Source organism: Ostrinia furnacalis, unplaced genomic scaffold (genome assembly GCF_004193835.3).
Source record: "Ostrinia furnacalis isolate ACB-3 unplaced genomic scaffold, ASM419383v2 OfSCF4694, whole genome shotgun sequence".
In the NCBI taxonomy this organism is placed as follows: Eukaryota; Metazoa; Arthropoda; class Insecta; order Lepidoptera; family Crambidae; genus Ostrinia; species Ostrinia furnacalis.
The window spans coordinates 570,090-714,268 of record NW_021134933.1 but is presented as its reverse complement, the minus strand read 5'-3'; the positions used below and the strand labels follow the sequence as shown (position 1 = coordinate 714,268).

At 36.3% G+C, this 144,179-nt stretch overlaps 3 protein-coding genes across 4 annotated transcripts; 2 read left to right on the top strand and 1 right to left on the bottom strand.

Annotated features, from left to right (window-relative positions):
* Positions 1-24,815: 24,815 nt before the first annotated feature.
* On the top strand, positions 24,816-94,974 carry LOC114359919 (uncharacterized). The gene is made up of 13 exons (XM_028314470.1): positions 24,816-25,159; positions 54,871-55,254; positions 63,902-64,038; positions 65,776-65,976; positions 69,343-69,579; positions 70,731-70,837; positions 72,272-72,491; positions 77,466-77,615; positions 78,136-78,282; positions 90,214-90,375; positions 92,557-92,771; positions 92,855-93,775; positions 93,867-94,974. The coding sequence occupies exons 2-13, from the start codon at positions 54,945-54,947 to the stop codon at positions 94,411-94,413; spliced, it is 3,354 nt and encodes a 1,117-aa protein (XP_028170271.1). The 5' UTR covers positions 24,816-25,159; positions 54,871-54,944; the 3' UTR covers positions 94,414-94,974.
* A 13,749-nt stretch (positions 94,975-108,723) lies between these two features.
* LOC114359914 (uncharacterized) lies at positions 108,724-109,848 on the bottom strand. Its single transcript, XM_028314464.1, has one exon. The coding sequence runs from the start codon at positions 109,846-109,848 to the stop codon at positions 108,724-108,726; it is 1,125 nt and encodes a 374-aa protein (XP_028170265.1).
* Positions 109,849-112,484: 2,636 nt separating this feature from the next.
* LOC114359930 (extensin) lies at positions 112,485-117,205 on the top strand. Of its 2 annotated transcripts, XM_028314480.1 has the most exons (4): positions 112,485-112,509; positions 112,840-114,992; positions 115,393-115,432; positions 116,791-117,205. In XM_028314480.1, the coding sequence occupies exons 2-3, from the start codon at positions 112,843-112,845 to the stop codon at positions 115,409-115,411; spliced, it is 2,169 nt and encodes a 722-aa protein (XP_028170281.1). In that variant the 5' UTR covers positions 112,485-112,509; positions 112,840-112,842; the 3' UTR covers positions 115,412-115,432; positions 116,791-117,205. The 2 variants fall into 2 exon arrangements, with proteins under 2 accessions (XP_028170281.1, XP_028170280.1); XM_028314479.1 differs by lacking the exon at positions 115,393-115,432 and having other exon boundaries at positions 116,791-117,118.
* The last annotated feature ends 26,974 nt before the right edge of the window (positions 117,206-144,179 follow it).

Below are 144,179 nucleotides of genomic sequence, written 5' to 3'. Positions count from 1 at the left end.
TACAGGGCAGATATGTACCATCCTAGATTGCATCCCACTTAACATCAGGTGCAATTGTGGTCAAATACTTGCCTTGTTATGCAAAAAAAACAAAGATTCATAAATTTTCCCACTGATTTCCACGTATCACGGTAGAAAACCGTCACACGTAACACAGTTATCGCCGGGGTCCAATATGCCGAGCAAAAAAACCGGCATTATTACATCCCTATTGTGCACTTTATACCTAAAAAGCCAGAGTATCATTATGCATAAATGCTATGAGCCCAGGTGGACGGTGACCGGTTATTATGCTTATGGAATCCGAGTCGTATTGTGGGGGTAGAGAGTGTAGTTTTGGTTAGAGGCGTGTGCCACGTCGACTCTTATTAAGTTTGGCTCGTAAGCTTCTTATCAAGCAGTGTATGGGCAAGATAAAGCGTGCCGCCGATGGCCCCTGTCTGGCGGAATGCACTCTGTACAGTCACGTACGAATGCCGGTAGAGGCAAGCTGCGTCGTTTTGAATTGGACGTTATCTTGCATCTACGAAATGTGCATACATGGAGCAAGGAGTCGCTTTTTCATGTAATTTTATTTGGCGCAGATAGAGCAAGTGCACAGCTACCTTAATAGAGTTTCTGTTTTTAGTCATCGCTGATTTGAATATGCATGTTTTAGCTAGTAGCTGTAATCACGATTCATCAATTACATAGGGATTTATGATTACGACTCAATTAAATCTCTTTTTTTTCAATCTTATTTTATCCCTGGGTTTTTAATAAATCTTTCACCTAACCTTGAAAACGAATTTTTTAGACTGATTTTATTTTGTTACATTGTTTTTATAAGATAGGTACGTAGTTCACTGTACCTGTCCAGTTCTCGAGTAAGACTAAGTACTGCTGAAGCTTCAGCGCATGAAAATTGACAGCCACCTACGACTGCAGTCCAATGGCACAGTTCATACGAATGGAGTCATTACGCATCGATGCCATAGTAACCTAGAAGATCAAAAGATATTTTATGTAAGCCTTTCTGAAATCTTCATAGTATTGTAGTTAAAATATGTATGTATGTATTTGAGACGTCGTCTTCGTTTAAAAATTATAGTGCTTAAATCTTAGCAGTTAAACGGAACTAACAACCAACGGAAGTAACAGCACAGGTGTCAGTTTGAAAAAGGAATTGTTACACAAATTAAAGCTTAATTATTGCGCCATTAGGCCTCAGCCTCGAACTTAGCGGGCAGCGGGGCGGGAGCGGCGGCGGCGCTGGAGCGGGGCGGGCAACGCAGACCCGTTCTCGAAACAAGCGGGCAGCTCGCGCGGCGCTTTAGCGGCGAAGTGTTGTGTTCGGGGTTGTGTTGTCGAGATATTTGTTTTTATTCGCAAACGAAATGTCAGAACAACGGTGACAATTTTATTTCGATTCAAATTTATTCCTAACGCTCGATTTGTTGTGGCCAAAAGAAGGAGGGCGCTGCCCGCTCGTTGCCCGCTCCCTCGCCGCTGCCCGCTCGTTGCCCGCTGCCGCCCCGCTGCCGCGCCGCTGTTTTCGAGAACCGGTCTATTTGATTTTACGCATAGGATCCTGCCGCTCCCGCGCCGCCGCCGCCGCCGCCCCGCTGCCCGCTAAGTTCGAGGCTGAGGCCTTAGGTTCAATCGCTTCATTTCAAATTGTAGGAAGCATTGAGAATATTTTCTAAAAAACACACAACAGTCTTTTGTGAACTCGGCCTTATTGTTATAGATTTAGCTACCTTTTTACAACGGTCGTCATTGCCACACGCAATATAGGTAGGTCCACTCGGCTCGCACGATTCACACCTGAATATTTTGTACCCCGCTTTTATCGGCCACCTCGATACGCGAATTAATAGAGGTAATTTCGAGTTCGTTTTAAACGTGCGCCCAACATTCAATTAGTCGCTTTATCATGTAAAATCTGGTAACTGGTTTTTCGTGATACATCGAAAGGGTTATTCGTAAATAACTTTTTATGACCCGATAAAATACTCTTTTTCTGCTCGTGTGATCTTTCCGCTCGTTGACGAAATATGTAACGTAGCATATTATCTTCGCCCTCGGTTTTGCATGGGTTTTGGTTTGTCATGGCAAGCCTTTTATCATCATCATCATTTCAGCCATAGGACGTCCACTGCTGAGCATTGGGGGAGACCCCAATCGCCACCCCAAAGCCCCAGGCTTCCACATCGTACGGTTGGTAGCGGCCTGCATCCAGCGCCTTCTCGCTACCTTTATCAGGTCGTCGGTCCACCTTGTGGGTGGACGTCTCACGCTGCATTTTCCGGTACGTATTATTTGCCGCTGTCATTTATCTTTTTCAGTTCGTCGGCCCATCAGCAGATACGAATCCTGTTCTATACGTTGAACCAGACGCCGATAATCCGTTTACATTTCCCACAGATATAAATAAAATAGAAATCGTTAAAGGAAGTAGGATCTTAACACACAAAATTATCCAATACCCACGCACACTAAAGCTTAGGTTTTCGTTTTCGAGTATTTTCTCGGTGAAAGCCTAGGGCTGAGTTGCACCATCTTACTTTAACTTTAACAAACGTCAAAAATCTGTCAAACTCCATACAAAAAGCTCCGGTTATTGTGATTGTTACGGTTAAAATAAGGTGGTGCAACTCAGCCTAAGTCGCCCTAAAATCGTCACGCTTTCTCAAAACGCCCGTAACGATCTAATTCCAAAACTATAGGTACGTCTCCGAATATCTATTAGAATAATTGGTTTAAACTTGCAGGCCTGAAGAATGTTATCGGGTGCTTCATGAATATTCAAGTTGGGTAATCATGTTGGCTCAATACGATTAATTTCTGTCGGCTTCCGAAGTTTAACGGCTCAATGAAACTAGCTGGTGCCATCAAACTCAGTTGGGGTGACGTAAGTTTAACACACTGTTTTGCTTATCACGTAGATGGAGGAGATTGTAGGTAACTTTGTTTTAGATGGATCTATATTGATTTTATATGTGAAAGAAGACCACTGAACCAATTTTGATGATTTTTAGGTAATTGATTCGTTCGTTCATTCGTTTCAGCCGAAAGACGTCCACTGCTGGACAAAGGCGTGGCCGCCACTCGAGAACTTTCCTGCCCCAGCGGCCATCAGCTCTACGAGCTATGTGCCCCGCCCACTGCCACTTGATTTTAGCGATTCTGCGGGCTATGTCTGTCACTTTGGTTCTCCTACGGATCTTCTCATTTCTGATTCGATCACGCAGGGAAACTCCGAGCATAGCACGCTCCATCGCCCTTTGGGTGGATGAGGTAATGGATTAGACTTATGAAACTTCAAAATCCATTAAAGTAAAATAAAGATTTTTTACTGTAATAATCCAAACGAATTTTATCAGAGCTAAATACAAAGTGGATAAAATTGTTATTTTATTTGCGAAATCGCTTTTACTGAAAATGTTAAATGGTGTAAAGTACTCAACTTTATTGAATCATTAAAATAAATCCAATCTGAATTAGGTTTAAAAAATTTTTTTTTGAATTTTTAACAATAAGTTAGACATTAATAGCGGCCCATAAGTTATTGTCAGTCCGAATAAAAGACACAATATGGCGTAACAACATATTATTCTGAACGCACGGCTCCCCAAATTATACACGTCAATCTTCCACTGTCTCACCCCGGGACTTGGCGAAATTATTTTGTTCGTACAATTCCTTTTATTAATAAGCATCAAACGACACAAAGGAAATAGAAAAAGATGCCACATGCTAAACAACGAAGACAGCAGCTGTCAACTTGGAAACTCATTTCTTATTTTTTCAGGAAATGTGTAACACGGAAATTTGAAATGTCACTCTTTCAGTGAACTTGAGACGTTCTATTTCGTTCAATTTTAAAACCCATAAATAAGTACGTCGTTTCGGTATATTGTAACAGTTATTAAAAATAATATTTAATTGTCAATAACAAAAAAAAAACTAATTACGGTCGTGAAACCCTTTATGTGAAGCTAAAAACCATTAAGTATATGAGAGCAATTCGAACAAAGCCATAAGATAAAGAAAAACAAAAAAGAACAATAAAAAATTACAAGATCCAATGTAAATTGAACTTTTTGTGTAAGTATAACAATTCCGGTCTAAACCATAAACTTGGTGGAACTTTTAAAGAGAAACATTCGAAATCAGTACAAAGGGGAGTTCATAATAATGCCGCAACTCCATTCGAGTACTGTAATCATCCCTATTCGCGATTTCTGCAAACTTTTTTCATCTTTGTTCACATCTGTTTGCCTGCCTTTCGATTTTGTGGGATAAAGTCTATAATGTAGATATTTTGTGGCAGCCATGCGCAAACCTATTACTTTTTGATCGACGAGAATCCATATTCTGATTCGATGTTAATCTCGATGATACAAACAAGGAATAGTAATAATTCTTTCGGATTTTCTCATTCAGACGCGCATTGCGTTTTGGTACGGTTCAGTGTATTTGTACTTCTTATTACAAATGGTTGTTTTGTTACAATGCCCTCTTTCGAATCTATTTTTGATATCTACCTACAAATACTAGGTACTGTTTTAAACCTTCAGTTAATTTCAATTAGTGATTTGGTTTTCCACACGTATTTTAATTAATCGATCCGAAATGCAAACCGCATTCGGAAAGGATTATTTACGTATATGGACAAGTAACTAACACAAAATAATGTAATAAGTCACGTACTTCGGCACTGAAGTAACATTGAATACACAAACAAAACTTCTTGAATACGCGAAAGTCTTCCAAACCTCGTTACTTGATTGTGCCTAAGTTTGACAGGTCGATTGTTAATGTGTTCTTGTGAGGAAAACAACTGACGCGCGTTGACATGTGTCACTTTATGAATGCGTGTATTTATTGCTTCAAATGTTTACCTATCTACATACTTCTATTATTAGGTAATTATTATTATTAACTAATAATAATTCCAAGACATACAATAACTTTTAAAAAATATAGAAATTAGCTCTGAAAACTGAATTTGTTTTGTATTTTCAATAAAATTTTAATAGTTGTGAAGTCAATAAATAGTCAATTATGTTAGCGAGCTAGTGACGTCATAGCATCCTTTTCTCTTACAACATCAATAAGAGAATCTCTTTCTGATAGTTCACAAAAGTAGGTATATTGGTAAAGTTCTGGACGACCTTATAAAGGTCTGAAAGCCTTTGTGGAAATCATTCCGGGAGGCCTACACGTATGTTCAGCAGTGGACGTCCTATGGCTGAAACGATGATCATGCTGGTTTAAATTACGTTATTGAAGGTAATGGTGATTAAAGATTGTGTACATTATTATGCATTTATCCATGATTACTTAACTTTAACGTCACTAAGTAAAAACAGCCACTGTTATTTTATCATCGTAAATATTTGTTAAACGTTAATATATTTTTTAAAATTGCAATTTTAATAGCTCCCTGTTGCCGAAGGGATTAATAATGGTCTGTTTAATGAATAAATCGTTTATGTGCATAAAATATGGTGCGCCATATGTAATTAATTTATGATCGTGTTCAACAAACTGTGAAATATCATCCAATACACTTTTATCAGCTTTCGTTGCCCGAAAAATTAGAGCGACATTCAGAATACATTCAAAATACAAATTGTGTTTATTGCAATATTATTAATCCTCCTTTTTAAACATAACTATCGTATAATTGGAGAGATACTATATCGACTGTTTTTGGGTTTCAACCTTTTAGCTTAATCCACAGAGTAATATGAGTGAAAATTGTTTGCATTTACATTAAATTAATCCGTTTCAGTGAATGGGTTTTAGACCATATTGCATTCAGTTCATTATATGAACACAACAAACAAAAAAGTACTTACAGTCCTATTACTATTTTCATCAAGCTGTAATTTTTGACAACTTGAGAATCTTAAAAGTTAACTAGCTGTGCCCGCGACTTTGTAGGCGCATGAAAATACAGGGTGGAATTTTGTAATGCCACCTGGAGGAAAAGTACTCTTAATATTGTAGATAGAAAAAAAATCTCAAAGAAAACATTCCTTTATTTTTGAAAAGAAATAGAACTGCATTTAAAGATTTCCAAAAATTTGCTTGCCACACCCGGGAATTGAACCAACTAAAATCTGTTAAAAATCACATCCTGTATTTTTATTGCATCCATCGTTAGGGTTAAGTATAAGGATGAAATCTCTTTAACAAACTTGATAAATCAAACCAACGAAAGGAAAACCATTAAATCTTAAAATATTTGAATTATGTAGGTACAGAAAATTGTATAGTATAGGATTCTCGTCGATCAAAAAGTAATAGGTTTGCGCATGGCTGCCACAAAATATCTACATTATAGACTTTATCCCATTTTTGAAAATTCACTACCATACTATACAATTTATATTTAGAAATACTATAGATAAGCGTAAATATACAAATACAAATTCCAGTTTAAAGTGCAATATCTCCGGGTAAACGTATTCCCGCGTTAACCATCGGTGATTGGTGGAACAGGCCTACGAGTGTCCCGGTTTGTGAGCTGCGAGGGAATGCGGGAGGCCTCGCAGTTTACTGCTACGACGTGATTGATACAGCTCGAGAATGGATGTAAGAGCTTTTAAGGTGGAACTGCTTTTTTGAACGGTTATTAGGGCTTATGTTTGCAGTCGGTTTGAAAGAATTTGGTGTGTCATTGAATGACAATACGCATCTCTAGAAACGCTCCTGTGTAAACTCAATACTCAATTGTTTATTATTGACCATATTTTTTTTACAGTCAGTCAATTCTGTGGACGCTATCCAGTTAGCATGTTCAAAATCTACATTGTTTTCGGACCTTAAGACAAGAAAATGAGGTTATAATATGGTGGGAACTATATTCCCACTGTCTTTTAGGGTGGGTTAATTAACTTGATGACCGGTAAAGAAGTATGATTCAGTATTTCCAGGTGCCTAAAGTTTGTAATTGTACCTTGATAAATCTATTTAGAGCACAACCACACGTCAGCTGACATAATTATTATCTACATAAGTATACCAAATTATAGTTGTTATACATTTTAGCTCACATCACACCCAAGCCGTGTGAATGCGACTGACATGATAGCAATTAGCTACTACTGATTCGCTCTTTTCATATCTGAAAGAACGATATTAGTTCTGAAATACGAGAGGTTTAATAATACTGCGTGAAGTCTATCGTTATGGATCTTCTATTACGTAGCTCGACAGTTTTAATCTATGTTCTGGGTCAATCCATAGTGATATAACTGTTAGATCCCTCGCACACAATATTTTATTCATTTAGAGTTAACGTGACAAAAGCCGAACGGTGTAGGTGTCAGACTCATGATCATGAACGCAGATTCGATTCCCGCCGCCGCTAGACTATTGTGGTGAACTCACTTACCCACTCATAACACAATCATATTTAGCTTACCACGAGGGGTTAACGGGATTATTAAGAACAATATTATTTTTTAAATGTTAACTTTAGTTTCAGTCGGGTCATAAATTTAAAGTCGAGAGAGTATCAGGAAAAGATAGCCAGGAGTAAATTGGGTAATTGCAGTAACATAATTATATCAATGTCGTAGTTCAGATAGTTTTTATTTCGGCAAATCTAAGGCTGAGTTGCACCACGTAACTTTAACAGTAATTATAACGATAACTGGTGCGTTTTGTATGGAGTTTAACAGATTTTTGATGTTTGTCAAAGTTAAAGTAAGATGGTGCAACCCAGCCAAAATCACACAGTTGCTCACCAGGGAGTATCAATAAGTATAATTATTTAACAGATAAGTAAGGTTTAGTCTGGGGGCACGGCAGTGCCCCCGCCAAGTCGAGCGCGAAGCAAACACTGCCGTACCATCCTTTACTGGAACCATTTCGCCGCATTTTCAGGCCCCTATTTGAGAACCTCTGGATAATACTAGAACGCAGAAATTTTCGTCATCTAGTAAGCTATGATCACATAGTTAAAATCCAAAATTTCAAGTCTGTAGGTCATTTAGTTCCGAAGTTAAGCGAAAGCAAAGTTTCGCATTTATGACACTCACTCACTGATGATCATCAAAATAGAACTAGTACTTCCCATTAACTCAGAGAGCTGAAATTTGGTACAGAGTTAGGGTTTAATGGCCACATAAAGGGAAAACTATAAAAACTAGGAAAATCGAAGATCTGGAGTAACACCACATTCATAATCAATACTACTAGCGCCACACCGGCACCGTGGTGTTCGCCTGTACCACTCACCGCTAGATGGCGCTAGCACTTTGAGCGTCGATTTTCTGCACCGCGGTGTCCAGATTTTTTTTCCTTTCTAGACCCCCCCGNGATACTTTCAAGAACTAAAATCTTCAACTTTATAGATCTTTTGATGCACTCATTAGCGACAACGTTAAAAGCACACAAAAAAAATGTTTCTCAGTTATATTACTCCAAAACTATTTAATTTCGGATTTTTTTTAATATCACGTGAGATTTGGGGGTGGGGGAGGGGGTCAGGCAAAATCTCACCAAATCTCACCAAGGGGGGCGGGGGGGTTGAAAAATAGCCAAAATTGTCTCACGTAATTTATGGACGCCCCCTAAACAAGCAGCTTCATCGAGACTTGGCTAGTTTTTTACAGAATGTTTTTGGTGGGATTAATTTTACACAATCAAAACTCCTATTTTATCTTTCGGTTAAAAGTCCCACCAAAAATCTATCTTAACTAAAAGTGAGGTGTGCGCAGGCCCTTAAAACCGATTCGAGTGTGGTTCGCTTACGTATGCTCGATCTGAATGGGCTTTTAGATGAAGTGAATCGTCCTTTAACTGTATACGGGCACTTCAGCCTGGATATAGTCCCTAATTGAACAATTACTACGGAGACACTATGGTATAGCGGGTGACATTGCCCGTAATATGGGACTTATTTAGACTTTTACTTTAAAAACAATTTTACGTTAGATAGTAAAAGAATTATTAGCAATCTAAGTAATATAATAAATATCTAAAACTCACATTGGTTTCCAACACTTTTGTTTATTATTCAGAGTATTTTTAAATGTTAAATGAGCCCAGAATTGTTTTATGTACAAAAAAAATGTTGAAAACATTATCAAAACCTACTGAGCATAGTTTATCGATTTGATAGAGGTTGAATAGGTAATTAAATAATTATGCACCTTATGTTCAAGGTACAATTGGATTTCTTGCTCAGTCCTAAATCTCCACCCTAACCCCCTTACTAATAAAAAGTTACACAGTTGTTGAACACTGTTTTAAAATGACATTTCCATACTAAACGTCACTTTAAAACACTGTTCAACGAGCGTGTAAGTTTTATTAGTAAGGGGGTTATTCTTTAAGGCATGTTTAAAAGTCCCAACAAAAAAAATTGTNAAAAATGCCGCGAAGAAAACCAAAGCAGACAAATTGCAAAAGTATTACCCATTCTGTTTGAGTTTGATTCCATTAAAAGAACAGTAACTAGGGCTTGGAAATCCATAATAAAATTTTTTAATTAACACAAGTCTCCGCTGAATTAATTGGGGTTGGAATTAAAAATTCTATGATCGTTGGCTGCAATATTGTCCTTCAAAGTGGTAAGGTAAAACGATAAAACAATTATATACTCTATTGCTAATGTTTTTAAACCATATTATGTAACTAGAGACCCGCCCTTGCTTCGTAAGATTAGAATACAATGGAATTCGCTGCCTGCTGCTGTCTTTCCTGAACACTATAATTCAGGCCTTTTCAAGGTGAGAGTGAATAGGCACTTACAGGGAAGATATGCACCATCTTAGACTGCATCTCACTTAACATCAGGTGCGGTTGCAGTCAAATACCTGCCTTGTCTTGCATAAAAAAAAAACAATATAAAAATATCTTAAATCACTCTATAATGATAAAAACCGCATTAAAATCCATTGCGTAGTTAAGCCTAGGCGTAGATCACCGACTTTTAGTTGGCTGATTGTTGGGTTCGACTGTTATTAATAAGAGATGTATGAAAGTACGCATATTACCTACACCGACTTGGTATCAGCCGATTCAGCCGATTGTATGAGGATACAAATTAGAATTGGGCCCAACTATTGGCCAAAAGTCGGTGGTCTGCGCTTAGGCTAAAAGATCTAAGCGCACAGACAACGGAAGCGACTTTGTTTTATACTATGTAAATATACATACAATCACATCTTAATTGAAAATCAAAGTAGGTAATCTCTGGCATCTGATGTTTATAGTGACAAATGAACGAGAAAATGTTATTTTATCATATAAAATGATTTTGGCTAACTACAATATTTGTTATCCAATACTGCGAAACCACGAAAGCTTATTAACGTCTCGATTTATTTATGCTGTAAAGTAATTACGACCTCAAATTTCTAGTTATGGCATGTGAACGGAAAAGTGTAGAAGGATCCAAAAATAAATAGCGCTACGTTAAAGCGTTACAAAAAATCACTTGATATACCTACATAAGATAAGTGATTTTTTCTGAAGATAGAAGATATTTAGCGCTTGCTATTAAATACGGATTTCTTCTATGATTTTTCCCTCTAAGCTGTCTGGGGCCAATTTTCGTGTTATAAAATGTGCATAAAATCAAAGCGAGTTTGATAATTTTCTTTGGTTCAGGATTTTCCTGCATTTATTGACACATTAAATACTTAGATAACAAGTAATTATGGTGCCATGATATGAGGTAAAGGCGTCTCTATCCGATTGAGCCATGTCAAAAACCGATGGCGGCTCATTTTAGTCGGAAACTAATGCTGTGGCTTCAATAAATCTCACCTTCTACATCTTGCAGTAGTTAGCACTCTCTGATTTGTAATAATCCCGAACCAGGAATCGATTCCTCGTAGTTATCCAAATTACAAGGTAATATATTAATTGAAACGCTGATTCTATTGAGGCAGTATCCCAAATTATTATCAAAACATTCCTAATCTAAGCATATTATTATTGAGATTCCACAGGTATAATAAAGGTTCATTGCGATCTTCAGTCCGACGCACACGAAAAGAAGAAAGAGGCACGTGTAAAATTTGACGCACGTGTGTCTTTTTACCCGTCTGCGTCAGGAATTACGAAGGAGGGTTATGTTTTTGCGACAGATCGTAAGAAGCGATGGGCAAAACCTTGTTAATTACATTGATTTATTAATTAACGCACATGCATTTACTATACATACAAACTGCTATTGAATTAGTCACTAGTAGCAACACTATGTGATAATAACCCTCCTTCTGGCGCAGTCAGGTAAAAATAGATGCGTGATGCCGTTGTACAAAACAGTGAAATAATCTTGACATTGATACACAAATGACATCCAGTGTCATCCAAAATCGGTTTCGTTTGACAGCTCGTGTTTGTTGCTCTATTCCGAAGGAATATTAACTTTATGGCTAGGACCCAGGCAGTGTGCGTCTGCCTTTAAGCCGACCTAATTCGTTCTGTATCATCCACGTGAAAGGATGCAATAGGTGTAATAATGGAGAGGGCATTTTCCTCCCAGTTTCCTTTCAGAATAATTGCTCGATGCCCTTTCGTTGCGTTCTATTCGCGGAACGTTATTGTGTGCCGTTCTTAAATCCATTTTGTATGTCTGTACAAGGCAAACAATTTTCTAAATAATATCAGCTTATACTGAAATGTGTGTTACAGAAATAACTAAGACTTTCGAAATTAATAAAATACGTTGAGGTGTGCTTAGATTGTAATCAAGGTCAACTTTGTAGGATTACCTTTAAAGTGACTTATGCCTGTTTTCACCATTAATCCCTAATTTTTAAGTGACCCCTATGGTAACAAATAACAGGAACTTTCTTTACATAGGGGTCACTTAAAAATTAGGGATTGATGGTTAAAACGGGCATTATTTTACTACAACTAGGTACTAACTAAGAATGTTTCAGTATTTACTTTAGGATTATCGCAAACTTTCAGACGGCTAAAGATGTGCTAAAGTTTGTGCCCCGTCCAGGTTGGTTTGGCTGAAAACATATTTTTCAAAAAAAATCTTTGAAAATTCCGACACGTAGGTAAGTATAGGCCACTAACTTTATTAATGCTTTTCATGTTGTAATATTTTATAGCTAAAGTACTCGTACCGACTATTATCCAATTTATTATGTGCCCAGAGCTATGTATAAAGCTCTCCTTAAACTGTTATTAGTTAATTCTATTAATCAGTGACTAGCGTATACATTACAATTGGTCGGCTCCTGAGACCCTAATCACAGTATTAATAGGGTCAATCGGGCCCTGCGGTAACCGATAATACCGTTTATACGTTATGTTTGAAAACTACCTTAACTTCTACCCAAATTACTCTATTATTGTGAGCATTTAAAACAATTATAACCAATTATAAATTCGATAATAATTATTTAAAATAGTTTCAGTCTAGCTAGAGCAGACAATAACAGACGTTTAGTTTATTTTTATTTTGTTATTGGCGATGAATTCGTGATTTTTTCTCCACTACTGTGGGCATAGGTACTATTTAGGTACTAGTACTACACCACACGCTCACGCCTCACGTATAAAAGCTGCTACAAACGTTTGTCACTGACTTCTAACTTAAAACTTAATTATATTTATTCTTAAAGAATGTCAACCAGAACGTAAAGTACGAAACGTTGTTCCTCCAGACTGTAACACGAAATATAAACCATTCCGAAATGGTATCCAACAACCTTGTGGTAGCGAAATATGGACATTTTAAAGCCATCCCGTTGACAAAAGAACATTGCGCTTTGTCGCAGAATTCTTGGCGAGCAACATTTTCAAAAAGAAAATCCTTTCAAAAACTTACCCCCATATGTTTGAGCTCGTTTAGCAAAGAAGAAAATGCGATTAAATTAAATTTCCGTCAGTAGGTAGTCTCAAAGGGCGGGACGATCGTTGCAATATTATCTTAGGAGCGTAAAGGACGGAGCACACTTATCATCCTGGAAAGGGATCGTAACCGTATCTATTCGAGGCGGTCAGTATTCTTTGTATGAAACTCCGTACTGCAACGCACATTTATCCGCACCGCGCGGCGAAAGGCAATACGGTGTTGATCGTTTTCCGGGTTGATAAGTGTGCTGTGTTGATACCTTAACTTATTAAAAATATCACTTACCTTTAAAAAAAATGTATTATAATTGTGTATAGATATAATAAAAGTGGCTACTTTTATGAATTAACTTCGCAATGAAACAAAGTTTAAAGTAGTGATTGTTTGTGGTCTTTTTATCTCTGAAGTGAGGCTGGTCTCAGCGGTCACTACAGGGATTTAGATACGGTATGTTTGCATAATTTAGTACGAAGCCGGGATAGGTCTGTTCTCTGTAGTAGACTAATTAAATATTAATTTGAGTCACGTAATTATAAACTACTTTAACGTACGACTAGTTTCGGCTATTGTATTAATTACAATCATATTTATTAATTAAATTCATACTTCAGATGAAAGATAGTTTTTTAACAACATTCAATTTATTTATCAAAGAAATAAACAACTCAATTAGGCTCTACATTTTCATCCGACTTAAAAGTCACCTCTTTCGTTAATCTCACCAGTCAAAGCGAGGTTAACGATCCGGTAGTGTGTATGCCCCTTAAAATTGGCTTAGCAAAGGTCGATCGCGGTCCTGACGTTTAACGAGTTTTTGTTCTTAACTATTACGTTATTTAAGCAAAGACTGTTAGCTAAGGAAACAAGCTAAGTCTTAAGTATTTCAATTTAACCCCCGAGGGCAAATTGATAACGGTACCTTGTAAAGTAAATTAATTGTCGATTGATTCCGAATTGTTTGTAACTTAGGCTGTTGAGGAAATCGGTTTTATTAAGTCATGTAATATGGTGAGATTACGTGATTGAATCATGGTTACGTAAGTTATTAATCAAGTAACGCCTAAATTCCTGTATTCCGACCGTTTTTGTACGATTAAAAACATCAATTCTCACTCAATATTACGTGTAGGTAAAATCTATGGTGTAGTTAGTGCCTATTCTGTAAATAACTGGACAGGTTTCAGTTTTATAATATAAGGATGGGTTGCACCACCTAACTTTGACCGTAACTTAAATGATAATAACCGGTGTTTTTTGTACGGAGTTTAACAGATTTTTGACGTTTGTGAAAGTTAAAGTAAGATGGTAGAACTCAGCGTAAGTGAAGTTTCTTTTTGATTGTAATGGCAGGAAAGAACTAATTATTTATTATTAATGAAACTAGGTATATCCTTACAAAAATGCTATAATTATGAGTGACAATCTGATGTATGTAGTACATACTAGGCGTCAACTCACGCTCAAAGTCACAATTATTTGAGATTTTTGACACCACCAGACACCATCAACTGACTTGCTCTCGCTTATAGATTTTATATGGCAAATGGAAAGCTTTGCCGTTATTAGTACACAAACTCAATTGACTAACACATAAATTATTTCAAAGGTCAACAATTTTTTTTATTATGATTGAAGGACTTAAGTACGAGATGAGTTTTTTAAGGAAGTTGTTGTATCTCCAATAGTACCTAAGTACCAGAAATAATAAGTATAAGTATAAGTCATAATGGAAAACGAAGTGTTTCTGTGTAATTTGTTTTGAGACACATATTTTTATCTTGAAAACAGTTAAGACTTCTCAGTTAATATTACTTTCATCTCCAATTATCACAACTAAAAAAAATCCATACAGCGAATTCAGTCTACGCCGGAAGTTCACCTTTCACATTTTATATCTCTTTTCTCTAAGACAAAAACAAGTTTATTTACTTCTAATGTGTACACTCAACTCGACGAGCAGTTATTTAATTAATATCGTTTCCCGTTTATTTATTGCTACGTAACAATTGCCTTTATCCTGTTATTCCCTTCTTAATAAATAAGTGAAATGTCGATAAGCTTCGAATGTGACTGTCGGTCAGTCACATGTCTATTAAGGGCCACACACACCATCTTGGCTATACGTCTTTTAGGGCTGTTTTCCTTTGGTGATGCAGCTTCGTTGAGAACAGTATGTTCACAACCTTCAAAATTTTTTCTTGCTTTGGATCATGCTCTTTATGAAAAAAAAAATACAACAAAATTACTTACTGACTAGGTAGGTAAGATTGGTCAATATTAACACCTGCTCAGTAAGTAGGTACCTATTCACTCTTGCCTTGAAGAGGCACAGGTTCATAGTAGCAAAAACACGTAAGATTTAAAAGAGTTTTATCTCTACAGGGTTATGTAAGACTTAATTAATTACTTATAAGAATATGCTGTAGATTTTCCTTGAATAAATAAATAAAGACATCAGCAACCTCATTTAAGGCTTGGTATTTCTGCTAAAGTAGGTATTTCGCGCTGTCAAAAACTGCGCGCGCAATACTTCGCCGAAGACAGCGCGCCAAAGAGCTCTCGCGGCTACACAGTATAGAAATACGCAGTTGGTTAGGTTAGGTTGACTTCCTTCCGTTCAAGCGTCACACTCACAGCACTTTCTAATACAAATCATATCCAAGTGATACAAATTAAAACAACTCTTAAAATTTTTGGGAATATATTTTAGAATCGAATAAAATATATAGAATATAACTGCCAAAGTAAACACGGTTCAAAGAGGCGTGGCGTCACCCGACCTTCCGGAAGTTCCGTGCCGGCTAAAAGAATTTCGAGATTACGTCACCCGACCTATCGGTAGATCCTCGGGAGCTTGAGCGATTGGAAAAACATTTTATGATCAGTTACTCGTAGTAGCGATTATTTAGAGCTTGGATAATAAATTATAGTTGTTGCAATTCACAAAGCTTTGCATGTGGTTAATTACATTAATCAGTACACGCATCAATTTTGTTCAGTCTTTTTGTTTATTAATCAATNCAAAAATGAAAAATGAAAACCTCATTTTCGCCACATTCTCTGCTACCCGGCCTTAACTAGAAGCTAACATCATAAGCAAAAACATTAATTTGTTCGACGACTTTTGAAAATTCGTTAGTTTCTTAAATATGACATGTGTTGATTTATGTTATAACTCGTAGAGCAAAATGTTGTTTTATGATCTTAGCTAGATAGCTAACATACATAAGATTGTAGAGCTAAGGTACTGTTTAATCTTACGTATTCTTAGGTATGCGCTTTTTTGCAACTATGATGCTGTTTCAAGGCAAGAGTAAATACTACTTTCATACGTATATTTGATAATTTTTAATTATAAAAAATTTAAGCTTTCTCCAGTAACACTGATATTATTATACTGTGACTCATCAAAGTCATCATTGTCAAAAATATTGACAAATCGCGAACTGTCACGGCCAAAAAACTGACACGCGTCCGTCCTCCGTAAGCGCCACCGCGCGACTGATTGAGATTGTCCAAGCCATCATGGACGAATTTTTCCACATTTTTTAACATAGTAACTAAATAAGACGCAATATAAAAATTTCATCCGTTAAAAGCCCTCAAGTTATTTCTGAACTTTAGTTTAGTAAAAGATTTAGAATCTCAAATCGCTTATTTTAAAAATAAAACCATAAATAGAAAACGAATAGAGGTAACTTTGGGAATTTATTCTATCGAGTCAACTTCATCAAATCGTGTTTCCATCCGTTAATAGCCCTAGAAAATATGCTCAACTATGCCCAATAAAAATCTTAGCCTTTAATTTTACTGTTTAGTACCTCAAAAATGAAAAATGAAAACCTCATTTTCGCCACATTCTCTGCTACCCGGCCTTAACTAGAAGCTAACATCATAAGCAAAAACATTAATTTGTTCGACGACTTTTGAAAATTCGTTAGTTTCTTAAATATGACATGTGTTGATTTATGTTATAACTCGTAGAGCAAAATGTTGTTTTATGATCTTAGCTAGATAGCTAACATACATAAGATTGTAGAGCTAAGGTACTGTTTAATCTTACGTATTCTTAGGTATGCGCTTTTTTGCAACTATGATGCTGTTTCAAGGCAAGAGTAAATACTACTTTCATACGTATTAAGCAGGTGTGATTATTGACACATACAAAAGAAGCACCGTAGTAAGTATTTGTTGCATAAATCTGTCAATACCTACAGTGCATGCTCTTAATTAAATTTTGACTCACAACCACTCATATTGAAAACATATGGTCACAACACTGGTTTCTAAATCTATTGAAAGACACTTTTTTCGTTTACTGTCACCTTAAATGTGGTAGCTGTTCTATCGGGGTGCACTTATAGCGCTTATGGTAAAGCCATAGACTCGGGAATGTTTAGACGGGAATAGTTTCAGTCCAAACTTTCCATTCAGGGCCCTTCAGCCAGTCGCATGCCTGTTACGAGCACCGTCTTGCGTACGTTTATTTGTAGCAAAGAGATTTCTGGGCGGTTTCCTTTAGTGGTCACAGACTTGGGAATGGCTAGACTAATCAGTGCTTTTCAAAACGATAGATTTAAACGAAAATAGATAGCTTAATAATAATTGATGATGAAAATTACTTATGTTTTACAAATAAATTATTTGATTTGATGAATATTTTTAATCGACCGTACCGTAACATCGTACCTAGAAAGTGTATGGATAATTATCATTTAATTTTATTGACCTCTGTTAGATTAGTTGACAATTTCAGCATGTTCTTTATTTTCTTTATTACTGATATGACAACATATCTAACTCTTTTGAGACCCTAGTGAGGTATAGTAATAACCTTAAAGATTGTACAAATACAGTGTGAGTCACGTTAAAGTGTACATATGAAAATAGATGAAATTAGACCTATTTTTATCGACAAAAAAGTGGTCCAAAAATTTTTGAGATTTTTTTTTAATTTTTTATAGAATTTTTTTTCTTCCAATTACTTACTGTAAAGAAAACGTAATAACTTTTAAACTAAGCGGTATATCGTGATAAAATAAAAACAGTAATAATGATAAATAACAGGTGATACTAAAAAAATACATACAATACACAAAAAAGGCCAAAAAATAATAAAAAATGATACTTTTTGAAAAAAATATGCTTTAAAATTCATGATTTTTTTGTTATTTGATAAATTTCTCAAAAAAATGCCCCTATAACAGGTGGTTTTTATTGTTTTGTATTATTCTATATCGTATTACCTTTGTAAAACTAAAAATTGCATGTCTCTATCCCTATCACAACATTTGCTATGATCGTTTGAACTAAGCCTCTCCGGGCGCGCCATTCAACGCTTCGTTAACAACGAAACTAAAAATGGCTCTAGATTTGTAATTTTGATAAAGACAAGTTAGATTTCAAGTAAAAACAAAAGATTTCGAAGTAAAATAAGCACTTTAGTTAAAATTAAAATTGTCCCTACCTGTAGAGGAGAATAATGTTGTGGTAGGCCTTTGTTCAAACTATCATAGCAAATGTTGTGATAGGGATAGAGACATGCAATTTTTGGTTTTACAAAGGTAATACGATAGAGAATAATACACAACAATAAAAACCACCTGTTATAGGGGCATTTTTTGGAGAAATTGATCAAATAACAAAAAAAACACGAATTTTTAAGCAGATTTTTTTTTAAAAGTATCATTGTTTATTACTTGTTGGCATTTTTTGTGAATTGTATGTATTTTTTTAGTATTGCCTGTTATTTAGCATTATTACTGTTTTTATTTTATCACGATATACCGCTTAGTTTAAAAGTTATTACGTTTTCTTTACAATAAGTAATTGGAAGAAAAAAAATTCTATAAAAAATTTAAAAAAAATCTCAAAAAATTTTTGACCTCTTTTTTGTCGATAAAAATAGGTCTAGTTTAATCTATTTTCATATGTACACTTTAACGTGACTCACACTGTATAATATTATCTGGCTAAATCTAAATATTTTTCAACAAAAATCACCTTCGTTAGCGATTTAAAGAGGGAAACGAGAATTTTTAAACATATTTTATAATTCACAATACTCAAGGGTAGGTAATTGCCAAAAAAGCTATTTCAAAAATTTGTAAAATCAATACCAAACGCAGTTGGTGGTACAGTTTTGTGGTTAGAACTACGTTCTAATTACTAAACCCAATGATCATTACCATGAGATTAATTAAATTGAAACGTTTGCGGCTTCTAACACTTTCAGCAAAATAATGTTAATTTATTATCGCTCGAATTGATTTCGGTGGCAATGTGGTATTTACACTGTACGATTAAAATTTGATTTAAATAGAATACTACAAAGATTTAAATTTTGCTTGCGACCTCAGGTTTACATAAGTGTGCATTCATGATACCATAGAATCAGTGGCGGCGTAAGGCGTAGGCGACGTGGGCCACCGACTACGGCCTCGCGGAACAAGGGGCCTCGCGCATCAAAAATTTTGCTCACATGTCAAATTTAACTTTTAAATACTATTAAATACTAGCTTTTGCCCGCGGTTTCACCCGCGTGAAATTTAGTAGGTATGTCACAGATCGTCATAAATTATAGCCTATATGTTAATCTGGGTTATAAACCGTAATACTGTAAAGTTTCAACAAAATCCGTTCAGTAGTTTTTGCGTGAAAAATTAACAAACATCCAGACATCATGACATCCAAACTTTCGCATTTATAACATTAGTAAGATAAATTATTGATAGCTAAACAATGTAGTAAAATTTTTTTTTCCAAACAAATTCAGCCATAATCAGACACAAAATTAAGCAACAACACGGTTTTAAGTGACAAACATTATTCTTTGGCGCAAAATTCCTTTAAAAATAATCACTGAATCAAGAAATCAGAAACTGTCAATGAATAGACCATTGACCCGTTTTTTTTATTATTTCTTAAAATCCGTCTTCAGGTCGCCACAGAACCAGGTCATACCTCTAATCTGTGAACAAGGCCTCGCGAAATCTGTCTTGCCCACATCAAATTTAGGTCTTGCCCCGCCACTGCATAGAATCACCTTGATAGAAATTACAAAATCGGATCTTGTGAATTTGGAGATTTTGTTTAAGTTTAAGTTACAGAAAGTCGTATCGTGTAAAAAGGTTTTGTTTAACCTTTTCATTGTTGTGCTAATGGTAAATCCATTGTTATTGTTATTAATCTCAAATATCGCATATGGGTTTTGCTATGATTAACGAAACTAAAATAGATACAGTTTCATAGGAAAATTCCTGCATTTCATCAGCCAGCGAAGGTATGTTTATTTTGTAATATGAACATTTTTTCAACATTATAAATAAACTCATTTAAAGGGAAAATAATTTCGAAGAAATGTTTTTTTAACGTTATAAATGCCGATATCTATGCGTTTATTGTTGTTGCAGAAAACTTGTGACCAATTGCAAAAGACATCAATTATGTCCCAAATTTCGATTTAGAAACGTCTATTTAGCCTTACATCTACATCTAAGAGCGTATCAGCATTCCACATTAGCTAAAATCGAAAAGATTTTATTAAATGTAACCTGACAAAGGAGGTCTATTAGCCTCTTAAGTCTGTCATCAAAGGTCCGGACGGGCCAGTAAATGTGAGCCGAAAAGAATGATCGCCCGCTAATGGCCATCTAAAATGGTGGATAGACCGTGTCGTCATTTAGGTCGTCATGCAGTTTTATTGCAATCGTCCTACAGAATGGCTGAAAGAATCGGCAACTTTGATTATTTCGGAGGCCCATCTCATCGAGTGGAGTTTCGCATTCGCAATACTTTTAGGAGAATGGAATTAAAAATAATCAACTGAGAGAAAAGTAATTCTGTTGTACGATAGCGGCGATTTCTTTTTGGTAATAATGCAGTAGGATAATAAATACCTACTTACTTATTACAGAAAAAATCGTCGTTATTAATCACTGATTCTTCATCATCATCATTTCAGCCACTGGACGTCCATCACTGAACATAGGCCTTCAAAGATCATCTGTCCATTGATAAACAATTTTAATGCTAAAACTTAAAATACGACTGTTACAACAATACACGGTAATTGATACACGCATAATCTTAGGTCAAAGTCAAATTCGAAAGTCAATAGGTTATATATCTTTATTGTATGGGCTATTAAAATAACAGACAAACTTACCTAAATAAATAACTTGCTAGACAGATAAAGTACTGATGTTTAGTAGCGTAGGTGGTTTAGGCCCAGTAAACATTTGCGTCACCAATCAACGATAATATAAACTTGTAAATATATCTTCTAAGAGTATACGCACACCGTTGATTTTTAGTTGGCCGATAGTTGTGCCCGATTTTAAATTGTATGAAGAATCGGCCAAATCGAATCGGCGTAGTGTGCGCACTCCCATACATGCCCATACTGATCAACTGCCCGACTAAACTATCGGCCGATAAAAAATCTACGGTGTGCGCCTACTCTAAAACTTTATAATCTGCAATAAGTTCGGATCTTCACAGTGAAAGGCCGGTTACTTGTAACAAATCTAATTTATTAAATGATGCTTTGACAGGCGCCTTATTTTTGGACGGCTTGAACAAAATAAGTCAATTAAATGGCCCACTGGGTTTAGATAAGTTACATGGCCAACTTACAAAGGAGCAGATACAGGCTTAATGAAAAAACTTTCGTGCATTTCAATTAGAGCCCTTTCAAAGAGTGTAATTTTACGACGTTAACGAGCTAAATTTTATCGAAAATTAATTGCGACATCTTCATTGAAAAGTTCTCTCGAGTTCGATACCTAAATTTTCTTGGAAACTCCAACAATGGTATGTGTCTACCGTTCAAGGCGGGGTGACTGAGCAGCGCTTCAGTAAATCTTGAATAGGGTCATGCTGCCTGTTCGCGTCCACCGCTTTATTAACAAGGAAAGGACTGATCACTTTTAAAAAGAGTAAAAAATTACTGTACCGAAGGACTTCTATGAATGCCTGGATGTAAAGAAGGTGATACTCCTAAGTATTCTCCTCAGTTTCTAAACAGTAGGTAACAGATTACATTAATTATGGTTCCTAAATGATTTTAAATAACATTAATTGCTATTTTAATTTTTAAGTTATTTTTACATATTTGAATTATGTTTACATTCTTTGATAATATTGAATGTTAGATAAAAAGCAATTAAAACTTCTAGTCTAAACGAACGAGTTTCAGATAACATAGTTCTACATAATTTATAGCTCTTCATAAATATCGTGGTTCATTTTTATCATAATTGCTATCTTTGGGCTAATTAAGTTCAATATTTGCAGAATTCCCAAAATATTATTAATATGATTAAAGAGGCCAGTTTTTGTATTGAGATAAGTTGAGATGAGTTTGTAAAATCCAACACGCAAGCACGAGTACATAGTGAATAAAAATATAATAAAATAAATTACATAAAATTGATTTAATGTCAAAGTTGTTTTCTTTATTTACATGAGTAGGTACCTACATGTATTTACTTACACCTAATTTCCGGATACTAAATACCCAGAGGTTCTTAGCTTATAACCTTCTTTTCATATCCAAAACATCAGACTTAATGTGGGATTCCACCTTAAGGTCAATATTCTATCCGCATCAAGCCTCTTGCAACAGCCTTTATGATGCACACAGCTAAGGAGTGGAATTCCCTTCCGACTTCAGTTTTCCCACATTCAAACTACCCCAAGTCCTTCAAGCTATGAGTGAATAGACGTGTTATGGGTTAACTCACCCTATCATAGATCTGACACAATAAATGCCTTTATTGATTGATTGATCTTAAATCTTCTCTATCGGTTTTGATAGTGATCAAAAGCCAATATCTAAAAGAACATTTTAACAGTACCTAATTTATTCGTAATTTTCTTTGTGCTTTGACAAATCTATACTGCATAGATTATTCATTCTTTCAATAGGCAATAGGTCCATATAATGCAATAGCTCTACCAATTGAACGGAAATTTAACGATTTCTAGCGAAAACGGCTGGTATCTAAATATATAAAAGGAGAAACTGACTGACTGACTGACAGATCAACGCACAGCCTAAACGGCTAAACGTAGGCACTTGAAATTTGGAAGGGACGTAGCTTAGGTACCGTAGAGGTGCACTAAGAAAGGAATTCCCGAAATTCCCACGGGAACGGGAATTAACGGGAAAAACGAGATTCACGCGTACGAAGTCGCGGGCGGCCGCTAGTTATGAATAAAGAATAATGCCTAACGCCTCATGCAGTGTTATTTCAAGCATGTTTGTTCTGGATTTAGTTTATGACATAGCTTTGGTAGTGCATTGTGCTTTTGATTCTATAATATAGAGAATTAGAATTTATTTTAAAACTATTCGATATAAATGGATTCGACGCTAAAAAAACTAACATGTTCCTACACTAATTCAGTACATTTTGACACATTCAACTGGAGCACCACGCCACAATTTACCTGTATTGAAAATTTGACATGTGATGAATATTATAAATAAGTTTCTTAATCTCATTCTTTAGTAAGTTTTGAACAAAGGACAGTGCCAATCCATGTATGGAAGTTGGACCAAGTGCTGCCCAGAATGAAACTATAGTGCATTTTGTTCCACAGGCCAATACTAATTTTTAAACCGGAGTGCACTGAAATCTATCCCTGGAGTTAAGAGAAAAAAAGAGTTTTGTTTGGAATTATTTACATACAAAATATCATCGATGTATACCTACTACGCATAAGATTTCGCGATTTTGGCATTAAATAACACTCGTTATGTTGAACTTAACCATACTACATCCGTACACCTTACTTAAGTACGACTTCTACATTATTTATAAGTGATCAAGGGCTGTTGCAGTAGTTTGGTTAGTTGACCGAAATTAATTAATTCCAAAATAGAGCAAGAAGTTTTAGCTTACAATAACTTCAATAATCGATTGTAATACACCAATAAATTGATTTTTCGCAAGGATAGAGAACTAAAACTTCTTGATTCATTTTGGAAATAATGATTTCTGTCAAGTAACCAAACTATTGCAACAGCGCTAGATCGCTTATAAAGAATGTCTAAGTCGCACTAAAGTAAGGTGTACGGATTCAGTATGGTTAAGTTCAACATAGCGAGTGTTATTTAATGCCAAAATCACGAAATCTTATCCGTAGTACGTATACATCGATGATATTTTGTATGAAAATATTTCAAAACAAAACTCTTTTTTGCTCTTAACTCCAGGGATAGATTGCAGTGAGCTTCGGTTCACACATTAGTATTGGTCTGAGGAACAAAATGCACTATGGGTTGATTCTGGGCAGCACTTGGTCCAGACCCTGGCACTATCCTTTTTACAGCAGATGTAAACAAAATCTTCCTGTCGCAAGAAGCGATTTAATATTTTACTGAAATCTTCAACCTTTCACTGAAATCTGCACGCTGTTACCTGTTCTTGAATGCAGCCCGGTCATTAAGCAAATGAAAACGCAAATGTTCTCGAAAAACGATGCAAATTCAATGGCGGTAGCGGAATTTATCATGCGGACGCCTCTAACGAAGTTCTGTATTTATCATATCTAAAAATCCCGCACACATTCCTGTTTTGGTACGAATCCCTTAAATTCAAATTATCGTTAGGGATTACAGTAGGGATACAAGTTTAAATCGGTTCTATGAGTATGGGCATGAAAGAACTTGTGCGTTGGTTGAGCAACTGTGTGAGTTAATCACCATCGGTGTGTACATCATTTACAAGCTCCGAAAATATCGGCGTCTCGCTCCCCCGCGGTGTTTCAGTGTAAGTTTTGCGAGGGTGTGTGTGAGCCGTTGTGTGAGGATACAGCGCGAGCTCGACGGGGGTGTGTGCGTGAGGCATCCGGGCCTGTAGCCCCCGCCAGTAGCGAGCAGCCCGCAGCCCGGCTACGACGCGTCTACGCCGTAGTCNCCGTAGCCGCCTCTCGTAGTCATCGGACAATAGAGCCGGCGGCGGATCGTGACGTTTTGTTATTTTTTGTTAGATGTGAATAAAAGCAACTCTTTGTGACATCCACTCGTGAAAGTGGAGACAGTATGGTGAGGACACCCCCTTTGTGCGAAACAGACTGTTGTTGAGGCGGGTTCATGCAATTTTTGAACACTAATTTGTCGGATCGCCCACAAATTGGGCCGGTTTAGACGTGTTGCGGTAAATTGAACAGGATGTAAATTATAGCGCACGAAGTGTAATGCGGATTACAGGATTATTGTAATCGATTCTGTAATCTGAGTGACTTGTGTTATTGTTTTACTGGACAGTTAGCCTGTGTCATGGAGCACGTAATTTACCAAACTCGGTAAACCTCGAAAAGGTAAAGAAACATTTAATTATATATACTTCCTATTATTTCATAATTAACTCCCTTGTAACGAACAAGCAATCGATTGTCACTTTGTTTTTAAAATATTTTCTAAAACATTCATTTTCTTTTGTAAGAACTAATGTTTCTCAAATTATTACAATAATTTTGTTATTTTGTCAATTATGTAAATATGAACGATACGAACTTTTAACAAGATTTCAGTAGAACAAAGGACAATAGATTGCGACGACTGCTGAAAATAGGCTGAAACATTCATTCAAATGAAAGAGAATGTAAATACACTTTCCAATTGTATATTATTGTTATATTTATAATAATTTCTTTGTCGGTGAGGCTTAAAGAACCTTATACAACAATAAAGTACCTATTTTCATGAAAGAATTTTCTATTTTCATGAAAAAGAAGTGACATAAGATAACTTAAATACATAAGAACTTATTAAATAAGGTCTGCCCACGACTTATACTTTATTTTTTACTCCAATTTACGCTTATAAAGAAACTTATGTATTTTTATTTAACACTAGCGGCCGCCCGCGACTTCGTACGCGTGGATCCCGTTTTACCCCCTTCATCTATCTTACGCGGTTTAGATTTTTTCATACAAATGTTTTTTTCCGCTAACTCCCGTTCCCGTGGGAATTTTGCAATATCCTGTTGTAACTAACCTTCAAGTTTACTAAGGTACCTGCATGCCAAATTTCAAGCGTCTAACTTAAGCGGTTTAGATTTTTCATACAAATGTTTTTTCCCGCTAACTCCCGTTCCCGTGGGAATTTTGCAATATCCTGTTGTAACTAAGCTTTAAGTTTACTAAGGTACCTGCATGCCGAATTTCAAGCGTCTAACTTAAGCGGTTCAGATTTTTCATACAAAACGATTTTCCCGCTAATTCCCATTCCCGTGGGAATTCCTAAGTATCCTATAACCTGCCTAGGAGTATGAAGAATAATTGTACCAAGTTTCGTTAAAATCCGTCGAGTAGTTTTTGTTTCTATAAGGAACATACAGACAGACAGACAGACAGACAGACAGACAGACAGACAAAAATTTTACTGATTGCATTTTTGGCATCAGTATCGATCACTAATCACCCCCTGATAGTTATTTGGAAAATATATTTAATGTACAGAATTGACCTCTCTACAGATTTATTATAAGTATAGATTTACCAAGTAGAATGTATGGCGGATTCTTTCCGCAAATGAAAAATGGTTTGTATATTTATAAACGCTGGTAGTTTATAAAGTTATGACCTCAATGTTATAAAGACTATTATAAATATACTGTCATATCTTATTACATTATAGGATTGAGCTTCCTGCGCTAATTCTTCGTATACTAACTACCTACTTAGTCGATAGCTGGTGATAGGAGTATCTTTATCCCAGAAAAGATAAAATATTATGTGTGTTATGTTTATAATGAATTATAAAGAAGCAAGCAACGTTGTAACAGTCATATTCTGACTTTTCCGGCAATATCATCTCCATTGTAATAATAATGAATACCGCTACAAAACTCATTCTTTTTACATTTTTAACAGCGCATAAGATCTTAGGTTGCACAATGCACATGCACAGTCACGTTTATAGAAGCCATCAGTCTTTCTGACATTTTAATCTTTTTAATGTAGGTTTTGTCTTCATATCAAACGCATGGTCGGTATGGAATCAGCTGGGACCTTGAAGATCACTTATCTAAGTGACGAGCTTCTTAGGCTGAGTTATACCACCTAACTTTAACGATAATAACCGGTGCTTTTTTATGGAGTTTGACAGATTTTTGACGTTTGCTAAAGTTAAAGTGAGATGGTGCAACCCATCCTTAGACTATACGACACTCTTCTTAGTATTCGATCTCTGTAACAAACGAGTTCACAACTTTATGCTAGACTAGCGGCCGCCCGCGACTTCGTACGCGTGGACCTCGTTTAATTACTAATAATATTGATAGATGGCGGAAACGTGAAAACGGCTTCCCTCGCATGAAAGAGTGAAAGAGTAACAAACATCCAGACATCCACACAAACTTTTGCATTATTTTATAATATTAGTAGGATGAGTCCAATAGGTGTCTAACGTCAATGAGGGATATCGTATTTGTACTCACTAGTTGGCGCCACTGGCAAGTGTAAACCTTACTCTATAGCGCCACTCTAGTGAGTGCAATTAGGACAGTCCTCCTACCACGTTAGCGCTCATCAGTTGGCACCACTGTCTTAGCTACTAGCGAGTGACAGCACCTTACTCTACAGTAGCGCCACTCTAGTGAGTGCAGTTATGACATTCCTCTTACCACGTTAGCGCTCATCAGTTGGCACCACTGTCTTAGCTACTAGCGAGAGACAGGACCTTACTCTACAGTAGCGCCACTCTAGTGAGTGCAGTTATAACATTCCTCTTACCACGTTAGCGCTCATCAGTTGGCACCACTGTCTTAGCTACTAGCGAGAGACAGGACCTTACTCTACAGTAGCGCCACTCTAGTGAGTGCAGTTATGACATTCCTCTTACCACGTTAGCGCTCATCAGTTGGCACCACTGTCTTAGCTACTAGCGAGTGACAGGACCGTACTCTACAGTGGCGCCAACTGGTGAGGGCAATACGATAGCCCTCATTGGACCGAGTTTAACGAATTTTTAAGCATTTTTTTTTAAAGATTGGTAAGGTCTGGCAGAAACAATTATAAAATAAACACTCAAAATAGAATTGGACCCAGGACTATAAGTTGAAAGTTCATTCAGAAATAGGACCACAGAGGCGTTGAGACGATTGAGGAAAATGATTAAAGTCTAATTAGAAGCTGAGCGCGGCTTTTAGAAATTGTTATGATTCCTGGAATTTATAAATCATAATTTATAAATTCCAAAAACTGAAATAATTATGAAACAGGAGTTACACCCACAACTACCCAACAACAACAGCTTTTGAAATATTTTTTAAGTAAATATAATGAGGCAATCCCAGTCGATGAGGCACCTGATGTCATGCCCTGAGTGCCCAAGCAACTGCACTCAGGAGGATTTGATGAGTGCTACTGACAACGCCACTCTTGTGGCGGAGTTTTGGGCTGACACTGTGTAGGTTTGTTGTCGACACGAAAAGAAGAAGAAGTAAATATAATAAAGATGATTGCTACATTATAATAATAATACACATTCATCCAAAAATAAATACTTGATAGCGATATTAATATTTTACTTCATAATCATCATCATCATCATCATCTCAGCCATAGGACGTCCACAGCTGAACATAGGTCCCCCAATGCTTTCCATGTTACTTCATAATAATAGAAGCATATTATGTTAATACTGTGGCTCCATTGCCTGTAGTGGTACCCATATACTGCAGGTGTTATATCAGGACTCAAGATCAAGAACATGGGAGCAAAGTGTTCGCCACGAGCTCGTCCTTATCGGTTATACGTTCTACAGCAATTCCTGCCATTTGAACTGGCTGTTCGGCTAAATTGATTACTTTTGATTTTAATGCAAAAAGGTAAAATGCTTCAAAACAGAGTGTTTACTTGCATCTTTCTTCTGTGAATACATTTTTCTGCATTTAAAGTACCTAACTTATTATTAACCAAAGGATTGACTATTTGGCTTTACGTTTCTTGATTCCTTTAACACCTACAATACTGTACCAAAACTCCAAAACCAAGTCGAAGTGCAAGATCGTACTTCACGAGTAGTTAATATTGGTTTGCGCTTTTGCAAATCTGGACTTCTCATCAATGGAACTCGAAACGACAAGTTCGATTGGAAACTACTAGTAGTTCCAAATCACAATGAGCACCGAAACCGAACCGAACCGGCCCTGTGTGCTTACCATGAGTTTACGTTAGGTGTGCTCGCTAGCGACTGCGTAAAAAAATGACATTTAATTGTATGACATATTGTGCAGCGCCCCTAGTGGCTACTTTCAAGAAACAAAATCTTCATAGAGATTTTTGACGTACTCGCTAGCGAGCACACCTAACGTAAACTCATGGTAGGTACACTGAAGTCCGGCGTGCAACAATCTACTGTTGTCGGTTTTGTTTGCAGCGATACCGCGATTGACTGGCCCCATTGTCTGAGGCTCTGAGTTACCCTATTGTTGGCGGAAAATGTCATAGTGATCGTGTGTTCCCGTCCCATGTTACAAGAGTTGCACGTAGCGGGAGTTGTTTTTGTGCGTCGATAGTGATGTGGGTTGAACGTTTATCAAATTCTAACGTATTAAATATACTCATACGTGACTAATATTTATATGTTAAAGTAACTGTCTGTCTGTTAACTTTTTGCGTAAAGTATTTTGCTCGTGCATTGATTAGTTGCATTAATACAAAATGTATAGAGACCGACAATGTTTTTCATACATGATGCGAGCAGCGTTCACTTTGATCTCACCGCAGGCCGTAGAATACATCCATTGTGGCAAATCTATCGATGAATTTTTATATAAAGAGAGCTTGAGACAATTGTTTTGTCTCAGTTTATTATTTAAGGAGAACAATTATCAATTGTTTTAACCCATTATACTCGTAGTTACATAACTGACCTAGGAGACACAAAATGATACAAGATCTACAGAAATACGTAAAATACAAAAATATTAAAAGAATCTCCGAGACATGTGTAATCAAATCTAATCTGAAAGTCAGCAACTAAGTTATAAGCAGCCAAGAAAAAGTTTAGACACATTGGCTTGGCCACCGAATAATCGAAAACATTTTCCAAGTTTTCTATGCCAACTTCAATATTTCTATACTTTTGTGGTGTATACTTTTAAATAAGTAAGTGGGGTATGCAATAAGAATTCACCAAATAACTGATTTTTATTATTATACTCTACTGAAACATAACATTCATCATTCATTCTTGTGAACTTGGTTAATAATGGTGTGTTCTCAGATCATAGAAGGGTGTGTTATTCTACTACGAATTTTTATTTTCATTATTTGTTTTAATATAAAGACATCCTCTATATTAGACAAAGCATCACTTAGGATTGAATTAAGGGAGGATTGAAACAATTTCTGATCTCTTAAAAGTATTTCTGAAATAAAGAACACATGCTAGGTATTAAAAAGTTTGGTATTCAACTACGGCAAAATGATATCAAATATTCTACAAATAGGAGTCAAGAAAGTTATTTTCTCGTAATTTTGTAAACTTTCCACCAATTATAACTAACACAAACAGCTCTTTTGGTAACCTATAATTGTTTAGATATCTAATCTACAAACTCCCAACTATAAAATGAAGATTGTATGTTTGCTCAAATAAATTTTAAGCCGATTTTATCGATATCCGACTCTCGACAAATTTGCACTCTAGCCTGTTGGCAAAGTGGGCCATTTTACTTCAATCGGAAGCTGCACTGTCCTCGGTGAATCAATACACTTTTAAACGATATAAAACACTTCTGGTGAACTCGCGGACAGCGGACAGCATTTAAGTGCGGCAAAAGACTTTTGCTGTCCGCTGTAGCTGGATAATGTGTTTTATAATTCATCTGTAGAGTCTGAAATTGAATATAATGGTTTTAAGCTATAATTTTGATAATTACTGGGAAAGGTATTGATTGCAAAAAAGTTACTGTATTTTAGGGTAAAATACACGTAAATTGACAATGGAATACCTAATTAAGAAAATGCACACTTACAAAAATATCAAATGAATGAAGTGCATAACTGACGATGTATTTCTTTACAATTACTAAACGGTCAATTAATTTACATTTAAAATTAAACTAAAATAGATACTTATTAAAAAAAAGGTTATGTCATAGTACGACTATCATCTTCCCAGAACGTATGTAACCTAACTTAATAATTGGGTCCTAAAGTGGAATGTAGTTGTAAATATTTTGAGTAAAAATACCTAGGTAGGGTTTGTGACAATAAATTTAAAATTTTCCAGTTCATTAAAGTTTATGTTTGAAAATTCCTTAAAATGTTTTAACAATATCCAATTTCTATCTCTGATTAAGAACGCGCGAACACAGAAGGGGATTCTTCAACATGACGATAAAATGTTTTCACGATCATTCTCAACATTTTTCGCGCTCACGCTTTCAATATCTTCCAAGGGACTTTAACACTTACACCTTTGAGAATAAGGGGAAGAATTGAAGACGGCACCCGAAGCCGTGGTCAGGTGGTTCGCGGGTGATCACTGTGAGCGGAAAATGTTAGCGCACGAGTCCAATGCTTTAGGAAATTGAATTGAGTCCGGGTATCCTATTTTAGAAATGTCTTTTCAAACAAATGATCATGGGTTTTACGTGAACTAGCGACATTCGTACAAATAAATGCTTGGAAGTTGGTTAAATTATGGTTTTCAGTCGCTGTAATGCCGTCAAAGTTGGTTTAATGGAACATATTGATTAGGTAAAGAATGTAATAAGCATTAACTAGAGCCTATCTGGTACATTACAGTAGGTGCCTATTCGTTTCGTCGCCGTCGTCGGAAAACCGTGGGACAAAGACTTTGTCCAGCCGTGGACGGCATTAGTAGGTACCTATCAAAATAGGTATTATAATTATTTTATAATTAAAGTAAGATGTAGGTAGGTAGTTTAAATTAAGGCGGCATTGACTTATAATCCGGGATTTATTCTATTATTTTTACTTATTGTGTCCCTTTTGGCACAAAATATGTAGAAAATCACTGAGTTCACTTTGTAACCAAAACTTTGTCCTCCAAACTATGTTTCAACACCAAAACCCTGCAACCGCGTTAAAAATATCCGATTTCTTATGCATGTCGTATCGTAACGTGAAGCCATTTTTACTATAATCACATATCTGTATGCAAATCTCAATGGACACCAGCCGTTGCGAGGTTTAATTGCCAAACGGATGGTTATTCGCGCCCATAACGGGGGGAATTATATCTTTATTAATAACTGACCCGGTTTTCCTGTCCGGGTAATTTTATTAGAGGATTTTTGTGGAACCCATTTCTGTTTTGTATATTTTTTTCATTAAAAGCCTAAAAGAATATAACTTGCACATGTCGCCACTTTCATACATTTTTAAAGTAAATGACGCAATTTATTTTACTTTGTTATAAAAGTAAAAAGTAGGTAAATATGATAATAAACTAATGCCCGTTTTCACCATCAATCCCTAATATTTAAGTGGCCCCTATGTTACCAAAATTCCTGTTATGTGTTACCATAGGAATCACTTAAACATTAGGGATTGATGGTGAAAACGGGAATAAGAGCGCTAAACTTATGCCCAAAAAGTGAAATTTAATTAACAGAAAATCTTTTCTCTCCATTGACGGTCATTTACCTAAAATAATAATTAGATTTGGCACTTCTATAGTCTTTTATTATTTTAAACAACATGAAAAAATATTCTTTTTAAAGCAAAAGAGCTCACGAATTTATTCACTTAAGTCGAATTATAATGAACTGAATGAAAATGTGTAAATATTTTTGGCCCTCTAGTCCTTTCACTAATAAGATAATAATATCTAAATAACTCAAAGGTGACTGACTGACTGACTGACATACCCAATGCCCAAACCACTGGACGGATCGGGCTAAAATTTGGCATGTAGGTAGATGTTATGATGTAGGCATCCGCAAGAAAGGATTTTACGAAACTCCACCCCTTAGGGGGTAAAACGGGATCCACGCATACGAAGTCGCGGGCGGCCGCTATTTTTTAAATAAAGACGTATAACGACTTCTTATCATTAGCACACCAATATAAAAAGTTAACAAACAATCGTCAAAGCGGAACATTGGTTAAAACGACGTAACAAAAGCGGATTAGTCTAGACATCCTACTGGAAATTGCTTACTTTTCTTAGCTAAAACCGACCGTCTAAAAACGAACGTCATAACGTCAGGCTGTATACCTAGATGTCTTTGGCTCGTCGACCTACTAACGGGCTGTGGCCCGGAGATCGATGTCATCCAGATTCATAAGCCAGTCTCATCCCATTTGATGACATTTGTATTCTTGAGACGAGAATTTTATGAACTCAATAGAGGTTGAAACTTATAGTTTTTGATATTATTATGTAAATGAATGAATCGAGTGGCGACCACGGACTGGAAGACGTAGCGTGGGCAGGCCTCCTACTAGGTGGACCGACGATCTCGTAAAGGTCGCGGGAAGAGCCTGGATGCGGACAGCGCAGGACCGTGCATTGTGGAAAACCTTGGAGGAGGCCTTTGTCCAGCAGTGGACGTCATTTGGCTGAAACGAACAAACGAACGAATGTAAATGAATTAAATGGTTTTTAATAAAGGTTGTTAATTCTTGGATGGCTCAAACTTGGAATGCAAGTGTGGTTTTGTTCCCCAGTCGACGAAGCACATTGTCATAATGTCGTGCACTACGTTCCCAAACAACTGCACGCAGGAAGATTTGATGAAGGCTACTGACAACGCCATTCTTGTACGGAGTTTTGGGCTGACACTGTGTAGGTTTGTTGTAGACACGAAGAAGATAAAGGTTGTAGAAGGTAAAACAATATATTCAACTAGTGTCCCTTTCCAGTTTGGTATGGTCACACAAAGTATAATACTAGGTACTTATACGTTATAGAAGTACATAAGCACATTTATGTAATATTAAATTTTGATTCCACAGACAATAACAATACATATTCACGTGCCAGTCGACTTTACTCTTTTAATTTTATTAGCTGGCGTAAGCAATAAGGAACAATAAATAGAATTAATCAATAGGCACGATGACACACAACATAATCTGATATACTTTTTAATTAAACGGTATCTCTCCATGTCTCAATGTATTATCTGGAATGCTTATTTTAAATTACTGAAATTCTCTTTAAATGCTAGTACCCTGAATTTAATTTAGGCTGATGATATCAGTAAGCTTCGGTGTTTCATGGCGCCCATTCTTTACCCAGTGAAAAGATGGGGGTTATCAGGCAACGACCGTCTAAAACTACTCTACAGCTGGGCTAAGATGCGCACCGTGATAAAATCTTATCGTTGATTTCAGACGACAAAGGTATGGGCTTATCGCGCAAAATCGATAAAAGACCTTAAAAAACCTTTTGTTCACATTGGACATCGGTTCTTATAATTTTACTATCACAGAATTGTTTGACTGAGCAATAAAATTGAATCGAATTTTATTGATGCATTAAAGAGTTTAAAACTGAAATAAATGTAGGTAAAGTCATTTGAAGACCCAGTTATTTTATGTAGTTAAATTTTTATTGACACGACACCTACATGTATCGTATATTTGTGGCCGAAACTTGCGTTTGCTGCATTTACCCGATGAGAGATTAAGATAAAGCAAATAGAACACGCTTGCCAGAAAATGGCTGTGCACTTTTGCTTTGAAAGGGTAAATAACGTTTTGGAGTGAAGCTACGAGGTCAACGTCAAATGAATGGGTATCAAAAAGTGGAGCAGTGGAGACGGGGCAAAGGGAAAGACTTGTTACTTAAATGCCTCGTAAGTCTAGCCGCAGACTTTAGACTTTGTGTCAGCCGATAGTTGGGTCGGGCCGTTAATCAGTGGATCGGGTGTTTTAGATTAGTTTTTTATGATCTAAGAATGACTATAAAAATATATGTGTATAGAACATACATTAAAGATGTCGGGAGACAGCTTGTTATGAGAAATTTACAATTCTATACGTATCGGTTACGTAGATTATAAAAATAAATGTCTCTAGTTATAACATTAGTTGCAGCATTATTCAAGTTGGTATGAATAAAGTAATTTAAGTGTATTTAAATATTGAATAGCGGAAGCTACTAATTGAAATTAAACAATACTATTATACGGCAAAGGTACGTTAAAATCTGTCTATTTAAATTTTTAATTTCATCCCAACACCCTGGTCAACGATTTTTTAAACCCCTATTTACCCTTTAATTAAAATGTTGCCGCTTTTTATCCAAGGTCTATTATGTTCCGCTCCACTTGGTTTGGAAGTTATAATTATTTATTTTAAGCCCTTATTATTTAAGTCAGTATTGTATTTTATAAATAAATTACTGTTATCAGCGGCTTTGTTTGCGTAAAGTAGTATGGACGACAGCATATTATAGGAAACACCGAAGTATCATAAGCAGTTATAAATAAGTGCTATTTTTGCAACTAAAATGCATAGTCTCATGCTTTCGACTGTACCTAAAATGGACATGGGATTGTTAATTAAAATCCACTTTTCACGGCAGTTGTCTACACAAAGAATCTCAAATAAGAGGAAAATTTAAAATTCAATCGTTTAATCTCATTTAAGTAGAATAAACTTAATTTGGGGAGCTCTGATCGCGAATACAAAAAACTGTTGAGAGATAGCCTTGGGCTATTGACGTAAAGCAAACAATAGCGCCAGTACATTTCAGAAAGATGAAATTGTCGAATGGAATGTGTTTTTAAAATCTGGAAATAAATTATTTCAAAAGATTTTGTAAGTCAGGGTAACAATAATGCTGAAATAACCAGTCCTAGAAGATATATGCAGTATACCGTAATTCGTTTTAGCCAAATGACGTCCACTGCTGGGCAAAGGCCTCCCCCAAGGTATTACTATAACGGTATTTCGTATTTAATTATGGAATACCGTAATATCTGAGGGCATATTTAATAAATATTAAAGAAAGCAAAGGCTAGGAGGTTGGGATGCAAGGAATATGACATAAGCACGCATAACCGATTCATGATCATTGATACCATGAAGAGCAGAGCGTACTTATACCTAAAAGGCCGGCAACGCACCTGTAAGTAACTCCACCGGGGCTGCGGGTGTCTATGCGGCGGTAATCGCTTACCATCAGGTGATCCGTCTATTCGTTTGTCTCCTGTCCCATAAAAAAATCTTCACCAAACATACTGTATTATTTTACATGAGAGAACTCCACTATGTATTAGGTAACGACGCTCCAAAGTCACATTTCACATCCGAATCCAAATAGACTGATTCATACCTACACCAAAAAGTTTGTTATCATTTGAATACAAGTAGGTCCAATTGAGTTGTCTGCTTTGTTTAATCTGCGTTGGGCCCTCCATCGATCATCTGACCGTACAAACCCTCTACAGGCCGGCCCCTCCGTAATCAAAACAGTAATCAAACGCCACGATTGGGGAGGACGAGTTAAAACTTTATTTGAATTTTAAATACGCTCAATGGGCATTAATATACGAGTATAGTGTATGCAAGCTTACTGTTGCTGCACAGTCACTGATCGTTTCACTTTGCAAAATATGCAAATCTTTTGCTATGTTTATTTAGCGATCTTTTCTAAATCATTTTTTGTTAAAATCAGTTTTGAGTTAATCGCCAAAAATCGTTCCCACTTTGTAATCTTATACTTTTAGTTTCATTTTCAATCCTGTAAATAGAATAAAAATCTTAGTTAATTCTTAGTACAAGTATGAATACAAGGGCAGATATTATTGTACCTTCCTAGACTGCATCCCACTTAATGCTAGGTGCGATTGTGGTCAAATACCTGCCTTGTTATGCATAAAAAAGTAGTAGGTATCTTTTTGATATTTTACATAAACTCTTACATTTACAGATCGAAATCCAGCTAGTAATGAAATGAAATTGATTATGATCAGCAGTGGCAATAAATATAATGTCATAACGTACGGAATATAGCTTATTGGATAGTTAAAAACCTTTTTATGAGGAAAAACATTTACTATCAAAATCTGCCTAATCATGCTACAATCATCTAGTGTGGTGAAGCAGACTTCAATTAATTTTCTATTATCCGCCCCGTTTCCTATCACAATACAAATAAAAGTCATTTTTCAATAAAACTTCAATGGAGCTTGAACACAATGCAATCTGTATTGATTTTTTAATTTAACATGGGATTAAGGCATGGGGATTAACGGTGTCGGGTGTATTTTGTCTTTCCATTGAACAGTCTCTCCCCTTTATTATTTTTGCATAAAGCTTTTACAAAGCCATCTGTGGTTTCTTTAGTTACTTGAATTAAAATTTGACTCATAATAAAAATATTTTGATTGAAAAATAGTACTTTTATCACAACAACTACATAAAAGCTTAGTAGTACAACCTATAATTATTATTAAGGCAGCACTTAGATTAAGTTTAAAAATACGTTGTAAATTTTGATTGTCTTCTAGTGTATGTCTTGTTGGTTGTCTTATTAAATTGTTCTTCAATCAATAAAATTTAATTTAAACCTTACTCGCATCTAATACAAGGAGCCAAATGCTCATAAACCATTATTTTATCTCCGTAGTACAGTTTGTTTAATGCACAGTGCACAATATGCAAATATTTAATAAAGAAAAATGTACTGGATCTGTTCATCTGCTGCCACTTGGCAAGTGTCCTACGTTGCCCAGTTGATTGAAAATAAAAATTTCATAAAAGCAATTGGAAATCCAATGATATTTTTTTGTTATTAACGGCATTATAAATAAGATTTATAATTGCCTGCGACTCTTTTTCTATTTGAGTTGAGATAAAAAAAGATACTGGCTTTGTAAATATTATTTCCTACCTTGAAATTTTACGTCCGCCAGATATTTATGGATTAAAATGAAATAAAACTGAGAGGGCTTTTCGATCCTGAAATTTAATGAAATAGGGTGTAAACTAGGAGTATTAGTGTAAGAGTATCGGAAAATATGGGATTTATCCTAAAGACGAGAAGATTTTTAATACACACCGAGGAAGCTCTTGGTCTTTAAGTATATCATCTGATGAAAAGTGATGACCAGGCCGAAGGTTGAAGCAAGCTTTACTCGGAATCCTTACTGGCTATCTTACGTCGTGTACTTTCGGAACACCACATAATAAAAAAGAAACTGGATAGCAAAATATGAACAACTATAACAGATGTTTCCACGTCAGAATAGGTCGTAATTTTATAAAAAGTTCCGGAAGTCGTAGGGAATTCATCTTGAGGCTAGAAAGTGTCAAGGGAGTGTCCCGGTCGACACCAGTCTTAATTTGCTCGTCGTAATGACGCTTGTCCTCGCCCCGGTCTCTTGAAGTAACAACCTAATGTTCAGAATATAAATACAAGAAAAGACACTTTCATAAATGTTTATGTTTGTACTTTTCCTTATTCCGTTAAAAGTTATGGGTGATGTTTCCTACATTATTGTCAATTTTTTTTTAAAGATACAGCTTGAACTCAAAGCATTATTAGCCAACAAAAATACTTAGGTACATAAAATCACTATCACTACATAGTATAAAACCAAGTCGCTTTCCGCTGTGTCCCTATGTATGCTTAGATCTTTAAAACTATGCAACGGTTTTTGATGAGGTGTTTTAACAGACAGAGTCATTCAAGAGGAAGCTTAGGTTTTTAAGTATAATACATGCATATCAGCATAGCACCCGTGCGAAGCCGGTCCTACTATCCTACTATAATATTATAAATGCGAAAGTTTGGCTGTCTGGATGTCTGGATGTTTGTTATTCTTTCACGCAAAAACTACTGAACGGATTTTGATGAAACTTTACAGTATTATTGTTTATAACCCAGAATAAGATATAGGCTATAATTTATGACGATCTGTCACAAACTAAATTTACGCGGGTGAAGCCACGGGAAAAAGCTAGAGTTTATATGTTTTAAAAGATCCGTAAAAAAGAGTCAGCAGTTCTCCAAAAGGAATTGCTACGAATCCATTATCCCAACAATTTTCAAAACTAAAAATACGAAAAACTATTTAAGCCCAACCGGTATTAAGGGAGTGTTCGCGGCCGCCGCGGTCTTAATCTCCCTTCGCTGGCCAAGCAATTATCTACGTGAAATAGTGTCTGTATTAGAAGCACTTACTTTGTACCGGCTTTAACCGGATTACGTATACAGTAACTAGCCGTACTGTTATTCGAAATAACAGTATTAGCGCAATCAGTACAGGCTGAAACGAAATTTGAAGTTAATGCGTATATTTTCCTCGAAAATTTCATTGAAAGTTGTAATATAACTGTACTTAGTTTTTCATGACGATCTATTGTAACATCTGTCGCTGACTGCTGACATCATCTACCATCATCATCATCATTCTCTTATAGTGTATCAGCATATAAAGTTTCNGTTTCAAATTTTTATGAAAACGGCGTTGTAGCATTTTATAAGTATAAAAGAATTGATTAAATGACTAAACCCTCAGATTTCCTTACAAAAAGAATACTTCTAACATCAAAAAAAGTAAAGACTACACAAATTGAATGAAAGAGAAAAAACTGAGCTGCCCAGAGTAAATGTTTGTGAAAGATACAGCCTCTGCAAATAAGAGCGACAGGGCCACTTTCCTGAAGAGATAAGAGACTACCTACTCATAGTACCTATGCTATAGACTGTTTGTGGGATAAGAAATCTCCGCGTAATGGGTCCCACATGGGCCTTTAATATAAGAATACATGCGATATACCAAAATGTTTTCCTAAAATGGCTCTCCATTTCGGAGTATTGACACAGATAATGTACCCGTGCGGACCCCAGAGACGTTTTCTAAAACAAAGACGTGAAAACGAAAGATTAGAACTTACTTATCGGCTGGTCTAACATCTTGGTGTCATGAGTTGGTAAAAAATAGGGTGAAAATAAAGTTGGAAAGAATTGCACAAAAGCAAAACTTTAGGTAGGTATCTTCGAAACGGGCCATTTAAAAAACTGTCACTTCAAATTACTAAGCAGTGGGTATTACAAGTTTAAGATAGGAAGGCCTTGTACCGTATAAGTTTATTTATATTACTCGGATGTACTAGGCTTAGATAGGTTTACTTACATTCACATAACATGTAAGCGTTCATGATTTTCAGCTAAAATGTTTGTTCTCATTACACTAATAGGTATTTCGTGCGATTTACGCAATGGCAGTGTAGACAAAACAAAACAAATGACGTTCTGTATTATTATACTTGTCTCTCCGACCAGTAGGTTATATCATTTTAAAAACTGTCAATTTCTTGCATTGACTACAATTTTGTGAAAGACTTTGTATCTAAAAATATAAGTATAGTTCTAAACTAAATATAATTCTTGTGTAAACATACGTAACTATTAACTAGTAGGTAAGATATCGCTTTTTGGTTTTCAATGGTACTTATTTGTCGTGTTTGTATTATAAATAAGTATTTGCTCTAGCGAGATCAAAGGAATTCTAGAAGCCTATTGTGTTGTTGTAGTAAAGCCAAAGGGATACGTTATGAAATCAGTTCACAACTCAAGGACAGTCGATCTGAGAACTGTTAGCTTTGTGCGTTTGTCTTGCAAAATGTCAACGAAAATAGCTACGTGCCGAATGGTGAAGGCATAGGCGACATCCGAGGAACGCGGGTTCGAACCCCTGCTCGATTATTATGGAAGAAGCCCACACGTAACACAAGCATTTAACTTATCATGAGGGGCTAACGGGACTATAATAAAATTTGTAATGCACAAATTACTATATTAAAAAGTGAGATTGAAAAGAAAATTATTTAACAAAACCTTACTTAAACTTGCCTACTTGCAGAAAAATTGTTTTGTAAGCATACCGTAAGCACTGGTATTTGAGCGGTACGATGGTAATGTTATCTCATTAAAAACGTATTACGCGAACATTGTGCCAAGCTTTGGCTACAAAAAGCATCATATACCTATTCCAATTTATATTACTTTTCTCGGAGATGACATGTGAAAGTGAAAATTTGTAAAAGTTGAAATAAATATTGTCATTGTAGGTTTCCTTATACTCATTTTTAATTGTAAATTAGCAGGCCCGGCGACTTTCGTACCGCGTATGTTCATCAGAAACATAATTATTAGTGACATCTACAACGTACCTACATCTACTTCAGCAGTGCATAGTAAAACCAGAAAAAAATTATGCAATTAACAAAACCAGCTTTTAACTGGATAATTAGTAGAGTTGGTTCTTTGAAATGTGCTTTTCTCGTATCCGAACCCAGTACCTCTAATTTGAGAGCGACCATTGTTAAAGCACGTGACTTTCTTGTGAAACCAAAGATAATACCAGAGCGCTTCAATTTAATAATTTTATATTGGCAAATAAAATTATTTCCACCGAAATCATGCTGGCCAAAGTGAACAGATAACAAACCGGCACATTCCCTTGGGATGCCAATCCAAAACAAAGGATGTCTGGCATTATTTAAAGCCTGACACCATGTGGCATTGTAAAAACAGACCGAGGCGTCCCGACTAATCCAGAGTACGCACCCGTTTCGAAAACCGTCATTCATTTACATAAGTCCTGTCCTCAACGAGAACCCAGCCCGAAGATGGCTAGGGTAAAACACCCAGTAGTCTATCCCGTACCGTTCGTTTTAACCGACTTCAAAAAAGGAGGAGGTTATGATACAATACCTTTTATTACAGCGCAGGACCGTACATTGTGGAAAACCTTGGAGGAGGCCTTTGTCCAGCAGTGGACGTCATCCGGCTGAAACAAACGAACCTTTTATTGTATTGAAATCAGTCATCGTATAAAGCATGCCTCAGTCAAATCTGATTTTTGAGATTATAGAAAGTAATTTTTAAGTTTTTTCCCTCGACATCTAGATACACAGGTGATTTCTGAAAAGCGATCCCCATTCCTTGTTTTATGTTAATTTTTATCAGGGGATCCTATTCTAACAACTAACATTTTTACAAAAAAATACCTCTTTTATTTTTAGTTAGTTGGTTTTTAAAGAGCACTTTTCCTGCCACTGCTTCGGGGAAATTTCTAAGAAGTGCAAGACTTTGACCAAGTTTTACTAATTTATCGGTATGTTCAAACAATATAAACTAGACTTGCGCAATTTGTGCAAAAAGGCCGACAACTGGGTATTTTACCCCACGAAACTTTAATAAGTCCCGATGGCCCTTCAAGCAGATTTGCCGGACATACGAAGGATTAAATTGATGAAGGAGTTGCTTGTTAATGAATATTCTAGCTCATCAAGGACGTTGACGTTTTTATTAGAACATCTGTTTGCTCACTCCATTGTTTATGACGTTTTTATAATATTTCGCCTGTTAAGTTAAAAAAAAAACAACGGTTCATGAGACTAACCTTCGATGAAAAAAGTCTAATGGAAAATAGGTCATAGATTAAAAATTGTAAAAATACTGCAAATAGTTTCAGTAGCTGCTGTGTTTGCTTCTCCCTCCCTTTTTTGTCTTGGTATTGATAAACATAAAATATTTAGGCTGAGTTGCACTATCTTATAATATTTTAACCGTGCCTATAACGATAACCGGTGTTTTTTTGTATGGAATTTGACAGTAATTTAAAATTTAACAAATGCCAAACGCATTTGTTAAATTTATTATAAGATGGTGAAATCCGGTCTTAGATGTTTTCAAAAAGTATGTTCTTTATGAATTATGGTCCTATAAACATTTACATTGAGGCTTTTAAGCGTCCTTAAAGGACTTAAAGTCCTACTTCCCCTGTTCCCCTTATTAAAAACCGAAATCTCGCAAGTGGTACCGCAGCAATAAGTAGTTGATAATAAAAATGACTCTCCATTTTTCTCGCGACCTTATTCTTTGCGCGAACAAAAAGCTTTCTTTTATCTCAAAAGCTACTAGCGAGTATGTAGGTAGTAACATTTTGTAAACGTAACCTTTGTAGAAATAATGGCAGTATTTTTTGTTACAGCCGTACAATCGCAATCGTAAAGTCATCGAAACACTGTAACAAATAGAAAAAGCATGTAACACCCAATTGATATTGCGAGAACTTTTATGACCAACAATAATTCAGTCTGAAGTAGGGTACAGCGATACAAAAATGGCAACAATTGGCTAAAAAGCGTCGTCACGCCACAAGTTCATCCAATAAATATTCGTAACTGCCGTTCCGTAAGGAAACAAATGCTTGAAAACACTGCGATGGCCCTAACAAAACACAATACTGCCGGGGACAAGTGAGCCGTGTCCAACATATTCTGTTTGTGCCCAAAATTGTGGGCTTTCATTGCCTCCTCAATGCCCTGTTTATTCCTTTTTGAATGTTGTTTGTTTAGCAAGCTAAGTTATAGATGGATAACGTCTGGATATTAATGTTCAGACGAATAATCTAGACAAACTCAAACTCAGAACTTCTTAATGTTTGTTATTGTTTCAAAAGTAAATTTTGTTAGATCTAAGGGCTTCTAATATGTGTAACGGTTTCCAATGAGTACAAAATATGATAAAAGCTGCCTTGAAAATAAAAGATTTACGCAGTTCGTGCGTTTCAGCCAAATGACGTCCACAGCTGGACAAAGGCCTCTCCCAAGGTTTTCCACAATGAACGGTCCTGCGCTGCCCGCATCCAGACTCTTCCCGCACTTACGCAGTGTAATTTGAGAGTGAAAAGTATATTTTGCAAAAAAATAAACAAGAAAGTATTCATGTACTTTGTAATAAAGCAAACAAAATTACTTTTGAACAATACGGCTTGCCCAGCCTCCCTACATAAATGAGAATGAAAAAAATAATGACGAAAGTAATGAGCATCATAATTCACACTGAAGCTGCCCTATATTTTCGTGACGGACTGGGTTGCTTTTTTTTCTTTATTTTGATGTATACCTATAATACCAAGCTAGAAGTAATTTTGTAGATTTTGAAGAGCGTTTACGTCTAGCGTGGCATGTCAAGTTTAGGTAATTTCGATGCTAGTTTTATTCACACTAAAATAATTATGACTGTGTGCGTGTTCTCACGCTCTATAGTCAAACCAAAAAACTTTGATCGACCATCGTAAAAGTGTGCCAGGCTGTCAAGTGACAGCTCAAGGAAACTATAAAATCTTCAAATCTTCCAACACCGACTCCATAATTATAAATAATGGNATTGTAACGAGTTGAAAAAGTACTGTTTTTGCGCCAAACGGCGTAAACGCTCTTAACGGTATCCGTGCTGCATCTAATCATAAAATGCATTAAATTAATAAATAGTTACCTAATCTGTATTGTGAATAAAAAAAAATAAAACCGACTCCAAAAAACCTACACTAAAACGTAGAAAAATAATTACTAATTACCTACTTATTTATTAGGACGAATTATTAATATTTATGTAGGTATACCATGATTGATACTTCTGGAGTCGGTGCCAAGATTATGAAACATGTAAAGTTTGCCTGCACCAGTACAGTAACAGTAATTATTTTTCTACGTTTTAGTGTAGGTTTTTTGGAGTCGGTTTTATTTTTTTTTATAAAATTTTACTTATTTCTTGCTTTTTAGTTAACTAATTTTTACCTTGATGTTACCACTGAAGGTAGGCAGTACACTGAGACCAAAAAAATTGGTTCATTATCGACGGAGATATTGCGTATAAAAAAGTTCATCCCCAATTTTCCACCCTTGGGGGTGAAATATTTTCTTCAAATTCGCATGAAACCACCCTTTTGATAATACCTATTCAAAAAAAAAATAATCGTTCAAATTGGTTTATAATCGGCGGAGATATTGCGTATAAAAAAGTTCATCCCCAATTTTCCACCCTTGGGGGTTGTTTTTTTATTATTAAATTTAAATGGGACCACCCTTGAGGTATTACCTATACGCCGAAAAAAGATTTGTTCAAATCGGTTCATAATTGGCGGAGTTATCGCGTAACAAACCTCCTCCTTTTTTGAAGTCGGTTGAAAATTGCAATGCGCGCGCGGGTGACTTTTTGTCACCGCATATCTTTGTCTTTTACATAAACAAAACGTAACTTGTGACTCTCCCCGTAGACTACATTTACTAAAATTTCTTAGTGATTTCAAACGGCATTAAGTACCTACTACGGTTTAATATGGATGTACCTACCTACTATAAACGATTTTTACTTGACAGAAGTTTCATCAAAAGCCAAGGATAGTCTGTTAGTGTCAGTTTATTCAAGGACTCGTAAAAACAAAGACAGATTCTCATGTTATTCGCATGACCTTTTAGCAAGTAGTACAATCAGAGCGGTCTAGTCCAAGACTAAATGGAACAGAATAGTTATCTCGTGCTTTATTTGAGGGTTTCCGCAAGATTCTATTATCCCGGGAAGATCTAAAGAAAAACAAGTTTCTACCTTTCGTAATTAAACTGTCTGTTTAAGTTGCTAAATCTTTCCAGGAAAACCTTATGTTTGTTAATCACTTGCGAGAAAAAAAAGATTATTGAAATAAGTCTAGACTAGGCTAACTTTTGTTATAAAAGTTAATGCGTCTTAGTCTTACGTCTTAAGTAGAAACTATTATTGATCGGTAAAATCTCAACCTACCTTATTAGAAACTCACAAAATGTACATTTTCAAAGGAGTGGCAACAAAAATGAAACTATGTAGATATCTGAAAATCACTCGAACGCGTTTAAGCAGTCTCTTTTCCATATTAACAAGTTTGTTGCTGAAGATATGCCTTTAATCCAACTTGCAAAGAAACTTCTCCGATGAAAAATGTCGATCTATTTTTCTCCGTCGCTCATATTATTCGGATCATGTGGCCGGTTGCACGATTCCGCAGCAAGAGAGATTATACTTAATAAAGTTAGAACGAAGGTCCATTAATTTTCACAATCTTATAGGAATTTTGAAAGTAGACATGCTTTAGCCATTTACATCTTCCGAACTTCTAAATGGGGAAAAGAAATTGATAAATTATCCGTAATATATTAAATGTTGCGAGCGATCACGCAAGAATGAATACGCTCTTGTGTAAGCTCTATGCGTGGAGAGTAACAGGGTTTTTCAATTTCGTATTATGTAGAATCTTTTTCAATTTAGTAATCAGATAATAAGAAATATTTACACCATCCAGTTTCAGCTTCGGTGGGTTCTATTCGTCTATTATTGGGGATTTTATATTTATTTTTTAATCCTCGAAATGCTGAACTTGTTCTATTTTTGTAAAATCAAATGCTTATTATAGTTTCACCTCTTGATTTTACTTATCTGAAGTAAACCGTTTATTAAGCGACTTAATAAAATAAAAATTACAAAACTTTACATCAAGTAAATCTTCTTTATTATAGACATTTAGTACACAGCCCACGCGAATGTCAAAATATCGCTAGCATTAAAGTAACTATCAAAAACTATAATGCAAACTGGCTATAATTAAATCCTTTGAATAAACGACAACTATCACGAAAGTTGAGTTTTCAAAGTTTCTTTTAACGAGGCAAGAGGAATATAGCCCCGGAATGTTTTATGCCCCAGTCTCATCTGTGGCGGCTACTGAATAATGACCAACATTAATAATCAAGAATGGTTTCCACTCCAACTTGGAGTAAGATCGTGTAAGAGGCTGTAATTAATTACAGTGTCCAAGATAGGTAGGTACACGTCTACCGGGACAGTTGCTATCATTTTAGTTTGAGATCGGACCCACTCATCTGTCAAAATTAAGCTATCTGTGAAGTTGTAGCAGATGTGAGCTTGTTACTTTGGGCACACCCACGGCATATCAAGTAAAACATTGTGGCATCTTACGTACCTAAGTGTAATAGATATGCGATTTTACAACAACAATGTAAAGTCTGATGTGCTGTGAACATTTGTGAGATCGCTAAGTTTAAATGGATGAAAAATTCAAAATATCAGCTTTTACCATGGTTTTTGTGGTACTTTCTCAGATTAACGCATAAGCACATTTTACCATTTGTAATCCAAAAAGCAAGTCAATAAACTAGATTTATGCTAGCTAAATGGTGATTTCGTACTCGTAGCTATCATTTACATCGCCATATCTTGCCACTTTTTCAATAAAAAGGCAAAGTCCGAAAAATGGTCTTCATAAAACACTGTGCAACGTAGAGACAAGAGCATGTCAAACTAAACACTGGTCTCATGTAGTTATTAGGGAAGATTTTGTGACAAATTTATTTAGGCTGATATGCAGTCGTCCTCACTTTAACCATATTAGGCATTGCTGGCTCGGTTGCAAAATACTTTTGAAGACAACACACAAATTGGGTCTTAATATACATTAATCCTTAATCAGCGTAGTTATGTGGAAGTTATATAAAATAATGAAGCCAGTGCCCGCGGGACGTTTGCTACCAACAAGTCTTGAGCAGCTGCCAAAAAAGTTTTTTCGTTTGGCGCCCGTGGATGCGACCGCACGCTGGAAGATAATCATAAGCAGTTGTTTCGTTGCTCCAGAATTTTGCAGTATAGATAGAGGTATTTACTGATAAAGAAAAAAGCATCTGCATCTTTCTATTTATATATTTAACCCCTTACATATCAATGGGAAGATAGTTCCCACCATACCTTGAACTTTATTCCCCTGTAAAACAGTTCCAAAAACAATGGAAAAATCGGACTTGTTTTGCCGTTAAAGGAACAAAGAAACTTAATTTCTGTTGGTTACGACGCTCTTGCGTAAATTTGGATCGCACTTGATCGATTAAGAGCTCTTGTTACTAAAAGATTAAAATCTTCCAGAACCCTACCTGAGCTTGGAAACTGTTAATTAGCTTTAATTTAAATATTCCAATAACCAAAAAAAAATACCTGAAAATAGAAAATGCTCTAAAGACATAGTAATTGGTACCAATAGCCATGTTATCTAGACATTTACATAATAGACAGTTTGACACCATATCACAATAATTCGAAACCACAACTGTTTTAAAAAGACCCTTTATTCTGGTCTTAAAAACTTAATTCATTTTAAATTACCTGTAAATAAAGTACGTCAATTGAGTGGTGGTGTCAACATGTCTATTCTTTGTAAATCGTTATCCATAGGTATTACTATAAAGTTGTAGTTTTAGGCTGAGTTGCAACACCTAACTTTGACCGTAACTTTATCGAAAACCGGTGTTTTTTGTGTGGAGTTTGACAGATTTTTGACGTTAGTCAAAGTTAAAGTAAAATGGCGCAACCCAGCCTTAATAAACTTCATCGAACATTCACTATGACGTGTCAAATAAAAGTTACATAAATACTTATTCCATACAACAACATCAAGATTGTGCTTAAACTGTTGCCATAATAACTAATATGGCAGTTTATAACATAAAATCATGCCATTGCAGTTTTCAAATTGTTAACTGCACGAAATGTCGCGAACAACATTATAGTTGCACGCAGTTACTAGTTTTATTACTTTGAAATTAATGCAATTATGAACCTTCCTTTAAGTTGGTATTTAAGTAAAAACTTGAAATGAAGTTAATAGTAAATTTAAGTATTATTGTCATGAAGCAAGCAATGTAAGGCCCGGTTTCCACCCAGGCAGAGCGGAGCAGAGAAGTGTTTTGAATAATCAATCAGATTTCATTATTTCTACTTCTCTTCTCCGCTCCGCACAGCTCCGCTCCGCGCCGCCGCTGCTGTCAAATTTGTCAGAATTTGACGGCCTGACACTTCTTCGCTCCACTCTGCTCCGCCTTTGTGAAAATCGGGCCTAAAACTTAAGTTTTCAAAATATAATTTAGTTCAGATAGTAAATAAAGCACTTTCAAACATTGCAGTAGTTAGTTAGTAAGTAGACACTATAAGTAAATACATTATAGAATTTTCAAATAAACGAAGTAATAAAATAATGCAAGAATAATTTTGTATGGGTACTCGGAACGAACGCCGACTATAAATTAAAATGTAATTAACATTGCCATCCGCGTGTTGTAATGACAGGCTATCAATTATTCTCGTTATATCCAGCGGGAAATTTCGCTTATTGTAACAGTGTTAAAAACAATAAAACACCATGAATACAAACTTTTAAATTTTGGTAAAAAGCAGTTATTTTAGTGATTAGCTTTTGTAGATAAGACTTAATTATTTCAAAGACTCCTGAATTCTTCGAAATTAAAATTTTAGTTCAGCTCATGATTAGGTTAGGTAAATGTTATTCTGATGTTTAAATAATAATAAGTACTGTACAGTTTCATCGATATCCGTTCAATATAATTGGCGAGAATGAGTAACAAACATCCACAAAAAGAAAATAACATTAGTAAGACTTAGCAAAGCTCATATCTCATTCGTTTAAAATTCAAGCCCGTGCGACTATATTCTGAGTATTTCCTAAGCTGAGCATAAAATAGAAAAAGTCCATTTGTTTGGCTTTAGACCGGGGAGGTGGAATTTAAATGGGCCAATTATTTTTTCGGAGGTCACTTTCATTTGTCAAGCCGTGGACTGTTTTTGCGCCTGATCATTATCAGCGCTTATTTACTCATTAATTTGTCACTGTCCACCAAATTGTCTTGTTTTCTTCCAGCGGATCAATGACACAATTTGTATTTTTGTTCGTTATACGAAATTGTTGGAGGATTTTCTCTGCTCGTTTATTTCTTTGGATGAATAAAACGTTTTTGACAGAATACTACGAGTATTACAAAACACACATAGAAATCAACACATCAAACTACGACCTTTGTCGGCAAAATTGCTATCTTTAAAACTAAATAATGCAGTCAGTCTACACACCAAACCCGCCGACATGAATCGTCGACTTTTGAGTCATAGAAAGGGTATATCGACATGATTCTTTGAAAATAAAGCCGTCGACACCAAGCTGGCGAGCTCTGTGTGTAGACAGTGTAGAGTCCTTAAGATATACAACATTTAGTTTAACGAGCTGTAGTCTCTAACCCCCTTATTAATACAAGTTACATCATAGTTGAACCCTGAGACGTTTGGAAATGTCACTTTAAAACAGTGTTCAACTAGGTTGTAACATTATTAAAAAGAGGGCAAGAGTATACAGGTTGGAATTTTGTAATGCCACCTGGAGGGAAAGTACTCTTAATATTGTAGATAGAAAAAAATTCTCAAAGAAAACATTCCTTTATTTTTGAAAAGAAATAGAACTGCATTCAAAGATTTCCAAAAAATTACTTTCCACACCCGGTAATCGAACCAACTAAAATCTGTTAAAAATTACACCCTGTATTTTTATTGCATCAATCGAAGGTCAAGTAAATCAAATCAAATGAAAGGAAATCCATAAAATCTTAAATTATTTTAATTATGTACAGAAAATTGTATGGTATGATAGTGAATTTTTGAAAAATTTTCGAATATCTATGAATGCAGTTCTCTTTCTTTTCAAAAATAAAGGAATGTTTTCTTTCAGTAAAATTTTCTATCTGCAGTATTAAGAGTACTTTCCCTTCAGGTGGCATTACAAAATTCCACCCTGTATAATAATAAATCGAAATTGTAAGCATTGAATAGGATATAAAATTATCAAGTCATAATCCATGAGTACTATTTCACCTAAATTGATTCTAAGCTTACATAAGTAATCGCACATCCTGCTACTTATGCAAATGAGCTCGGTGTTCATGTAAATTGTGATGTACATACAAATACGAGTACCTACTATGAGTACCAAGTGTACATTAGCACTGGCACTGTAATATTATGAAGGGTACCTAATTGGTATGAAAAAAAATATGAGAAAAACTACAATTGTTTATAATCATTGAGTATATTTAATTTAAAATGTTATTTCCTTTATAAAGTGCTATGTAATATACGATACCTAAATAAAGACTTGGCCGAGTTTACCACCTAACTTTGACGGTAACTACCTAACGATAACCGGTGTTTTTTGCATAGATCGCTTCCACCTTCGGCCTGATCGTCACTTACCATCAGGTGAGATACAGGCCAAAAGCTTCCTCGTTGTGTAAAAAAAAAAAAAAAAAAAAAAAAAAGATTGACAGATTCTTGACGTTTGTCAAAGTTAAAGTAAGATGGTGCAACCCAGCCTAAATGTATTTATGATAGGCGATNCATTCCGTGACTGTACATACAAATACGAGTACCTACCATGAGTACCAAGTGTACATTAGCACTGGCACTGTAATATGAAGGGTATCTAATTGGTTTGAAAAACATTTAAGGGAAAGAAAACTACTGTTGTTTTTAATCATTGAGTATTTAATTAATTTAAAATGTTATTTCCTTTATAAAGTGTTATGAATATACGATACCTAAATAAAGACTTAGGCCGAGTTTACCACCTAACTTTGACCATAACTATAACAATAACCGGTGTTTTTTGCATAGAGATTGACAGATTCTTGACGTTTGTCAAAGTTAAAGTAAGATGGTGCAACCCAGCCTAAATGTATTTATGATAGGCGATAAAACAAATTATGTATGGCTCTCTTTTGAGAACAGATTTATATTACCTAAAGTAACTTCAGAGTAAAATCTATGTTGCCTAAAATATTCCAATAAATTTTCTCTCTGCATGTGCCAAAAATACTATAATCAGCATTAACGAATGTTAAAGCTACTCCAATTGCTTTAGGGATGGGCGTTAATGCATCGCTATAAAAAACAACCATCACAACGTCCACTGAGCCATTGGTTCGTCTACACCAGTTAATGATACTTTCTTCCATATCAGCCCAATCATCGGTATTCCAGTTGAAATTTCTGGGTACTATGTTGTATTCTGTATTTGGGCCACCAAGGCCAAAGCCAATCAAAGTACCAGAAACATAAGCGAGAGAAGTATTGGCCATCTGTTTTGCAAGTTTGGTTTCCATTGACCGAGAAATCGTCGTATTGTTTAAAATATAATTTACGTTACTTTTTGTGATGTGAGCTCTAATTACGCCGGGTACCATCTGTCCATTGACTTTAACCATAGAGTATTTATTCACAGGATTATAAAGTTCATTCACCTGGACAACTTGAATAAACTCATTTATTTCTACGTTTTCTATAGCTTCGGCTATTTCAGTGACGTAATGATCACCTATTTCAAAGGATGTGTATGACAATAATTGATCAAAATCAGAATTTATTTCCACAAAATTGTCTTCTGTGCTCATCACTCCAATTTCAAATTTATCAGATAGGACCGGTATTCTGGGCAATGCAGCACTTTTAGGGTGCATTTCTTTCTTTTTATTTTGATCTATAAAATGACACCAAACATGTATGCCTCTGGCCTTACCTTGTGGCTGACCGATCACTGAAACACTTCGACGAGTATATTTACTACAGTAGTCCCACTTGCTGTAATCTGTTTTCGTGTAACACCATTCATACGAGAAGTTGTCATCGTAAGGACCGCAGTTGCTCACGCAATATACTTCAGATCCTCTGCCTTGAGTAGTTTTATATATTGGTGCGGGCTGGTTTTGCGTTCTGCAGTTTCTAATTCTTCCCTGCCAGTTTATTATGCACTGCTTGGTCTCATGTTTACAGCTTGTCAGACATTGTTGACCGGTATCATCTCTTAGTGACTCCTTGGCATATACAGGCGATATGTCTTGGCTAGCAACTAGCTGGGTGAACACAACCGTAGCTACCACCAGCGGGATCCACATTATAGAAATATTAAGTGAACAATGATGCCAGTATAATGTGATTTGCTGCTTATATACTATTTTGCATCGTTATCTGAAATACTGGAGAATCCCTATAGTTGTTATTTGTTTTAATTCAAAGTGATATATCAAGGAAACTTTATTAGTTTATTCAGTTGAAAACATTTTGTTATCATTAAAATTCGTACCTATTGCTTGCTAGCTTGCATTGCTTTATATAAATTATTGCCAGTATGTTCTTCTGATGCATGTTATTGTTTATGCTTCTTATAGCAATTTAATAGTATCAGGCGTTCCTTTGCGGAAATCCATAATTAGATAATAAAGATAAAATTACTTATCTTATAATTTCCACTTAGTGACGCCGGCACAAGTACCCAACCACAGTACCCGCTCGTACTGACTGTATTAAAGTACAAGCAAATGCAAAATGTGGGAGGGCGGACGATGCTTTTTTCTTTCTTCTAAATCCGTTCAGTAGTTTCTCCGTAAAAGAGTAAAAAAAATATAGTAACAAACATTCATCCATCCATTTTGCTGTGAGCAACAGCAAAATTCGAATTGTATAAAAAATTAGATGCAGGTAAAAAACTTCCGCGTTGTATACAAAAAATCACAAAAGTGAAATATGTTACGATAATACGGTGTACCTATAGAAGTACTCGTATTTATTTCAAAGATATTGATTTCACAATAAACCGAATTCCTTCCTATCGTAAAATCGTTGAATAGGTTTCCGAAAACCTTTCGCACATAGGCTCACGGCTGTCAAACTATTCCGATGGTTTAACATTTTACCGTATTATCTGCATCGCTCATATAGAATTGCAAATTTAAACCCTTTGTAAGCGCTCTGCATTTGGAAACACAAATTCGCTTTTACGGGCATTTGCATGTTGCTGTGTTCCAGTGGTGACTTCCGCAACTACCTACCGTGCTATTTTGGGTTATCACTATCGATCTTTATTGGGCGTACGGTTATCAAAAAGCAATTATTTGGTATTAATGATATCTGGGGGAAACCGTACTGGTAAATGTAGGGGTGAGAGGTTACGAGTTACGAGTCACTGAAAACGTGTTAAATCTCTTTGATGTACAGTATCATGTACCGTTAATTTTCTGGTAAGAAGCACAACCTAAACTCTCTTAAACTCCGCAATCAACAAATAATATAAGTGATGTTTTTTTTAATAAATGATTAATGTTGACGGATATATTGCTTAATTTCTTTTATCTCATGTCTATCTACGAAGTAGGTATAGATACTGATATTTTTCTCATAAAATTTTTAATTATTGTCAAATTAATAGTCTTCTGGTATAAAAAGAATCTAATATTTGAATAGATCCAGATCCTTGATTTTTTATTGAAACAAAACTGATTTATACAAAATGGCGTAACTTGGAAGCGTATCTAATAATGTTCTACGAGGAAAATAAACAACACCAATTTAGTTTGCGTTAAAGTTCAACAACAAATCCAAACTGTACTATAAATATTGATAATCCTATTACATTGGAAAGAAGGAACGCAAACAACGGCTAAAAGGAGAAACCCAGCTACAAATGGCTGCAGAGGCAAGTGCGAAATTAGAATCGACCCTCAGTAAGTAGGGTAATACATTCCACCCTTCCGACATGTGTGGAGAACGTAAATCTTGGTGCACACCTGTAGTAGGCCAGATTGGCTAGATAAAGAAATTTAATATACGCTCTCGATGCATAAAACTGATTTACGATTTACGGGAGTGTGCACTTGGATTTATTTAGAGACTAGCTTTCCGCCCGCGGCTTCGCCCGCGTGGAATTTTGTCTGTCACAGAAAAACTTTATCGCGCGCGTCCCTGTTTCAAAAACCGGGATAAAAACTATCCTATGTTCTTTCCCGGGACTCAAACTATCTCTATGCCAAATTTCATCAAAATCGGTTGCGAGGTTTAAGCGGGAAAGCGTAACAGACAGACAGACAGACAGACAGAGTTACTTTCGCATTTATAATATTAGTTGGGATATTAGTTGGGATTGGGATTGGAAACAGGGATGGGTGATAGAACGCTGAAAGTTCAATAAGCTGAATATTAGTCTTTCACTTCTTTTTTTTCTGAACTGGATTTAGGTAGAATTGGGATTTGAAAATTTTAACTTATTTTAAGTAGGGCAATGGATACTTCTATAGTTTTCTGGAAAGTTTTAGTTAATGTTATCAACTTGTACCTATTCAACTGTGACTATAACAGTACTTAATCAAATACAAATCTTTTTGAATAAAAAAAAAATACAAAATTCCTTTAACACTTTTTAGAATTTCTTATCAAACGAACTTTTGACACAGATGATAAAATCACATTTGTCTTGTTAGGATGATAAAACTATAAACAAATACTGTAAAAGCAATATTTTCCTGAAGTCATTATACTGTTATTACTTATTACCTACAAGTACGAATTAACACGTTTCTCATTGTTGCAGGTATCAAGGAGATGGTGTCGCGACAAAATGTTGTGACGAAGATTGTGCCTACATGAAAAGGGGTGTTCGCGAAAATGTGTTTGTTAAAGAATTTCGAAGATGTAACAAGAAATAAAACCTTTCTGTTTATAATAGTGCTGTTGTCGCTAAAGCTTTGTAGACCGCAGGATTTGAACGAAGAGTTTTCGAACGAGGATAGTGTTGAGCCCGCGGATTTGAGTATGGTGTCAGTGAAAAAAGTGAAGTTTCCAAGGGATGTGGCTACGGGACCTTGTAGACTTAGCGAACTGCTGTGCGACACGGGCCAGTGTATATCGCTGGACAAGTACTGTAATGGTGAGGACGACTGCGGGGACAAGAGTGACGAGCCCAAGTCTTGCACGCGTAAGTATTTCAACTCTATTCTTTTTATCAGTGTCCTTTATACTCTCTTTTAGATATCGGTTGCCAGATACTTAGACTGCATACTATCTGTTGGTCTCGTCGAAAAATTTCAGTAGGTTTTTCATAATTGTTAAATATCCTTATAAAATTTACAAACATTCAATTCCATCCAGAATCAATAAATATTTTTATAATAGCTACTCACATTAGTATCCAGTTATTTAATAGTTAGTTAATAGTTTGATTAAGGCCTATCTCGAAATAAAAATAGAAAACTAGCATGAGAAGTATATTTTTCTGGCAAACACTCAAAAATACTCTCTACGACAAAACTTTTTAAATTAATGGTATGTTGTTTGTGGAGTGTCTCTTTCAATAAATATCATCATCATTATAATCTCATCCAAAGGACGTCCACTGCTGAACATAGGCCTCCCTTTGATGCTTTCCATGTTGCCCAGTTGGTAGCGGCCTGCGTCCAGCGCCTTCCTGCTACCTTTACGATGTCGTCGATCCACCTTGTGGGTGGACGTTTAACGCTGCGTTTTCCTACAAAAGAATAAAGTTAAAAGTTTCCTAAATATGTATAGTTACAATAAACAAATTATTTTGATACACTTTCTAAACACATTCAATGTATACAGAATGTTGTAAACATGGTAGTTATTCATGAGACAAAGATATTCATACAATAAAATGTTCCTTAGCTAACATAGGCGTTTGAATATCCCTCTTAATCCCTTAGTAAGCCCAACGTTGTGAGGGGACAGGAAGCTTAATCATGTCCGTCAAGGACTCCTTTAAGTCATTGAAGCGCATTTTAATATATCCCCCTTTTCGGTTTGCTGACATCTGTCACAAAAGAAAAGGTATAAAGGGTCTGCGTCTTTAGGGCTGTGAAATGAGCGGTATGTATAGTAGTTCGAGTTTTAAAACTGGCAGATTGTCTGATCTTTTATTGGATAGCATGAAGAATGAAGTTATCTGTCAGTCTTAAAAAGAGTATATTACAGACTTATAATTATTGTGACAATTAAGTTTAGAGGTTGAAAACCTCCATATTATGATGCACCTCGTGACATTCGCCGAATAGTGGCAAAGCTTTCTTAATTCTAATCGTTTTTAATTATGCTTTTGGCACAGTTGATGTGACGACTCTCGAGTAATAAACCAGACCAGAATGGCTCTCTGGACTTAATAATCTTCTTAGGGCCGAAATTGATAAATATCTGTGTAATAACAATTGGGAAAGCAATTTGCTTGCAAGCGAGCAGCAATAGAGATGTTTAAGTTTAAGCAAGAGTTTTAATTAGTCCGTCGGTTAACTTATCACGTATTTTTCACTTTTTTAAACTAATGAAAATTTAACCCTTATTCAAATGCGAGCTGGTATACATTTTTTTTGCAAAGTTGAAGTGGATTTAGGGTAATTGTGGGTCACTTATTTCATATTTTTGATCAAAATTTATAAAAAAATAGGGGAAGGGGTAGTTTTTTGGGTGGTAAATAATTTACCATTATCCATTCATGACTACAAATTATTAAATGTTGGTGGTAAAATAGTTACCATTGTCCGTTTTGGTTTATTTTTGGTTCTTGACTAGTGACTTCCTCTAGGTTCTACCTATATTTTATTAAATATTTTGGGAATGAAATAAATTTATTATTTTTATAAAACAATATATTTATTAACATTAGTTATTATGCTTACAATTATTATGCTTGCCTTGAGTCTGACACTAACAATTCACTAATTACGTAAAGTCAAATAGTTACGTAAATAGTTATCAAAATAACTTAAAATTTCTCCAAATATTTATTTAGTTTTATTTGTTCACATACAAAAAACAACAGTTTTTTTATATATCAACAAACTTTTGTCAAGACGGGATCGGACAATGGTAAACTATTTACCACTTCTTTAAAATGTCTAAATTATATGAATAAATCAATTGCAGATGCTGCCTATAAGTGAGATTATACAATAAATCTTATAGTTTAGGAATTTGAATCGAAAAAACACTTATCAGAATTTTCGTTGAACAAAGTTTCAAAAATACCAAAAATGCGCGCTAAAAACATGAAATTTTTCACACCAAAACCGTTTGGTTGACTTTGACATTACCTGACAGTGACAAATGACGTTGAAAAGTAGTAATATGGCATAGATAAGTTAAAAAATATATTTAAAAATATAAATAAGTGACCACGATATCTTTAAGTATTACCATATCGAAAATTAGGATCCTTTTTTAAAAGTAAACCAAGTGGTAATATATCTACCTTTGTTTGAATAAGGGTTAAAGAGATAAAGCGCGCCAAAGTTCAAAAGAAAAGGCCCGTGGAGTCAAAGCGTGCTTAAAAGCGTAACACTTTGTGACGTCACGCGGTACTTTAACGTATCATAACTTCGTAACTACTTGTTTGTTTGAGAAATAAAAATTTACGTGTCCAATATTTTTTGATATTGTAATTGATAGACTAAAAGTTATTATAAGAAACTAGCCTATTGCAGGTTTGTTTGAGGCAGTCGGTTTTTACATGCTCTAAAAATTTGAGACTTGTTGTTGTTCGAAAAATTACCGATAAAAATCCGTCTTATATTGCAAAAATGTACCTACTGGCCTCACGTCACTCAAGCAAACTCTTACAGCACTCGATACTTTAATGGGCGTAAGTTGAAGCGTCGCATGGCAGCCGAGTGGCTGCGTCAGCGGTGGACTTGGCTTCTCCCGCTTTTATGTAATATTCATCCCCAGAGTTATGCGGGGCCCCGGCCAAAACATATTATACTCCATGTTTATGGATTTACGTAATACAGAGGGGAACTATCGCTTTGCGGGTGGATTTGACCGGCTCGTTAGGATGGGTTTAAAGCGCACTCGTTATTTGTATGCGTATTGAGGGACTTTTGAAGGCTTAGCAAAGGCTAAAAATTTCATTCAGTAAGGTTTTTATGAAATATATTTGTCGCAATAAGTATTTAAATGAAAATGGTAGGTATTGACCGACTAAAAATATCCAGGTGACTATTTGGTTAAAAATTGTAATTTAACTCATTTTCGTTACAAAATTTTTCTTGGTGTGATTATCATGATCGGGAATTGACCTTTATTATCGACTTGCAAAAGATTATTATTTCTATTATCCTTTTAAGAGTAGGTAGGTAAGGTATTTTTGCATGTTTGTTTTTCTCTAATTAAGTACCTGTAACTAGAACCCTCTTACTTAGGAATATTTCTTTTTCTGACCTGTGAAGAAAAAAATACCCATTCTTAGTCTCCAGTTCATAAATAGAACCCAATCCCTTAGCCCTTTACATTCAGCTAGTAACAGATTTTCGTATCATAAAACAAACAAGACCCTCAGAATTCAAGGAACTACTCCACGAAACTGCCAAGTGCCTAACTGGAGCTTTCATTCATTCCTTACAACGTCCAAGTGGATGCGTCTAACCGTCAACAAACAGTTTACTGGAGGGCCTCCTAAGCATTCTCCGAACAAAAACAGGCTTTAATTCAGACTTGGCATTTACTTCAGCTATACTAGGGCTGGGAGTGACTTACCTTGTTTGTCGATATGTTACGGTATAAGAATCTGAACACAGACTAATACTTTTTAATCACTTTTAGCTGTAATAATACTGTCGAAGATATCGCTTTTTCTTTCATTGTGTGGGTTAACAACTTTGGTGTCTAAATTTATAAAGCTGTATCGAAAAGCCGCCGATGAAGCAGCAAATTTATGGAGTGGAGGCCACGTACCGAAAAGTTCAGCGTAGGATGTCCACCCACAAGGTGGACCGACGACCTCATAAAGGTAGCAGGATGCAGGCCGCTACCAACCGGCCACTGTAGGAATCATTGGGGGGCTTATTATGTTCAGCAGTGGACGTTCTATGGCTGAAATAATGATGATGATGACGAATTCAATCATGAACTTCCTACTTTCTTAAATTTCTTATTATATTTAACATCAATCTCCATTGTGCATAAATCTATCTTTACCGATGTATAATATCGATATTGTCACCTCACTAAAGCCGTACTATTTCGGTGTCCATAAATACGTTTTACGCTAGAAATGCCCGGAACGATAATTGTCTTACACAAAAGACCAAGGATGTGCCACAAAGGGGACAGAAAGAACTAGATCACTCTGTGCCTACAATTTCTTTGGAACATAAAACATTGAGTTCCATTAACTCTCAGGAAACAGATTTTTGATTATATGTGTTGTATATCTGTGACGTCATGGTGTCAAATATCAGTGTATTGAAAATCAAAGTACTTAAAAAGTGATGTAGATAGACTAACGCCCGTATTCATAAACATTACTATGAGGTCTCACAGTGCTCGTGGACGCATAGGGTGACATACGAACCAACCACAGAGCTCTATTCAACGCTATGCGTTCGAAATGCTGCTTCACTTAGGCAAGCATAGTTTGTGAATACGGGCGTAAGGCTCAACTCATAACAGTAAAACAAAAATTCGTAAAAAATGAACAGGAGTAATTAATTTTCTTGATTTCCTCGTTAAAAATTAAAGATTAATATTCTTTTGTGTCGGTTTCAAATTTGACCTATATTCAAAAGCCCGTTTCAGGTCCGACAGAACTTCACATATCGGAAATTATATACGGCACTTAAAGATTCAAGTGAACAATTAACATTTCTTAATTACGGTGAAACGAGCTTTCCTTAATCGCACCACGTAGGTGGTTGTTAACCCGAAATATGACTTCAATTAACAAAAAAACCCACGAGCCATTTAATAAGGTGTTAAGTCTACCGTGGCGGCGTTCACAAAATGGACGGCAGCTTGTCACGAATTTACACGTGAGGATAATGTGTTAACTCAAAAAATTGCCTTTTTGAGATTTTGCGTTTGTTTTACTTCTATTCCTTTATTTTTTTTTAAATGCATGACTTACATAAATGTTGTTATATCAGTCAAAAAGCTAGACTTTACATTTTTCTACTAATGTTATGATTAGTAAGTAGATTTATGCCGTAAGGCTTTAATTTCGTAATTTGTTTATGTGACTTTAGAGTCTAGTCCACACAAAAAAAAATAGTTAAAAAAGCACGTTGTTGTTTCATGAAACGCTTCATATTGACAAAAATTAATTAAATTATGCACAGTTTCCCGTCACCCACGCGTCCATACCTCAAACTGTTTTCGAGATCTCAAGCGTTGTTATTTGCAAAAAATTTTGGCCCATCCTGTATAAATGTAAAATATTTTAAAGAATTTTCTATTTGAAACAGTGTTAATTTAAGCATGGCCTTCGAAGCTAAATATTCATCCGATTTTAACCTTTCGCAAATAGCTCTCGTTGTTATCGGCTGGCAAATAAATTCTTTGGACGATCCTATTTCAAAGAAATTCAAATATACCAATCTTTTATCAAAACTGATATTTGGGAAACCTAGATAACACAGAAATCGTTGGAAATTATTATTTCGAAATAACTAATAGTGAGTTATTTGTGTAGAAAAGAAACAATTTGTGACATGATATTGAACTACCTAATAATTGACTGTTTTGAAGAATCATCAGCCTAAGGGCAGTCAACATGGATACGATAAGGCACTGTTTTTCCTGTTTTTGTAACATTCAAGAACGAACTGAATACAATGCATAGGTTACATGCACTATTGTAATATACATCATGCCTAACTCAGATCTATAAATAAGTAACCCTACCTATGTAATGTAGGTAATACCTAACTAAGTTATTGTTGCACTATGTTAAAGGATTTGCTGCAGTATTAAATAAAATATTGTATTAACAATTTTCTGCCTTTTCTTTTCCTAATCTAACATAATATTTCGGAATCATAAAGACTAAGTTCATCCGCTGAAACTATCTAAGTAATATTTTTGGATAAACATCGCCAAAAGCACGCAAATCATAATTAATCCCTCAGATCAATGGATCACCATAGATCACGCAAGATATATAATTTGGCATTACAATACATCACTAAGGCCTTATGCAATCACTAATAGATTACTGGATAGAGCCAGATAATCCTGCTCGTCAGCGGTTGTCATTGGTAAATGTGGTTTAGGTGTTACATTACGTTACGACGCGATGAGGCGTCGTGTCGCTCATCTTTATTTGTTTTTATTAATCATCATCATCATAATCATCTCAGCCATAGGACGTCCACTGCTGAACATAGGCCTCCTCCAATGCTTTCCATGTCGCCCGGTTGGTAGCGGCCTGCGTCCAGCAGCGCCTTCCTGCTACATTTTTGATGTCGTCGGTCCACCTTGTGCGTGGACATCCCACGTCCCTGCCCATTGCCACTTCAGCTTGCTAAGTGTTTTTATTAATTTTTGGAAAATAATCAATTTTTATAAATTCAAACAAAGTAAGGCTGAGTTGCACCACCATATTTTAACCGTAACAATGGCAAGAACCGGTTAATATAATACCTACAGACTATTATATCGTTTCATGTAGACTCTTATCAAATGCTTATAGGGTATTACCTTATTTTGAGCTCCAGAATACTTATCTAGCTTGAATTTTCGCCAATTTCTAAAAACACTTAGAAGGTTGTTTAGAATGAAGTGAAGTGGTACTTAACTTCTGCATAATTATTGGATATATTTTTTTAAATCTACACGCCAATATCAATGTTCTTTAGTTATTCACAACATCTAACAAGGAAGAAAATGTTATGTAATAGTATTTCTTTTAATTTTATCTTCAATTAATTGAATAAGTTATATTGTAGTGTCCATATAAACGTAGGTAAAACAAAACCGGAGAATGAACCAACCATAATAGTGTCAGTATTAACGATGATATCATTTACAAGATTACTGGACAGAGGACATGGCTGCGGTTGACGATGTACTAAAATGAAGGTTTACATTCAACTACTTAGACAGCGCCATCTCCCTCAACTGTATTTACTTATAAAAAATCATTTATATTATGTTGGTAATTCGTAACGATTGTCCAGCAATTTTAAAGTTGTAATAAATATTACAACAGCTGCCACTTCTAAGAATATTATTTTTACCTTACACAAAATTCTTAATTGGTGACCAGGGGCCGGAAGATGTAGGTACCTAGTGTGAGTAGGCCTCCTACTAGGTGGACCGACGATCTGGTGAAGGTCGCAGGAACTACCTGGATGCGGGCAGCGCAGTACGGGTTGTTATGGAAATTCTTGTGGGAAGCCTTTGTCCAGAAATGAGCGTCATTTGGCTGAAACGAACGAACGAAAGAACATAAAATTATTCGTTAATATTATAGACCATAAGCCTGGTAAGGTTTGATAATCACAAAAGCTAAGTCGATTTAATCTGATGACTTAACAAATCCATTTGAATAAGTTCGGGTAAATTCGTAAAATGGCGGTCAGTCTAATTTACATATCTTGCTCAAAAATTGGGAAATTCCGCAAATGCAAGAACTTTTGTCTCCGCCCGACTTGGGAGGAACAATTCCTCAGTTCGCAGGAAACTTTGGCGGGTCCTAACAGCGTCCTCACTAAGATGTCTCAATTACATTCGCTTAAGCAAATACTTTTGTTCGCGCCGTTTGCGATGTCGTTTTTCCAGTCTTTTGTTTTTGATTTCAATTCTATTGTTTTAATTACTTAGCTTTCTTTAGGAGTGGAATTTGTTGGGTAAAAGTAATGGGAGATTTCCTTATGAAAATCCGGCACGTAAAAGCAAGAAAATGTTAAAGGATGCATACTTACCAAGTTAGATGACCATTGGATGTTATGAAAGGAAAACAAAATCTGTGCAACTATACATGTAACATTATAAACAGAAAAGACACAACTATGAATTTATCATAAGCTAGCAGACATGTGACGTGTCGTTCCCGTGAAGTTAAAGTTTCGTCTTTCGGAGATGCATAATATTTATAAGTATTTTAACTATGAGACTGGTATCTTAGGGAGTTTCCCATGCCATAGTAACACGGTGTTTATTGGTCAAACATACGTTTTGTGTATAATATCGAGGATATAAAAGGTAAGAATAGTGAAAGAAAATACAGACGAACAATACCGTTTTGGGGTCTAAACAGAGCTGAACACTCGTCTTGTGCCTTGTAATGTGCTGACAGGGCAGACAAAAGGCATTTTTTTAAAAAGCCTGTAGAAATATGGCCGATCCCCCATTGTGTTCGCCGCTTTATTCGGATCTTTTTACTTCTCATTTCCTTATTTCAGTGTTGAAAGGATTAACAATAGTACAGGTACCGTGAGGGTATTTATCATGACTGGCACAATTTAGGATGGTTTTGTTTTTGTTTAATTTCTCTTTGGAAAAGTTCGGGGTGGAAAAACGACTAACGAATTTATCTCTGGAATGTGTTTTTACTTTTTAACGCTAGGTTATTTTGGCATTTGATAAATGTTGTTACACGTATCTTCTAAAGACATTTTTACTGTCAGTAGTCAGTAAAGTTTATGAAGCCCTCGCTTATAAAAATAATTCTAGGTGAGGATATTCTTCCAATAATTTCGAAAAGATTTAGTCACGGAACTATTCAATTATATTTTTATAAATTATAGGTTTAATTTGATAAAACTAATTATAACTCTAACACGAATACTTTATGATTTGTATTTATGTACAGTATTTGATAAAACATTTTGTTCTAGCGTGCAACAGGACGTACCTGGGCGACGTAGGGCGAACCTACGAGTTGGAGGTCCGAAGACCAAGGGAGGACCATCTGCCTTTTGTATGCCACCTGAACTTCACCGCCACGGGAGGGAACTATGGTGACATCATACAGGTGAGAAAAAACAACCTTGTTTAAATGGCAATGCCAGATTTTGTATGGAAGGTGGCGTCTTTTTTTTTTCGCGCGGCCATCGACCAAACTTTGTTTTTTGATTACAAAATAGTGTAATAAACCAAACTTACTATGCCATGTATACCTCTAAACTCAGTCTGAACTGAGTTACGAGCATTAGAAGTTTGATGATTTTCATACAAGATTTGCTTTTTGTGCGCAAGTTTTGTAAGAAATTGCAACAAAATATTGCGCTATTTTTTTATTGCGCTGATTCTGCTCCATACTGATGTCTGGAGCCTTTAATGGATGGTATTGATTGTTTACACATACAATCTCACTATTTTGTTGCAATTTCTTACAAAACTTTGCGCGCAAAAAGCAAATCTAGTATGAAAATCATCAAACTTCTAATGCTCGTAACTCAGTTCAGACTGAGTTTAGAGGTATACATGTCATAGTAAGTTTGGTTTATTACACTATTTTGTAATCAAAAAACAAAGTTTGGTCGATGGCCGCGCGAAAAAAAAAGACGCCAATTTCCGGCATTGTCTTTTCTGAAACGCTTGTGTTTATTGTCATGGTTGATAGTGAGCTCTGTGTACTTTGCCTGTGGTTAATTTTATGGAGCACCTAGTTGGCACTCTGTAATATTGTATTGTACCTCTTTTATGTACAGAAAATATTATTGCATCCTATTATTCTATAAACATAGGTTAATTACTTTTACACTTTTTTACTTGTTCTATAAATTAATCAAAAATGTTATCTACAAATTATGTTTGTCATTGAATAGCTGTTTTAATATTTAATGAAAACCGTCTTAACATTTTTATGAATTTATTGTGTGTATAAGACACGGGCCGTTGCATACCATGCCTTTATCGAAAATATTGTACATAATATCTAATTCTAAATTACCCTTCCAATACCTCTTATTACTTTTAAAAACTATTAAATATTGCCGCAACTGAAGAATCCTAAAAGAGTGTGTATTTACAGCATCCTTTTGAACACAACATTACAAAACAGTAATAATATCGAGGACTACGTCGTTAAAAATCCTCGCTTGGTTGCATGTAGGTACTGTAAACTACATTGATATCAACTATTCATAGTTCCACTGTCTTAGGAACAAAGGCTTACTTGTTTTCTGGAACTGACTTTATTCTAGCCCTTTGTGTATTTAATTTTATGTAGAAAAGGTTTATTTTTGTTTAGAATAGGTTGACCTATGTTCTAGGTTTTAAGTAGAGTCGAGTCGAGTCTCTCTAGTTGTCTTAGGTGAATCACGATACAAAAATATCAAGTACTTTGTGTAATAGTGGCCTACGTATTCGCGTGTCATAACGACACGTGTCATACGTTACGTGAAGTATTGGTCGCATTACGTCGCAACGCGTCGCATCGTTTCAAGTTGCGTTCCATTATTCACCTAGGACAACGGGTGAGTCGATAGAGATATACGCCCGTATTCACAAACATTACTATGAGGTCGCACAGTGCGCGTGGACGCACAGGGTCACACAAGAACCAATAACAGAGCTCTATTCAACGCTGTGCGTTCGATTTGCTGCTTCACTTAAGCAAGCATCGTTTGTGAATACGGCTGTACGAGCGTTACGTGCAAACTTAGAAATTTATACAAGAGGTTTACAGTTTACAAGATTTTTGAGTCAGAAAAAAGTCATATTATAGGTCCACTTATGCTTTTCCTAAATATAGTTTTTGTTTCAGTTAACATTCGACACGTTCACCGTAGGGAAGTTCGTGTCATTCACCTCGGACGGGTGTCCGGATGGTCACATGACTATCGTAGAGCGGAGTCCGTCACCCCCCATGGGTCAATGGTGTGGATCAGCTTGGGGGTACACTGTGTACTTTAGCGAGTCCGACTCTATAAATATGACGCTAAGGTTGGACAGGCTGAGTCAACAGGTGAGTGTTTTTAAATAAAGTTCATTGATCAGTATGAGAGTGATGGGTTCAGACTTCATATGTATAATAAGATAGTTTCCTAAAAAACAACTTTTACTCCAGCGGTTAACTTATCAAAAAATATTAGACACGTATTTTTTATTATTCAGTCAAACGAAATTATGATTCGTTGAAGTTCCACGTGACGGCACAAAGTGCTACACTTTTAAGCACGCCTTGATGTCACGGGCCTTTTCTTTTCATCTTTGGCGCGCTTTATGTCTTTCAATTTTCATCAGTTTAAAAAAGTGAAAAATACTTGTCGAGTATTTTTTGATAAGTTAACCGACGGACTAATTCAAACTCTTGCCATTTTACCCAGGTAACATCTCTATTGCCTGTCTCTATCACGTGTCAGTGTCAGGCCCCCGTTGATGTTGCTTGCTGCTTAAATACCTTTTTCTTCAACTGAAATACGCCCACTGCTAAATAAAGACTTTCCTCAAGATCCCATCCAATTTTGGTTCCCCCAGTTACTTACTCTTTTTGCGCTGTCCGTATTTAGGCGTTTTAGTCATTTATTTGATAAATACTACTCAAAAAGTTATTAAATGAAAAACACATAATACTTCCGCGTTTGTTGGATAACTCGACCCTATAAGAACTATAAGTATTAGCTCGGATACCTAATCCGATCTATCTATTTCATTATTGCACAGAAAGTATACTCAAAGTCAACATTTATTTAAACATTGATACAAAAGTCGGTATAGGTCCAATTACTTATTGATACAAGAAGCTCCAAAGTGACTCATAATTACGTGTGCTTTCAACTCCGGGAACTATTATTTCGTATTGACTCACGCCGATACAATCCACGGCATATTTCCATTTACTGACATAGGTACGTGTAATCACGTGACATCGATTTCTTCCACAATACACTTTGAAACGACTAAAGGTGAGTATAGACTATAGCATTTTTAATGTAACGTTCTAACTAATGGTACACCACAATAACTTCCTAAAGAATGGTGAAAGGGTGATACTGATACTAGAACATTTCATAGACCGAATCGTTGTTCTGGTACAAGTTAATGCTTCTAGTCCACACTCACCTTTATGTTTCATAATTTCATTATCAAATATTAGCTGCGAATAGAATTTCATTTGAAAATAATAATCAAGGCTCATTATACTGGGATGGGAGAGGGTATAATTTAAACGTCTCTATTTATAAAGGAAGTTTAATTTATTGTGCTCCCTAAGGCCAGGTAAAATATACACCGTAATTATACGTGTTTTCTGTACAGTCAGCACATCGGAGAATTTCTGTTGCAAATTGGCTCCTATTTATTGCAAACTAGCTGACCCGGCGAACTTTGTTCCGCCTTAATGGCAATAAATAACGGGATAAAAAGTATCCTATGTCCTTCTCCTGGCTCTAAACTACCTCCCTGACAATTTTCAGCTAAATCAGTTCAGCCGTTCTTGAGTTATAAGTGGAGTAACTAACACGACTTTCTTTTATATAATAGATGTATAAAGTACCTACTACAGGGTTTAACATGATTGGAAAATCCTATTTGTCAGGAGTACCTACCAGCCATCTCCTACAAAATATTCCTGATTAAAATACATATTTGGTTTATACGCCATCCCTTCGAAGTTTCATTTTCAAAAAATCAAATTGAAGCAAGTATAATAAAGTAATAAGTTGGGCATTGAATGACATTAGAGACTTTAAACTAATACGAAGAAGAAAAGATTTATATTTGGCAGCACGACTTACGCCCGTATCATTATAAAAGCCTCACGTACTAACGCCGATCTGTTAACGCACACACTTGTTAACACGCCCCGACATGTTTAATTACAAGTTTTTGCACGCACCAAAGTTAATCTGTATAAATGAACAACCATATTTATCTTCATTAAGAGTCACTTACTAAGCATCCCTTTGTTTCACTGACGTGGTGTAACTAACTACATGTTTTCGACTGTGACTTGACTAATATTTCACATCACCCCGGTTTTAACGGTTCGGTAAGTTTCCTTTATCTACTGCTGGCAGGCGTATTATGTGCACCAAGGGGTGAACTTTCGATCAATTAATTAGACGACGATTACCGACGCCCTCCAGGGAGGTTCAGGATAGGCCTTACCTCACAATTACAATAATGGACGCTATTAGAAGCTAATTCAGTAATTTAATAAACGGAAATCGAGTAGCGGCGCGAGATTTTTGCGTTCAGGGAAATATGGCTCGTTAGAGGTACGTCAATCAATGTCGTGGTTTTGTTGTAGAAAGTTGCCTACTGCGATGAGTTTAGTTCAGATAGGCCATTATGTGTCTCATGGGAGCTGTGTTATTCTGAAGATGAAACAAGTGAAGGTTATTTTGAGCCTTAATCTCTATTAGATAAAGATGATTTAAAAGTGTAGATAAGACTTCTCATCTTTGCATCTTTCATAGCCAAATCGTGGATCTACGAGTAAATAAGTAAATCTATTTCTTTGCGGTCTGCTGGTTACCAAAATGTTTCTTTGGCTAAAACCTGCGGTTTCATTTCTCTTACTGTGATTGCGGTTGGATTATAAACCACACTTTTGACTAGTTTTTCAGTTCTTTTGTGTTTAATATAATTAATTATTGTTAAAATAATTTATTGTTTTGCATTCTGTCACTTTGGCAACGTTACTGTTTTCCAACATTCTTTGCATGTCGTGGCAACCTTTAATTAAGGCAACACCTTAGCTTAATTTATTTATAAGGATACTATGAATGTATGGTGTATGTTTTGTTGGTTGTCCTTAAATAAATAAATAAATAAATAAATAAATAAAATAAATTAATTTTCGAGTTAAAAATAATAATGTTATTTTCATGTTTCTCTGTCGTTATTTTATAACAATGTTCCAATTAAACACAGCTTTTGACAATAAATATCGCTTATTGTTACAGCCTGTTCATAAACCATTGTCATGAGCATACGCTGTACAAACGATTTACTTCGGCAATTTATGAAATTGGGTAACAATATAACTGTTCTAAAATGTTTTGCAGATTTTAGGACAAGGCTTAGTATTTTTTGCTGTCATTATTTTTTTTAATAACATTAGTAAGTACCTACAAAGATTTATAAAGTACCTACACGATAAAAAAGTTTAGTAGGTTTAAATAGCAGCCCAAGATTACGCTCGTAAGATTAATTAAACTTTATTAACTTCAGTTACATGTAAGCGTAAAGTTTTCCCGTATTGTTACCTATACCTACACTCAGACAGAATTCTTACCTTTCCTTAACCGTTTGTAATAAAGTTCATTTCTTCATATAACTGTACGTGTACTGTACGTCATAAAACAGTTGACAACTCTGGTTTTAGGGTGTTGGATACAATTTCGACTTCAAGTTGGCGTACAAGTTCCTAAGACGGAGCGAGGCGCGGTTGCGGTATGGTAACGCGACTGTGGGAGCCTGGAGAGGGGAGAGGGTGCCGGGGACGTATTGTGACCGCATACTGAGTGACTGCGATCTCAGAGCTTGCCGTATCCAATCGCCCAACTTTCCTGGAGTGTACCCGAGGAACGCGACTTGCACATACCGCATCGAGCACACTAAGGTAAGAGAAATGAAGACTAGGCAGTATACATTTTGTTTTCTTTGAAATGAAAATGATAAATCATTAGAGGTACAGTTGCTGGTGGAGATAAAAGTGGAAATTGCTCCACCGACAAAAGCAAAAGCATAAACGCCATACAAAGGGCATAACATAAAAACAAATAAAAATTCTTGGCAATTTTTTTCATGTCATTTTGAGGATACTATAAATTTCATGAAAAACAACTGGATGGACATTGCGTTAATATGAGGTGCTATCACAAAATTCATTTTTATGCACCATGCGTAATAAAATGTTATAAGTCTTGGAAGGACCACTAGTAATATTGAAAGAATACTTTGTAATAAAATTAAAATTCAGTACTATAAGTTCCATAAGTCCTAGTAATATTTTATTCTCTTTGTCTTTAATTTAAAACATTAACATACCTACAATAAATAAATATAAAGCGTTCACAATTTATGTGTAAATCCAGTGCGTTGATGACATCAAAAATGAACGAAAGGCTCCAGTTACCTGATTTAAATATGGCCGGTGTGGTCGTTTCAATTAATATTTAACTCAAATTTCACACGGGCAACACCGACTGGGGTCGCCATATAAATAAAATATGTTTCCACGCGAAGTTGACGGGATGAGCGCGACTTAGCAGAATTAAATGTTTGTGACTTAATATGTAACTTAATAGTAATTTAGATCGTCTTGATTACTTATGTTGTTTGATAGTATATTTGGTTAGTTTATAAACTTGGAACGTAAGAAAGTGTTAGTAAATAATAATAGTTGCCTTAGGTACGAGTACCATTATACCTAAATCTTCCATTTCAGTTTTAAAATCATAAATTTAGGACAGTTTCCACCTTAAACTTGCTTATATGAATTCGATAGATAGGACTGAATTCTGAAACAACACATTCTTTGTCAAAGCTACGTGGATGATGGTGTGGATATACCTACATATTATTCCTGACACGTATCTTGATGGTTTCGATATTAAGTTAAACTTTGAAACTCTATTTTCGGAATAAAATAATGATAGCACTCAACGTATCATTCCGTGGCTTGAGTGACCTTTAATTCTGAGCTGTGTATGTACTCGATGCTATCATAACTAACATAATAATTTATTGATATTTTACTTATATTTTTAGATACCTGCAGACAAGCACGTGCTATTAGCAGTAAGACAAACAAATAGCCACAAAATACATATCAAAGACCAAATAGTGAAGTATGATAGAAGCCAGCGAGTTTTAAAGTAAGTATTTGTAATATTAATTGTACCTATACTTTTTCGAATTTTTTTATTTTATACGCTGTATTAAGTTGCCTAGTGCGGGAAAATTAGTATCACCTATCTCAGAGATATGATAAAATATGTCAGTAAACCCCACTAGGTATATGTGAAAACACCTAACTCCGAAATGCAGGATAGTAAAATTTACCTAATTATAGGCCACCGTAATGTTTTTGAATTTATTAGTGCGGATAATACCTTAGTAAAACAAATAACATTTCAAGTTATTTCCATATCAGTATTTTGATTTACGGTTCTCTGAAATTTTAATCATCATTTTCAGTTGATGTGCAATTGTGCAAATAAAGCATTCTTTCAGAACAAATATAATAACGTTAAAGTACTCTGAAATAATTCCTGAAACCGTAAATATCAGTTCAATATGTTATGTAAAGCGAAATATCTCTTCGCTATATTTCTCGTTGGTCCCATCAAATTCCGAACGCGACAAAACATTGCGATTTTGTCGGTGTAAAAGTTTTTATGAGGCCTCTGCATCATTTACCTCCGAATTTCATGAGGTTTCTCGTACATAACGCAATCTTTGTTTGCATATTGAAGCAACGTTTTTAGACTCGAAATGTATTGTGTTGGTTACGAAACGAAGTTGCGGTGAATTGTAACATTTCACGTTGAAAAGTTTAACTCAATTTGCTTAATTAATGTATTTGCATAAAATAAATGTGAGTTATTTTTGCATGTAAGATATTTCTGTTCTGTTATGTTTGGAGAGAGCTAGGTACGTAGACACTCACTTAACTTTTATAGATGAACTAGCTTTCCGCCCGCGGCTTTGCCCGCGTGGAATTTTGTCTGTCACAGAAAAACTTTATCGCGCGCGTCCCTGTTTTAAAAACCGGGATAAAAACTATCCTATGTTCTTTCCCGGGACTCAAACTATCTCTATGCCAAATTTCATCAAAATCGGTTGCGAGGTTTAAACGGGAAAGCGTAACAGACAGACAGACAGACAGACAGACAGACAGAGTTACTTTCGCATTTATAATATTAGTTGGGATTACATAGACAGACCATTACTTATTACTTAAGCACCACGTATTTGGTTATTTGTGTGTTTATTTTTGGTTTATTCGACCAACAAACTGATCATTATCAACTAAGTACATGACGTCATTTAAGACAGTGTCGAACAATTAACACCTACATATATTGACAGTTGAGGCTTACGCCCGTATTCACAAACGATGCTTGCTTAAGTGAAGCAGCAAACCGACGCACAGCGTTGAATAGAGCTCTGTTATTGGTTAGTTTGTCGCCCTGTGCATCCACGCGCACTGTGAGACCTCATAGTTTGTGAATACGGGCGTAAGAGTCTTTTGAAGTCCGCAGCACCCACAGAATTGTATTTTTTGTCTTAAAATACACTTATTTTAGGATATGGGACCAGTGCAACGTAGTGCAAGACTACTTGACGGTGTGGGACGGGGCCACAAGAGACTCGCCGGTCCTGGTCCGCTTATGTGGGGGGGATGCGGTCCCCGATATCGTGAGCAGGGGGCCTAACATGTTGCTGGAGTTTCACACGTCCCCGTATGACAACCCCTTTCACCCTGTTCCGCTGAGTTACTTACCGGGATTTGAGCTGGAAGTCCAGGTATGTATTTTAACCCACTTACTCCTACCAGGCGTTATAACACCGCTAAAAAGTAGTTCGGAATATCCTCAGATAAATTATAAAAATATCGAGAATTTGTTTACTGTTCTTTGNTTTTATTCAAAAAGGTTACATTTTTTTAAATTTCTGGTAACTTCTGACAAGACCCGACTGGCAACACTGAAACTCGCACTCAGCCCACTGGTGAGCGCTGAAGCGGTAGAAGGACTATCGCATTTGTACTTACCATGGTGCCACTGTAGCCCCAACGTTGAGGTATTCTAATAAATTTTTGATTTGATTAATAGGGTCTGATCTCTGATCTGATGATGGAGGTGTCCATATTTTTTTAAGAATATTAGTAATTTGTATTTACAAATTGCTAAATCCGGTTAACCCCTCGCTCGTGGGAAGCTACTCGTAAATATGCTTATGTTACGAGAGGGTACACCACAATAGCAGAGTAAATACAAATGAGTAGGTCATCTTCATAGAAACGCACCGAGCGCGGTTTGTATGCGAGCGCGCCAATACGTATGCGGCGCGCACGCACACACTGACAAAATTTAGCGTGGATTAGTGGGGTGTTGTGCCGATTTGTATTTACTCTGACAATGGGGTTCGAACCCGCATTCCCCGGATCAGGAGTCGGCTAGTCCGACCCCTTCACCGTTCGGCTATCGTGGCTTCATAAAATGTAGCATAAATAAAATATTGTTTTAAATGTGTTTTATATTATTTTTTACATTCACAGAAAGATACAGCAGTTCTCCTGGCGTGAAAATATCCGCATTTTCTAGAATAATGAAAAGGAAATCAAATAGAGATGACAACAACATCTATGAGACGCTTGAAGAAGTAAGAAACGCGGGTAAGTAAGAATAAAAGTCATAGTACAGCTATGGGATGGCATAAATTAAATTAAATAAATTGCTACACATATTTTATAATACACACAACACTCACTCACAACACAACACACTAATTCACTCAATACACCACTCATAACACAACACACAAAACTCAATATGTACACCACAAACACACTAACTAGAGATGTAATGTTAATATTTTTGGAAAAGCGGTAACCTCCTACTAAAGTCCAGTCGCCGAACATGTAGAATTTTGTCCAATGACCCCAAGCTATCTATTCTTATCGCACGACGGGCGGCAGCAGTGAGTTTGCGAGCGTAAAAGAATTAGTAAAATTTATGAGAGATCCAACATTTTTTTAAATATTTTTCCATGAAATAACTCTAGAAATAATATTGATATCAAAACGTATTTTTTTAGGCGACGAAACTCCACCGGTGCCACCCATTAACACGATTCCTACTTTAAAACGTAAGTACAAAAAACTTACACTAATAACCCGTTGAGTTAACTGCGCACTTGGCAGCCGTGACGTCACATCGACGCTCTGGCACAGAATAAGTAATAGTACAGGTACAGAAGGATTACTCCGCACGACGATTTAAATAAATGCGAGTCTTGCTGCGACGCGATACAGTGGAATTCAGCTCGCACAGCACTACGTACCTACAATTTTATTCACCTACAAGTTTTGTCTCTTTCTATCGCGTGCCTCTGAACTCTTCTTACGCTGTTAGGGTTGCTGTCTAGTGAAAAAATAATTAATCTACTTATTTGTAATGAGGTACGTATGTAGGTAAGTAAAAATAACATTTCAAATATACCTAATTAGGATTAAAAAACTTGTTCTATTACAATGTCTTCATTCATACCTACCTATTTTAACATNCATGAAAGTACCTACCGCAATCACAATTACAACAATGCAATATAGTGCAAGTACCTTCTGTGAAAGTTCTGTGCCAAAGTCATACTCCGAAACAATATTTATGAAGAATGGCGCCACAACCAGGGTCCACGGAGCTTACATCCCTATGTACTACTTTACTTACGAGTACTACACGCAACTGACATGTAAAATTCGCAAGAAAAAAACAATTTGGTGTAAAATATGCGCCACGTACTAAAGCATCCTAGGCTATGATTTATGTCTCTGGCTATACCATCCTCCTACGTCCTCTGAATAAGATTTTGGTATTTTTTAAATAAATGAGTATAACTTACAACTCGTTTTTAACTCTTGAACCTAACAAAATCATAGTATAATTTTTTCTCGTAGTAGTAGTCCATTCTCCGACCAGGTGTTAAAACACCACCCATTTTCCGGCTTTTCCAGTTGACCAAGAATTTTTCTAATATTTTTCTGTATACACTTGACCTCTATTTAGAAACATACTAAAAATTTATAAAAATTGACAAGCATAAAAAGTTTCAGGAGTATCTGGGTTAACACTAACTACGAACCAAAAAAATTTTGTGCCTGAAAAGTGCTATGAAAGCAAAGCATAAGTCTTTTCTATTTACTAAATAGAGTCAGCTTTCCGAATATCACTCAAGTTTAATAAAACTTGAACTTTTCGTTCGATTGAGTAGGCAGGTCCCATTGATTCATGGCGTCTTCTTACCATAGACCTATAAATCGATTAACCTATAAAGCCAACTACTCCCATAAATATTAGGCTTATTGCTGTCAGTGGTAGGTGTTAGTTTTATTTGGGAGAAGGTAATTTAGGCACCTAGTTACAAATGGAGAGTTATCTTCATAAATAGAGTACTGTAACAGAATAACTAAATAATATACTCGTAGGTAGGGAGGTACATGCTTTATCCATTAGATTAATAAAAAAATTGAATACGTAACGTCGGCGTCGTAGCCATTTCGGCCGCTTTTACGACTTCTAAAAACAAAACACAATGACTGAAAAGAGATTCAAACACAAATAGAATGATGCGACAGTCGATACCAATATGATTTCATCTTTTGATTCAATTTTTACCCGTTATACTTGCAAAGCGAAACCTGATATTGGATGCGAATGGAGCCAAATATATCACGCAGGAAACCGGGAAACACAAAGGGATGAAAACTAAATATTTTTTTGGTATTNGGTTGCGAACCTCCTGACGAAGTTCATCCAATTCCTTTTTAAGGAGGGAGTTGGCAACGTTTAGTCTGTGAATTTCTTCATCAGGAGGCCGATCAGCCAGTGCCGTGATTGCTGCCTCGATAGTCAAGGCGGCTTCCTTAAAGGCCCCCTGCTCAGTGCCTCTGATCTTGCTGCACTTTCCCGCGCACTTGAAAACTGCCTGAGCACTTGTGCGGATAGTCTCCATCAGCTCTGCTGCAGTAAGTGTGCATGATTTATCCTGTGCGCGAAGTCGCGCCGTCTTCATTTTGTTAGTCAGTCGTATGGCTGATTCTTCGGAGTCTTCAAGTTTCTCCTTGGCGAGCAACCTTTCTTCAGCCCACTTCTGTCTCAATCCGATATATTCCCCGCTTGTTGGGGCTCTACCACGGCCGCGGGGTTTTTTGCCGCCACGTGACGATGCTGTGTGTTTTGTTGACGGAGCCGATTCGGTCGACATGCAGGAGTCATCCGTGTCGGCTGCTAAGCATCTTTCAATAAAGCGATCAACCCTCTCAGAATGATCGGTTTCTAAATCCGAGTACTGTGACTCTTCCGACTCCTCGATCCGCCGCTTGGTGGCAGCCCGAGTGACGGAGTCCTCACTATTGATCCGGGAACGGCTGCGGGTAGTGGGAGTCAGATCCCCGGGTAGAACCGGGGAAGTCTCAACCACCACCTTTGCTGTCGTCAAGTCTGGGTTACTACTTTCATGGACAGGAGTCACACCGCGGGTTGTATCCGCGGCAGTCTCTTTAGTGACCTGGTCGATTTTAGGTTTAGCTCCGAACATATTCCGAAGCCCTCGGTCAAAGCTGGTCAATTCGACCTTGCAAGATTTCGGCGCATTCGCCGGCGAAGACACAGAACACGGTGCGGCCCCCCCAGATACGTGGGCCGTGACCGCCGTAGCGGCAGAGGATTCTCCGGCTTTGCCAGTACCTCCCTGGGGTAGTTTAGTTTTCCTTGTGTCCATGTCATAGATTACTGCTTCCGGGCGCAGCTGCCCACACCCTCGCTCAAGCAGGGTAGCGGCCGTACACCCTACGACCACGCGTCCCCTCGGCCCCTGTAGACCTTGGGATTGGGGGGGTTTTCTCAGATGTCCCCTGCATCGCGGCCCGGGCAAATGCCCCGACAGCCCCCGGCCCACTCCGTTGTGGGTTACGGGTCGCCCGACAGGCCCGCCGAATTGACGCAACCTGCCGCGCAGGTGAGAAGTCAGCCGCCCGCATGAAGAGACTACGCGGACGTTGCCCGGGGTGCACCACGTGGAGGTCCCTCACCATTGCACCCCGAGTTGCACCACCTTATTTTGACCGTAACAATAACAATAACCGGTGCTTTTTGTATGGAGTTTGACGTTTGAAGTTAAAGTAAGATGGCGCAACTCATCCGCTATTTTGGCCTTTAGTTGTAAGCTTAATTCACGATTAACATGATTAACGAAGTCAGACAAATAATTAAGCTCTCATTATGCCCCGTAATGATCAAGACAATTTGTAAGATAATAGCTAGGTACTACATTTAAACGTTTTCACTAATTCTCGTAATCAACTGTCTCGCTCGAGTCGGAAAAATGACAAAATGATTTGATAATAATATTTAACATTAAAAAGTGTGATTGACAATCAAGCATGGCAGTATCTGTACAGAAATTGGTATGGATGAAAAGTAGTGATAGGTAACTTTGGACGTAAAATCATCATGACGTATTAAAACAGGTCTAGCTTCCTGTACAATTTATATGAAATAGTTTAGTTTGATGTGTCGCTTTTCAAGCCTTAAACTAATGCCTTTTATTCTCTCTCGTTAATATTATTATTGCAACAACTAATTTTACATAAGTAACCTGCTTTCATGTCAACCCTATCCCTGAGAGACGTCATGGCGCTATCAGTGCTATACTGAATAAGAACGTGTAAAAATTGTTTGTCCTTCGACAATAGCATTGAAATCCTTTTCATTTTGTCAGGTGTTGTACGTGGACAAAGATTCCCACTCGTACGTACGCTCCGACGGCCGCTGTCGGTTTGTGTTGCGGTCGTCCGACAAAACGAGCGGTGTTCTAAGGAATCCACGGCATTCGTTGCCACCGAACACGTCTTGTGTGTACTACTTTCAGGTAAGATTTGAAGTTTTTTTTTAATTAAAGTCACAATCACGTATTTTATTCTTGTTCCATTCCAATCACGCTGGAATCAAATCACATCACTATAGAAATGTAATGAAAACATGTTTACCTCATTACTTAGAAGGCTGATGTTGTATTTAAAATTGTATTAAATATATTAATTTGTAATTTGCTTGACAAAACCATATTTTCTGAATACTTTAATTTCATTTTCATTGCACAAATACTCGTAACATAGTTTAAGTACTCACAGAGTTGGATAAATCCTGAAAACGCTAATTCTAAAAACTAAATTTAGTTTTAACGTCAAGTTCCAATTCAGACCACAACACTCTTAGGCTGACTTGCACCACCTAGCTACAACGATACCGGTGTTTTTTGTGTGAAGTGTGACAGAATTTTTGCGTTTGTTAAAGTTAAAGTAAGATGTTGCAACCTAGCCTTAGTAGAGGTACTCGTACAAACGTACAAATTCTTATAGCAATATTTTACAAAAAGCAATTAATTTTAGGGTCGACCAAACGAAATCGTGTGGGTGTCATTTGTGAAGTACCACTCGGCGGGAACCGAGCCGGCAGGGTTCGATCAGCAAAAGGACTGCTCGTCTCAGCTCACCATATGGGACGGGGCGGCGCCAGATGCAGACCTGGATAGAAAGGTAAGAAGCAATATACAGGATTCTGAGTATACAGGCTGAAGTAGACTTAGAGTAGGCAGGTCTCTAACACAGTGGGAACGGAGCCTATAGGGTGCGACCAGTAGAAGGACTGCTCGTCTCAGCTCACCATATGGGACGGGGCGGCGCCAGATGCAGACCTGGATAGAAAGGTACGAAGCAATATACAGGATTCTGAGTATACAGGCTGAAGTAGACTTAGTGTAGGCAGGTCTCTTACACAGTGGGAACGGAGCCGGCAGGGTTCGACCAGCAGAAGGACTGCTCGTCTCAGCTCACCATATGGGACGGGGCGGCGCCAGATGCAGACCTGGATAGAAAGGTAAGAAGCAATGTACAGGCTGAAGTAGACTTAGCTACGTCTACACGTAGTGTAGGCTGGTGGACCGACAATCTGATGAATTATGCCTCATGGAAATCCTTATCGGAGACCTTTGCCCAGCAGTGGACATTTTTAAGTGCGTGAAATCGAAACCATTACAAATAGGGTAGTTAAAACCACCGCGGGACTATTTCCATTTCAGCAACTGCAACTTTTGAGCTCTACTTTTATCCATCTTCAGTTTGGCTAAAATGAAACCCAGCCAATGTCGGCTTAATTTTTTTTTGTTTGCATTATACAAACCGTCGATCACCAACTTTAATGGTTTTACATACAACAAAGAACATAAAACGTAGACAAGAAGATAGATTGTTCATTGGCGCTAGGCATTTGAATATGATGAACGATTTTATGTAAAAATCCGTCTCTACATTATGTAAATATAGAATCGTTTTTAGTATTTGAATTTTAATGTTTGAATTGTTTTCATTATGTTTAGGCTGACTAGGGGTTTTCACTCCAATAACCTGTTCATACTTGTTATAGTGAGTTCTGGAAATATTTTGGTTTCTATGTAGGTACACCTACTTTGTGCTCAGAATATACGAGGTTTTAGTTTTATCATTAAAAAGTGGTTAATTGAACCTTGTTTTATCAGTTTCATCACTGAAAAAAAAAGAACAATTTAGTAGCTACTTGATGTTTCTTTGTAAGCACATATCTCTCTACAGAGCCCATGCACCGTACACTAGCTCGAAAATAGCGTAGGTGTTGCCAATTTTTAAACTTTATCATCGCGAAACTGTAACATTCAACCGTACCTAACTGCACTACCGTTCCGCATAAAATTTTACACAACACGATTCGAAACGACAAAAAGTTCAGGACCGCATACAGTAATGAAATGTGGATTAACTTAAACGCGTGCGTTGAAACTTTTGCATTCCGAGACTAATGCTATGGCACAATACAGAAGCGATATAAAATTGGGTAGCGTTCTCGCCTTATTCGTGCCATTTCACTTTGCCAACTACCCGACTACCTCAACCCCTCTTGACGTCGGCAGCCAAACATTAATTTTCTTTAATGTGCCCGAGCACTCTTACCGGCTCTCGACCGACTGCAGTGCGGTGTTTCGTTTCATTCATTCGGAATTCCTTAGTTTACATTAAGAATGGATGAGCGGTTAAGTTATTTTTTGTTGGCACTTTAATCAGGGAAGTTTCTAGCAAATACAGTTTGTAAATAGAAACTGGAGTTGAGGATAAAAATGGCGATGTGCATGCGAATCTCTGCTTTACTGTTTAGATATATCTTATGGGGTTTTGCGTTTAATTAATGATTGATTTAACAAATACAACAAGTAATTATGAGAATGTTATGATAAATGTAGGTATGTACTAAATAATATTGGTCATGGATATGGTTCACGGTTGTTTTTTGTATTTTAGAAAATTGTCACATGCGATTGCGATGCGAGATTAAACGTATTACATTTTCCTTTTCTTTTTTTAAATTTTTATAAAATACTTTGGAACTAGATTGTTGATTTCATGAGAAAAACTAATCAAGTGTGGCAATTTTCTAAAAATAAAAATCTTTAAGTCAGTGATATTTTTACTAAGGTCAAAATTTTGATATAGAGATCTTGAGGAGACCTATTGATAGTTATAAGGTTATCCATTGTTTTTGGAACACCCTGTATACAACATGTCCTCAATTGAAAGCTACAACTATAGGCTCGTATACACACAAAGCAGAACGACGAAGTATAATCCAAACTACCGTGTTACAAGTTTGTCATGCGAAATAATACGGGTCGGCCGAGTGGGATCGCATCTTAATGTACTGGAAACCACAATACAATCGATTATAATGTACAAAGCTATGGGAACTGCGTAGATGTTGTAGAACGGAACTAATGTATCACTAAACTTATTTAATTTTCAGTTTAATGTTCTATGACGACGTTACGACGCTAATATAACCTTTTAAGGCTGAGTTGCATCATCTAAGTTTAACTGTAACTATAACGATAACCGGTGGTATTTGTATGGAGTTTGACAGATTTTTTACGTTTGTTACAAGATGATGCAACCCAGCCTTACATAAGTGTGCACTGCGGACAGAGCAAAATTTATTTAAATATATAAAAAAAAGGTGACTGAGACTGACATAGTGATCTATCAACGCACAGCCCAAAGCACTGGACGGATCGGGCTGAAATTTGGCATGCAGGTAGATGTTATGACTTAGGCATCCGCTAAGAAAGGATTTTACGAAACTCCACCCCTAAGGGGGTAAAACGGGATCCACGCGTTCGAAGTCGCGGGCGGCCGCTAATTAGTAAATAAGTTCTCAGATGATAACATGTTCTTCAAATCTCGGTAGTCATAATTACATACTTATAAACAACATTGATAGTAGGTAAGTTTAGAGAAAGATACATAGTACGTACAATTTTGTTTAATTTCATCTCGAAATTATCGTTTAAAGAAAAAAGTACGGTAACACTAAATTCGCTTGAAAAAACATACAGATTTAAATAAAAAGTATATTACTTTAATTATCTTCATTTTCTAAGCCCTCTAAAATAACCTTTTATCCGCCACACATCCTCACACTGCTATGTTCTATTTCTGTAAAGTAGACTTAGTATTGAGTTTCAGCTCGGAAAACAGACCGTAAGCTTTAGACATCGGATTACAACGTTAAGTATTTTTAGTTGTACATTTTCCCTTGAAATTAGAAAAATCTTATTTAACTTGCTTTATTTGTGCCCGCTAGCCAGAGAGCATAATGCCTTTTATTGGAAATACAATTACGTTAGCATATACAGTGTTGCGGCCGCAACGGCGGCCTCCTTGGCTGCGCGCACTGGCCAGCAAGAATATTTCTTTTTCTTCGTTTTTTCTTATGTCAATTTTTTCCATCTCAAAGGTCACTCGATTCTCTAAAATTTCTCGAATTACATCAACGAGCCAATACAAATTTTATTGTTTCAATATGTAGAATAATAACCTACATGTTTTTTGGCCTACACGAGCCGGATACCAATACTTTCGAACTGGAGAAGAAGCGATACCCAGCGACCTCGATACACGTAATTTCTGAAGACGTCAACGTCGTGTCTTTAGAAACCCGGCCTTCGCAGCAACGAAACGCGACGGACGGGCCTCGTACACGTAACGTACCGACTATCATTCATTTTTCATTATCATAATCGTATTATTTTTCTCGTATTTTTAATAATTTCATCATGCCCGCGAAATTAAGCGAACTCATGAGTAAGCGCGGCGTAATTAAAGCCAAACTCACACGATTCTATAACAAAGTAAAAGACGAATCTTGCATCGTCGAGTCAGATGTGAAAACAATTCAATTTCAATTCGATTCTATAAAAGACCTTTATGAATCTTTCAATGAAATTCAATGTCAAATCGAATTCACAGACGTAGATCAGTTGGAGAAACATTTGGACGAGCGCGACGCCTTCGAGGGTACGTACGCAGAGACACTGTCAATTGGTAAGCGTTTGTTTGCTGATAGCGCGTTCGAGGAGGCGCAGTCTAATAACGGTAATAATGGTGTTCACATACAGGGTCTTAAGCTGCCAACAATATCGTTGCCGTGTTTTGATGGTAGCTACGATAAGTGGATAGAATACCGAGATACTTTTGCCTCGTTGGTGCATGACAACCATAATTTACCATTGATAACGAAGTACCATTATTTGCGAAACTCATTGCAAGGCAGCGCTGCCATTTTGCTGCAAAGTCTTGAGTTTTCGGCTCAAAACTATGCTGTAGCTTGGCAGCTCTTGAACGATCGATACCATAATAAAAGATTACTAATACATAATCACGTGAAGTCCCTTTTCTCAATTGATAATATTGCAAATGAATCGTATTGTAGTATCAGACAATTACTCGACTNTGTTTTGACGGTAGCTACGATAAGTGGATAGAATACCGGGATACTTTTGCCTCGTTGGTGCATGACAACCATAATTTACCATTGATAACGAAGTACCATTATTTGCGAAACTCATTGCAAGGCAGCGCTGCCATTTTGCTGCAAAGTCTTGAGTTTTCGGCTCAAAACTATGCTGTAGCTTGGCAGCTCTTGAACGATCGATACCATAATAAAAGATTACTCATACATAATCACGTGAAGTCCCTTTTCTCAATTGATAATATTGTAAATGAATCGTATTGTAGTATCAGACAATTACTCGATTGTATGACGAAAAATCTCGCAGCGTTAAAATCGTTAGGCGAACCAGTTGATAGTTGGGATACAGTAATAATTTATCTAGTGTCATCGAAACTTGACTCTACCACATCGCGTCAGTGGGAAGAGCATCGGTCTAGTAACACAGTTCCTACTCTCGATCAATTTACCAATTTCTTGCGTGATAGAGCTGACTTACTCGAAACTATGTCCTCTAAACAATCGCAATCGTTTAAACCTACTCGTAATTTTCAGCCTAAGCAAGTGCTTTCGGTAACGACAACCAAAAATAATACTAGCGATCGTCCTTACTTTAAATGCCCTGTGTGTCAAGATGCGCATCCAATATATTTTTGCAAAACATTTTTAGATTCATCTGTTCATGAACGCGTCAAGTTCGTAGAGAAATTGAGTCTTTGCAAAAATTGCCTCAGGCCAGAGCCCCGATTACGGTAACTTTTAACGTCTACAATCCAGACACGCTTCATCGACGCTGCGATACGATTGGTCGAAACAGCTGACGTACGCTGTTGAACGACCAATCGTATCGCAGAATCGAGAAGCGTGTCTGGATTGTAAACGTTAAAAGTTACCGTAATCGGGGCTCAGGACATACTGTTTCTACGTGTCGCTCACGAGGCTGCAAATATTGTAACGAAAAACATAATTCGCATCTTCACGTGGAACCAGAAACTACGACCAATTCTCAAGGCTGTAATGAAAATCGAAAACACGACCCTTGACCAAGTTTTATTGTCAACAGCCTCAGTGCGTATAATGCATAACAATAAAAGCGTACTCGTTAGGGCGCTCTTAGACTCAGGAAGTCAGTGCTCGCTTATCACGGAAAGCTTGTGCGAGAAGTTAGGTATTCAACCACGTCAAATCTCAAACACGATACAAGGCATCAGCGGTAACGCACAAGTTATTAATCGACAATGTACCTACAGTCACAGTTCAATCACAGGTAACAGATTTTAGTTCCACATTATCGTGTCTTGTCATTCCCCGTATCGTAGGTTCAATACCGAGTCAACCCAAACGGGTCGATATGAACTTGCCTTCAGGTGTGGTTCTAGCAGATCCAAGCTTCACACAGCCGTCAGTGATAGACATACTCATAGGCGCAGATCTCTTTTGGACCTTAATCCAATCTAACCGAATCCCAGTCGCCCCCGGTTCTAATCTCCAATTAATTGAGACAAAATTAGGCTGGCTGGTATCCGGATCTATCTCAAATGTTAAAACGAACAACTTTACGTGCACTTTCTTGACTACTACACCATCATTTACAGAAGTCAATCATGTGACTCAATCATCTCGTGATAATCTAGGCAGGTGTGTTGTTAAAATTCCCCTGCGCGAGGACTCGTACGACACGGCTCTAAATAATTTTAAACAACTCGAACGACGACTCGAATCGAATCCACGAAACTGAATCGAACAATCGCGTATGTGTACCGTTTTATATTTATAATCGTAAAAACACTCGTATCAAAACTCACAGGGCGTTTGCCAGTAATCAAACATGAACAATCTTTACATTCATTAGTTCGACTAAGTCAAGTTTAATCGTCTCTCGTATACTCGATATTTCTATGTTATAGAATAAAAAGCTTTCATCAAAAAGCTCACGTAAAATTATTACCGTTTCTCGATGACAACCGTATTTCACGACTCGAAAACACTTATCTCGAATAAAGCGAAAACCATCCGATAATTATACAGTCCACTCACTCGTTCACAAAGCTTCTATTTCAACACGAATATCTCACGACCACAGCATTTATTAGCTTCGATACGTACGTTTTATTGACCAATCCGTGGCAAAAACTTAGCACGATCAATCGAATATATCTATCCACTTAGAAGCAGTCGCCGATCTTACCACGGAGTCATTCCTCATGGCCTTAAGACGTTTTATGTCACGCCGGGGTAAACCTGTTAACATCTACTCGATAATGGGCTTAACTTTGCAGGAGCATGTAACGAACTCCTTAAGCAAAAGCTCCAACATACCACTGACAGTGTCTCTGACGCTATGGCATCTGAGGGTATCGCGTTCCATTACGCCAGCATACGCGCCCCAACTCGGTGGTCTGTACGAAGCCGTTGTCAAATCCGCGAAACATCACTTGAATTGAATTGTGTTCCGTTCACATTTGACATTCGAAGAGCTAAGTACTTTGCTATCGCAAATCGAAGCAATATTAAACTCGAGACCATTCATTCCCTCATAGGCCGATCATTCACAACGATTCCATCTCACACGTATCATCAGGACAATTTGGACCGACTGACCCGTTACGCACGTATTGAGGCCCTCCGTCAACACTTCTGGCGGCGTTGGCACCACGAATACCTGCGAGATCTACAACAACGCCCCGAATGGACCACGAACAAAACAACGTTGGACCTCAATAAACTCGTTCATCTGACGGAAGAAAATCTCCCGCCACTCAAATGGAAACTGGGTCGCATCACGAAACTCTACCCAGGACCCGATGGGATCAGTCGAGTGGCCGACGTCAGAACTGCCGAAGGAATCGTTCGACAAGCTGCTTGCAAGATATGTCCTCTACCAGACGACGAATAACATCACAAGAGGCATCATCTTTCCTGAATTCCATTTGAAGACTCGGCAACGTACCTAGCCTTCCCTTCAACGCGGGGGGCATGTTGCGGCCGCAACGGCCGCCTCCTTGGCTGCGCGCACTGGCCAGCAAGAATATTTTTTTTTTTTTTTCGTTTTTTCTTATGTCAATGTTTTTCATCTAAAATGTCTCTCGATTCTCTCGAATTTCTTGAATTACATCAACGAGCCAATACAAATTTTATTGTTTCAATATGTAGTTAATAACCTACAGTCTAGTTTCACCTACTTTCATATGTGCACTTTATCGTAACTCACACTGTATTATAATTTATGACGATCTGTGACAAACTAAATTTCACGAGGGTGAAGCTGCGGGCAAAAATAAGCTACCTAGTCAATAATAAGTAAATTTAAAAGTCCAATTTTATATAATTTACCGAATTTCTGTGCGTATCCCGAAGGTGAGTTGTATGTCCTCAGATCGATGTGAAGCGACGCGGCGAACTCGCCGCCATAAAACACCATTAGCTCCGTGAACCGGGGAATTATTTTTATTGTCCTATAACGAGAAGCGTAAAATTAATTATGTACTATCGCCAACAGTGTTAACTGCCCATTGAAAGTCATGTCATCTCATTCTATCGCAAAGAATCGCCATTTGATTAAAGCGAGAGCAAAAACGGAAATGTATAGTTAACAGTATGGGAGTGTGTATACCTTGATTTTTTAGAATCCAGCAGAGATGTAAACAAACACTTTCATACACAATTACACCATAATCACNAAAAAATTATTTTAGCTAATAAAAACATTAACTTTACTTCACCGTGTCTATTTTCCGACACTACACCTTTTAAAACTGTTTGTTTAATTTCGAATTATCGCAACACTGAAGTTTATTAATAGGTACTTTAGAGATGGTACGATTATACAAACTCCACTAGATTAAAGTTTTCTAATCGTAAATACAATAAATGCTTCTTAAAATTAAGTTTTTATTTATTTTACTTTGCTCATACAACCCTGACGCTTGAGCGGTGACGTAGATCAATTCTAAACACAAAAAATATGTGCTCATGTGGGCGTAGTAGTAAGGTGCGATTTCGAATGCACCATGTGCGTTGGATATTTTGCATTATTATTATTACCGTTAAAATGTCGGCATCTGATCCTACACAAAGGAGTGCAATTTCTGCTGCTACTATTATGTATTCTGTGATCAAGCTGGATCCTACCATCTACCTAAGGGTAAACCCATGGTTAGATACATGACGACTTAGACTTTAAACTTCCAAGCCACCGACAGCTTCCAGTAGGCTAAGTAGGATCATCATCATCATTTCAGCCATAGGACGCCACTGCTGAACATTGATCACCCCTAATGATTTCCAAATTGACCGGTTGGTAGCGGCCTGCATCCAGCGCCTTCCTAAGTAGGATATCAGATCATATCTCAACGTGAACGTAGTGTTCAATACGAACTCAGCACAATTGTATCATTTCCCATGTTACAACAAAGGGCACACCGGCTTTGGTACAAAGCCGAGGCATTTGTATGAGGAAAACTTTACTTTCACTTTGGACACTTTTTCTTCACTTTCTACTGGAAATATAGCCATTATCCATCATAGTCAAAAAGTATTGAGACTAATATTTTATTGTGTTTTCTAATTTCGGACAACCGTTTCTGTGTTAATACTCTATTGATGATAAATTAGTTGGACAAAAATGGTCAACTTATGTTAAAATATAGCAGGTTTGTAACTTATTTGCTTGAACTTGCATTTAGTCATGTTTGTAAGTAGCTTATATTGAAAAGGCGCTACATGGGCGTGTAAAAGTGCCCTGAAAAGAGTCTATGTACTAATAAATATTTAGATTTTTTGAGTTTTATGTTGAACTAGCGGCCGCCCGCGACTTCGTACGCGTGGATCCCGTTTTGCCCACTTCATCTATCTTACGCGGTTTAGATTTTTTCATACAAAGGATTTTTTTTCGCTAACTCCCGTTTCCGTGGGAATTTTGCAATATCGTGTTGTAACTAAGCTTTAAGTTTACTAAGGTACCTGCATGCCAAATTTCAAGCGTCTAACTTAAGCGGTTCAAATTTTTCATACAAAACGATTTTCCCGCTAATTCCCATTCCCGTGGGAATTTCTAAGTATCCTATATCCTATATAACCTGCCCAGGAGTATGTTTAATAATTGTACCAAGTTTCGTTAAAATCCGTCGAGTAGTTTTTGTTTCGATAAGGAACATACAGACAGACAGACAGACAAAAATTTTACTGATTGCATTTTTGGCATCAGTATCGATCACTAATCACCCCCTGATATATTAAATTCTTTAATAAATTACCACAAACTGTTGTAGAACTACCCATTCATAAATTCAAAGCACATATTAAAAGTACCTTAATGAAAAAGGGCTACTATAAAGTCGATGATTATTTAAAAGATAAAAATGTTTGGGATACTTTACTGCCTAGCTCGCATAAATATTTATAACTTTGTACATTTTAAAGCATGTAAACCTTTGAAAAAGAGGCTGACAATAGTGACTGAGTTTCTTGCGCTGCTTCTTCTCAGCACTGGCCCATTTATTGTCCTGAAGTAGTGGTAGGGTTAATACTGGGACGTGTAAAAGTGCTTTTTTTTNTAGGCAGGTGTGCTGTTAATATTCGACTTTAGACTCGTACGACACGGCTCTAAATAATTTTAAACATCTCGAACGACGACTCGAATCGAATACACGAAACTGAATCGAATAATCGCGTATACATATTTACCGTTTCATATTTATAATCGTAAAAACACTCGTATCAAACTCACAGGGCTTTTGCCAGTAATCAAACTCGAGCAATCTTTACATTCATTAGTTCGACTAAGTCAAGCTGAATCGTTTCTCGTATACTCGATACTATGTTAAAGAATAACAAGCTTTCATCAAAAAGCTCACGTAAAATTATTACCGTTTCTCGATGACAGCTGGATTTCGGTAGAGTCGGCGGTAGACTCGAAAACTCTTATCTCGAATAGCGAAAACCATCTAATAATTATACAGTCCACTCACCCGTTCACAAAGCTTTTATTTCAACACGAATATCTCACGACCACAACATTTATTAGCTTCAATACGTACGTTTTAATTAACCAATCTGTGGCTGAAACTTAGCACGATCAATCGAATATATCAATCCACTTAGAAGCAGTCACCGATCATACCACGGAGTCATTCCTCATGGCCTTAAGACGTTTAATGTCGCACCGGGGTAAACCTGTTAACATCTACTCGATAATGGGCTTAACTTTGCAGGAGCATGTAACGAACTCCTTAAGCAAAAGCTCCAACATACCACTGACAGTGTCTCTGACGCTATGGCATCTGAGGGTATCGCGTTCCATTACGCCAGCATACGCGCCCCAACTCGGTGGTCTGTACGAAGCCGTTGTCAAATCCGCGAAACATCACTTGAATCGAATTGTATTCCGTTCACATCCGACATTCGAAGAGCTAAGTATGTACTTTGCTATCGCAAATCGAAGCAATATTAAACTCGAGACCGTTCATTCCCTCATAGGCCGATCATTCACAACGATTCCATCTCACACGTATCATCAGGACAATTTAAACCGACTGACCCGTTACGCACGTATTGAGGCCCTCCGTCAACACTTCTGGAGGCGTTGGCACCACGAATACCTGCCACGTGACATCTACGACAACGCCACAAAAGGACGAGGAACGAAACAACGTTGGACCTAAATAAACTCGTTCTTCTGAAGGAAGAAAATTCCCGCCACTCAAATGGATGGTCGCATCACGAAACTACCCAGGACCCGATGGGATCAGTCGAGTGGCCGACGTCAGAACTGCCGAAGGAATCGTTCGACGAGCTGCTTGCAAGATATGTCCTCTACCANACACGTTCTTCTGAAGGAAGAAAATCTCCCGCCACTCAAATGGAAACTGGGTCGCATCACGAAACTCTACCCAGGACCCGATGGGATCAGTCGAGTGGCCGACGTCAAAACTGCCGAAGGAATCGTTCGACGAGCTGCTTGCAAGATATGTTCTCAATCCAGACGACGAATAACATAACAAGAGGCATCATCTTTCCTGAATTCCATTTGAAGACTCGGCCACGTACCTAGCCTTCCCTTCAACGCGGGGGGCATGTTGCGGCCGCAACGGCGGCCTCCTTGGCTGCGCGCACTGGCCAGCAAGAATATTTCTTTTTCTTCGTTTTTTCTTATGTCAATTTTTTCCATCTCAAAGGTCACTCGATTCTCTAAAATTTCTCGAATTACATCAACGAGCCAATACAAATTTTATTGTTTCAATATGTAGAATAATAACCTACATACAGCGAAACCGACTTTTTAGGGATTAAAAAATTGCTACCAATTTCCTGGAAAATGGAATAAACAAAAATAGGTCGGAATCAAATGAGGGGTTGAGTGAGAAGTGTCATTCATCATATTTATTAATCAACCCTCTGTGCGGTACAGCTGGTTTATATTTCTCATTGGTTTGTTTGTTCCTATACGCAAGTCATTAAGGTTCAAAATGCGCCATTGATCAGTTAGCCTTTGAGTTGGCAGATAGTTGGGTCGGACTGTTAATCAGTATGGAGATGTATGAAAAAGCGCAAATTACACCGATTGATTCTTCATGCAAATTAGAATAGCTCAACTATCGGCCGAATAAAAGTCTGTAATCTTAAAATTATAGGATTGAAAAGAATATATTTTGTTACAGTTGGAGATGTCTGATAAAAAGTCGCTGCTAGGATCGTTTTGCAGAGAAGAATCACCCCGGTTGTGTGACCACGCCCTCTTGTCAAATGCCACTAGAGCTACGAGACCCTGCGCGCCTTCTGAAAGTTACATCACTACTGGGCCAGCACTCACCATACTACAGGTAATATTACTAATAGTCCCGTAAGCCCCTCGTGTTAAGTTAAATCAGCTTTTGTTACGAGTGTTACACTACAATAGTCGAGCGGCGGTGGGATTCGAACCGTTCGGCTATCGTCGCTATTGAATTTTGAATATGAAAATACAAACTTTAGTCATAACACAAACTTACCTTTCTGCCTAGTGATAAATCGCTTAACATCATACAAATTGTAGTTCCCTTGTAAACATTGATCAGATTCAAATTGAAGTTTAATCTTTAAGTAAAAATTGAATAAAAGTAGAGCTCTTTACTCATTGAGCATCTGAACTCATCAGTATTATCTAAAAAATAAGTATAAGTTGTGGAATGTGTCTTTAAAATAATCAGATTTGCTATGAAAAGGAAGTCCTGATTCATTTAAGGGTTATAAAAGTATAACCTACGTATAACCTTGACTATTCATAAAAAACATTCCATTTTTCTATTAATAAAATTCCAAAGCAGAATTCTTAAATACTCATTTCACTCATTTCAATTCTCATTTCTTAATAGCACAGCATAAATCCCCCACCTCTAGACTTGGAGTAACAACCCTAGCTGAAGAGGGAACTAATTAGACCTGGCAAATATTAACCTTCCATTTTCGACGTGTAGGCAGATACTTGCGTATGCACTGAGTGGAACGACACCGAGTGCATGGGAATTTTTCTGCGAAGTGCGCCATGGAGGGTTAAGACTGGATGTGACACTGTTTCTTAAACATTTAAATTAAAAAAAGTTTAATTAACTCATTGTGTATCGTAATTAACCTGTCAGAATTAGAACTTATCTCAAAAGTATTTTTATGAAGGTCATAAATCTGGCATTAAGTCCGCCACTGTACAGTTGTATGTGCAAAAGTGTAAATAAATAAATAAATCGTAAAATGACGGTTATATCTATTTTTGCTATTTTATGCTCAGTCTCGTAAGCATTATACTTAATTATAAAGTCTTTGATTAAAACTGCAAAAAAACTGTTTTAACCGACGGTATTCACTATCAGGTATAAGTTTCAGGAAAAAAAGATGATTGTAAAAAAACATTACATCTTGCTAAGTTAGATCCATAAAAGGATTGATAGAGTCGCAGAAACTACTCCAATACATCTTTTATTTATTCCATGAATGGTCTCGCCGGGTCCATTCCATTCCAGATCGCTTTCAGTCCCCGTATACTACATTTGGGACTTTTCAGCCCGGTGAAACATTCATCCTACGAGATAAGTCACGCGCGGAGTTGCATTTGCCATAGTGAATAATGCACAGAGTACGTGCCAGCTCAGCTGCTCTGAAGTGATGGAATGCTTTAGTGTCCTGTCACGCTGCTGCAGGGCGTGGAACACGCATCCTCTGTACACAGACATTTAATGCACAAAAAGAATACGTCGTTAGTTTGTGACGACAATCATACAGCTACGAGGACGAGTATCTCCAGATAAAACAAATTTCAGTTTAATTACAACCTCAGCAAGTCTGTAGCACGAAGCTTCATTTTGCAAATTCAATATTCTCGAATAAATGGCATTCATCGGACTCATACAAATAAATTATTAACTTTTTATCAGAACTCCAATACTTTTTGATGTTGCGAAGCAAAGTGAAAATAAAATATTAATTTAGTCTGATATTTCATTGGCTTCAACGTTCCTAAACTTTAATGTTATTCCAAAGTTATTCCGATTGAAACTCGCCTCAGGAAATACCTTTAATAACTTTTTCATTTCAAATACTGAAGACCTGGCATTAGTATGCAACTCGACCTTCTATAAATAGTAGCGCTCTACTTTAATATAGGAAACCTGGTCTTAAGCAAGTTGTTAAAGTCGGTAGTTGGGAACTGCTTTATTATTCAATATTAAATTCAACAGAGGAAGGACTGAACCAAGTTGCTAACTAAATATTTGAAGTTTTACTATACCGCGTAGCCTCAGTTAATGTTAACTGCGGCCTTGAATTTGTCTCAATGTACAACAATGGCATGCAATAAGTCGTGCCAGATGGTAACAAGTATTTCCACGGTTGTCTTTGAAGGAACTTAATAATACTATCTGTTTAGCGTTTCCTGGTTTGGCTTTGTTTTACGGGCAGATTGTAAACTTCTCAAGTTTCATCGTCAACAATCTGCATTCATCGTGTTAAACTCTGATTTGTCTTCCACGCAGGAGCTTCGGCAAGGATCAGCACTATACCCTGTTTCGTTCCTTCTGAGGTACGAGTTTGTAGACGTGAGCGAGCAAGGACAACCTCTTGTCGATTCCCGGTCGGCTTGTGACAGAATTTTCAAGTCAGCTCAGACGTACTCAGGGAGATTCCAAGCTCCCAGAGCAATATTCTATTACGGCCGCGGTGGAGCGCAAAATCTGACTTGCATTCTAAGGTAAAATTATTCCACTACAACTAACATAACCCAGTACAATAATGAAATGTTTGACCAATCTAAAAATATTTCTTTCTCTTCAGGTTTGAAGCTAAACAAGGAGAAAGAGTTCAATTAACCTTTACGAGCACATACTTCGGAAATAAACATTGTAGTACACACAAAGATTCACGAACCGGGCGGTGGAAATGTGATAGGCCCGCTAAAAGAACAATAGGGGGTGAAGGACTTGCCCAAATAATTATTACCGAGTACCCGTGGGAAGGGGTGCCAATACAAAGGGATTGTCTGTGTACAAATCGAACGGAGCCTCTCAATATACATACTTTGACTGCTCCTGTTGTAGAAATAAACTTTACAGTGACTATGATGAACATTACAGAAGACTATGATGATTTTGCTTTCGAAGGTGAATACAAGTTTGTGCCTACCGGGCCTGGCGATGAGACCGTGTGCTCTACTGGGTGGGGAAAAAGACAACTTCGAGGAAGCAGTGGGGAAATTCGTCTCTTTGATAAAAGGCACACATCTCTGGCTCCAGAAATCGTTGGCGATAGAAATGTCATATCTGAAAGTGTTAGAGCCGAAGTAGCGTGCGTTCATAGACCCTGGCTTATAGAGCCCGGTGGAGATGAGGTCACGTCCGTGCAAGGAAGATACCTGTATATTAGAGTTCCAGGGTATGAGATGACGCAAACGTCGCCGTTTTGTCCCACACCGAATAGACTATTTATTTACGAGGCACGTGATACATCCCGCTACCGCGAAGTATGTCCCGACAGCCCGAATTTTATAGAACTGTTTTCTCCTGGGTGGTTGTCTGCTGAAACTCCTTTGGAATCATCGCTGAAGCCCCATGCTCGAAGTTATGTCATTGATTTTCTGCAACACGAGCAAGCGGATTATTCGATCAAATGGATAGAGCTAATGAAGAAGTCGACGTATGAACACGATCCGGAAAATACATTTCTTCCTACTTCGGTTGCCCTGGAATGTCGTTATAGGTGCGTATTTCAATTATATTCGTCATTATTAAACAACGTAGTGTTTAGTTACAGTATAAGGAAGGTAATCATTGTATTTTTTTCTCTTTAGCTGCCCAGAACTCAACGCCTGCATACCACTCACACTATGGTGCGACGGGAGCGCGCACTGCCCATCAGGGTACGATGAAGATGACTCCAACTGCTCTTTTAGGATATCCCTCCCGCCCCCTTACGTCGCTGCCGCTGCCGGTGCCGGTCTTCTTCTCTGCGCGGTCTTAGTCGCCATGTGCGCTTGTCGCCGACGCAGAAGAAAAGACAAAGAGTTCAAAGCGAGGCTCGACGGCGCCCTACCTCCCGAGGAGAGGCCATACGACCGAGCCAAAACAAACGGCGTCCCAGAAGCGGCGCGGCAGTATGCCACCGTTCAAAAGTATGCCACGATAGATAAGTACAGCTTAAGCCAGAAGTATAGCGCTGGCTTGAACGACGCGAGGTATTACGACGAGGTAGCACAAAGGGATAAGCTGGCGGATACAAGGTACGCTAGTTTAGGCCGCGCCGGGCGAGGCATGCGCGTTGAGAACTCTAGAGGCAACGGTTCGAGAACGGCCATGCCTGACCTTGGGTACCCCGACCTCAAAGACGGCTTTTGTTGACCCTCTCCAGACCTCTTAGAAACAACTGTTTAGCGACGGGGCCTCAACCCCACCCAAAGATTTTCGAATTGTGTTTTGGTGTAACATTAGATAAAAGACTGAACTGGCGAAAGTGCCTCCCCAATGTTTTGGTCTAATTCTTAGAATGAAGTTTGTAACATTGTCATGTAATATTTTAATGTAATTTTGTTTTACTATAAAGAAGACTTCACTATCAAATATGTAGAAAATGTAAATAATATTGTAACTTTAGGTAATGAAGAATTCACCGGTCATAGTTTTTCTTATTGAGTCTCACGGTAAAGTTTTTCTCATCAATTAACATATCTAATTGTACATACAACGCTTGACAATACAATTTTAAGAATACAAACTAAATCATTTTAAAGTATGTTAGTGAAATGAATGGTTAGTGTTCTGGTTAAGATCAAGTCTATTATAATTATTATGTAAATCAACCCTGGGTTTTGTTGAATCACGCGTGACACTCGTATTTTAATGTGAATTTTCACACATTTGTAAATGTGAATAAAATTAACAATAAGTATTATGTAACTAAAATGATAGGTATAAAATGAAAATGTGATATAGTTGTAAAAACTATTGATAAGCGTTCACGCACTGTGTACCATTATAACTTTAGATAATAAAATAGTAAAAAATATTGTTTTCTTTATGTATAAATATAGCATATTGAAAATTGTAACTAACTTTAGAAATTGGTTGTAAATAAATTATAGGGTTAAGATTTTTAAAGTCTGTAATTATTTCCAGGTAAAAGGAAGATTAAAGTCATTTCTAAAAACATCATATGCGTATTTATTTCGAAGATTAGTATATTACAAAACATTACTTCGATATCTATAGACTGATCTTAATGATGAATTTGTACACAAACCAAATATATGTACATAGCCTATAATAGTTTTCATTTTATTACTTGATTCAATACACTGGTATCTTCAAAAAGCTTCACCACCATTTTTAATCCTTAAAGTTTCCACATAAAACACAAAAAAATTGTCTCTAAGAACGACTCTAAAAACAAAATGCTAAATATTTTAACACGTAATTGAATTCTTAAATTCTATTAAGATCTCACAGTTCCGCAGGTAATTTGTACAGCGCGACTAATTTGTGTTTGTCCCGTCAAATAATTAAATTATAGGCTCAACGTGTATTAGCCGTCCACTTCGCTCCGTAACGAGCGCAGCGCAAACTAAATTATCTGATGAACTAATTAAAGCGCGGATCGCAACAGGACTTGGGAACAACAAGAACACAGCGTGTGTAAGCAGCTCTTTACTTATTTCCTTTGCGTGTTCTTTGTTTAAATTAAAAAGTTTTTCACAAGAAACAAAAGTGAAACGAATTTCCAAATCATCTTTTACATTTTTAGTCTTTTATTACTAGGAATAATACACATCGTAACAGGACTTGGGATCAACAAGAACACAGCGTGTGTAAGCAGTTCTTTACTTATTTCCTTTGCGTGTTCTTCATTTTAAATTAAAAAAAAAACAAAACTGAAACGATTTCGACGACGTCTTTTTTATTTGTATGGCCAGCTTTTTTATTATTTCTTTTTAATACTATGCTAGGTACTTGTAAGCAATTCTTATTAATTTTCAATTCCAATAATTTTGTAGGAAAAATTGTCGCAAAAGTAATTTGGTTTTATTACTATTTCATTATTTAGATTTTTCAAAGTTCAGAAATAAATAGGTATATTTTTTTGCTGAAACGGAAGTCAATTCAGTTTCCGTTTCCTAACAAGATGGTGACAGTTCAGCGCCACCTAGTGAAGTTTGACAGAGTTTTTCACTTTCAGTCGAACCGTCGACCTGATAAGACGTTTAAGAAACTTTTCGGCGCGATCAGTGTTAATTATTTATATGTGATTATTATTTTGTAATACATAACTTTACGTTTTGTTATTTGAACAAATACGTAAGTATATCTTATGTCGGACTAAAGTACTTACTTCCGTGGGTGAAATTTGATGTGTGATTTCTTTTTTATTTCCTTGTGTAAATTTAAACGAAAACATCTTTGGAACCAGTCTACTGAGTTACAACAGCACTGTGGAAAATCGTCCTACTTTAACAAGGGTAAGTTTCAATTCAGTTATAGCTGTAATCATCTGTCAGACTTGGTAACGTAAAGGTTGTGACGTTGAGTGACAGTCGTTTTATTGAAAATATATTGCTCGTCAGTTTCACATTTTATTATTAAAAGCCTGTAAATTGAAGCTTAAATATGACTCGAAGGGAAGTTAAAATTCAGGTTGTTCCTTTTTTTTAAATCATACGGGTATAACGTGATACATTGTAGAAACACAATTTCACTAATATTATTAGACACTAGCAAAAGAAAGAAAGCGTCATTTTATGGGACAACAAGATGAATGATGAAGATAAACAAATAATATTCACATTTGAAATGAGACAACGGTATGTGAACGATATACAGAGTGTCCCAAAAAGTATTGCCAAGCCGAAGCCCAGAGGTAGAGCATCACTAGGGCTACCCAAATCACCGCGACTTTTGATAGTTTCCGAGTCATGATTTTTTTTTATAACATACATTCTTTTAGTTTACATTCGTGCTATGGATGTATATTCTGAATCAGCTAGGCCTAGTATTCATCTAATTTTAATAAAAAATCAGGCATGTAACTTGACTATTCGCGCCACAGTGATCAAAAAAGTGCCTAAGCACAGAAATTTAAAACAATCATAACTCGAAAACTATCACAAATCGCGGAATATACAATATGGGGGTGATTTGTATAGCCGTGATGCTCTACCTCTGGGTTTCGGCTTGACACTTCATTTTGGAACAACCTGTATGTACATTTTCTTGACAATCCACCGCGTGTGGTTCCTCTGCGAAACAAAGTAAGATGTATTTTATAAAGGTAATACACTATCGCTATCGTATCTATATCTTCACCATTCGTTACATAACCCTCGTATACAAAAGTAAGACACTTATATTCATTTGAGCGCGTACGTCGATCGCTTGCGAATTACTGCGTCCAGTTGCTGGAATAATGGGTGAGGTATTCGCCCAAGGTTGCTAAGAGGATGGGTAAGAAGATTAATGTGGAATTAACTCTCTCGTCTGTGTGATCCCGAAATTGTTTCCACTCCTTTCATTATCTTTGAAAAGGGAACTGTTCAATTGAAAAAGTAGATGTATGATTGTAGACTTGGTGTTTTGGCTTTTGAAAAAAAAATGTGTATTACAGCTTTTTTGGTTTGAAAATGTCGCAGTTGCCCTTGAAAAACATAGTTTGTATTTAATTTTCTATATTGCACGTATTTTATCAACAATTTACTAAGTTGCCGCCATTTAAAAAACCAAGGACTTTTAATGCTCAAGTTGCTACGTAAAACCTTTGACTTAGGTTTTTTCCTAGTAAGTATGATGAAAATTGCCGTATAATTTTACACTTTTCTGGGCTCCGTTACGTCATCGACTTGGCAATGGGCTCTATCGACGTAAATACATATAGTAATAAATATAGATATTTTCCTGAATAAATTAAAAAAAAAAACATTTTTTCCTGAAAATGATTCAAAAGTGGTTTAAAATTCACTCGTACATTTTATTCATACAACAATAGGGTTGTTATTGTCATATCCAACAGCGCTCGTATATTCCGCAGCAGGTGCAAACGTACAGTTTTTGTTACCCAAAAAGCAAAAGCCGCAAACAGTGGTTGCAAATTCCCAATCTCCAGAAAAAACTACGCTCCACAATACAAGCGGGGTAATCGTTGAAATATTTTTAGTGTCGTCGTGTCGTACACACTGTCAGAATTTCCATATCTAAATGGAAAACGGGCGCGTACAATCAATTTTGTCCCCACATTCCATTTGAAAAGTGCACCTGCGCTGGGAGTGCGGATTTTTTGTTTTTGTTTGTAATCGAGAATCGATATCTGTTTGCGAGTGCTAAATTATAGTTATTTCAAACCGATATTCATGAAGGTGACTAATAGCAACTGCAAAAATATAACATTTAGTGTTTTGTACGCGCCACTTTGCTGCGTTGTATCATCAATACTATAAAGTAGCCTATTGCCTCCATAATTTCAATTGGCCCATAAGGAACTATGTGCCTAAAGGATAAACAACAATTCTAATAGTAGATTGATATTTCCTGAAATATTGTAAAGGTCTCTGGAAAATGATTCCCACGCGGACAAAGTCACAGGCACAGCTAGTTGCTTACTATTGAACCATAAAGGTCAAACATAATGAAGGTAGGTACTTCGAAACCTTTGATTAATATTTTAAGCTGATGGCTTTGTATTGAAAGTAGCACAGAAATGTATTGTCAATCAGCCTAAAAGCATTGTAATAATGTTTAATACAGTTCATAAAAGTGAAATTATACTTGATTGAATTTGATCGTTGAACACTGTAGTTGTACGTACTGTAATTAATCAATAAGTTATCGATGTTCCTGGTTTATTAACGGATGGATTCACAAGAAAAACGATGTCAGAATGACAGAATATTAATCGGCTGAGTGCTTTTACCGTTTTGCTGCGTCTACTATCCTGTCACTTGTAACTATTGGAAATGAATAAGATACGGGGTAGGTTCTTATTAATAATTAATAATAATCTGGAATAATTAAGACATGATAATAATGAATAATAAGCTTGATTGTTGAACACTATTTTCCTCTCAATTGACTACTAAAATTACTAAAATAAGTATAAGTAAGTAGAGGAGAGCTATTATTAACTATGAGTAGGCGTCCCTCGGTGTTTGCTCCGACATAGTAATGGATTTGGTATTTATTTTGTTCCTGCGTAAAGCGTTGTTGTAATCGTAATTATAAAGTAAAGTAAAAATGATAAAAAATACGTATTTTTGTGTTATAAAAGACCTAAAGGCATAATACACACACATAGCTGCAGTAAATAATTAACTTATTAACCTGGAAATACTCTCAACGTTCTAGGAATATGTTTTCATACATTATTATCCTATACAGCAAAATATGTCTAATTATTATTTACTAACAAACAACTCTAATATTTACTTAGAACTGAGTTTATGTGCGAGTAGGTACTTAACACCCTCCCATCTAATGATTAGTTGAAGCAATCTTTCCTCATACCTACTTATTTACTCGTTTTCTTAAGCACACGGAAGATTTGAAGTTTGATGAGAAATATTTCAGTTTCATTTCAAATCAATAATTAACACGCAGTTCACATCCTACAGCTTCCATTTCGTGGAAATATCAAAATCAAAAATCAAAATTCGTTTATTCGTGGAACATAGGTAAATTACATATTATAGGTGTATAATTTTAATTATGTAATTATTCTAAGAAGACTTGCAATTATCGATTCGAATTAAAGTCAAAAGTTTAAGTAGGTACTAATAATGGGCGTGCTTTAAACTCATTGCTTCCAATCCTTCCCTTTACATGGCTAAATAGCATAATTAAACGTATCATTCATTCGAATGCACAATATTTCTCTTTGATGTTACTGTTAAATGAATATCGCTGTTCGCATTATTTCGTTAATTACAAGCATTATGGAATGCAATGTGGTCTGTTAATTTCCGCCCCACACATATTGTTAGCTGCTATTATTATAGCGACTGTAATAATTATTATTACTCCCGAGTCCTTTGTTTGAACCAGTAGAGGTGTGGAATTCATCTAGATTGGTTGTAACAGGAGACAAAGCTTTTTGACTGTGTATATAATAATAGCTAGTACTGTAAGGCTGAGTTGCACCACCTCAATTTAACCGTAACAATAACGATAACCGGTGCTTTTTGTATGGAGTTAGACAGATTTTCGACTTTTGTCAAAGTTAAAGTAAGATGGTGCAACTCAGCCTAAATGCGAAAGTAGCTTTCAATCTGATTAGTTTTCACTTCCAAACAGCTGTTCGAGTCTTAATTTATTTATTCTAAAATAGATTAGACCCTAGAAAAGGATAAAGGATCTTAAGATCTTGTATCCGGAAAATGGATAATGAAAGTTTGTAAAGGACCAATAATTTCTCAAGTTGAAGCAGGCTGAAAGTGGAATATTAATAAAAATGTGAAATTAACTCTGTTTCATCATCATCAGAATCATGTCAGCCATAGGACCTCCACTGCTGAACATAGGCCTCCCCCAATGATTCAATAAAGCCCGGTAGGTAGCGGCCTGCATCCAGCACCTTCTTTTATGAAGTCGTCGGTCCACCTTGTGGGTGGACGTCCTACGCTGCGATTTCCAGTACGTGGCCTTCACTCCAGAACCTTGCTGCCCCATCGGCCGTCAGTCTGCGTACTACTTACGAGTATGTGCCCTGCCCATTGCCACTTCAGTTTGCTGATCCGTTGGGCTATGTCAGCGACTTTAGTTCGTTCACGGATCTCTTCATTTCTGATTCGATCTCGTAAAGAAACATAAACTCCAACTCTGTTTAATGTTTATTTGATATGGAGGTACTTAGTTTGATGAGACCATTAGAATGATGTAAGATCATCGTGAAAAACTCAGTGTGAAAAAGTCGGAAAGTAAAGTTATAGCTATTAAGTGTGTGATATATTTTTTTATCATCACTCTGAATTTGGCCTTTTAAATCGTATGTCATTTATTCCACATTTTCTCAGATAGCTCCCACAAAAATGATACTGGTATTCGGCGCACAGATAATATTAGTTACAATACCCTCTAGACCTTGAAGCGTCGATCGATCGGCGGCTCGCGTCCCAATAATTCGTTCCTTAATCGAAGTTATTATTGCTACGTTTTTGCGTTGGATGGAAGGGTTCCCGGGGGTTGTTCGGGCGTTACAAGAACTTTCGAGTAAATGTACCATGTGTTAAACCACGCCGTAATTTTCGTGGAACGACTAGTGATGGGCGAGTGTTCCAATGTGCATTTTGAGTTATTCATTCATTGGAATAAATATGATGTTCATTGTGGTTTGTTAATACTTACCTTTTAATTGTAATTATGTATAAGTACTATGGTTTGAAGAAAAAATTCTTTAAATGATCACATTAATTAATTTATCATTATCATCATCATTATTTCAGTCATAAGGGTTCCCCTGCTTAACATGGTCACATTAACTAATTAAAATAATTTTAATTTTCTGATGTTATCTAAGTACTTACTTGAAACATTTACTAAATTGAGTAATCTTTTATATTAGAAAGAAAGAAAGAAAGAAAGAAAGAAAGAAACATTTATTGCCATGGACATCACAGAAGACAAAAGATGTAAATAATAGAAGAAAAAAAGTAAATAAGACATAGGTACATATTAAAACATATTAAAACCTTTATTGTTATAAAAATAAATTGATCGATCGTCATAATAATATTATTTATTTATCTGTTGTTGTTGCCCATCACAACCATACAACCAAACAACAAAATTAACTGCGTGCAAGAGATAAGTAAAAGTTTTCAGCGATGTGGTTTATCGCTCGCTTACACGAATCAAATTATCAAACATTCCAATAGGTGCTTCTAAACAGAAACATCGATAAGTGATCAATTCTTGTGGTTCCACTGTAAATAGCTTTACCTATTCGAAAATGTTTACAGTAAATTAATCGAAAGGTCACTCGAATAAATTCCATTCTGCCCATCACTAGAGTCGACCATACGTGCCACAGATAAGCAAAAGTTTCAGCGACACTACACTGTTTTATCGCACGTACGTTTGAAGAAATTTTAATGAATGTGACACGGTTAACTGAGATTAATGTTCCGCGGGATTAACCGGATTGGGTTAGATCAGTGCTTCCCAACATTTGCTGGACTAAGGACCACTTTGTTTTCTTTGTCGTTAACAAGGACCATAGGACTTAGGATACGCAATATGATATAGTTAACATTATCGTCTAAAATCGATAAAATGCAAATAAAATCAATTTTTAATCGATGTAAGGCTTGTGTCTCTTGTACAAGGTCAGTAATTCTAGCACATTTTTTTTTAAGAACGAGGACTTAAAAACCACTCACTACGCGCGACAAATGAAATATCATCGACTGCTAAGTTTGAAATCATCTGCGGTTCCCATTAAGGCCCAGAACAGACGGTGAAACGCAACTGCAACGAAACTGCAACTTTGTGATGATTCTGATGAATGAAACTGAAACTGAAAGTTTCAAACTGGTCGCGTCATGTGTGGTCTCTCAACGGACGCTATGGCAGAAACTTAGATGCAACTCAAAAGTAACTAGCAGTTGCAGTTTCGTTGCAGTTGCGTTTCACCGTCTGTTCTGGGCCTTAGACTCACGCGGACCACTGGTTGAGAACCACTGGCTTAGATAAACTGATTGTGTTTTACCAATTCTGGTATCAATACAGCTCATGTATATGTATCACTTCAATCACGGAATATCTTGTTACCTACGTTTGTGAGCGGATTTCAGTGCTGTTATTTCCAATTTACGTAAAATTTGACAGATATCATGGAAAAAGTGCAAGATGAATTAGAGATTAGTAGTTTATCTTAAAAATGGTTTTTAGTTTTCTATCGCATTTTTATGTGTAGTGTGCATTTGTTTGTAAGTAAGTAGGAATCATTTATAGGTTTTCCTCAATGGTCTAATCACAGATATAGATATACATCTATATCTGTGGGTCTAATATTATCAAATTGCTTACATGTGCTTAAAATGTAACGTTTGTGTAAACCACCTTTCCGTGTAATAAATGCTTTAATTTTCATCACTCTGCGTCCCCCGTGCTACTAAAATAAATCAAATTACATATTAACGACACAAAGATAGCACCTCTACGTTTAGGGTACGAGACTATGTAGACACCTCATTTAAGCCCTCACTGCATTTTTTAAACGCTATCAATCAGCGTAATGCACTCGGCCTTCTTCATTCCACCCTCAGACTCAGATTTTACACTTCAATTCGTTAAGGCCCCTTAACTATGTTATTACTTTACAAATCCTCCAGCATCAAGATTTCAATTACGAATTAACATTAGGTCGTGGTGGGGGAGGCCCCCATAGTAATTATCTATGCCACCCTTCTTAACATTTCTCACCATCGTTAATGTCACGCTGCCCATTTTGGCCTTTATTCTTCTCCCATAAATTAATTTTAAAATGGTCTCCGTATACTTGATTTCACGGTCTTTATCGTGTTCTTTTGTTTTTATTTGGAAGCGTGACTTGAAAATGTTTTTATTGCCGCTTAATGAAATAATGATGTTGTTCCCGAAAAATGTACAAGCTCTGATGTTGAAGAAATATTAAAATTTTTGAGAAGTAATTAGATATGTTACTTATTCAGTTTATTTACCTACTGCTAGGACTTGTTGACACAGATTGTTGGGGACAGATTTAAGAAGAGTTCTGTATCCTCGATGTTTTAAGCATATTTTTATGTTGGTATATTATTGATACCAAATTGTAAACATAAGCAGTTGCTATTAAATAAGTACGGTGCTAAATTAAAATTTAAACATTTTCCGTTACTGCTAATAATGGAGGTCTTAAACTTAAAACCTACTCACATTATTAATCATTCATCCGAAATAACGACGTGTAAACCTGATAACGGCGGATGCATTGGCAAAATGGCGGGACTTATCAAAATCAGACGAGTAGAAAATTGCTAAATAATACAGCGCCACCCCAATGTCAGTTACAATTGTAGCTACCCTGGGAAGCTGCGGGATTCCCTTCACGTGCCGGGAAACGTCAACGTGTGAAGTGTTGCGTCCTCGGGTGGACTTGCAAGAGGCGTCCCCTGCGCCACAGCCGGGGAAACAACAATTTACCAAGCACAATAAATATAAATATTTTAGGCGCCTTAGTTTATGAGCACCTTTTTACACTTTAGTTAATACTATGGACAATCGAGAGTACCTACTAGAGAAAAATTTGAATTAAGTATAAGAACTTTTGAATATATTTTATAACTGTTATAATTGAATCATTAGGTAATTATGCTATAGTTTTTAAATAGGTAACCTCACTCTTGATTGTGAAGATATTAGAATATTCGACGATTATAAAAAGCACATACTTAAGTAGGTACGTGTTTTCATATTATAGAAAACTTAAAATGTTTTTCTCATGGCTTTGCCTGCGTATTTTACCTCTTATTTTTCGTTTCACAGCAAACCGTTTGCGAATAATTGAACTTACTATAACTCCAATAGATACTAAATTAGAAGTGAAATTTACCATAACGAGTTACTAAAATGTCACTATAAGCTAGTTAGCCACTTGAATGAGCTGGCTGCTATCTTTTGGCTGCACCCTCGGCTTAGCCAGCAATCCGTTAAACTGGGGTCACTTTCCAATTACATAATTGTCTACACGAGCGCACTGTGTTCAGAAATGTCAATAGAAAAAATTGAAACTTAATGAAATATTATAACTTTTATAATCGTTGTAATATGAGATTTATTTTTTCCTTGAACAACACATAGAGCCATCTAGTTTTCACCCGACTTCGCGACGCAAAGGAGTGGTTTGTGTTTATTTCTAAATCTCATCATTAAGATTAAAATTTGAATATCTATCTTTTAATTATATTATTAATTTAATTTATTATTATTATTAATCATATTACCTAATCATCAAATAAATCATAATAATTATCTACTATGCCGTTTGGAAACGACAATACGCCTAGGTATATTATAGTCATGAAAAATGACGTTTGGAAGCCTATGTTCAATAAGTAGTTGACTGAAAATAACGATAAGGAAAATGTATTACATAGTATGGAATAGGTAGTTAATTTTGTATTCGATAAAAAGGAAGGTGTAGTCACAGCTTTATTGTGTTTCTTACTATAACCTAAAGAAAATTGTCTTGAGTATTTCATTTCGAATATTGCTACTTAGTCCATTTTGGCAATACGAGGCATTTAGAATAATAAGTTCGAAATCGTATGTTTGTGCTTTACGTTACATGAATCTAGAAACGGCACGAGCTATTTTTATAGAACGTTTGGGACCTGGGCACGACCTTTATATTTAGCTTTTATTGGCCTCAATATTCTAGCAATCGGTAGACACACACGTCATACATGATAATATTAAGTATTGGACTTGCGACCGCCCTCATTTCGATGGAATACAAGCGATAACTTGATGCGCTTTGGAAGCAGTCAAGGGCATACGTGATTCTTAATATTGTAATTTTTTTTGCTTGATAACAATCTCAATCAAGGGGTGCAAATGCGATTTATCATATACCGAGCTTATCTAATTTATTAATACTGATATCACATGAAAATTCAATTTTCAATATAGAAGATTAGTAATACAAATCGCCACGTAACCTTCCATTTGACACAAGAAATAATATTTTGACAGCCTCCCCCGACATGCATCTTCCTAAACGCACCCCGAACATTTCTCTCCACTATCACGATCGGTCACTGTTCGTAACAAAGGTTGTGATTTATCGTAAAAACTAACAGTGGGAAAGCGATGTCTTATCGTACCCCCTAACATCAGGGTTTCGCGCCCTACGCTTTGGCAGCTGAAATATCGATAAGGGTGCTCTAAAATATTGAAGTCTTAAAAGCAAAGAATGGTTGCTTTGGACTGGTTGAGCTGAGTAGAGAACAAAAGAAACGTAGAAGTGAAAAACTGGGGCCATGTTCAGTCATGCGGAGTCGGCGTAGAGCTTGGAGCAGGGAAAGCCACGGTTACCAATTAATGCGAAATTTCGAATTCAAGTCGAAATCTTGGAATCTCGTTAAAGGATTAAATATGGAATGAGGTAATTCAGAAGTAGACGAAAATAATAGACCAAAGAAAAAAATGTAGGCAGAGTGAGCAAGAGGTTCATAAGTACCACCAGATATTTATTTATTTTTATTTTTGATATCTGTTGCAGAATCAATAGTCAATCTAGTTTTCCAATCACAAGGACACCCCTGAAATAATGGCGTACTATAAGGAGTCCCTTGCCTTAGCACGCTGATAATGAGTTGAAAATAGCTTCACATTCTGCCATGAGCTTCGCACTAAACTCTTGAAAAACATTTTTTTAAGTTTGATCTGTTAGGTAGTACCTCAGAACTCAGACATTTTTTACTACTAAATAGATACCAAGATATTTGTTAGAAGAGCTGCTTCTATATTCTTTTCATTTGTAAAGCCAACACCTTGATTTATCGGTCGCGAATACCCCGTCGCAGCGTCCGACCAACTTTCCTAATTAACCGAAAGATTAATTTCCCTTTTCCCTTAAACAATTTCCCTTAAAAGTTACAGTTTTAGTCTTTTTCCTCTGTAATTTAAATAAAAAAATGATTGAGATTTTTTAATTAAACTTCGTGTAAAGATGATGTGTTAGTAATTTATGAGGGGAGGGACCTTTGAAAAGTTGCGTCATTATGCTCCCCTTACTGAATTTAACATTTTATTAAATGCAACAAAATTGTTCTTAATTTTTTAATTAAATACTAATAAGACGTTAGTAAAGGTTCTATATTTCTTTCCATCAGTACTTTTCAAAAATTAATAATAATGTTACAGCAAATAATGCCCCTAGAAAAAAAAACAAAAAGCACTTAACATTGTAAAGGAAGTTAATTGAGCCAGTGTTTAGTAAATACACGATAAGAACTTTAACAGTAAGAAATTAAATATGTATTAAAATTGATTAAAAAAAAACAAATAACACGTCAACACATTATAATGTAAGTTCGTTCGTTCGTTCGTTTCAGCCAAATGACGTCCACTGCTGGACAAAGGCCTCCCCCAAGGTTTTCCATAATGTAAGTATAATTTATTTTTTAATTACACGCCAAACAAACAACTCAAGCTTAACCTTACACCGCGGAGGTTGGGTATCACGCTATAAACTCATTTGCTACTTACTCCCTAATCTTGCCTTCCACTGTATTTAGTTTCACATTTGGACGATTACAGTCTATTGTGCCAGCTATTTATTAAATTCAAACAACGTTCTGTGTTCTGGGTGTGTTCATGTTACAAATTATGAACTTTTAAAAAAGGAACTTTACGAATTTGTTTTTTTAAACGTTGCCAGAAGGGGTTGTGATTGAAATAAATGACAATCAATATTTATTGGTCGAATAAAAAGAAAAAAGTTTTATAGTGGCCAGGTGCTTAAGGAGTTTGATCGAAAACTCTCACATAATACGGGGTTAGAAATCATCACAGCTGAGATTGGGTTTCCATTATAATTTGATTTCCAAATTCAATCTATTCTAGCAAAACACCGTTTATAATGGACCGATGGAGGAGTAACTTGTGTTATAGGCTTAGCTTATAATGGACCGCAGAACGCTCCCTTCAGACATGCCTGAGGTTTAGATTGCTTGTCTACGGCTCAGTATTACACAAATAGTTGATTGATTGTGTGTTGCGAATTTATTATGTGTATAACTCCATAAAAATATAATTAATCCAGAACTTAATTGAATTTTGTGTTGTCTAGTAAGTTGATATTAAAGTCGCCGAGAAGCACCAATCCGTCACATTCTGCACAGGAGGCAATCGATTCAGCTATGGCGTCCAGGAATACACTAACGTCCTGCCATGGAGGTCTGTAGGCTGTGCCAACAATTATCTTTTTATTATTTAGATGTAAAGAGATCCACATCTGTTCAACAGTAGTCGGGGTGCCAGGATGAGGACATGCTCTTATGTATAAGCCCTTGCGCACATAAAACCCAACACCACCCCCGCGGCCCCCTCTCACTTGAACAGGTCTTGGAGTATGTTTGAGCCGATAACCTGACACTTTAGGTGCCCTATCTTCTTCCCCTACTCTGAGCCACGTCTCATTTATGGCCATCACGTCTGGGTTCAGTTCCTCCATCGCCACCATAAACTCGTCATGCCTCGTACACAATGAGCCCGCATTGAATAGACCTATTCTAAGATTGTTTAACCCAAGGCCTGTATTAGTGTTGAATTATATAAACACCATTGTATTACAATATTATTTGTAGTATTAATTATGTTAATATCACGCATTTCAAAGGTAGCAGTCAATATTATGTGTATCATCATTATCATCATACTATTATTGTAATTATGTGTGTACATATCAATTTCTATAAATATATTGACACAAAGTGACCAGTAAAAGCATACCATATGAGTTTTATTCAATGAGGACTTCAACAATCCACAACAATAACATAAACTAAAAAAGGGCAGTTTCAGACATTTACAAGGTCTGCATAATATTATATAGGTGAGTAATACTAAATAAAAAGAAGACATACACAGATCAAACCCGATAAGGAACATGAAACTAACCATTTCGATATTACAATTCCAGGATCCAAAGAGTCATATGGGCGGAGCTCCTAACACTCTCACGAGATCGTCGGGCGCGCGCAACTGGAAAACCTGCGCGCCATCACTCCTGCGGACGAAGACACGTCCCCGCCTCGTCCAGCAGTACCTCCACTGGCGGGCGCGGCACTCCTCGCGCGCCCGGTGGAACAGCTGGCGGTTGGGGCGCGTCAGGCGCTCGTTCACGAACACCCGGCCGCTCCCCTCCGGCACCCCGCGGCGCGTGCGCGCGGCCCGCAGCAGCTCGTCGCGCAGCTGGCGGCGCGCCAGCCGCACCACCACGCGCCGCGCCCGCGCGCCCTCGGCCGGCGGCGCGCCCACGCGCTCCGCGAACACCACGTCGCGCTCCTCCAGCGGCACGCCCAGGCGCGCGGCGAGCACGGCGACGCTGTGCAGGACGTTCTCGCCCTTCTGCTCCGGGAGCTGGCCGATCTCGAGGTCCGCGAGCAGGGCCTCCTGGTCCCGGTCGTTCAGCTCGAGCCTGAGTCCCGCGACCGTCCGCTCCAGCTCCGCGACCGACGCCGCGCCCTCGCCCGCCGGGCCCGGACGCTCCGCCGCCTCCAGTCGTCGCTCGATCGCGTCCAGACGCGCCGCGTTGGCCTCGTCGCCCTGGTTGGCCTTGAGCTCCAGCGCCTTCATTCGCTCGTCCAGGCCGACGACGTGAGTCCTGCAGCTGTCCACCCTCTCCGACAACTGCAGCAAGCCGTCCCTGAGAGACTTGATCTCGGCTCGCCTGGTTTTCACTTCGTCCCGCATTTCTTCCCTAAATTGGCGAAGCTCGCTCATCATGCTCCGGACGGCCTCGTTTAGCGAAACCAGAGCTGGCTGGACGCCGCCAGTCGCCGGAAGTACCTTCTCCTCGATGCTCTGTTCCTCCGCTGTCTGGGTGTCATCATCCAGAGACATCCCCGTCTCGTCCAGACTCTCCGTGCGGGCCGCCGCGGCCGCCCGACGGGTGGTTACATGGCTGACCTCCGAGGACTTGACCGGCGTCTCGGTGTTGTCACCCCCCTTCCGCTGGCTACAGACGCATTCTGGGCATATCCACCTGCTCTTGTGCTCCGACGTCATAGTGTTGTAGAATCTGCACTCGGGAATATTTACACACTCTATGTGCATATTTAAGGGAGGCTCCTATACAGCAAACTTTTTGCAGTTTTTTGCTCGAATTTAAATTAAAACGTAAACAGGTGAACCCTTGAAATATTCACATATTATCTACTTTAAAAATAAATCATAAAATTAAAATAAAAGAAATATTAAAAGGGGGGCTCCCATACAAGAACAGAGTCGCACGGAACCCTTCGTAAGCGAATCCGACTCGCACTTGGCCGGTTTTCTATTTGCTGTTTACTTCTGACCGAGTCTGCCAGTCGTTTCTAGGATTGACTAGGCAAAGCCCGAAGCAGATTATTTTAGTTTCGACGTTTGACTGAACAGTTTAGGCACTTCTAGGTTTGACTTAGTCAAAGGCCGAAATCAGAAATCACTTCGGGGTTTGCCTGAAGGCCTTGGTCAAACCTAGGATAAACCAGTCATTCCGCGAAGAGACTGCATATCGACCTTTGACTATGACATATATACTATTTTATTTATTTTACCAATGGTCCGTGACCCTCACTCGGCATGGGGCACACTGAAAACCAGCGCCGTGGCCTTCGTCACCGTGGGCCACGGCATATGCTGAGTGGGGTGCCGTTGCAGTGGGCATCTTGTTGGTGAATGGGTGGCACTGCTCAGTTTACTCTTGTTTTTATTTTTTCTTCTTTTATTATTATGTGCCACTGTCATGTCTATGTAATTGCCTGTATTTGTGTGATGTCCATTGTAATAAATGTATCTTTCTTTCTTTCTTTCTTTCTGACGAACATCTAACATAAAATACGACAGCTTTTACTTTAAGATGCTGTGTACCAAAACGTTAACCTATCAGAAATTATCTGCTTTACCTTTTCAAGCTTAAAACACATAAACCATGGAACCGATTTTGAAGATAGTTTGAGACTCAATTACCGGATAGTTTGTATCCCACTCTTTAGGGGAGCATGTGCGCGTTGAAGTCTATCTGTAATAGAACGAAATTTACTCAGGCAAAATCGTGGGCAAAAGATAGTATAGATGTTACTGTAAAAGCTCGAATTGCAGTAAATCCTAAGATATTCCAGTAAAACCTAAGATCTACCAATGTCTAATGGGTATTTCTCATCGCCACGGTTCTCATCGTCACCTTCGTGGCGAATTTTATTTCTAACTTATTTCAACTTTTTGTAAACAAAAATTGTAGCGCTTGATGTGAAGATTGTATTCCCAGTAAATCAGTCAAATAGTGACTCTCGTTTGGAAGCTTTAACGTTTTGAATTTTTTGATGCCACGAAAGTGATTCTGTACTTCACAGCAATAATTTTTTCAAACTTTCCTACTGTAAATGAATCTTAAGTGTTTATAAAACATATATTTTGTCTTATTTTCATAGATAAATAGCAATAACATAATATAAATAGGTACCTACTTAAATAATATTCCATAAACCAATATAACACAAAGCCACAAACTAAAAATATTATGATATTTTTAGTACTAGCTTCGACCCAACCGCCTTCACAAAGTACATATTATTTCAAACCAAGATTTCGCAGAATTTCTGCCCTAAAAATGCAAAGTAATTATCTCTATTTAAGTAATACCTATTCGTTAGCAACTTTTTGCATAAAAACATACTCGACAACCACGGATTATCATAAAAAAATGCGATTTACTAACTACGTGTTAGTGAGCCGTCCATACCGCCGGCCATTTTTCAAAAAATCCCATCTGTCAATTGTGACAGCCAATGGTAGCATACCGGAAACTGTTCCCTAATATTTCGTTCAGAAATCGAATTAAATTATTTCTTTAAGCCGCGAAATTTCAAAAATCTAGACAAAGTTTAATAATATGGCCTTCTGAAAGGCGCATGGGCGGTAATTGAAAGTTAGTTGAAAAAAGTTCTGGGCTGTAGTCGCCATGTTTATTTTGGGTTTTCAAAAGGCGCGTGGGCGCTACGAGGTTAAGGGTGGTCCCATTTAAATTTAATAACAGAAAAAACAACCCCCAAGGGTGGAAAATTGGGGATGAACTTTTTTATACGCAATATCTCCGCCGATTATAAATCAATTTGAACGATTATTTTTTTGTTGAATAGGTATTATCAAAAGGGTGGTTTCATGCGAATTTGAAGAAAATATTTCACCCCCAAGGGTGGAAAATTGGGGATGAACATTTTTATACGCAATATTTTTTATTTTTAGTTTTTTTTTGTGTTCATGCAATTGAAGTCGGTTTTATTTTTTTTAAAAGTTAATTATTGTTGTACAACTTTTAACTCAAACTTCAGATTAAAAGACAATGCCAGAAATTGGCGTCTTTTTTTATTCGCGCGGCCATCGACCAAACTTTGTTTTTTTATTACAAAATAGTGTAACAAACCAAACTTACTATGACATGTATACCTCTAAACTCAGTCTGAACTGAGTTACGAGCATTACAAGTTTGATGATTTTCATACTAGATTTGCTTTTTGCGCGCAAAGTTTTGTAAGAAATTGCAACAAAATAGTGAGATTGTATTTGTAAACAAACAATACCATCCATTAAAGGCTCCAGACATCAGTATGGAGCAGAATCAGCGCAATAAAAAAATAGCGCAATATTTTGTTGCAATTTCTTACAAAACTTGCGCACAAAAAGCAAATNCAGTGGTGCCCTCTCCCAATACCAAACTTCGGGAAAACTCAGGTCAATGTGAGTATTTTTTTTATTTTGCAAGTGATTCAGGTCTATAGGTCCTAGGTAATATCCATCTGTCACAAGAAAAAGATCTATCGCTCTGTACCTACGCGATCAAAATCGCTATCGCGTCTCTCGCTTAATCTAACAAACGCCTGCATTATTAGTTAAAAGAAAGCCCAAAGAAAATTGGAGAGTTCAGCACAAAATAGGCAAACACAGTCATTATTCTTAATAGCATAGAACGCTTCGTTTTGCAATTGTTTCATATGATAATTGTTGTTGAAATGGATTGTTTTTGAAATGTTATGGCCAAAAATTAATATCATATTTTCTCAATTCCAGCCCATGGGGAACAACGAACCACCGGCATGCATCCAGAACGCAATGATGACGAAGGATAAGAAGCCTTTCACTTACACACCGGGAGGTCTCGACCTCTCACAAATTCGCACGCCAAGTATGGCGAGGAGGCTGGCACGTCAACGGTCTTTGGAAGACCAAGAACAGGCTCATGCACAATACGGTGGTGGAAATTACCATCCGCAAGGAGGACCAGGGGGACCAGTTCCACCACCACCACCACCTCCACCATCTAAAATCCCCGCACCCCCTCCTCCACCCCCAATTGTCATTGACGTACCACAATCCAAATCTCCAAAACCAGTCGCCCTTGGTGAACGACCCGAAATTGTGATTCCAGAGAACCCCATTGGAATGTTAAGAAAAACGAACAGTCCTTACCATTGGGAAGCTGAAAAAGCTGAACTTCAACGAATGGGACAAGTGCCCAAATTCCAAGAAAAAGTTCCAAGCCCTCTTACAGTTAAAATGCCCCCGTCTACCTTCACGCAGCAGCAGCCACAAACGTATACCCCACCCGGACAAAACCGGCAGAATTATTATGGTAACCACACCCCTGAAAGTCCCCTTCACAAGCCAGAGGCACAGTATGCTCACCAAAAATCTAATTCCCCCAATGTCAATGGCTCGCCACCTATGAGAGAGGTCTTGCAAAGACAAGATTCTCAGTTCAACAAAAGTCCCCAGCCTTTTGCATCTCAGTCACCGTTTAGTAACGGTTCTACTTATTCACCTAGCCCTAACAATAACTGGAGGCAACCTGAAAAGAGAGATTCGCCGCTAGCTAATGTAAATAATAGTCCACTTTCACCTCAATTCCAACGAGGCCAATATTCTCCTGCTTCTCAACAACACTCTCCAAATTATCAAAACCAGTCACCATCTTCCAACAGTGGACCTCAGTTTCATACTTTACCTAGGGCTGGTCAAAGAAATCAAGACAATTTCGTAAATAACAATCAGAACAATAATGTTATTTATAATAACACTCGGGAAGCAAGTCCTAAGGTAGATCCAGCGCCTTGGCGATCCAATACCCTTAACAGACAACCACGTGAGCCTGAAAATGTGCAAAACCTCTACCACAATAGTCCGAACGTGAATCAACAGCCAACGTATACTCCTCCGTGGAAGTCAAATGATTCTAATAATAATAATGATAACAGTTACATTCCTCCTTGGAAACAAGAAAACAGAAACACAAGTAATCAAGCTACAAATCAACAGTACACACCTCCATGGGTTGCAGCAGCACAGGAGGCAAATAACAATAGGGAACAAGAAAATTACAATGCTCCGTGGAGATCTCAAAACTATGAAAGGACAGGCCCTGCATCTCCTCCATCTAGGCCAAGTCAGCCCGAACAGCCACGGTATCAATCTACAATGTCTATACCAGTGACACCGAAGAGGCAGAACCCACAGCCTGAATACAACAACACTCCTCCTCAAAAAGAAGTGGTTTACGTTAACCAGGAACCAGTGTACTTCTGCCCCGATAGTCCGAAGTCAGTGCCACCATGGGTAAAAACACAAAAAGAAAAGACTAAGACTCCTCCTCCAGTTTGGGTTCAAAGACCCTTGGACGGCAGGAGAAGTATACCCCGTGAACTAGCCACTCCTCCTCGTGACTCAAACCAAGAGCCGGAATGGGTGAAAAAGAGTAACGAGATGCAAAGGAATGCTCGTGAAGTGGTCAGTCCTCCCAAATACCAGCAAACAGCGCAGCCCACATGGTCTACGCTACCATCCGAAAATAGGAAGAGTGTGACGAGGGAAACTGGCCCTAGCTCCCAGGGTAATCGTGTAATTCCTATACAAATGGAAGTGTCGAGCACGGAAACAAGAGATGGAAGACAAGGTCACCATCAGCAGCCTCAGTTGAGGATTGTGATTGATATGCAACAGAATCCCAACGCTCAGAATCAGAACCGTTCACAAGTGCCATTTTCTCCACCTACGCAGCGTATCATGAGGGTTTTATCCCCGCAGCTGGTGAGACTAGATGATGGTCCAGCTCAGAATGAGCTTCCATCACTGAATAGGAACTTCCAAACCAGTCAGGACAACCAGCCCAAGACAAGGATAATCCCTATTCAAATAGAAGGTGGTGGCAATGGCGGCGCAAACAAAAGGTAATTAATTTTTTTTAATTTAGTCGAATGTTTATTTCCTGACAATCAACAATCTTGGGAAAAAGCTCTTCAAAGAAAGTTAAATGAACTGACTACAATTAAGTTACATTATACTATCGAGTTGTTTGTTTCCTATCCAATTATTTATTTATTTTTAACATATTAATATTATTATGTATCTTTGATTTTACACAATATTACAATACCTTAATTGCAAATTATTATTCATTGCGAAAGTGGAATCAACATTGATCCATAAATTCTAAGAAGTCTGTATTTAAAGGTTTTAATGGTCGTATTCCAATAACATTGTGGGTGCACACAGCACAGCTATATGTACAATTTTCCAATGGCATGGCACAGCTACACATTTTATATGTAAAATTTTCACACGTTTCAGCTTCGGTGGGCGGTACTAAGGGAGCTGCGCGGGCGCCGAAGTAAACACATTTTTATTGCTTCACGCCGCGATGCGTCATGCTTGCTTTATATTTAGCGTGCTTCGCAACTTCTAATTCTATTCTTACTAATCGAAGCATTCGCGTTGTAATTGGCAGTTATGTTTTCTACTAATTTTTGATTTGATACTTCTTCATGAATAATCGTGACATGTTTCTCGTTTCTAGTGTTCTATCATCTCATATTTTTTTCTCACTTGTTGTCAAGTTAAAGCACAGTCAGTATAATGAGATATCAAAATTCAAAAATATCATCGTAATCTCACTCCGAATCAACGTAAAAATATTATAAATACGTACTATGAGTACCTATATTATAAAAAATATTTTTAATATCTGATTCTAGATTAACGAACAAACTCAACCTGTTTAATGACAAAGGCAGAAATATGAAAAAGCTTACTTTATATTATTAAATTAGTGTAGGTTATAGTGCTGTAGATATTGGTATTATTCAGTAATCTAAACATTTTCATAATAATTATACTTATCTCAGTTACTAACGAACAGTAAAGAACATGAAATATCACATAACAAGGTACAAATGCCTTTAGATTTATTACTATCGTGAGTGAAGTTTTTATGCTTATGAAATACTTTATAAAGCTTATGTACACTCGTTGCATCAATTTTGAAGTCATGAAAAGGTTTTCACGTCATATTAACACATGGACTCAAAATAACACAAATTAGATTTTAATTATTAGAAGCTTTTAGTCTATCATCATTATTTTTCTATTTTATATTATGGCTTTTATAATATTAATGAAATAAAGTAAGTTTAAAAATAAAATTAAAAAGATCATAAAACATAATACCTATTGTTCCAACTATTTAATTGTGGTAGTTGTTCTTCTAAAATGTACACTAAGCTTAATTAAAAAGGCTTGTACAGTTCCGTGCAATAAAACTGCATAATATGAAGTATAACTCAACAGTTTCTTTCTGTTCTCATGTTGCAAGCAATAACAGTTGGTATTCTCATAGCAGTGCTATAACTGGATATTTTTAAATCGTACAGCGAAATTATTAAGATCGTTATGGTTCTGCATGAAGTGTTTTAGTGCCAGGAGTCATATAAATATAACGATGCCTATTTAATCACTTATTTTCCACGTCTATGAAAAAACTTCATTCTTTGGATTTTTTTAATCGTTTCAGCGACATGCGTTTTTTCAATTAATTTTTATGATGTTAAAGAAAGTACTAACTATTGTATCTGTTACTTCAGTTAAATCTTTTTTCGTTTTTATTTTTTTCTGCTTTTCATATTTATCCAATCACCGCCATATTATTTTTAATTTTTTACTATCATTATAGTAGTAATATTATCGTTTCAGGGTTTACTACCACAAGTTCACCCAAGACGGGCCCCCGCGGCAGTCGAAGGCCTTCAAGGTTCTCCAGATCATCACAGGCACCCAGGACCAGGACGACATCCAGACTATGGAAGACCACCATGGATTTACGGACTTATAACAAAAAATGTATAGGAATAGTGTAGTAACAACTAACCTCTTTATATGGTTTTACTAAAGTGGTATAACTGCATTATGTTTATATTGTAAATTAATATTTGCTTAATGAACACTAATGGTTGTTGATTTGGCTAATAATAACGTTAATATGGTTACAATTAAGCTATATTGAAACGTATACGACATCTTAATATAGCAATGTATGTTAACAATACTGTAATGCGGTAACGATGTTTTATTTAAAAAATAGGAATCTCACCAAAAACTACTGAATTCTTATTTAAAAATAAAAAAAAAACAATGTGCTGATTCCTGTCTACTAAATAATCTTGTTATCGTCTATGTACAGGAAATTAGTATTTTATTAAAAAATAACTTAAAATTCAAACTCAAATGTCTTAAACAATATTTTCCGTGTTCTGTGTTATAGTTATTATTAATATTAAGTTAATAAGTATTACATGTGTTAAACAATAAAGTTATACATACGATTCGAATAATGACTAAATAATTGGTATTACGTTTCATATTAATATGGTGCGAGACGAAATATGTTATTTTTGTAATTAAGTAAAATAAATTAATTTATTTTTCTTTAATAAAAATGAGATCAAAAAACGAGATGTAGCGATAATATTTTTATTTAAAACTGTTGTTTTACATAGATTTATTTTTATTTATCACCGATATTAACAATGGTAGGTACCTATCATACAGTAATTAAATTATAGTATTTAATTGGCTTTTTAATTAACATAATAACGAATAACAATATGTATTTGTAATACATTGTATTACAAATACATAAATTGTATACTAAATATAAGTAGATTTTATTGTATATAAAAACGAAATCAATGGCGGAAAACCAAGATTTTGCTTTTTATTTGTGATTATAATCACTGTACGGCTATTTACCAAAGAAATTAGTAGTTAAATTAGTAAAATATTACATTTTATTTATTTATTTATATTTGTGAGTAAGTTAAGATAGCTATTTAGTTACATAGTGGTGTTACCAATTATTTATTTAAGTATAATATATGTTGTATATATTTATTTATATATTCAGCTGACTAACACAAATCTACAATCGTAAAAAGTAGGTTACAATATCTTATATGAGTTGACCCTTTTATGTTTATTATGTGTATGATAAATATTTATACAAAGACAATAAAATGTTTATGACACTTTTTATATAGACTCCTATATATTTTATTTGTACTAACTATTCGTATATGATTTCTTTATATATTTTATGTATTTATTGCTTATTTAACTGTAAAATACCCATATCGACCAGTTATCGGTTTTTAACTATACTAAATTCCTCGAGTGGCATTTTTGTGATATTCCCAAAATATGGTTTTCGTGATTAACAAAATTAATGATACAACAAAACGATTGTTATTTTATAGTAACATTATTCTTACATCTAATAAGTATTTATGCAGTATATTGGAAATAAAAACATACAACTAACTGTAACACTATGATCTCTTTCTTTTTTATATTGAAGTTATAGTTTAAAAGATATTCAGAAATAAACTATACAGGTCTTAAAATAATGTAACTATAAAATAGCAATTTATGGAAACAGACAAGGGGTGTGGCAATCTAGTCAGTGTGATCTTTTCTAAGTATATAAGTAAGTATATAAATATTAATTATCTTTAATTTATGTTGAAGTATAATAAGAATATTATATTATATTTTGCTTATATTGTAATTTTAGTATGTAAAAATAATTTAATTTTGTAATAAAAATTAGAAAAGCGTCTCAGTTTTTGATTTTATAATCATCGAACGAATCATTATTTAAGGAATCTTTATTTATCATTATTTTTCGCATGCATGGCCACAAATAAAACATTGCTTAAAAATATAGTACCATGATAACTACCAGTAGGTATACAAGGTGATTTTGTAATCAGTATCCATTTTTTTAATAAGCTCTAGAGCAATTTAACAATAAGTTGAATTGTGTCTTAGTTATTTTTAATCACGGTATTTTTCGTGAAAAAAATATTGAAAATCTAATTCGTGCGTGCACATATCTTAATTTTTAAAGGTTAAGACTTATTTTCGTGTACCATTATGTCTATTAAGCTTTGTAGTTAACTGTGTGTAAGTACGTATTTTTCTCGAAGCAAATTATCCACGTGAGCCAATAAAAAAATCAAATAAAAGCCTTTTTGCATTAATTTATTTGTAACACTTGACGTAAATGCGATTACGCCAAAGGCGGAGTCAGGACTATTAAAAAAATACATAACTTAATTGCAAGTGCATTCCAATAGCACTTACTTATAAAAAAAAACCTATATCAATTTAAAATGCCTTTATTCATATCCACAAATTCCAAATCTTGGTGAAAATTGAATAAAGTCATATAATTTAATTCCTAATGGAAATTGCTACTTCTCTTGCTACAGACAATAACAATAAAATTTTCAATGAATGGCGGTCACTAATAGATTTTTATTGAAAAACTTAAGCATTTAAGAGTTCTATTAAAAGAGTGTTTTGATAAGCGTCCACAGCTGACAGTGTAAACTATTTGCGGGTTACGTTACTGCGCTATTTTGAGCCTTGTGACGCTGTTAATAGTGACGAAAGGATTTCGATGTTCGGGAATTCTTGAAATTCGGTGTGAAGTGTGAGGAGTGCAGAGGAACACAGATGTAAAGATTCTAGAAGGAACAAACAACGTGCTGCAAAAGTGCAAAGTCGAGCATTTCTATGAAAAATATATTTCGAAGACCTGGTATAGTGGTCAATGTGCCGCAATGTCCGGGGTTCGATTCCCGGTGGGGTAGAAATTGAAATGATGAATTTTAATTTCTGTGACGGGTCTGGATGTTACCTACTATGTAATAATACATAATGTACCTATTAGAAAAGTGTAAGTAGTATATCCGTTAAGTTAGCACCCATATCACAAACATTGCTTACCCGCTCGATCCATTTCCACCGAAGCGAAGCGAAGCGGAGATGTGCGAATAATGGAATCTGATTGGTTATTCAAAAAACTTGTCTGGTCCACTCTGCCTTGGTGGAAACCGGGACTAACTAATCTTTGTGTTGTAGTAATTTGAGACCCAAACTTAGTCACATCTAGTAGAGCTATTTGCTTTCGTCAAGATAAATAGTTCTTGGCTGGCCAACGCGCTTCTGACGCAAATCGCATTGTCTCTACGCGATCGGGGATTGCGGTTTTGTAAGTATACCCACACATATCAACGGTCTCATTCAAACGGCAATCCAGTTGTTACGGATCAGTTTTTTTACGGGACCCTGCAAAGGGATGTTCGTGTGAACGTTAGTAGGTCTAGGTACGCTACTAAACGAAATCTTGCAAAAACATTTATCAATATATGGGATCCGCCCTAAGGTAGGTTTTGGTAAGGGGAACGCATCTGGAACGGGACTATTCCCACCTCTCGTTCCCACCACTGCAACTCCTGTGTAGCCAGGATCCACAGCTTGACCGCCATAAAAACCCAACCAATGAAGGTCAAGTTTGTCCCGGGGCCGCGGGGGAAAGTTAAACTGTCATTGGACCCGCAACGAAATTAATCAGAAGGACATAGGAGGAGTTCGAAATTACGCACGCGTCTGGAAGTCGAAATTATTGTAAAGAGTAAATTTTACAAAATCATTTGTACAAAAGCATACACACTCATGTTTACCCCCGCCTGTGACCGTTAAAGAAATACGCACACAAAAGAGATCGAATCGATGCAACTAACTTAATTAACTGACGTTTAATTACTTCGTCTACGTGCATCAGAACAAATTGCTCTTTAGATATTTACTGCGAACTAAAACAAATGACGATCAATCAATTAGAAGGGAATTAGTTTGTTAGTCCACGGCGCGAAATAAAATCGCAAAAGGTCGATGGTGTTTTGTTATAGGTCGCTCAAAGAAAATTGAGGCAAACATATGTAATTGAATTAATGAAATATATAACACAAACACACATTAACATTCAAGTTTAAAATATCGAGAGTATCGAGACACAGTTTTTAACGTCTGCAAGCGAGACAGAAAACTTCTTTCGCTGCCTACTGCTGTTGTTCCCGAACACCGTAGGTAATCTGGGATTTTTCAAGACGTGAGTGAATTGTGCCTTTCACATAATATCAGGCGAGATTGTGGTCAAATACCTTCCTTGTTCTGCATAATAAAGCACTTGTCAGCTCGACTACGCAAGACGTCATAGCAGACAGCGTATGGGTACTTCTCATTTACACTCAAATTTGATGGTCACACAATAATAGTTCATAAACGGTATAAGTTAGAACAATAACTTTGAAATCAGGTGATAACATATCTATTTAGCTACATACAAATTAAATTTTATCGTAATAGAAGCAAAAATAATACGAAAACATCACATGAAACGATACAAAACGGGGTCATTTTTCGCGTTCTCATCGTGTCACACCTTCGGTTGCAATGAAACATTTGGTTACTGCATTCACAATTTTCATTCAATTTGTGTGTAGCATATACTAAAATCATCGTAATTAAATATACTTTCCACACAATAGTCAAAATAATATCTTCTTATAATTATTTCGAATTGAGGAAGGAAAATGCGTTGGTCACACGATTTTAGGTACCTAAAATTTTGAGTAATCATACAAGATTGCCGTTAAACCGAACACCATCAACCAATCACTGTGTTCTATTCGATTAACGTCAGTCGCGCTCCTGCCATTGCGGAGGTGAGATAAGTCGATCATCGCTCCGCGAAAAAAATACGTAACTTTTTGTGATTATCCATAGATATTCCGTCGCTTGCTTGATCAATATTTTCTACCTCTAAAATTTAAACAATTTAATTGAAACTTAGGCCATTGAAAACTTAACATGTTAGACTTATTTGTGTAGTATTCGACTTGAACCGTTAAACTCAAATTTAGGGATAATGAATAAAAAACTAAAATTTTCGTCACCTTCGTGGCATCACCTTCGTGGTGTTTTATACACGAAGGTGATTTTAGGCCACGAAAGTGATTTCTTGCTTTGGTTTATTTTAAAATATAGTGACTGGTGTTTATGTTTTTACAATATTTTAATAACTAATAAATTATACGTGGTAAGTAGAGATCAGTACATCAATAAATAAATAAGGGCCTCGTATTTTTGTTGTCTGTCTGTCTGTGTGACTGTATGTATGTCTGTAATGTGACTGCGTATCTGTTTGTAAGATAAATTTAATCTGAAGTTTGAGTTAAAAGTAGTACAACAAAAATACGAGGCCCTCTGGCCTAAATAAAAAAAATATTTTTGTTGAGGGACTGATAATCAGTTAGAGTTCTTTTTTATTGAGGTACTGATAATCCGTTTTTTGCTTCTTTAGCATTTCAGAATGCCACCAGTGTCACCCTTAAAACCAATTGCGTAGAATCTTGTAACTTAGTAGGTGACGTAATCGGTAAAATTTTATCTTGTATTTAAGTAGGTACCTATTTATATTATGTTATTGCTATTTATCTATGAAAATAAGACAAAATATATGTTTTATAAACACTTAAGAGTCATTTACAGTAGTAAAGTTTGAAAAAATTATTGCTGTGAAGTACAGAATCACTTTCGTGGCATCAAAAAATTCAAAACGTTAAAGCTTCCAAACCAGACTCACTATTTGACTGATTTACTGAGAATACACTCTTCACATCAAGCGCTACAATGTTTGTTTACAAAAAGTTGAAATAAGTTAAAAATAAGTTAAAAATAAAATTTGCCACGAAGGTGACGATGAGAACCGTGGCGATGAGAAATACCCGTATACATATACAAATCTTGCTTGTGTATGGCCTCAACTCTCTTTGCGCGACTTACACGGGTTCGTTGCTCTCTTGTTCCTGATTGTCATTTAACAATATCAATTAAGCTGGCGTCAACCCTTCCCCGTTCGCTACGGTACCAATCAAACCGTCTAACACCTGCGACGTAGGGGAAGTTTGAACAGCCAGTCCCTTTCACAAATGGCATAACCTGACAGCTGTAATTTTCAAATCCCATAACGGGGCGAAATAATTATTATACACAAAAACAACGCGCGAGGGAAGGAATTTAGAAGTCACCTGATGGTTGAAAATAGAAGTCCTGGTTTGATCTTGGTTTCGTTATTTTTATTTAAAAATATTTAGGTAATTTAGAAAGAAAAGATAAACTTTTGTGCAAAATTATTCCATCGATATTGGTCTAGCCATCCCAAGAGTATTCCCAGTGTTTTGATTTAATTTAAAACTGGGCATACTCATATTATTTGCTAGAATAAAAAGAAAACATTTCATATGGCTGTTTTTCACGGGCTATGGCTGCGGTCTAAACGACCCGAGATCCCCGTTGTTCGTTAATTAACAATTTCACGATAGAATGGGTTATGAGCCTGATAGACTATTACCTGTGTTGATGGCAAATAGAACACCAAAAAATGAGCAACGTATCCATTCATATTATTAATCTTGATTCTGGATGTAAAGGTTACACTGAATAAACACTTATGGAGGGGTAGCCGTTACTGTTTGCTTTCCTGTATTATTTCCTAATAAAATATATCTACGGTGTAATTTTGTTTTTAATAGAATGAAAAAAAATTATTAGGCCATATCAAATACTTTCAGTTTTATTTATTAAGGCTAAGTTGCACCACCTAAAGTTGACCGTAATTTTAACGATAACCGGTGTTTTTTGTATGGAGTTTGACAGATTTGTGCAACCCAGCCTAAGAGTTATTGTGCTAAAATTAGCAAGTTTTTCTAAATTCTGTGTAATTAATATAATGTTTTTATTCGTTGCACTGCAATTTTATTGATCCTCTACGGCAGTGGTTCTTAACCTCTAAGTCATGAGGGACCATTTTACCAAATTTCTGTCTGGTCAGGGACCACCTCATAATCATAATCGTTCAAAAGTTAACCAGTTTGACTGCAAAAATCAGTTAAAAGTGGTTTTGACTAAGGCCCGGTTTTTTGATTCGTAGTTAAAATAACCAATAGTTAAGTTTGACAGATATCAAATGACAAGTGGTTAAATATCAGAAAAAAATGTTTTTCGAACAACGGTTAGCTTGACATTTAGTACATTTTTTAACTATTCGTTAACATTTTGTTAATATTAAACCATTAGTAGCAAAATTTAACAATTAGTTATTTTAACTATGAATCAAAAAACTGGGCCTAAGGCGTGCAAGTGCACTTAGTGGACCACTTGGAATAACTCCAGGGACCACCAGTGGTCCGCGGACCACCGGTTAAGAACCACTGCTCTACGGGATGAGAACCAACAACAGTTGGAATTGTAAGTAGTTTTGTATCCAAGCCACCAGTCCAGTCAGTCTCAAAAAAATAATAATAATATCCAAAAAAAATTAGATTTAACCTCATTACCAACGTATTAACCGCATCTAACATAATAAAACAGAATATAAAATTGATAACCAGTTACCGGATAACTGTTCGATTCCCGAGGCAAGTCAGGCGTCACTGATGGCCTTTAGTGTCCATCACGAGAGCTAATAGAGTTTGTATATCCAAATTGGAATGACGGAGACAATCACACTGATCGGATTGTCACATGAAACCATTATATTGGCGTCGCGTAGTCACTAGGTAGACACACAGTGGAAAAATGACAGTAATTTATGTTAACCTCCTTTTTAAGTCGGGTAAAAAGGCGACAATAGTTATATCGAGAGTCGCTTATTTAATCCCCGTCGACCAAACTATTGTATTGTGGTAAGCCGATTCCGAACACAAGCATAAAGAATTTAGGTTAGCTGGAGAGATTGGGTGGTCTATACTTTATACTAACTTGTGACTTACAAATTAAGTTATGTTTTAAAAATAACAACATCAACAAGGTTTAAATAAGGTTACGACTAAACATGCATCTTGTTGGATATAGGCCGCTACAAACAGACCAATCTGGAAATCATTGGGAAAGGCCTATGTTCAGCAGTGGGCGTCCTGTGCTGAAATTAAGATGACGATGATGATATTTTGCATCTACCTTTTATGAGAGAGAGAGTATAAATAGTGTCTTTAATAAGCAAAATTTTATCCTCATAATGTCATAATGTCAATTGTACCTACAGACATAATTTACTGCCTTTAAATATATGAACTGTGGTTAACTATCCTGAAAAATGGGAAATATAAGCTTAATGGGATTGTTTTGTGTAAGGAAATTAAAAAGCGGTATCGATGGATCCGTGTAGTGCTGGCTCAAAGATTACAATGGTTTGGTAATTAAAAAGTTGAAAGTTTTGTGGACATTTTAAAATCGTTTGCGACAGTTTGTTTGTAATTTTATAGTTTGAAAAACAGACGCCGCTGGAGAGCTATATTTACTTTATAATTATGGAGTCTTTTCTTTTAGCCGACTAAGGAACAAGGTGCTTAACAAATGTTTAAATTTTTAATTAATTAAATGCCTAAATTTTATTTTTAATTTGTGTGATTTTAAGTCTAGCCGCAGACTATACACTTTTGTCGGCCGATAGTTGGGTCGGGCTGTTAATCAGTATGGAAATGTATGAAAGAAAGTGCGAACATACACCGATTTGGTATCGGCCCGGTTCTTCATAAAAATTAGTATCGGGGAAAACTATCAGCCGACTAAAAGTCTGTAGTCTATGGGGAGTCGGAAAAGTAAAGAAAGAGCGGGAAAGTCAATTTTGAGCTGAGAGGACTCTTATGGCAATGAAAGATTTTGTCATTTAATACATTTTGTTTATGCATTAATTAAGAATAATATTTAGTTGTTAATTGACATTGAAAGTCCTCCCGTGCTCATTACATACAAAACACTGCAATTTATTACCGTATTAAATTCCTGAAATATTGTGTGCACGCGTAACTAATTTTAGAACAGACTAGATTAGTGATTGCGAATGTACATAAATGCTAGCCAAATGAAGTTCTATTTCGAAGCTTAGTTCTAGATTACCTAGGGATAATTGACTGATGTTAGTGCGCTTGTCGCAGTTAATGTACATTTTCAGGGTTTTTTTCAGAATGTCTAGAACAAAGAAGATACAGAAGATAGTGCGTTATTCTGTGAAAATTCTGATATAGTCAGAAAATGGATTAAATTCGTTAAAGATTATTCGTTGATTAAATTCGTTAAAGATCCCTTGGTCATTGACAATTTTGGCTTGTGATAGAATGCCTTTAGCAAGTGTCTCGCTATGTTTCACACCGACGCGACGCGTCGTAAGATACGAATAGAACATACATTTTTACAAGTAGCTTATTTCCTTCTACAAAATTCATCAAAATTGGTTGAGCGGATTTATCGTGAAAACGTAATAAACAAGCAAAGTTTAAATTCGCGTTTGTTTCATTTAATATTTATTTTGTCTGATGCTAGATTTTGCTTGTTTTGACAAAATACCGAACATGTTGTATGCCTGCACCTTATCTTACATAGAATATGTTTGTGTATTTGTATGTTTGTGTACATAGAATATGTATGTGCATATGCATCCACTAGACTCGGCTAATCAAGGTCGCTGCTATGAAATTACTGAAATATTGTTACAGTTTCATGAGCCCGGTAATAACAAAATCAATTTTATTTGCCTGTGAATTAGAGCTGATGTTTCTCAAATTTAATTTAAGTTACAATGTGTGGTCTCATTAATACACACAAATTGCTACATTTTCGTTTCTAAAAAACAATGTTTATTTGTATCAGTTTTGACAGACAGCTATTTAATGTGGATATAATTTGATCATAACAATGATTATATTGCAACAACTTTACATTGGCTATAAACAAAAAAGGAACGTACGAAGATTTTAAAAGAAGAATAATGATGTAAAATTTTCTATGTTCCTTAAATTATAAAGAAACCCAATATCGCTGTAGCCAGTGCACATTGTGTGTCGTACTATTCCTATCCCCAGCCTTGTTACTGGCCTTGCATCCTTGTTTTTGCTTCAGACTTATTGATAGACTGCCGGATAAAAATGTTTTATGCTTTGAGGAAGCAACGTTAGCATTGAAGATGTGCTTGTTATTTCTTTATGGCTGACTGATGGGCTTTTTATAAGATTTAGTATCGAAACATTTAGTGGTGTATATTCGATTATGATTCGAATCCATGATGCAATCAGCACTTGCCAATTAATGTTGGTCTCGAAGCGCTGGTAGGGTAAAAAGATTATGAGACATGTAGAGGCTTCTTTAGAGCAAAATATTTTACGATTTGTAAGAATATACAAATAAAGAAATTTTGACTTCGACTTTGATGTCTCGTATCTGATACGTGCAGCTTAACTACCTAAAGTGGTAACTGAATGTGCCATTGAATCAAGACGAGTTCAGAGCAGTTTAAAAGTTGAAAAAATAAATATGAATAGAAGACATCCAAACTTTAATGCCTAGTTCTTAATTCGACAACGAAATTTTTAACACAGGATTTATTGCGACGTGAAATGCATGCGTTTCTCATCTCACCTGTTATTTTAATTAATTATATTCCTCAATCGATCATCATGGGGTAGTTAAATAAGAGATTATCTGGGAATACATGCATGGTGCAGCTAAATGCCTTCTGCACTCGCCAGTCAGCCGAATGATGAATCTGTAATGATTTCAACCAAGGAAATGAGAATTAAAATTGTATCCACTTCCATCCATTCCAATATGGTGGACGCTGTCAATTAGCAAAGTAACTAATTACGTAATAAAGAGTGTCTTTCTGTCTGTGCATGGTTTGGTTTCGATTAATCACAGAAAGACATTAAAGCGTCCAGCGATAAAAAAACAAATGTAGGTATTTCTCTCCAAAACGTGAAAAGTTTAAGGCTGAGTTGCACCACCTAACTTTGACCGTAACTATAACGATAACCGGTGTTTTTTTGTACGGAGTTTGACAGATTTTTGCCGTTTGTCAAAGTTAAAGTAAGATGATGCAACCCGGCTATCTACTTAGAGATACGTTTTTATTAATTTTTTCAACAGAAATTTTCCAGAATGGTTTACTGTTTAGGCGCAAAAACGCAACACAGATTTAAATGATTAATTTTCGCATTTATAATATTACTGTAATAGAAAATTTTTAACAGCACTCTGAGCACTATAGTGTGACTCGTTGGGAAAAAAATACCATCAAGTCACACTGTTACTTTACAATTACACGTTACAGTGTGATTGAATGATAGGAACAAGCTGATTTAAATATATCTTTTATCAATAATAAGCTGAAAATCTGTTACTAAACTATGCATGCTAAAGATAGCACGCTTTGTGATTTATAACATCCGTAAATTTTGTAAATAAAGACATTTATTATATTCATTTTGGCTGTTTAATTTATAACGATGCTTTAGTTATAAAACACTTTATAATGATATCGTTATGTTCGGGGAAATGGTTCTATAGATCATTCAACCCGTGGTATGAGGATTAGAAAATAATAATTTTGTTCCTATAAACCAGGGGTGTCCAACTTGATTAGACATAAGATCTACTGTTCTTCTTCTTCTTCTTTTACTGTTTACTAACGAAACCCTGGGTGATCTACCACTTACATACTTCCGACCGGTTGGCCACCCCTGCTATAAACTATACCTACTGAGAAAAGACATCTACTAACTCTAGCTTAGGACTATGACTTGGTACGTAGCTCTGAGATTTTAAAACAGTGTTTAAATCATAGATAACATTAAACACAATATTATTATGATATTTTTATTCTCTCGTGTGGTTAGATGAGTTAGTCATAACCGTTAAAGTGGTTGTTTAAAAACATTGCGGTTTGGCCGTCGTTTTACTGTTTGTTTCATATTTTATTCATAGCACAAATATTGTGGTGGTATAAATTATTGTAGTCACATAAACTTGAATGCACATCATTGCTCGGAAATGAAGATTAGCCCGTTAAAAAGTAAAAAGGTAAGCTAAAAAGGTAAATGAAAGCTAGGAAGGACTTTAGTCACATAAGGATATCTATTACTCTTGTCTTTCTTTTTTTCTCTTCCTTTTGTCTAGTGCTTAGGTGGTTATCAATATCTTGATGCATTTAAAGCCAGAATCTCTCTTATCCAACGGTTTCAACTCCTGAATAATTAAGATACACAGCTCGAAAGTCAATAAAGACAGAACCAGTAAAGATTCACAAATGTTATCTTACATGTTCAGCCTATCCGTTTAGTAAAATTTTTACTTTATTTTATACCTATATTTAACAGTGTTTCAACAACATTCAATTCTTAGTATTTGTGCAGAAATTAATTACCAGGACTTACGCAGTTCCCGTCGCTACAATTCCAATATAACCGGGGTCTAAATCTTGACCGCCAAAAAACTCAACTAGTTGTTAACTAGTAGTAGTTAACTCGCGTTGTCTTTTTCATTATCAACCTATATCATAGTGACTTTTTCAGCCCGTTAGTAGGTATAATTATCAGGATTTACGCGGGAGCCGTGACCTGAAATAGTGACGCTTTCGCTACATAAAAATATTCGGATCATGCGCGTGGGCGGGAAGGTCGCATTTTAGAGATCTATTGGACAAAAACATTATTGATCCCAAATGCTAGATAGATATTTTCACTGAAATACAAATGGGTTGGGTGACATTTGAATTGTTTATAAAACAGAAAATTTTTCTCGGAGCTAATGACATACGACAATGTTGTATTTCTAAACAACTACCTAGGGATACCTACCTTATTATAAACTGTCTTTTAATTAAAGCTAGCAGGAAATACAGCTAAAGGTAAAAGGTATTGGTAACTGAATTACAGGATCGTGGAGCGGGTAGTTATACCGTGTTCAACAGAAAAAGATTTCCACGTAACATTTTGATTGGGATTGATGTTATTATACCATTGCAGGACGCAGTGCTAAGAAACTCTAAAATAATGTACACCACTACCGCGAAATACAATAACTAATATTAATTGTGATCAAAAATCTTGAGTGTAAGCCAGGGCGCCATTCAATTAATAAAACCTAAGTTTATGTACAGGTACCTTCATATCTCAGATGCTGGAACGACTAATAGAACTAATGCCGGTGGTCACTTAGTTTAAATCACATACTAATTCAGTCAGGCGAGCTGTTTCAAGCGCGCACCGTCTGGATTATATTTCTCTAGAACTGTGGTTGTTTTAGAGATGAAAGGAAGACATAGAAACTTCAAGGAAGCAGGTTAAGTAAGATCTACATTAAACAGGGTTGTTGGTACCTACTAACGTAAACGAAGTAGCAGTCAGATTACTTAAATAAAGAGCAAATCTAATTTTGTATAGATCATAATTCATTTTGATATAACACGAATTTTTGCTGTAGATTTGTACGTTACGTAGTTTCAAAATAAGCACAGTTTATTGAGGTAAGTAGAAGGACGCGAGAAGTACCTGGATGTGGCAGGCAGCGCAAGACCGGTCGTGGTGGAAATACTTAGGAAAAAGCCTTTGTCCAGCAGTGGACGTCATTTGGCTGAAACAAAGTAAAAGGCATGTAAAAAAATACAGAGAAGTGCTCTAACATGCAAGGTTCGGCCAAACCAACGCGTTCAGCCCGCGTGCGAGATGGCAATGGCGATCAGACGTGGTGTTTGTTTGATTTGTAGCGATGAGTTCACATCAACGCGTCCTGCCGTTGGTCGCGGCGATCTATGCACGCGCAGTTATCGCCATCGCTGGCGCGAGCTGCGTTGGTTTGACCAAAGCTTAACTGTTATTAGTTTTGTTTTAATCAATGTCTTCTATGCTTTCATCTTCACAGACTAAAAGCTCAAAGCTTTGACAAATCGAGCCATTACCCCGCGTCCGGTGAGTGGCCGGTACACACTCGATAACACAACAGTCAACAGTATCAGCTATTATAAATAACATAAACCCTTGGATAATTTCTGATTTCAGTTATTATAGAAGAATATTTTGATAAAAAGATGTCAGTAAAAGTTTTAGTAATTGCGAGTGAAATAAATAAACTTTACTTAACCACTAGCTTTTATTACTTTTTGATATACGGTTTACATACAAAGTTGGTCGNCTCAAAGAGGGTATTTTGTATAAAAAGAGATACAGAGGGCAATATAGTAAGATACAAAACACGTCTTAAAACGTAAACGTATGTATTGTGTTAAATATGTAGAAAGCTCAAACCAGCTCGCACATTTTTTTAACAGAAGCTGTGTCTTTCATAGTTATTTATTTATGTTGAATGGAAAGTGAGTTGTTTTGAAGCTTTTGTAGTTAAGTAGGTTATTATTCTAAAATTTAAGTGGGAGTGTTAAGATGTAAATTTTATAATACTTAATATCTTTGCGTGGTATTCTTAAAAAGGTAAATAGTTCGTTTGAATACCGCCAGGGGTTTGTTTTTGGTTCGTTGTTCGGTTGTTCTCGCTATGACTGTTTGATTTGTAATACGTTTTATTTTACTTGAAATATACGTGAGAAATCTTACTCAAGAGTTTATTTTAACCACACCTTAACAGGTCGAAACAGTCTTTTTTTTAAATGTCGAAATCGTAAGTGGAAAATCTAAAGATCTTGAGAAATATTCTTGTTTCAAGTAGGTATGAGTAGTATTTTACAATTTTAAGATTCAGGATCAGAGTATGGTTAAATTCATGTTTAGCTTAATAAAAAAACGAAATTTGCAAATAATAAATAATATTATCATATTACACCTATTTTTTGTATGGTACTAAACGAAACAAATCTGTCTAAACGTTACAAAACTAAAATAAATAAAGTGCATCATTATTTTCATACACTTTGAAAGTCGTTACGTTGACGTCCGCGTGTCACACACAAAGCGGAAGAGAAGACGATAATTAGTAAGGTTGGAAAAAAGACAATTTAGGTGCAGGACACACCAAGATATCTTACTAATATTAAAAAAGTGTAAGTTTGTTAGAATGTTTAATGTTTGTTAAGCTTTCACGTAAAAATTACTGAACAAATTTCGATGAAAGTTTACAGTATAAATAGCCTATGACACTCACAAACAATGTGGATTTGTACTGGTAAAAAAAATTCAAAACCACTTGAGTAAATCCCGAAATAACTTTCTACAACCTTACAAATTCAAGAATTTTACCTCTTTAAAGTTGTAGTTGGTTCATTCGATAAAGATTACCTATAAATTTTCACATAATTTTTGTTCTGATAAAAACCAACATAATGTTAGTTAATGTTGAATTTAGACTTTTCCAAAAAAGTTCATAAGGTTATCGACAGCTCTCACTGTACTCCAAACCTAACCATCAAAATTTGAAAAAAGAAGTCGGATGCGTCGAGCGGTTACGCAAGATGGCGCGGGCGCCGAAAATACGCGTTTCCCGCGCAGCGCCCGCGCATCGTGGCCTTGATGACGACGCTGACTGATCGTGGTGTGTGTGGATGTTTTTCCAGACGAGAAAGTGCGTGGACGAAAAAAGATGTAAATAGATTGTTTTAACGCATTCATGTTACGCGGATTATAAAGACGCAGTGGATTTGGCCGAATATGTAAGTAAACACATTTATTGTTGTCATTTCGAATAAAAATAACAATCACCATTTTCTAATGGAAGAATTTTTAAAAGGCGTTGATACACATGGTCAGTACTGATACCATATACTTGCATACCAGTTCTTCGCACGTGCTACCAACTGTTATGTCTTTATGCAAATACGAAGGTTTTATTTGATCCTAGAAATGGTTTATAAAAATAATTATAGTTTATAACATTATTAATATACAATGCCTCAATCGCAATTGCGTGCACTGGAGGACGTTTTAATCACCTGGCTTAGCGGAAATTGAAGCGAACGTAAATGGAGTTACTATATTTTTTATCACGGACAATAAAAGCAGCAAACAATGGCTAGCTAAATTGAAAATTAATCCATTTATAACGGTCGTACCACACTTGTTGGAAGCTAATTTAATTTTCTTTTATTTGTAGTAAAGCTCTTACTGTGTATTCGGCTGAACGAATCCGTATAGAGTTGTTTATGACTTCCGGTGAAAAGAAATGCGCGAGAACGGTAATACGAATAACACCACTTAAGAGTAAAATAATTGTGTGCTAAAGGAAGGTAAAATTGTTGTTTCTTTGCTAAGGCGTAGCGTAAACCAGTAAACCACCCAAATCTAGGGATGTTATGGATATGTAATTTCGGTTATGGATACGGTTACGGATATAGGAATAATATTATACCGGTTTCGATTACGGTTACGGATATCTGTGCTTTAGAATGCAAATTGCAATAGATGTCCAACACTTCATTCATGACCAAACACTTCATTCATGACCAAACACTTTACATCGAATAAAAAGTAATAAAAAAATAAAAATTAAGACTATGTAGATAGATGGTATTAAAGGTAAATCAGGCTGTTATGCCTTTTCATAATAATGCTATACGAAAAACAATTTAAACTGCCTACATCCGAAACTATCCGAAACTTTTCATTCATCCATAACATCCCTGCCCAAATCTATCTCACAGAGGGCTACTTTTCTATTATACACCCTGTATGATGCTATATAACAACTTTAAAGATATACTAAAGAAATTATGGCCTTTTATACGCCATTTTTATTTCGAGAAGTATTCTGTTTACGGCTTAGTTCTGAGAAAATTTGCGCACAATTGTATTACAAAGTAAGACGGAGGACTAGGATTATTTTAAGGAAACGAGTTGCAGTGTGTGTTTCTAGTACCGGAGTTTACTACAATAATAATATTTTATATTCTGTAGTATCAGCAACGAATATTCTATGACGAAAATTGAGGATCATGAATGTGAATTAACAATAACTCAATACATAGGGTTTACATACATACATTGTCTACTACATTTATGTTCTTTTTATTTGGATATTTTTTTTCCATTTATTATCATTTTACAAAGGAAGTTTAAAGTTTAAGTTTTAATAAATGTACGATGCCCCTTAGCTATTTAGGTGAAGTGATGATGACAGAATCTGCATTCGAAAAGCCTAAGCCTATCTTAATGGAGTAAACTAGCAGCTAGCCCTAGCATTCGCAGTAATATTCGGAATTTTGGACTCTATGTAGACTCCCAACACCCGGTATTTTTTTGTAATCTATAAAGTAGGATTTGAACGCAATGTATTTTAATAATTTAGCGTGGAAAAATGTTTCAGCTGGAGCAAATTCTGATGCAAAGTGTTAAATTCATTTCAAAATGAATCAACTCAAATCAGAGGCAAAAGCGCATTTTTATTAAGTGTAACGCGGTTTTAAAATAGCGCTTTTATGAAAAGTGGGTTAACACACAAATTGCTTTTATTTTCGCTCTTTATGAAAAATAATCGTCCGCCCGATAGTTATGATGTCAGCTCTGAATTCGTGTGACGTATGAATATGTATTTGCAAGCCGAGTTATTGTTGGATAGTAACACTATTATTGTAAGTAGGTATGACTATTTGGGTGCACATTTATCTAAAATACTTTATGAAACTTATTTTTTAAAGGTACAAGACTTTCCGGTTTTCATTATAAATTATGAGTAAGATCTATTTATATCCCATTCTTCAAGAATTACATCGTATCACTGTTTTTGAATTTATCCAGTAGATTCAACTAAAGCGGAAAAACATAAAAAGGAGTTGCTGAAATTCATCATTTTTCAACTGCTAGATGGACTAGCCTCCATCAAGAAGCATCACAAGCAAGACATAGTTTAGGATGTTATTCCTTAACTAGATCTACTTTTGCGAAAGGAAAGTCGCAACGATGCGTGCCAAATAACTTCAATTAAATAAAATAAAAAATTGCTTAACCTGCATACAAACACAACAACAGAATACCAAAATCTAAGCCACCCAGCCTAAGTTATTATAACAAAAGAGCAGTCTCATTCTAACACAAGTTTTATAAACTTAAAAGGATGAGACTCAAAACATTTAATTACTCTCACAGGATTTTGCAACAAAAACTTTTTATAACGGTGAACAGATATTTGTTAAGAATTTAAAGTTAAAGAATTTGAATTGATTCCCATTATTATTCTGTTTATTGACCAAGTCAAAGTTTCTCGTTGATGGGTTCCCAAGTTCCCATGAATCAGTATCTCAATATTTCGTAGTATGGTGCTACGGCAATTCTTCGTAGTCGATAGGGCTTCATGGGAAGCACTCGTAGCTACGAAATATTGTTTACATTTTGGGAAGTGAAGGTTTATCAATAAATGTTCGCAATTGTAATTTAATTGTTTAATTAATGCAATAAGATACGATAACTTATTTGTTTTTCGGAGAATTTCTCAAATCGACAGTTATGCTTGTTATTTAATGAACCGATGTATTTCATAGAATTTTTGTGTATTCCATTGTTAATAAAGGTATCAATATACTACGAATTATACAGGGTGTCCCAAAAAGTTGGGTCAAGTTTAAGCTCAGAGGTAGAGCATCACTAGAGCTACCCGAATCAATGCGACTTTTGATAAAAATCAGGCATGTAACTTGACTATTTGCGCCACAGTGACCAAAAAAGTGCCTAAGCACAGAAATTTAAAACCATCTTAACTCAAAAACTATCCAAAATCGCGGAACATACATACATGGGGGTGATTCGGATAGTCCTAGTATTACTTTACCTCTGGGCTTCGGCTTGACACTACTTTTTGGGACACCCTGTATACCTGCTTTTTGCTATCGTAAATTTTTGTCTTCCCAAAGTTGATTTTCGTGGAAAAATAGATTTTGGGCTTGTTGTTACCTACTTATAAACTCCCAGAATTACTTACTTTTGATTTGACTATACTTAGCGCCAACATTTTTTGTGAACAAAGTGGCGACTCCGCTATTGTTTTGAAATAGATCTTTATTCAGACCATAATGTTAAACACATTCAAAGAAGCTCGCTTCAGAGCTTTATTCCATTATAGGATTTGCATTGCTATCAAGTTAAATGCAATACGAGAACTTCCTTGTAAGATAAATAAAATAATAATTCGTAGAAACGGAAATCGAAAGATTTTTCATTTACCTCGGTTTCCCTTTAATAACATAAGAAATGGGAATAACAGGAAATGCAAGTATTAAATTAATGTTGTAGGAGCTTTATTTAAGCTTCAGGTTGGAAGAAAATACACTTTATTATTTTTAATTTAAAACACTTGGAAGTAAACGTAGTTTACCTACTGTATTTTTTTTTCTTCTTTTTCCTTTTTTATGAAACCTGGAGATTGATTAGTGATGTCAAACACTGTTGTAAAAAAATAATGATGATTCTTGATGGCCAGACGTAACAACTACCAAATCATATCCATCCATTCTTTAGTAGGTTTAAATGTAGAAAAAATGTTGATACAAGAGTTACACCCGTATTCACAAACGATGCTTGCTTAAGTGACGCAGCAAATTGAACGCACAGTGCTGAATAGAGCTCTGTGATTGGTTCCTATGTCACCCAGTGCGTCCACGCGCACTGTGAGACCTCATAGTATTGTTTGTAAATACGGGCGTTAGTTCAACATACAATGACGTGTACGTCTATCGGACATATGGACACCGTTGGAAATAGCAATTGGCTGTAGTAAAACTTTTACAGTGCACTAGCTTCCGTCTGCGACCTCGGCCGTGGAGTTTTTAATCAGTTAACGAAAGAAATTAAAGGATATTTTTTTATTTGGAAGAAGTGTAAGAAGGTTTTTATAGATTTTAAGCAGCAGAAGAAGTAATAAAAAGCTTTTACAGTGCTTATACCTGTGACCTCCCTAGTTGGATTAATCTTAGCCACAGAACGTATTAATCAGAATTATTTAAACGCATAATAAGTACCTACCATAATTTATCTATAATGAATGTATTTTAAGACTATAAACAAAAATGTATTTACATATTTATTCACCTAACTGAAACTAGAAATCCAGTGTCAAGGAAGTTAAAATACAAGTGGAAGATTTTATATCATCAAGGCTGCATTTTAAAATACCTACACTAATTCCAGAAAATGGCTCTTGGAATGAGGAAAAGAATTCAAGAAGTGTCAATGTAAAATACATAATTTTTAGATAATATCATTTGTGATGACTGATGACGTACTTGAACAATCTCCAATATGTTCAACACAAGATGATGAACTTTTCAAATGTATTTCCAACTTTATGATTTAAACATTAGGTTCAAAATTTAGTGAGGCCATTTGTAATTTGTGGTAGGTTGTGCTGGCTACTGTACGATTGCTACCGGCAAGATGTCAAAAGAGATAATTTTTTTTCTCAAGATCAGGGTCAAAACTTGAAAGACGGGACATTTATTAGATTTTCCGGTCGATTATACTGAATCTGTTGTTTTTTAATATTTGTCACGTCTTTCATCTAGTTCTCTTGTCAAAATATTTAGACACATCAGAAAAGCGCAAGGTCACTCTAGAAACTACAGTGATACGACTTGAATATACACATATTTCGATTTGATACGAGTACATAGCTTCTCTCACTCTTGAAAATATCTTTAGAGGAGTGAAAGAGATATGTAGAGTCGTATATGTCGATATCGTCTTGCTAGACGTTTCTGTTTAGCTTGGTTTAACTATTTTAATTATCAGGAAATCCGGCATCATAAATGTATTTTATAGAAGTAAGAGGACATGTTGAACATCATGACGTTTACATAAACCAGATGTAGCTTGTATCCTTTAAAAATGTAATTGAAAGTATTCGCAAATGCCACAAAATTACCTACTTCATGAAATCAATCCCATTCATAGACAAGCTAGAGACAAAATAAAATTACCCATCCATACACTAGCTAGATAGGCTAGGAGTGACAGAGGTGTTCTGTATACAGATAATGTAAATTAAATTGATAAGGGTTCGATATGTATGCGCAGGACCGTCAAAGGACGCGTGATCACGCGCATCTGAAAACCTGCGCGCTGGCATCAGAAGTGGCGCGGCCGGCGCGCGCTCTTGTCGCTCGCAACATTTTCGCCCAAACAATAAAATTATAAGCGATTCAAAAATAGATCGCTCGCCAGACGAGGCCCCGCGAAACCCGACTAGTGCCACACTGGAGGTCTGGAAGCGTGCGCTGCGCCCGCGCCGTTGCTCTCGACTGCTCTAAGGTACACCTGTCTCCCTCACCTCGCAATGTCATTATCACTTATAATAACACTCTTATCTCGCTGCCCATCCACGCCTGTTATTTTGGCACGCAAAAAAAGACTTATTACAGATATGCTAATGGACATTTCTGCATAGAAATTCATATTTGCCAAAGTTTGCAACTCGGACGAAAACGTTTTCCTTCTGATTAAGCGTTAGATTTGCTTTTGAATACATTAATTTTGCGGCTGGAATTTGCATTTTCGCGTTTTCGACGTTCGTATCGTTCCCGTAATAATTGGTTATGCCAATTTGTCTGTCTAAACTTTGCTAACGTTTGTGATTGGTAAATTTTAATGTGGATTCATTTTGATGGAGAAAAATAGTTGGGAATGTAAAGCTTTTTCTCTCCAGTTGTTCGTGTTATTAACATATTTTCTTGCGTGGGCGATAATATTTGTAGGTTTTACTTCAAACGCGTCGGATTCTGCAATACGCTATTTCGGGCGATGACAATAAATCTTTAATGGTTCTCTGTGTTAATGAGGTATTTTTAACAATGGAAAGCCGTGATCAGTTATCCAGAATGCTGGAAAATTACGCGGTGGTGATCTAGTTTCATGACGTTTATGATCACTGTAATGCTTACAAGATGTTTTTGGAGTACCTATGGATTTAGCAATGTTGTCACTTTTGGATTGAAATAAACTAAAAACTAATTCTTGACAATACAAACATTACATTTTATGAACTCTACTGAACGAGATATGGGATAAAAAAAAAGAACTACTATGAAACGAAAGAAGTGTAGGTAATGTGACAAAAACAAAATACCATTCCTACAGTTTTACAATTTAATTGTTGTCATTTAAAGCTTATCAATACCCCGTCGTTGCATCGAGTAATTACTTTCTTTTACTCTACATGAAGATGGTCACGTAGCACGTTTTCTTTTTGGCAAGTCAATAAGTACGATGTTGATCCAAATTATACGGAATTATAATCTCAATTCAGATGTTTCAATATCTAGCACACATTATTTTCGTCTCTACATTCCAGAAATTGTTTATTTTACGACGTTTTCAAGGTTGATCGAAGTAGAACAGGCGACATGAACGTACGATTAATTTTTGTTCATGAATATATCGTGGCTGTTTTATTTAGTTAATTTCCATTATATTTCATTATATAATCTCTTACCTACAGTTAGTACAATTTTACATAGAGAAACTATACAGCCTATAGAGACTAACTATACCATGATACTTACTTAGGTACTGAAACGTTTCGATATACAACATATTTGGCTCTACAAAATATAACACTCTATCACCCGTTTTCACCAAAATTACTATGAGGTCTCACAGTACGCGTGGAAACACAGGGTGACACACGAACCAATGACAGAGCTTTATTCAACGCTGTGCGTTCTATTTGCTGCTTTTCTTAAGCAAGCATAGTTTGTTTATATGGGCGTATAATATTATGATTCTTAGGTAGGTACTTAAACGTTTTGATATACAACATATTTGGCTCTACAACATAAAACACTCTAACTATCTTTGTTTTACAAAATATAATGTTGACGTAAAAGTTTAATGCATCTGTTTACGTGTTTATTTGTTTTTTAATACTTATTTATGAATTATAAATTGCATGTAATCCAAGGTCAATATAGTCGTTATGGAAGAACAGTAAATTCTAATGTAATATTGTGCTGGAAGCCATGTTGTACGTAAACACATAAACAAAGCAATTGTTTATTTTGGGGACTTTGATCGCTAAATTATGCGTTTATGTTTCAAAATGGGCACATTCCTGGTATGAGGGTTATTGTTTATATTCAAAGCATATTACTTTGGAATCGGATTATACATACATTGTATACATGTTAGATGTATAGGACGTACTCACGTCAGCTTTGGAATCAGATTATATTATACATATAGGACACAAATGCTTACCTTTTCCTGAAAACTTCTGAAAGTATGGAGTTCTATGTTCTATGGATGTTCTATGGAGTTCAGAAGAATCCATGGGGATTTCACGAGTTTTCTCCATTGTTGATTGTTAATATTTTAAAAATAGTGAGTTATAAATTGAGTCTTTCATTGAAAATCAATTATCTGATATTAAAATCGGTTATTTCTGGGTCATATGAAAAACAATTAAAATATAAAACTGATTTTCATTTAAAACCTACCTAACTCCCTCATTGTACCTACTCAGCATCCAATGATTAATCTGTATGCTAATCGAAGTATAACACTTACGTGAACAACTAAAGATCAAGGTTAGATTTTCAACCGACTTCAAAAAAAGGAGGAGGTTCTCAATTCGACCCGTATGTTTTTTTTTTTTTTTTTTTTTTTTTTTTTTTTTTTTTTTCTATGTTTGTTACGCGATAGCTCCGCCAATTATGAACCGATTTTCAAAATTCTTTTTTTGTTCGATAGGGTACACTTCTGAGGTGGTCCCATTGTCACCAAGTCAGGATCTGATGATGGGATCCTAGGGAAATCGAGAGCAACCTTCAAATTTTATAGGCACGTATATCGTTTTTCAAACTTTTTCTTAAGTTATTCATATATTTGCTCCTGGAAATCATCATCTCATATTGATGAGCTGATGATAGAAGGTAAAACTCCTTAATGCTTAGGAGTTGGAGGATAATTCTTTAAATATTATAAGTACAAATAGACCAACAGTTGTATTCTTTCATGTTTTTAAGGTGGGCTGACGGTTTAAGGTCTTTTTAGGTTTCCTATATGGTAACCTGAATTTTGTAGGGAATATTATTTTACACTAGACATGAAGAGTATGGTCTCAATGTACTGCCTACCTTCAGTGGTAACATCAAGGTAATAATTAGTTAACTAAAAAGCAATAAATAAGTAAAATTTTATAAAAAAAAATAAAACCGACTCCAAAAAACCTACATTAAAAAGTAGAAAAATAATTACTAATAACCTACTTATTTATTAGGACGAATTAATATTTATGTAGGTATACCATGATTGATACTTTTGGAGTCGGTGCAGGCAAACTTTACATGTTTCATAATCTTGGCACCGACTCCAGAAGTATCAATCATGGTATACCTACATAAATATTAATTCGTCCTAATAAATAAGTAGGTTATTAGTAATTATTTTTCTACTTTTTAATGTAGGTTTTTTGGAGTCGGTTTTATTTTTTTTTATAAAATTTTACTTATAGGTATTGCAAATTCGTTGGCGTTTATTCTCCAGAGATTGTTCGTGGAAATTTTAAGACTACGTCATTCTTGAGCGTTGCTGATTTATTAAACTTTAGTTTATTAGTTCTTTAGTTTTTTTAAACCTTTTAAATATAAAGTGCTTTAGTGTTACTGGTTCTTACTATCCAAATTAGACACTGGACGAAGTATCTAACGCCCGTATTCACAAACATTGCTATGAGGTCTCACAGTGCGCTTGGACGCACAGGGTGACATACAAACCAGTCACAGAGCTCTATTCAAAGCTGCGCGTTCGATTTGCTGCTTCACTTAAGCAAGTATCGATTGTGAACGGGCGTAAAGATCTTTACCCAAATTTTCCAACGTCACTTCGTTTTTAATTTATGTATTTTGTTTATCAAAGCTTCGCGAAGATGGATTTTCGTTGAAAATACACAGAAAGTGTTTAATTCGGAACATCGTGTGTATCGGCGATTGTATCAGTGCCAACTCGCGTGTAGGTTGTTGTTGGGCAACCAAACTCTATTTTTTCGATGTGGGATTTGGACGAGGTTAAAGAATTATATTTTGATAGATTTTTCTACGTATATTACAGATTGTATAAAGTTAGGTACTCGTCATACGTCTAGACATTATGTACATTTACATACATAATAGGTACATTACATGTTACGTAGGTACTATTATGTATTAGCGACCCACCGGGTTTCGCACGGATGTAGTTTAAAAGAAAATACTCCATTAGAATTTGTTACATACAAGACCTATAAAATATCTAAATGATGGTGAAAACTGTATCAAAATCCTTTACATACTTAGTTACGGAGAAGTTCGCAGAAAAAACAGACAAACAAAATGTGTGCCATATGAAAACTACAACGAACAAAACAACAGTTTTAAAACAGCTTTGCTATTTCAGAAGTTTACAACAATTTTGCAATGTGCGAACAATCATTACAAATAAACAGTGGATTTTCCTAAATATATTCGTTTGCTGAATGTAAATAAACACTCAAATCGCTATGTCCGTGCTGAAAGTATAGTAAACAGCGTAGTACTAGAGGTAGGCACGGAGTGACGTCACATCAGGTGTGGTTCGCCCACGACTTGCATTTATATCGAGTGAGGGTTGTATTTGGTAAGCTGTGAAAAGCTGAGCCAGTTTTGATGAACTTTGTTGTAGAGATGGATCGAAAAATAGAGAATAGGCTAAGTACATTTTGACGCAAAAATAAATCTCAAGGGAGTGAATCAATCGGCAATCACGGAATCGTTAATGAACGAAACCAAAGCACCAATATTACGTTTTTTCTCGAGACCTTTTGTTCATTCATGGTTTTCTTTCTATGCTCGTCACTCTATCACTCCGGTGTTTATACAAATATCATGAATGGAGCGAGTATCAAGCACCGCGTGACGTAGCCACAGGTGCGGCACGTGTGTTTACTACGCGCCCACTCGCTGCATTGATACGGTCACTACAATCCATTCATTCATAGTATACTTAGCTCGGGTATGCTTACGGCCGAATACTGAAACACTACTCAAATCTGTCACTCAGCTGACGGGCTCCTAAATTTAAGTATCCTTCAATTTTAAATGGTATTCTCAAACGCTACTCAACGGATTTGAAGCCGTGATCAGCTAAGCAGCTCTCAAATGTTTACATAATGGCAACATTTACCAAAAAAAGTATGTTTTCATTTACACAAATGATAACTTTACGTCTTTTATCCATTACACGCAGCATCGTTTGGTTATGTATTGTCTTTTATGGAAATATACTCAATCAACTTAACATAGAACAGTTTATTTTTAGTTTCTATTATAAATAAATCTCGTTTTATCATATAAAAAAATTAATGCTTGCATTTTTATTTAATTAAAAAAGGTCGATTTAGGTATAAGAATAGGATTTAAGATACCGCCCAAGCACTCTCAAATTTAACAGCTGCTTAAGACGATTTGACAGTTGTTTGAGTAATGCTTAGCGTTGAATGGCGTTTCAGTATGCGAAAATTCATTTAAGTGGCGTTTGAGTGCAACTTAATTTGAGAGGTGCTTAAAAATTGAGAACTGCTCAGATATTGTTTTGAGTATGCGAAATGTAAGTTTAGGAGCTGCTTAACTATTTGAGAAGCCGTCAAATATTTAAATGGCGTTTCAGTATTCGGCCGTTAGAGACGTCTATCTATAATGCAGGTAGGTATGCATCATGTATTTGTCACCGATTTAGATTGTATATTTGAGAAATTATAAAAAAAGGAGAAAGAGTAGATTTGGCCCATACGAAGATCCGGTTACAATTTGTGACTGAGTTTCTTGCGCTGCTTCTTCTTAGCATTGGCCCTTGTATTGTCCCGAAGCAGTGGTAGGGTTAAAGTAAATACTAGGACGTGTAAAAGTGCTTTTTAAAAGCAATTATTTTGTAGAAAATAATGACTTTTTTATGGGACAGGAGGCAAAGTCGTTTGATTAGTACATTTTCTTCATTGTATAGGTAGGATCTACTGAAATTAATAAAAGTCCTAGAACTCACATCTCAACATTTTTCCTGATTTTCGGTTTTTTTCTATTCTATTCGGTTATTTCTATGATATCAATAAATGGTATTCTTCCATAAAAATAGAAGTCAAATGCTATTTTAGAATTTTTCACAGATGCTACGTCAAACTACCATCGCACAATATTGAAAAATAATTATCCGTCAGCTCGTTTGCCTCCTGTCCATAAAAAACGCCGTAAGAGCTGGCAGTAGGCCCTGTGCCTTTTTAACAATGTCAAACGTAATAAAACCTCTTTAATGTTTTCTTGGCAAAAGTGTTGTTCGGGGCCGTAAAACGTGACGAAATAAACCTTAATTACGTGTGATATTTTAGTTGACGTGGGCAGTATATTATTTTATACGCCGCTTCTAAATCTTGTCTGGCCCTTACTTTGACGTTTCAGGTTAAACCATTTAACACAA

Bases quoted from the DNA above. Each gene is read 5' to 3' on its own strand.
- LOC114359914 (XM_028314464.1), bottom strand. From the start codon at position 109,848: ATGCACATAGAGTGTGTAAATATTCCCGAGTGCAGATTCTACAACACT.
- LOC114359919 (XM_028314470.1), top strand. From the start codon at position 54,945: ATGTGTTTGTTAAAGAATTTCGAAGATGTAACAAGAAATAAAACCTTT. The intron at 72,492-77,465 runs GTATGTATTTTA...TCATTTTGTCAG, and splicing joins GATTTGAGCTGGAAGTCCAG to GTGTTGTACGTGGACAAAGA. The intron at 93,776-93,866 runs GTGCGTATTTCA...TTTTCTCTTTAG, and splicing joins GCCCTGGAATGTCGTTATAG to CTGCCCAGAACTCAACGCCT.
- LOC114359930 (XM_028314479.1), top strand. From the start codon at position 112,843: ATGGGGAACAACGAACCACCGGCATGCATCCAGAACGCAATGATGACG. The intron at 114,993-116,790 runs GTAATTAATTTT...TTATCGTTTCAG, and splicing joins AATGGCGGCGCAAACAAAAG to GGTTTACTACCACAAGTTCA.